Source organism: Pezoporus occidentalis, unplaced genomic scaffold, assembly GCF_034315485.1.
Source record: "Pezoporus occidentalis ecotype Australia unplaced genomic scaffold, CSIRO_AGI_Poc_V1 ctg6, whole genome shotgun sequence".
Classification (NCBI taxonomy): domain Eukaryota; kingdom Metazoa; phylum Chordata; class Aves; order Psittaciformes; family Psittacidae; genus Pezoporus; species Pezoporus occidentalis.
The window spans coordinates 7535804-7679982 of NW_026915943.1; the positions used below are offsets into that span (position 1 = coordinate 7535804).

At 40.3% G+C, this 144179-nt stretch overlaps 3 protein-coding genes and 1 long non-coding RNA gene across 7 annotated transcripts; 2 read left to right on the plus strand and 2 right to left on the minus strand.

The window, feature by feature from the left end:
- The first annotated feature begins 7363 nt into the window (after nt 1-7363).
- Nucleotides 7364-37941, plus strand: LOC134174374 (putative N-acetylated-alpha-linked acidic dipeptidase). 2 transcript variants are annotated; one of them, XM_062639284.1, is made up of 19 exons: nt 7366-7584; nt 8843-8951; nt 12509-12695; nt 13473-13574; nt 18398-18523; nt 20704-20890; nt 21593-21686; nt 23681-23779; nt 24884-24969; nt 25925-26044; nt 27996-28078; nt 28349-28412; nt 29099-29166; nt 31143-31234; nt 32004-32094; nt 32603-32867; nt 34275-34356; nt 36012-36104; nt 37130-37941. In XM_062639284.1, exons 1-19 carry the CDS (start codon nt 7467-7469, stop codon nt 37317-37319), a joined length of 2256 nt encoding a protein of 751 aa, XP_062495268.1. In that variant the 5' UTR covers nt 7366-7466; the 3' UTR covers nt 37320-37941. The 2 variants fall into 2 exon arrangements, 1 of the variants encoding a protein (XP_062495268.1); XR_009968619.1 differs by lacking the exon at nt 37130-37941 and having other exon boundaries at nt 7364-7584; nt 32603-32713.
- A 9563-nt stretch (nt 37942-47504) lies between these two features.
- Nucleotides 47505-78585, plus strand: LOC134174373 (N-acetylated-alpha-linked acidic dipeptidase 2-like). 2 transcript variants are annotated; one of them, XM_062639282.1, is made up of 20 exons: nt 47505-47750; nt 49234-49345; nt 52081-52267; nt 53747-53848; nt 54651-54776; nt 55422-55608; nt 56662-56755; nt 57044-57142; nt 59480-59565; nt 60540-60659; nt 61082-61164; nt 63872-63935; nt 66579-66646; nt 69676-69767; nt 71174-71264; nt 71916-72180; nt 75320-75401; nt 75791-75883; nt 77110-77162; nt 77296-78585. In XM_062639282.1, exons 1-20 carry the CDS (start codon nt 47666-47668, stop codon nt 77469-77471), a joined length of 2265 nt encoding a protein of 754 aa, XP_062495266.1. In that variant the 5' UTR covers nt 47505-47665; the 3' UTR covers nt 77472-78585. The 2 variants fall into 2 exon arrangements, with proteins under 2 accessions (XP_062495266.1, XP_062495267.1); XM_062639283.1 differs by lacking the exon at nt 77110-77162 and having other exon boundaries at nt 47518-47750.
- Nucleotides 78586-80802: 2217 nt separating this feature from the next.
- Nucleotides 80803-85675, minus strand: LOC134174375 (uncharacterized). Its single transcript, XR_009968620.1, has 2 exons — nt 82569-85675; nt 80803-81423 (listed from the first exon to the last, which is right to left on the minus strand). It is a non-coding gene; the product is annotated as an uncharacterized LOC134174375 (long non-coding RNA).
- A 6196-nt stretch (nt 85676-91871) lies between these two features.
- On the minus strand, nt 91872-104965 carry CHORDC1 (cysteine and histidine rich domain containing 1). 2 transcript variants are annotated; one of them, XM_062639285.1, is made up of 11 exons: nt 104813-104964; nt 101484-101533; nt 99133-99189; nt 98517-98677; nt 97915-98015; nt 97238-97296; nt 95650-95720; nt 95348-95453; nt 93923-94042; nt 93191-93253; nt 91872-92675 (listed from the first exon to the last, which is right to left on the minus strand). In XM_062639285.1, exons 1-11 carry the CDS (start codon nt 104874-104876, stop codon nt 92532-92534), a joined length of 996 nt encoding a protein of 331 aa, XP_062495269.1. In that variant the 5' UTR covers nt 104877-104964; the 3' UTR covers nt 91872-92531. The 2 variants fall into 2 exon arrangements, with proteins under 2 accessions (XP_062495269.1, XP_062495270.1); XM_062639286.1 differs by lacking the exon at nt 99133-99189 and having other exon boundaries at nt 104813-104965.
- Nucleotides 104966-144179: the final 39214 nt, after the last annotated feature.

A 144179-nucleotide genomic window follows, 5' to 3' on the forward strand; every position in this document is an offset into this window, starting at 1 on the left:
TCTCTTTCCACAAGCTGAGAACCTGACCTGACCTTACCTAACCAGACCAGAAAAAGAACTGTGAGAAAAATGTAACTCTCAAAGAATCAATTCAGAGATTTAAATGTATTGCATAGGCATATTTTTGCACACACACAAATTCAGTGGGCCTGATTCCTCACTTTCCCAAATTGTAAATGTTGTATTTGCATTTATATAAAACAAGTATAAAATCAAAATCGGAAGAACCAAACCAGTGATGTTCATTTTACGGTTGTATTTCTTTCTTGATGACTTCCTTGAAAGCGAAGGGGCTCTGTCAGACCACGGTTTCTGGTCACAGAAGTTACATAAATAGGAAGAATGTGCTCGTGTTGGTGGGCAGTCTGTGGTTGCCATCTGGTGGCACAATGTGAATAGTACAGGAGAGCAAGAAAGCTCCCACCTCTCGATCATGCTTTCTTAACAGTATTTTTAAAGAACGTTCATGTATTATGCTACTTTTTTTTATTCCAGGGTTCATAACATGTAGAAGATATTCCAAGATTCATTACTTATGCAAGTTATCAGAAATTTAGTTCTCCTCTTTCATCTTCCAGAAATCATCAATTCTTGTGTTCTCCTTCTCTCTCTCAGGTAACTTAACCTCTGCAGATGAGCCCCCAGAAAACCTTCGAAGTAGCTGTGTGCAGAAGAGCAGGAGAATATCCTGCGGTCCTCATCCTCTGCCTAATAGAACACCAACCCTACAAGACATTGCCACAACCCTACAGATATTGCCACCCCCACCACTCCTGTACCAGAACATCACTAGATCCTGTAGAATCTAGACAATAGTTAGACAATAACAGATGTTGTTGATTGGTTTTGATGTCCAGGAAGCTGATACTGAGGAGGCTAAGAGCAACAGAAGAAAACCTGAAGTACAGATAGTGAGGAACGCTAGGTGACCAAGGTGTGATGCTAGTCAGAATGCAATTCTACAGAATTTATGTAGCATAGATTGTTCACTCTCACCTTCCTATCAAAACCCTGCATAATATACAATAATATACAATAAAATACAAGTATACAAGCTTTCCATTAATTCTCCCTAGCTTCCCTATGCCTATGCTGTCTTTCAAGTACCTTTGGCTTGTTCCAACAGAAGAACAAGTCGCTATTGGCAACATTTCTTTTTTAAGCCCCCCTCTGCAGGGCTGTCTAAAGGATTCACCCTGTGGGTTCAGAATATAGAACACACTTTCTCCAAGGACTCAATGAAATGCTGTAGTAAGTCAGACTGCCTTTATTTAAGCTCTTCAGATGAAGAAGAAATGATTACACATTCCATCTGAGGCTGTCAGTCCTCCTGTAACACAAATTAATAATAGAGTATTTGAAATGTCACATATGTTCTACAGAAAACGAATGTAATTTTATTCAGATGATTGCATTTACAGGTTTGGATGCAGAATACAGCAAACTTTTGCAGCTTCTACTTAGCATCCAAGAAAGATCCAGTACATTCTCATCAACTTGTTTGGTTTAGTAGTCTTTTAGCAACAAAACCTAAAGCCTGCATCAATTTCACTGACCATCAGCAGCTGTTCAAGGGCAAGAACCTGCACGTTAAATGATGCAACACTAAATACTTTAACAGAGCTAAAGTCTCTGTCACCAGTAGGATTCAGGCAAGACATAGCTGATCTCCATACAAACCTACTGCCATACATCCTTTCCCTTCAATCCTCCACCATGGAAGTGCAAAAAACATGTCTGATTTACAGTTCTCACATAGTGATTGAAGCAGGTATGAGGAGACCTTTTCATATGATATTTAGCAACAAAAATAGACCAAGACATGAACGGGACCTGCCCTCTCATGCCTGCTGTTCACGTAAGAGCAACACAAAAGCAGAGATGGCAGGACTCCTCAGAGTGACTAATTGCATTGAAGGTTGAGCGGTAGATGTAATTTTAACTGAACCACAGAGGTGTTGGAGTCATTAAGGTATATCTTAACATGAGAAGGAAAGACATTTACAACTGAAGTAATTAATCTTGTGACTGAGGGAAGAAGCGGACTTCACAGCTCCAATTTCACTCACCCTGCAATCTGCCAAACTCTCATTTCAATCAATTTAGTTTAGTGCTTTTCCAAGTTTCACTAGAAAGATGCATTTTGAACATAAAAACGCTCAGCAGAGGAGAGCTTTCCTTATACTGCTAGGTACGACAGCCAATGTGACTGAATTCTTGAAGGGAATTTCTTTCTTCAAACAATGTCAAATTCACTGCCTGAAAATGAGGAAACAGATGTTAGCACTTCCTTTTCACCTGAGTTTCAGAGAACTAATGACCTCTCTAGAGGGCAGGGCAGGAGAAAGCATTTTCCCCCTTACACTGCAGGACTTTCACAAGAGTTATTTTAAAGAGTTGTTTATTTCTTGCCTTGCCTTTCTTCAGCTTCTGTCTTCAATCTGAAATCTGTCCTTTGATCGTATTTTTTTCTACAGCTGCATAGCCTTTTATTGCTCTCTCAATTGCTTTTTTTATCAGGAGGTTGAGTGTACTTCAATTTGTCCTTCACATGGTGATCACACAAAGTTCAGGAGCCTGATTTACTTGTTTATCATTCCAATTTCACACCAGTGCAGTTTCTTTGTAAAGAGACTAGAGAGTAAGACTGCTGTGATTCAGGCCAACACTACAGATTTGTATGCAATACTGAAAGTCAACAAAATATTTAAGTGGTTGTTTGGGGGACAGATCATTTGAACCACAAGAATATTTTTCAAGAAAAGGCAATGCTTGAAATATGCAGAGAAATGGGAAAAAAAATCCTCACTGCTTTTTACTCATAGCAGAAATGCTGATACAGCAAATGGAACTCTGCATGGCAGCTTTTTTTTCTACATATACAAAGTGCATAACTTGATCTTTGTCAAAATAATTTACCTTTGCAGTAACAGCAGTTCCAAAGACCAAGAACTAGTTAGCTTGTCATCTGAAAGTCAAGTGTAGACTTAAGGAATACTCAAGGCTTTGGATTCAGGGAAGTTATTGTAGTTTTGCGGTCGGGACACAAGGCTGAGAAATCGGAGACCTTCCTGTCTACTGCAGTGACCTCAGATAAGTCAGAGAGACTCTGTACTCCAGATTCAGTGAGGATTAAAGTAAGTACTTTGCATAAAGTGCTTCAAACTACCCAGGAGAAACAGTGCTAAGGCCAAGTATTCTAATTTCTCTGTATAATAAAAGAAATAAAAAGAAATAAGAGCATGAAATCTCCAACCACGGAATTATCCTGAGTAGGACAAAAATTGAAACAGATATTGCAAACTTCTGGAGCAAACATTTATTTCTTACATCTGACCACAAAGAAAAAAAAAAAAGAAAAAAAAATCCCACTGAGAATTATTAGCCTCTCATTTCTGAGAAAATGAAATTCACAACAGGAAACTATTAAAAAAATAAGCTTCATACTTTGCATTATGATACAATCACACAACAAACACACATGTCCGTAACACTGGTGCCTATTTTTAACTTGTTTTTAAGATTTAAAGCCAGTATGTCATGTTCACTAACAGAATGAAAATGGTTCCCTGCTTCTGACTACAAATACTAAATCTCTTCCAGCTGCAATAAAAGATCTTAAAGAATAAACAGCTAGAGGCAGACGAAATTGCCAAAAAGCATACAACAGTGATAACCACAGCAACAGCACTATTCTGTAAAATACAAAGAATGCATATTGGCTAACTGTGACTCACCATCAGTAAAGAGGGGTATTTAACAGACAATACAATTTAAGTCTGTGTAGGTAAGCACAGAAAAAAGTCCTTCTCATCCTTTGCTCCTGTAGCATGCAAAATCTGGGATATCAGTAGGCTTAAGAGCACTCCAAGCCAGCTATGAGGAAAGCAAAAATGGTCAGGATGCTCACCTTATGACAGCTGCAACATGACTAAATTGCAGTTTATTGAGGCAGAAAGGCACATATTTTGACATAAGCTGTGCCCTAACACCACAGAAGATTTCCATGTGTACATCATTAATTCTTCTCCATTCTCCTTGATTTCCACACTGTCATCCCAGTCTTTGCTAGAACCATCACCAGAAGAATCTGTGCTTCCTATATGTGAAAGATCAATGACTTGGGTAGGCAAAAGCTGAAAAGAGCCACAGAAGAAGTTGTCTTTCTGTAAAAATTTGTACTCCATCCATAGGAAGATTCAAGGCAGCTCAGCCATGGTGGAGTTATTTTTGCAGTAATACATGACTTTAATGTTCTCATGGTGACAGTAATACAGGGCAGCTTGAGTTGATTTAACATTCTGCTGCCACAAAAGAGGCAAATACTCCCTGGGTCACCTTTTGCCATGTCTGCAGCTTGTCTGACTCCTCCGTGGACCAATTCAAATCCAGCAGCAAAGTGTAGTTGAGTGAAGCAAATATTCTTCTGTGCCATACTGATGAGGCCTAACGAATCAGTTCATGAGCAGTCCAGTGAGCACCACATTTGGGAGAAGTGACTTGTGAAGCCAAGAGCAGGAGTAAAAGCAAAATCTCCCTCATTCAGTATGACAAGCTACTAAGGCACCTCCACTTCTCTATATCCTTCTACATCTTGCAGCACTGGGGCTGTGCATTACAATTGTAACTCAAAATTAGCTCAGGTCTTTCCATGTATAGCACGTATCCTCAGAGACCTTTACACTAACTCACAGTACCTTTCTCTTCCTTCTTTCATAATGTAAAAGTTCTGAAAAGTGACTTTTTATAAGAACAAATAGGGATAGGGCAAGGGGAAATCTTCAAAGATGATAGATTTAGATTAGATATAAAATAAGTTCTTTACTGTGAGGGTGGTGCAGTGGCACAGGTTGCCCAGAGAAGCTGTGGCTGCTTCTCTGGGAAGAGAAGCATCCACTTCCCATCCGTGGCAGTGCTCAAGGTCAAGTTGGACAGGGCTTGGTGCAATCTTCTCTAGTGGAAGGTGTCCCTGCCTGTGGCAGGGGGTTGGAACTGGATGACCTTTAAGGTCCCTTCCAACCCAAACCATTCCATGATTCTATGAATGTACTACCCCAAAATGCTGTACTATATGAATAACCAGTCTCCTTTCTGTAAACAGAAGGATATTTACAAGACCGTATATTACTACAGTAATGAATACGACTAGGTTCCTCAATGCCATTCAAGTATAGACCCTACCTAAACTAGTCACATGAAATTGGTTTCATCTGGACCTAAGGAAAACTGTATCTTGATGAATGATATGAAAGCAGATAATCCCAACCAAGACATTGCCTGAGATTTGCATCTCAAAAAAAGAGTGAGTTTGTTTCTTCAGGTGGATGAATTGGGAAATAAAATAATCATACATTCCTCACAGCTCAGAGACAAGAAAAATAACTTACAAGACTTTGATTAGTAGATTTTCCACTAAAGCACAGAGAGAGAAGAAACATTCACTTTTCCTACTTTTGATTTAATGAACATTTTTTGGCTTAGTGAACTAGCTTTGCCTGCAAAGTGACCTATACAGTTCTGTATAGGAACAAGCGTAACATTTTATGCATTTAGCATAACTGCAATTTGTTCTTGAATAAAGCTTTCCTATGCCCTTTGGCTACTGCTGTGTATTTAAAGGTCATAATGTCCTGTCCAAGCTGCAGGCACACTGGAAGACTATATATAAAATGTCTCAAGGCAGTAATTCAGAGCTTCTAAGTGGTGTGGGCAGGTCAATTAGTTTCAGAGTACTGAACAGCACCAAACTTTTGACAACATTCCCATCTGTTCCTTTCTGTTTTATTTTACTTGAATAAGTAGGCCATAAACCTCTGGAATTGATCACATCCCTCTGGAATATTAATTGACAGATATGCTTTTGCTCAGCACCAAGTCCCATGGTGCTGCATTAACTTAATTTCCAAGTGCTTCAAACAGAAATTAGCTGATCCAGGAGCTCTTCCAAGTTCCTATGCCCAAAGGTGCCCTGGCCATATTAATCTTTTCAGAAATAGCAGAAGACATGCCCATTCTTCAGCCCACTTAACCTAAACACCACATTGATTTCAGCTTCCATTGAGGAGCAGTGGTGAAGCAGCGAACACAGGCACATTATGCCCCTTTAGGGATAGTACAGGGAAGGAAAGTAGACTGCTGGATAAGGGTACAACCTTCTACTGTGCTCATTTCCAAACTTAGGTTCCCTATATATTACAGGGAAGAGCTGGGCATTTCAGAATGGTATTAACAGCATGCAGCATGCTGATGGCAACTTGTCAGGCACCTGGGTTTGACTTGACAACGTGGCAGACTACCCCACTCAGAGTATTATTAAATAAGATAGTATAAAGCAGGAGACAGGACTAATATCACAAATATTGGCCTTTTCTATAATATATGTCTGGTCATTTGAAGATTTTTTTGTCTCATCAGATTCTGAAGCACACTACTGCTGTGTTATTGGTGCATTGCTCTTTGCACCCAGCACTTCTGCTTTCCACCTAGTGGTCTTGTACTAAGATTTTCTAGTGCAATGGGCACTGAGGTCAAAGTCTAGTATCTGGAATTATATTAGACTTAGGTTTTGTCTGCATCAGCGGGAGCAGTCCCGTTGAGAACAGGCTGTTCATGCTAAATGTGGAATGAGCACAACACAACTACAGACTTTACATCTTAAACATCCCTTAAACATCTCCCTAGCCAGCACCTGAGCAAGGGTTCTGAGGATAAGAACCTGTGCAGAACTCAGGAGGTGACCTCGGCATTCAAAGTTCTTCTGCTTATGGCCCTAAAGGTACATCCTCCATCTAAATGAGATGCCTGAACTGAATGGAGATGTTCTTCCCAAAACCATACAGTGGAGATTTTAGAATGTGAAAAAAAGGACTCCATCGAAGACAAGTGTGTACAAAGGCACAGGACTGTCCTCAAACTGCCAGTTTGAGTCCAAAGACCTGCACTCTTTAGGGCTGTACCTCCATAAAATGCATATAAGCACAGACATGTGTGGCAGTCAACCCGCCTCCACTGGGGTATTTCTCTTACGAGTTTTTATAGCCTTTAAGAGTGCTGGGTATTAGTCTGCAACATTACATTAAATAAATCGCTTAAAATAATGGCTTTTACCTTTGTTTCCCCCTTGCGTTTGCCTGGCTGGTGCTGCCCACCATGGCATGTGCACGGTGCAAGACGGCATGGCACAGCCGCGGCAAACCAGTGTTGAAATCATCGCTTTAACTCCTCAACGCGCTTTGTAGCAAGTTAACAGCAACACGGGGTGGCAGTGCACCCAACACAAGGAGGGAGCGAGGAGGAAGGAACCAGCCGGTCCGTGTGAGGCTGATGAACTGAGGCGGCAGCGCTGAAGGGCCGCTACCAACAGCGGCCGCCCCCGGGGAGGGCCGGGCCAGGCCGCGCCGTGGCGGGACTTCGGCCGGCGGGGCGGGTACTACCGGGAGCGGCGCGTCCGGAGCGGGCCGGCAGCGATGTGGACGTCGCTCGGCACCGACACGGAGCGGGCCGGGCCCAGGGCAGCCGGCGGCCGCTGCAGGGTTGTCGTGCTGGGCGCAGCGGCGGGGCTCTTCCTCATCGGGTTCCTCATCGGTACAGTGCAGACGAACCCTCCTCCGGACCGGGGTCTCTCCCGGCCATGGAAGGAGGTGGCGCGGAGCCGGGCCGAGGAAGGGCCGGGTCGGGGGAAGGAGCGGGCGGGTTGCAGCCCCCCGGGGCTTTGTGCCTGGGGTGCCCGAGGTGAGGCCGTGCTCGGCCGCCGACACCTCCCTTCAAGGCCTTCACACCAGCAATCACCGACCCCTTGTGGGGCTTCCAGCTCCTCCGCAGAAGGGGTCTGTGCCTGTTTGTCAGGTAGGAGAAGTGGCGTTATGTGGTGAAGAGGAGATCGAAGACAGGACCCTCGACCCTCCTGCTTGAAACCGCACCAGCCCAAACCAGAAAGGCCCTGTATGGGGCTGGAGAAGTGGGTGAAATAACCTTCATGTCCCACCTCCTCGTCTGCCCAACAGGCAGATCTATGGGCTGCTGCTACAAGAGATTTTCCCTCCCTGCCTCCTTTTTGGGTCACAGATGGATGAGGTTCAGTCTGGGGGAGGAAGGAAAACAAAAGAGCCACTTGTATTTTGAAATGCCCTTTGGTATGTACTTGGGGTTCATGCCATCAGCAGTGACTGAATTCCATTCTCTTGTGGAAAGAGCCTTTGCTGTGCCAGGGACCAGTGCATCACGGGTGCCAGGTGGTTACACTCTCTGCTCCCCACTAGTTCTCATTCACAGTCACAGCTGCTGCTGCATTTGTACTGAACGTATCCAGTCTCAAAGATAAAAACAGATGTCAGAAACACTTTCTAGGTAGGTGTTCCTCATGTCACTTACTCTGGTAATGCCTGCACAGGAAGGGAAGGATTCCAGAATGAGAGCCACACAGACCAGAGGGTGAGAAGGGAGTTACAAGACATCTCTTCCTTACAAAGGGTCTCTGTGTTTCTGTGCATTTTTGTAAAACCTTATTACTGCGGTGAACGATACAACTGACATGACCGACAGCATTATGTTCTGGTGCTAAAGGAAGATAGATAAGTCTCCTTAGCATCTACCATAAAATAACTGATGAATAAATACAATCTAATATTTCCCTCAATATCTACCTAGGTGAGGAAGTTCTCTTACTGTGTGGGAGACTAGCACTGCCATTGGCTGTGCAGCAGGCATTAGGTTGTGTGAGCTAAGGTAAAGCCAGTTGTAAAATGCACAGTGAAAATCTTTTGGTGGTACCAAAGAGAAATGGTGTGTGTCATGGGAATATTGCTCTGATGGTTTTACTGTTGTATTTTTGTGTGTTGTACAGGCTGGTTTGCAAAACCTGCAGAAAAGAAGACCCCTGTGAGTCCTCATGAGCACATGAAGGCGGCATTTATGGCTGAAATGAAAGCTGAAAACATCAAGCAGTTTCTTTAGTAAGCAATGTGTAGACTAATCAGTGTGAAAAAGAAAACAAAGTAATTCAACCAGGAGCCAGTCCAATGCTGCCACCAGGCAGAGGATATTGTGCATGTTCTCAGCTGTAGGTTTTATGTTATGTGTCCCAGTGAGCTGTGATTGACAGTCGATTTTAGCTCCTCTCACACACAGTGTTTTTGTTGGAAACACTTGAGGAGTTGTCAGTAATCTTGGTACTTACAGTAATTAAAAATAGGCCAAGCTCTTTCTCAGCATTTGGTGAATGACTGTACATGCAGAGGTTCAGCCTCCAAAAATGTTTATCTTAACATTTGGTTTTGTGTGAAAATCACTCACTTCAAATTAGGCTGTAATTTGGGAGGGATTAAATGGAAAATAGTGGACTACACCAGTGTAAAAGAAAAGAAAATCAAACTGTTTGAGACTTTAGTTCTTCCTACAGCTTAGGCCTTAATACCTTTTTGATACTCTCCCTTCACACTTTGTCATGCTGTGACCAAATTTATGTGTTGCCTGTCACCTTTCTGACCTTGTACTCGATTTGTACTCACTTTCATGAAGAAAGATATGTTTCCAAGTTCTCTGCTTCTGCACAGTGAATAGCTAGAACAGACACAGTAGATATCAGGTAGACATCTGATAGTACAATAGACTGGTCATAATAAATCTAATAGTCTAAAGCTTTAGAGTCTTTTTTAAGACCATGGTTTTCTCAGTATGTTTTTAATTTAATCTGCCCTATAAATTATGTAATTTTAAGTATATTCTGTTTCTTTTATTGAATCCTAGAAGCAAACCTGTTAACATTTGTTCCTGAAAAGTCGAACAATTGAAGATGACAGCGTAGATAATGACTCAATTTCTGTAACTTAGAAGCTTGAACTATGAGGAAGCTGATGTGTACTATTTGCTTATTTTAGGTATCTTTTAAACAGTTGGGATTTTTTCTTTTAGGAGAGTGTAATATTTGTTAAAAACATGTATTTATTCTAGTCCGTAATAGATGAGGAATCGTAGATTATTGATAGAAATGTACTTTCTGTGTAAAGATGTTATCGTATTAGTTATTTAGGAGTAATTGACAGCTTTGGGTTTGCCTTAAATCCCAGCCTGATTACTTAGCATGAAGTTGTATCTTGCTACAAAAATTACTAAAACCATTTTGGTTTATAAGATTGTAGCAATCCCACTGATTTCATTTTAAGTGCACTTGCCACAGGCTATTGCAGATAAATGAGGTGGCAAGTACGTTCTCTTTACTACATAACAGTCATGCCCTGGACTATATGAACATTGAAAACTGAAGGCTTGGGATTTTTATTTTTTTTTTTTTATGGTCTTTTAACCTGTGTTTTGGCTTCTAAAAAGTTAAACATCTCTGTCAAAGGCCTGGTTTCTGCCTTCTAAACTCCCTGCTTCTATGCCAGCAGGAAGCATTGCACCTCATTTACTGTCATGCAGCCAGGTCTGTGGTAAAACGTAACACATATTTAGTCACTGCTCAGAAATACCAGTACAGGCAGTCAACAGGTTAGAAAAGGAAATGAAGAAAAGCAATATTCAGTTAAATGGGAATATAATGCAGGGGTATATTGTGTCATAAGTCAAATTTTAATGAAAACATAAGACTTGAACATTCCTAACTCTTACAGAAATTGGCCATTGGCTCTAACAATAACACATAACTGCTCTTAGTTCAGTATGTCCTCCAGATAACGGTACTGTTGCTGTAACAGGGACTTTTAGTAGTGTTGGTACTAGATTTTGGATTATCAGAAGAACATGGTTTTATCTGGCAGCACTTGGCTGCTAAGGACTTTGGGTTTGGTTTGGAAAGGAAGCTGAGGGGTGACCTCATTGCTCTCTACAGCTTCCTTAGGAGGAAGATGCTGATCTCTTATTTGTATCCAGTAAGGGGACGCATGAGAATGGTTCAAATCTTCACTAGGGGAGGTTCAGACTAGACATTAGAAAGCATTGCTTTTGTGAGAGGGTGGTCAAACCCTGGAACAGGCTTCCTTCCCCAGGCCTGTCAGTGTTTAAGAGGCAATAGGACAATGCCCCTAAGAACATACTTTAATTTTTGGTCAGCTCTGAATTGCTCAGGCAGTTGAATTAGATGATCATTGTAGGTCCCTTCCAACTGAAATTATACTATGCTACTCTACTCTACTCCTGTTCTGTTCTGTTCCATCCCATCCAATTCATCCCATCCCTACTCCAAGCCTAGCCTACACTGTTTCCTATAGTACTTTCCCAGTGCTTTGTTTGGTGGCTTTATTCTCACTCAAACTCAAGAATTAATTTGTTTTCCCAATCTTGTACGCCTTCCTTCTCAAAGATCCAATTTCCTTCATTAACACCAGCTGGTGCGACACGTGCTTCTGTGGCATGTTGATGGCAGAGTCATATGACAGGATGAGGACATCATGATAACAGCCTTATTCAGCTGGAGTTGCTGCAGCTCACATCAATACTGTGCTTTCTCAATGGTCTGGGCAATCTTTTTTTCAGACAATGGATTGCTTACTGTTTATGGTGTTTTTCACTGTTTGTTATTCATGCTGCATGACTTTTAAGTCACAAGCTGGTGAGTCTTTCTGTTCCTTCTTTCTAAGCCACTGTGAACTTTCTCTTATTTGCCAACAAGACACACTCAGAGTGAACTTTTAAATAAATCAGTATTTGTGCCAAGATTAATTAAAATAGTGGGATCCAAGGAGAATATCCACTTCATTAAGTATCATAGAATAATAGAATACAAGTTGGAAGGAAGGGACCTCAAGGATCATCTGGTCCATCCTTTCTTGGCAAAGCATAACCTAGACTAGATGTCCCAGCACCCTGTCCAACCAAACCTTAGAAGTGTCTGGGGTTGGGGAATCCAGCGATTCTCTGAGGAGATTATTCCAATGGGTGAAAGTTCTCATTGGGAAAAAAATTTCTTTTGCATCCAGCCAGAATTTCCCCAGGAGTAACTTGTGCCCATCATCTTTTTTTCTAGGCTGAAGAAGCCCATCTCTCTCAGCCTTTCCCCATATGGCTTCCCAGTCCTTGAATCATCTTCGTGTCCCTTCTCTGGACCCTCTCCAGCCTGTCTACATCTTTTTTGGATTGCAGGGACCAAAACTGAGCCCAAAAGTAGGGATCAGAGTAATGATGCACCTTTCTAAATTGAATACAAAATGATCATTATACTCAATTCTTTTATCACTTAGCAGGGAAGGTCAGTCTCGTTACGCATTGCAGTGATTGGCCTAAGGTCACCCAGAAGACAAGGAATAAAGCAAGGACAAGACCCCAGCTCTGATGTCCTCACTCCGCTCTTGCTAAGCCACACTGCGAGGAAAATACAAACACCTGTGGTAGCTCAGGACAGACTGAAACGTTTTACCTCAACTTATGTGTGGGACAGGCAGAAGCATTTATGCAGTCCTGATTTAGCAGAGGCACATTTGGTCATTTCCAGAGGGTTTATTTCCAGCTAGGCTAAGAGGAGTTCTGGTTATGAGCTGCAATGCCTGATCCTGACTCACTGCTTCTTTTTCTCTAGCAATTTTACACAGGTTCCTCACCTAGCAGGAACAAAGGAGAACTTTCATCTGGCACAGCAAATCCAAGCTGAGTGGAAGGAATTTGGTTTGGATTCTGTTCAGCTCATTCATTATGATGTCTTGCTCTCTTATCCTGATGACACTAAGCCCAACTACATCTCAATAATTGATGAGCATGGAAATGAGGTACAGAAAACAGCAGTATTTGCAAGTAGAGGACAAAATCACCTTCGTACATCTGGGAAGACTGGGATGGAAAGCTATCCACTGCTCTCCTGGTGGTGGTGGGCCTGATTTGAAGTGCACAGAAGTCAGGGGCTCCAGTTTGCTTTTGTATTTTTATCTTTGTTTCATAATGTACGTGCTAGAAATAGTAATAATTGCCCTGATTCATATAGCATACTGACATATAGGGATTAAAGGAGAATTATATAAGAAAATTGCTTTATATAACTCAGTTGTTTTAAAATTATTCTGTTATTTAATAAGAAGAAAGCAGCCATGGTCACCATCATTATTTTCATTGATTCATTACACAGTATTGGCAATTTTGCCGATTTCAGTTTCTTGACAATTAGAGTTTAGGCCTTGAGATGTACTATCCCAAGTAACATCAGCTCATTACACAGCAGCTCTAGTGTATGTAAAAGCTCCAGGGATGAGCAGAATACAAGTGTGTTTTACCATTATGATCTGACCTGCTCCTGTCTGCTGTGCTAAGACCAAATAAGGGAGTCTGTATTTATTTCAAGAGGATTCTGTGTGAAGAGTGAGATGGGATTTTCAGGATCATACATTGAACCTGCATACTGAAAAAGATGCCCAGTAAAGTTTTGGCCACTACTCAAAGTTCTAATGAGTTCTAGAGTCCTTTAAACTGCAAATGCATGTAAAATGTGCCTGAACAGACAGTACTTCCTTTCCATGTTGCTTGGTTTACTTTGTTTTCTTCTTTCCCACTAGATTTTCAACACATCATTATCTGAACCTGCCCCTCCAGGATATGAGGCTGTTAGAGATGTGGTGCCACCCTACAGTGCATTTTCAGCCCAAGGAATGCCTGAGGTAACATAGTAGAATAGTAATAGAAATAGAAACAGAGAAGTAGAAGTAAGAACAGAAGCAGAGAGAAATAGAGACAGAAACAGAAATAATAGAAAAGATGGAATACCATAGCGTAGCATAGCACACAGTAGTATACAGCGATACAGAATGATGTGAAATTCCTGGGCCTGACATATCACCAGTAGGAAAGATGTGCTAGCTTTGATGTTCCTGGGAGTTTTGCAGCAGAGGAATGTTCAAATTGAGCAGTCATACATACATGTTTAATTGTTTTCTCCAGTTTGAGTCAGAACTGGATTTTATGTTTACCTTTTCCTTAAAAAATCTGGCAATAAATCTTTAATGTTGTCAGCTACTATAAGCTTATCCAGGTATTTCTGTGACTATGCACCATTGTTTCCCATCTTAGTGGACAAATACGACTGTTACGTTGCATAGTCAAATGAGCAGTCTAATTTTCAAAATGCTGCCTGCCCAGAGCTCATGCTGACAGGTGTAAACTGCACAGTGAACAGTATGCTTGAAAATGGCTTTTGCTGGTATTTCTAGCTGGTGGTAAAAGTGTTGCTGTGATCTGAGCTTAACACTAATCCTTTCTATCTTGTACAGATGGTACCACCTGATGGGCTTTCTTTTATAAAGCTGCCCTGTGTAACAGGAGTTTTTTATCCTATCATCAATTAGTGGTTTCCACTAATGTTTTGCAAGATTAGAAAGGACAGGAAAGATACTGTTGTCATCTGGTTCAATCTCTGATTTAAAGTTGGAACTGTCTTCAAAACCTGCTAACAATGTTTTTACTCACAGAGTCCAGTATTGGAGTCCTGTATTTACTGGTTTGTTAATAAGCTATGCAAGTCCAGTAAAGGTATTCTATATTCATAGGTATCCTGTATTCATTTGCCTCATAAAGGCAGCTGGAGAGCCAGGCAGGTAGTCTGTACCCTATGATATGTGAGCTTTGAGTGTTTTAAGAATTGCAGTGGGAATTTTGGAACATAATAAGTAAGTTCTGACTTTGGATTGTAACATAATATTCCCAAAGAAATATTGCTTTATTGCTAAATAATGCTTTATTTGATTTGGGGAGAGCTACATAAGTGATGGGATATGGGAAGCAATAAATTTTAAGAAGCTGCAGCTTCCTTCTTCAGAAAATTATTTTAATTAAATATAAGAACTTTGTTTCTGAAAAAAGAAGCCAAACCAACCCAAACACCTAAAAGACAGATTGTCTTTTCAAAATATGATGCTTGTGTTCGTCTACATTATACTTGGGCAAAAGCTTCAGGTACCTAGCTAGTGCTGTTAGCATTGACACTCTTTAGTGTTACCAGAGAGTTGTTACCCCCAAGCAGTGGGCAGTTGTCTGCATCTGTACTGCAAACAGCATGTAAGCAGCTCAGCAGTGGAAGCACTCAGTGTGTTCTCCCAGGACTGTTTACACGTTTTGTGTTAAAAAACTTTCTACTAAGTACTAGAACAAAACTGTGGAGAGAGATATTTGGGACTTGCCAAGTGCAATCATCAGTCATAGGTTCTCTTTCTGCTCATTATTTTTTTAGAAACATAGAATCATTAGGGTTGGAAAGGACCTTAAGATCATCTAGTTCCAACCCCCCTGCCGTGGGCAAGGACACCTTACGCTAAATCATATCACCCAAGGCCTCGTCCAACCTGGCCTTGAACACTGCCAGGGATGGAGCATTCACAACCTCCCTGGGCAACCTATTCTAGTGCCTCACCACCCTAACAGGAAAGAACTTCCTTCTTATATCCAACCTAAACTTCCCCTGTTTAAGTTTTAACCCGTTACCCCTTTTCCTGTCACTACAGTCTCTAATGAAGAGTCCCTCCCCAGCATCCCTATAGGCCCCCTTCAGATACTGGAAGGCTGCTATGAGGTCTCCACGCCGCCTTCTCTTCTCCAGGCTGAACAGCCCCAACTTCCTCAGCCTGTCTTCATACAGGAGGTGCTTCAGTCCCCTGATCATCCTCGTGGCCCTTCTCTGGACTTGTTCCAACAGTTCCATGTCCTTTTTATGTTGAGGACACCAGAACTGCACACAATACTCCAGGTGAGGTCTCACAAGAGCAGAGTAGAGGAGCAGGATCACCTCCTTTGACCTTCTGGTCACGCTCCTTTTGATGCAGCCCAGGGTACGGTTGGCTTTCTGGGCTGCAAGCTATTTCTGTATAAAGCCCCAAGTTCAACAAAGGGAAAAGGCTGTAGAGAAAGACTGTAGTCTCACAAGTAGGCCACCTTCCTGGAAAGTGGGAGAAATGGTCAAAGTTCTTCATACTAAGAAAGGCCTGGAAGATACAAGGCAGCTCGCACATTTTCTGGGTGAGTGCTATGATCAGGGAGTTGAGGAAATGCAGTTCAGTGCTGCTGAACTGTTACATTTTCCTGAAGCTGCTTTTTAGAAACAAGTGAAAGTATTTTGAAGGTTTAGTGTCAGAGTGAGATAGCAGCTACTTGCCTGCTAGAGTGAGACCCCGCAGAGATTTAGATGTAGTTCCCACTCATTTCTGGGTTCTCTATATAGAAGATCAAATATATCCTCACCTGTTATACAGATAGTCAGCAAAAAGTATGTTTCTTCTGTGTGGTGTATTTTAACTAAATCCTAATAGAAGTTGGATGAAGAAAGTTAAGTTTTGAGAAAAAAACTTCTTTTAACCAAAATATGTAGCAGAAAGCAAGCAAAGTAGCAAAGTCGCATTCTGTCAGACAGCAAGTAGTAGTTTGGAACATTAGCATCATAAATAATGGTAAAATTCTGCTCTTTACGTCCTTTTTAATTGACTGCAGAAGTACTCCCATCTAGTTAATGATGGTCACAAGTCAGAGGTGTGCTTGAGATCTCTAACTATGCTAAAAGAGCCCAGATGAGACATTTGATGAATCCGCACTACATTCTCAAAGCTTGTATTATGGTAGAAAACTGTTGCAATGTTCTAATGAGAAATTTATCACATTGATGTAGTTCTTAGTCCTGTTAATCAACGTTGAAGAATTTTCAGAGTTGCTAAAATAATTTAATGAAGTAAGCCTGATTTACTATGCAATATATCAAGTATTGCCAGAATCTTCAAATAAATACCTTTCTTTTAATGTGGTTTCAGAAATCTAGAGATTATTATGAATTATTCTGCAACACTGGGAAAAATGCTATGAATACAGATTATATACTTTATATCAGATTTAGTTATGAGAGCTTCTGCTAAAGATCACAACAGTTCTTTTCTTAATGTGATGGCATTTACTTAATCAAAGACATCATTTAAAAGCCCTGTGAAGTGTGAATAGGTATTCACCATAAAATGTTACTTTCATGTTAACTTGCTTTGCATGTCATTGTAGAACAAGGGCCCTGAATGTGGAAACCCTGCTGGTTGCTATTAATAGTTATAATTACCATTCTGTGGTTATAAAAGGCAAACTACTGAAATGGACATTTTTTGTATTTGTCCTAAAAATACAGCAGCCTATAAATGTAGGTATTCTGTACAAGATATTCTAAAGAAATTCTGTTAAAATGAAGGACAAAATTCCCCTTTTGCTTAATGTAAATAGACTGGAAGAACTCTTGACTTTGGTCAATATTTTACTCAAAGGCAAAACTACTCTAAAAATTCAGAAAAACCTCCCTAAGAATAGTCCTTGTTTATGAATTATTCTCTGAATAGAGAGGAACTTCTTCCTAGGCCTGAAACTGTTTGCCTTGTTTAAATACAGACCTCTTTATTTAATGAATTTATCCTGAGTTCTTTTTGCTTAATTTAAAAACAAATTGCAGCTGAGCAGATTTGTGATGAAACCAGTACAGTGAAAATGATTGTACCACAGTCTTATCAGGACATAGTGCATGCTGTTTTGTGAGACCAGCTGAATGTCTAGTAAGCAATTTTTATCAATATGAGAGATTAAACTTTATATTTTTTGAAGTTAAATTTAGGATCTTTCTGGAGGTGTATGGTGATATGGAGAAAGGCACTAAGGAAGAGTTTCCTGTGTCCTAATTTTAGTCTAGATATCTAGTTTAGGCATCTTCCCTAAATCAGTCTTTGAGGCTTTTTATAAGCATTTACTGTAAAATAGTCTTTTACATATAATCAATGGGAGTTATATCTAGAGGGCGTAAAATAGGTGTTTAAAACAGGTTTTGGATGAATTCCCCTGGAAAGGGTGAGTTCTCGGAGAACTTCCAGCTCTTCACTGGCTATAGAATGCACTACAGGACTTACTTAGACAATGCACACAACTTTAGGTAGCTGACATGAAGGAAGATGAGTCCTGCAGCAAATATTAAATAGCATGGTTCAAATACAATAATGAAGAATATTTTATTCATATGCAAGATGTATGTATTTTCACAGTCAACCACCTTTATCTTCTGCTGTATTGAGTAAGAAGTCCTAAGAATTTCATAGGATATTGGCATCATTCAGTCTACTTATAAAATACAGTTGATATTTACTGTGGTGCTAGGGTCCAAAATACCTCCAGCTGTCTGAGACTGACTACAGCTTAGCAGACTAAGAAAAGTAAATGCCATATTCTGAGCACTTACTCTAAGTTTCTGATTCAGAAGTCACACTTGACATTCTCCATTGTGGGCAAAGTCTGGCAGCTTTGGGTGATAGAAGTCTAAATTCATTAGAAGTCACTTGCCTACCCTTGTCTCACAATCAGAAAAGCATTTATACTGGAACCAGTCCCAGAGCTCATTGTTCCCAGCTTGTTCTCTTACTAGATCACATGCTCCTTGCGGCAGCTCACTGACATTCTTGTTTCAAATTCTACCTCTGTTTTTCAGGGTGAGTTAGTGTATGTGAATTATGGCCGCACCGAGGACTTCTTTAAGCTAGAGCGTGAAATGGGAATTAACTGTACAGGAAAGATTGTCATTGCCAGATATGGGAAGATCTTCAGAGGAAATAAGGTAATGTGTCTGTACAAAATTGTTACGTGTGCAGTCCTTCAGTCGTTTTCAGGAGACTGAAACACCTAACCTAAACCGTTCTGGAGATTTTTGTGTGAGTTTTCCTAGAGCTGTGTTCAAAGATGTTCTTTAGTAGAAGATATAAAATCTATATTTGCTATGTATATAATACGTTTATCGGAGAAAAGTAAATAAGTCTGAAAACGAATTGTTTTATTCATGTTCATACTATAAATTCTTTCAAAATATTACTCATGTTCTTGGGTAATATTCTAATTCTGAGCTAGTCTGTTCTTCCCTATTGGTTCAGCTGTGCTTTAAGATGCCTGAACTGTGTTTCTTTGTAATGATTTATGTACACCAGGCAGAGACTATAACTATAGGGACAGTATTCTAAATTCTGTATTTTTTTATTGAATGTGCCCATCATATAAATATTTTTAAATAATGGATTTCTGTAGATACCCATGGTCTGACAGGAAAGGACATAATCATGTGCATACTTCAGGCATACACTCAAGTTATTTCTGTAGTAGGAATATAAGAAAACAGTCTATTTTTAGTGTGTTTGACTCTTGTACAAAAATTCGTTTGACCCTGATTTGGGCAGGACTGTAATGTCTATTTGTGAGTTACCAAAGGGTATGAAACACTGAATCTCCTCGCTGGACTGTTATATCGTATCATAGGATCATAGAATGATTAGGGTTGGACAGGACCTTAAGATCATCTAGTTCTATCTGCCCTGCCTTGGGAAGGGATGCCTCACACTGTACCATGTTGCTGAAGGCTCTGGCCATCCTGGCCTTGAACATTGCCAGGGTTGAAGCATTTACCACTTCTTTGGGCAAACTGCTCCAGTGCCTCACCACCCTCACAGTAAAGAATTTCTTTCTTATATCCAACCTGAACTTCTGTTTAAGTTTAAAACCATTACCCCTTGTCCTATTGCTATAGTCCCTGATGAAGAGTACCTCTCTAGCATCCTTACATGCTGTGACTAATCTGTGAACTATGAAGTGCGTAACTAACTTACTGATTTACATACATACAATTTCCACCACTGAAAAGTGACATATAACTCACATTCTGTGTCAGTATTTTCACTAAACTATTTACTGCTCTTAAAGATACCATCTGAATGGAAAAGACTTAAAAATTGAAGAAGGTGTTGCTGTCTATGAATCTTTCCTTAAAATGAAATACAAACACCTCAGAGTTACTAATATCTAAAGGGGCAGTTGTCCTGCATTTTGGAAAACACATGCCCTCTTTGGCACAAAGGGATGACATGTTTATTGTTGTGATAGTATTTCTAATTGTTTGTATACTGAAGAATTTGAAAGCCTGTATAAAATCTGTAGAACTGTCCTGTCATTTTCTGACTTCCTAATAGTGTGCAAGAATAGGATAGCAGATGAAGGCAAGTACTGTATTTCCTAAAAAAAGCTGTGATATTTTTGGATTAAAGTACCCAAATTTAAAACTGTTGAGGATTAGTTGTCAGTCACTATACGTCACCATCACATCTAGTAGCAAAACAGATTGGGATGTGAGAATGTCATATATGTTCTCTCATTCTCTACCAACTAGTATTATACAATAAAAAAGTTGCATGAGAACACTTTTAAAGATGAAAACTGTGCAAGTCAGTCCTTCTGCCATAATAAGCATAAGATGCACACTCTTTGGAGTTAGTCTTGTTCACAACCAAAGACAGTTTCAGTAGTAATAATCTTCCTGTGTACTCTGTACACTGAGATACATTCAGGAGATCATTAAGGTAAATAGTGTAAATAACAAGTATGACTAACATAAAGATAAGGTTGCATCGATGTGATACGTTTTTTTCCATCCATGATGTGTACATCTTGATAGCCACTTGAGTGTATTGATCTGGATGACCCAATACAAACTCAGTTTATTCTGAAGAATGTGTTCCTTGCCACTCCGGGTATCTCCTACCTATAAAACCTCTGACTTTCATATGGAACCTGATATCTGCATATGTATATTCAGGAAATTTTATGATATGAGACAGTTATGGGCCATTTACTTAGCCTAAGCACTGTAAAAGGCCCCGAGGAATGATTGTAATTTATAATAATTTCTTTTGCCCTCCCTGAACTCTGGTGTCAAGCTATAAAGGACTGAATAGGGACTGGAGATGTACTTTGCAGGTGAAGAATGCTGAATTGGCAGGTGCCAAGGGAGTTATTCTGTACTCTGACCCTGCTGACTACTGCGCCCCAGGAACAGATCCCTATCCAAATGGCTGGAACCTTCCCGGTGGAGGAGTCCAGCGAGGAAATATATTAAACCTGAATGGGGCAGGGGATCCTCTGACACCAGGTTATCCTGCAAAAGGTGAGTGATGCTAGAGAAATCATGTTCTGAGGGTCTGGTTTCAGGAAAGGGAGGAGGAAGGTAGTGGGGATTGCAAGTGTTACCCTTGCAACAAAACACATATTTTCTTGATCCTTCTGCTGCTCAAAAGAGGCAGGTTTGGGCTTCACATCAGCAGGCCACTTCTGTAAATGATGCAGGAGAGAAAGTGAGGGAGATGTTAAGGAAGCCACACAGTGCAGTGCTGGGCTGCTTAACTTCACAGACATATCAAAATTAGCCCAGAGATCATGATGCAGGTATTCAACTGCTGAAGCCATAGTTCTTTCCTTCTGCTTTTCATCAGTAAGTCAGCAAGGAGTCAGCTTGCACAGCCCACCAATTTGCTTTTGCAGTTCTCCTTTCTGCAGGATTTGAATTACTTTCCCTCCACAGGAGCCCCTGCTGGCAATGCTGAGATCTTTCATGCCAGGACTCATGTCATATGGTTGCTGCTGCGGCCAGTTCTAAATGCATGACTGCAGACAGAATTGGAGAACCTTTATTAGTGTCTCTCTGAAGACATGTTGCTAAATCATAAAGAATGAAATCACTGAAGAAATGTCAGCCTGAAATTGGGGAAAATGAGATGATTATCCCTGACTCCAGTGTTAGGACTGTGCTGTGAACTGTACAGTCCTTCTGAGAGTTGTAAATATGAAAATATCTGTCTTTTGCTTTCAGAATACACCTACCGATTAGACAAAGCCAGTGGTGTAGGTCTCCCAAAAATTCCAGTTCATCCCATTGGCTATGATGATGCTCAGACACTACTGCGGTAAGTGTATGGGAATAAGAGAATGAGGAATTTTAAGGAGCTTTTTGAAAGTTGTAAGAGTACTTGAAAAGAAAGGGGAAAGACTTTGGTGCTGTGCTTCTACTGTAGCTGTTGAAATAGTATATGTTTGTCATTTGGTTCTCTGTAGGAGGTAAACATGTTGTCTGCTACTGCATATCAGGCACATGGAGAGTGATCTGGAAGGGATCTGTGCTTCTACTGTAGCTGTTGAAATAGTATATGTTTTGTCATTTGAGGTTCTCTGTAGGAGGTAAACATGCAGGGTTGTCTGCTTGGTTACTGCATATCGGAGCACATGGAGAGTGATCATTGGTGGTAGCAGTAGTGATTCATTTGTTACGTCATGACCAGTCAAGTACACTGAAGATATAAAGCGCCTCTCAGTTTGAATAAAGGCAAAAATTTTTGAGGGTGGTGTGATACCTGTTTTGTGAAAAAGACCACAAATGAAGTGTCAGTCATTTGTCCAGAGAAATACTTGCATGTTTGATGGGACAGTATCTATACTGTTCGTTAAATGAAAACATGTGCTTTCTCTCATCAGGTGTATTATGTTGCATAAAAATTAAATGATGCTAGTAAACTAATACAAGGAAACTGAGGAAACTCTGGAGTATTATAGGGGATTTAATAGACATCTGTGTTTAAGTGCATCTACTAAACTTGCAAGAAGACAGGCTACTAGTTTTCCAGAGGACAGCGTTAAAATTCATAATAATCAATAAAATATGTTCTGTGAACAAACTAAGATGTGGTTGAGTTGGCAAGTGTATCTGTCCTGGATTCGGCTGTAACAGTTATTTTTCTCATTCTTAGTAACTGGTGCAGTGCTGTGTTTTCGAGTTTAGTCTTGAGAGCAATGCTGACAACACACCAATGTTTTAGTTGTTGCTAAGTAGTGCTTATTCTTATCAAGGGCTTTTCAGTCTCATGCTCTGCCAGTGAGGAGGAGTACAAGAAGCTGGGAGGAAGCAGAGAAGGGACACCTGACCCAGACTAGCCAAAGGGGTATTCCATACCACAGCACATCATGTCCAGTGTATAAACTGGGGAGAGTTACCCGGAAGGAACAGATCAGTGCTTGGGTCAAGATGAGTGTCAGTCAGTGGGTGGGAAGCAATTCTATTGTGCATCACTTGTCTCTCTTGGGCTTTATTGCTCTCTTTTTCCTGTTGTTGTTATTAGTTGTTGTTGTTATTGTTGTTACATGCTGAAGTGTTCTGTGGAGTAAAGCTTGACCAGAATATTCATTTACAGTAAAGGACATGCTTTCATTTATAATAAATGTATTTTGCCTAATAAGAAACAGAACATCCAGCATACTTTAAAATATTTTTAAACGTTTCTCACAAGTTCATGTCAAAAATATAAATCCTTTAGAACAGGTGAATAAGTACAGGAGATTGAAAGCCACTGAATTACTGCATTTCCAGTTGTGTTAAGTGAGAAAAAACATCTCAATTTTGACAATGGAACAAGAAGAGGTGACTTGGACTGCTGGTATTTTTCCAGTTTCAGACATCTTTGAAACATGTCAGCTTTGTCTATGCTACCAGATTAAACAGTGCTCAGGGACAGGCACTGGACAACTGCCTGTGTTGTTAAACTGTTAAAATGGTCCAAGTTACTCCCTGCTAATTCAAATGCAAATGAAGCTCATGGCAGTAGAAAGTTCCAGGGACCATTTACAAGAGGCAGTTTGTATGCAAAACCAGCAGTGTTTTCCAGGATAGCTCTAGGCTATTCCAGGCTAATCTCAGTGCCCAGTACTATTCCTCTATGTTAATTTACTAGTATTAATGTAGCTGAAAAGATAGATTATTCTCCTATGGAAGCTTGTAGCATAAGACAAGGACCATCACTGTGGACTCTGGGTGCATGGGACCTAACAAAGTGCAGCTCATGTTTCCTCATTTATCTTTGATGTTATTGTAAGATGTCTGAAACTAATAATGATTTTTTTTTCATAATAGTAATATGGGAGGATATGCACCACCACATAGCAGCTGGAAAGGAAATCTGAATGTATCGTACAACGTTGGTCCTGGTTTCACAGCAAATTACTCTACAAGGTCAGTTTTGTTTCCTAAGGAAAGTGTGCTTGGGATCAGGAAAAACAAGTTGAGCAATAGAATTTGACCAAAGGTAGAGCAGTCGGGGTTGTTTTCTCTGATTATGTCCGATTATGACCATTTCCTAGGCTGAAATGCACTCAGTTCAAAGCCTCAATAGATTGGTGTCTTGATTGGATGGATATGACAGAATTGCTTTAATTTTCAGCTAGGCTTGAACTAGTTTCATCTGAAAAGCCTTTGACAAACTATTTGATGAGACTGATTATTTTTTTGAGAGCTACATTTGTTTGTTGTCCTTTTAAATTCATGTGGGTCCAGCTTCTGGCCTTACCTATTGACTTACCAACATATCGCCTTATGTAAAGAGTATTAACCTAGAAGTCAAGTTTTGCAGAAAAAAAAAGCTTTACCAACAATGTCATTTTTGTATTGCTTCATATTGTTCTAAAACCAATTCAATAATTACAGTTTAGTACTAAACTCTATGTGTTTCAATATTGGCTGAGCTATTGTACTGACTTCATATGAACCGTTTGATCTTTTCCCTATGTCTTAGTTATACCACATGAAAAAACCTTTCTGAAAAATACACAAAGACCCTTGAGGATGAATTGTTGCACCTGCAGCCGTGCTGCAGATAAGCACAGTTTCTTGATGCAACTCAGTTTGTCTGATTTTCTGCTGACTAAGGTGCCACATTAGTATTGACTGTGCTGGAGTCAGTTTTGATTTACACCAACATCTAGACGATTAGAACTATTTACCTTTATAACGTTAGATGGTTTTCATTTCTCATTCACTCTTCCACATTTAAAAACTAGCGGCCAGCAAAATATCTTTGCTTTGGAGTTCTGAGCCTGTTACCCATATAAATCTTGGCATAAGTACATAGCTTGCAAGGGCTAAATGCTGTTCTCAATTGCACAAGTATAAATCCAGAAAAAAAAAATAGGCTGAAATGTTTTCAGATTTACTTTGGCTTAATGTAGGGTAAAATGCTCCCATTACAATTTATATTGTACACTTTTGAAAGATGTTGAGATGTTTTGTGGTCTAATCTGGTGGATTTTCTCTTTGGGTTTTTTTTTCCTAATACACTAGGAAGGTGAAAATGCACATTCATAGCAACAATGAAGTAAGAAGGATTTACAATGTGATCGGTATCATCAGAGGCACAGTGGAACCAGGTAAAGTCATTTGTCATCAGTGTAATGTGAACGTGCGGTGACCTTTATATGCACTTTATAGTTACAAGGGAGAAATGAGGAATATCGTTTTCTCTGAAATATTGCGCTACATGATCACTGGTGTTGAAATATTTACTGCCCCAGCTTTCATATGGTTCAGGGTATGTCAGCAGTTTCACTGTAAGTGCTGATTTTAAGGGAGTCATAACCAAGACAAGTATTTGTCTTCAGGCAAGTAATTTTGCAATTGAAAGAATATTCTTAAGTGACCTTCCCTACTAACAGGGATTTTGCATTCCATTTGACGACATCATATCCACCACTATTGGCTTTTTGTCTGTCTTGCTCTCTTGTTACCAGTGGGATTTTACATTCTAAATACAGATATATAGGCATCCTAGGATGATGATAACAGGACTTCCCTGTTGCCTGAAACACAACTGTTAACCATATGATAGTCACACATAGATCTAGTCTGATATTAATAATCACTGTCATGATTTGGACAACCCATTTTATGATTGACTATAGATACATTCACAGAAATTCTGCATTCTGCACCTAAATGTTGTGAGTTGGCGTGCTGTACAAATACAATTAGTGGATCAGGTTTACCATGAAACACACTGTTGTAAAATATAGACAGATGCTTCTATCTTCAGGGGAAAGGTGCAGTATTTCTAATAATTTAAGTAATGTTATGGAATTTAAGAGTGTTTAAGTCTTGTTGAATCAAGTTACTGTGACAAATTCTTTAGCCCTGCCTGAAAGTGCAGAAAAATGTCTTTGGAGATTTAAAAGGTATAATGTCTTTTGCCTTTGTATCATGTAGATTATCAACTATTAAGCTTTGCTGCCTGATACCTACATGGAAAATGAGAAATTACTTCAAATTAAAATCTCCATGGCAGGAAAAAAGGTTTTCTAAGTAAACCTCCATAATGAATTTCTCCAGACAGATATGTCATCCTTGGAGGCCACCGTGACTCATGGGTATTTGGTGGCATTGATCCTCAGAGTGGGGCAGCTGTGGTTCACGAGATTGTGAGGAGCTTTGGAAAACTCAAAAGGAAAGGTAATGTTGTGAAAGAGTAAAACACACCAAAGCCACTGCTGCTAGTAGTGCCCATTGGTTTCTCTGGGATTTAAGCATATGCTTAAATGAAATCCATGTATTTTACTGATCTCTCAAGTAAGCATGCTGCTCTGCAGCTGTTAACTAGTTCCAGTTACAACCTTAGTATATGTGAGGTACTCAAGAGAAAGTACACCTACACCTAAAGGAAAACAAACACAAAATGAGGGTACTGAAGTAAATAAGACGTTTAGGTACAAATGATTACTTTGTGCTTGAGGCTGGTCAGATTGGATGTTTCAGTGGTCCTGTACGATTGATACTGTGGTAGACTAATCAGGGCTTCATCAGGGCAACATCAAGAGCCTTCTCAGTACTTGACTGTAGTTTGGCGACAGACCCAAGAATAAATTAAGCATCAGTACAATCACAGAATCACAGAGTGGTTTGGGTTAGAAGGGACCTTAAAGGTTATCTAGTTCCAACCCCCCACACACACAGAGGCAGGGACCCCTTCCACTAGACCAGGTTGCTCCAAGCTCTGTCCAACCTGGCCTTGAACACCGTCAGGGATGGGGCAGCCATGGCTTCTCTAGGCAACCTGTTCCAGCACCTCAGCACCCACAGAGGGAAGAATTTCTTCCAAATAGGTAATCTAAATCTACTACCTTTCAGTTTAAAGCCATTCCACTTTCTCCTGTCCCTACATTCCCTTATCAGAAGTCCTTCTCCAGATTACTTGTCATCCCGTTTAGGCACTGGAAGCTGCTCAAAGGCAGCCTTTTCTTCTCCAGGCTGAACAACCAAAGCTCCCTCAGCCTGTCTCCAGAGCAGAGGTGCTCCAGACCTCTGAGCATCTTCATGGCCTCCTCTGGATTCACTCAAGCAGGTCCCTGTATTTCTTATGTTGGGGGCCTCAGAGCTGAAAACAGGACTGCAGGTGGGTTCTCTTGAGAGTGGCGTAGAGGGAAAGAATCACCTCCCTCAACCTGCTTCTCACACCCCTTTTGATGCAGCCCAGAGTATGGTTGGCTTTCTGGTTTGCAGAGAAAGAGCTGTGCAAACATAGTAGGAGGTAATGGTTAAAAATATTTCATGCCTAGTTACATTAGAATAGGAACAAATGTCAACTGTACCGAGTTTCTGCTGCTGTCACAGCACATGCTGTCTCCCTATATGACATCCCATGGAAAGCAGCTCTGACATAACTCAAATGCAGTGCTTGGAGTTTTCTTTCCTTACCCATTGCACTTAAAATCTATTGACATTTCGTTTTCTTTCCATTCTCCCCTGATTATTGGATATCAGGGGTGTCAGGGGAAACTGATAAAAGGACAGCAAAAGATGAAAGGGTTCCAGTAGCCTCGGAAAACTTTGGGCAGAGATATAGAGGTAGGAAGTTCCATTCGGCCTGGGTTTAAACCAAATGGAGAACTTCAAGTGAAAGATCTTTGTTTTGGAGCCAAAGTTACAGGGAATTCCTTAGCTTTTGAAGTATGGCATTAGGGAGACAGAAATTCAGTAATAGATACGAAGACATGCCAAACACTTTCCTGTCAAGTTAGACACCGGTATACGATGTGTACTAAATTTAAAGGAGCGAAAAGAATGGAAAAGCTTGCTTTCAAGAATTTGTGGACAAGCACAATATTTTTCCTTGTTCAGAGGTTTAAATTTTAGAACATTTTCTTGCAGTTACAACTGAGGGAAGAGAAAGAATACATTATTTGGCACAATACTGAAGCAGAAGTAAGATTGCTAAAAAATCAGAAAACAATTATAAGATTAGGTTAGTGAACAAGTTGGTGTTAAAATTCTTTAAACACACGTCTTTTCCCACAGATCAGGGTAAAATATGAGCCCCCCAAAATTGCCTTTGTTTTCAGGTTAGTTACCATATAACAAGCAGTCTTTATTTCTGTAATATGGTTTTCATGGTCTTTTATTGCAGGGTGGAGGCCAAGGAGAACAGTGATATTTGCAAGCTGGGATGCGGAGGAATTTGGCTTGTTTGGATCAACAGAATGGGCTGAGGTAAACCAAAAGTGTGCAAAGAGGAATATGCACAGTGTCAGATGTTGGAGAAATCTGTACTAGAAAGCAGTTCTTCTACCCTCCTTCCTTCCTTCCCTCTCCTTTTGTCTCTCTGTCTCTAAGTCTTAAGTTTCATTTTCAACTAAGAATATATGGCTCCTTGCAGTATATTGTGTCTTTCCCTGACGTAGCTGTTACTTCTGTGGATAGGAAAATTATGCTGAGGAAAAAAAGCTCGTCAGCATTTTCTTCTTCTTTTCCTTCTCATAGGAGAATGCCAAAGTATTGCAAGCACGGGGAGTGGCTTATATCAATGCAGATTCCTCCATTGAAGGTACCTAGTTTTTAGTTGTCTTCTCTAGGAATAGTGATGGTATGTACAGATGACTGGGAAGCATTTTAGCCTGGAGATAGATCCAGAAGAGCTTTAATGTGATAATACTTTTGCATTAGTTTGGGAGTAGATATGGCAGGAAACTGTGACCCAGGACCATAAAGTACCCTTGAGATATTCCTGTCACTTCAGGGAGGAAGTCCATTACAGTAGCTACACTATTTGGGAAGCCATGGGAAGGGACAAGAAGTGTTGTACCCCTGTTCAGCAGTTCTATGGCAACTCTGAAGAGTCAGCTTCTCATAATGTGTGTAATAAACATAGGGATGAAGGAAAGCTCTCAAGATTTGTTTCAAAAGCTGGGCTGTAATTCATCCTAACCAATACAAATGTATTGAGAAGATCACAGGAGAACTCTTCTACAGGTAGAATCAGCTTGTTCCTTGTAGGGAATGTAGCTCTCTAGTCCCTTTCTTGTTAACAAATAATGGCACAAGGTTTCAGCTGAGTAGAACTTGCTTCAAACCCCCTGCTATGGGCAGGATCACCTTCTACTAGCCAGATTTCTCAAAGCCCTGTCCAACCTGGCCTTGAACAATTCCAGGGAATAAACGAATATATTTGAATACATGTATATCCCTTTGAACAGAAATGTCTTCAAATAAATAGTTTTTCCTGTTTTTCAGGAAACTACACACTGCGAGTGGATTGCACACCGCTGATGTACAGACTGGTGTACAGTCTGACTAAAGAGGTAATACCATTTGTAAGTTTTAGCCAGCAGTTTCTGTGCTCACTTTCTGCTGGGGCTCTGTGTATAACATGATGTCAGATGTTCCTTTCTTTTCTGACTGCAGCATCCTTTTCAAGTCAATAACCAAGTAACAGGAGCTTTTTCCCAGGAGTGGCAAAGGGATTTCAAGCTTATACCCCTACATTATTCAGGATTAGGTGATTTTTCCGCTCCCCCTGTGAAAGTATTCCTTACAAGAACAAAAGAATGAAAGAAAGTCATGAGCTAGAGGGCAGAAACAAACCTAAACCTGGCTGCTCAGTTCAGCTACTTGGGTGCCCTTGGTTGGGCAAGACTCTGACTCCCTTTAGGCAGGGGAAGATTTAAGCTTGCTCTAGTGTTGGTTTTAGCATGTTGTGACAGTTTTGCTCAGTGTGCTCAGGTTCATTGTACACTGTTCAACATTCACTGGCTCTGACCATGATGCTCCCACGCATACTTTTGTGTTAAACAAACTTAAAAGGTAGGGACTTTTCTCAGGAAATAGCTTCACCATCTTATGTATCAGATGTTCCTTTCTTTGAGAGTCTTACAGCACCAAGGCTTTTTATCCTTTTTTTTCTTCTGTTCATTCTGTATTAAAGAATGAACATTTAATTAGTCTTCTTTGTGTATATTTTATATATATATAATGTACCTTCAACTACTGTATAAGGTATATGAATCTAATATATCTGTCTTCATCTGCTGTATGTATTCAGTCATTTGTCTTTTCCAGGATTGATAATTTGTTATCTTCTGGAAGGTGGCATTAGACTGGTACAAAAGTAAAGGAAATGTCCTAATTCAGTATAATCATTTTCTGGCAACTGACAGACAAGAAATTAACTTTGTTAAAATTATTAAATACAAAATATAAAAGAGAAATATTTCTGTCCTGAACTGCAGAAGAGCTGATCGCCTGCAGTTCCCATGCTGAGTGCAGGTGTTCAGAAGAGTCACAAAATCAGGTCAGCAGAGTCTCAGTTTGGACACCAAAAGCCATCCTTAAAATGTTGACCTAAATACTAGTAAACACAGTTGTGTAACCCTTTCTGGAGCTGGGAAGCAGCAACAAAGGCTGATGAATGCATTTTGGTAGCTGATGTCTGAAGAGAATTCTGATCAGGAAGCAGGTCCTGTGTCATCACATCCAAAATTAATCTGTGGCAAAAAGACTTAACACTATTAACTCTGTACTATGAACAATTAACTTCATGACCAAAACTCCAAATGTGTTAGTTTTATTTTGATTCCTATTGTGGAATTCTTAGATAGTAGGTAGAGATATTAATGGTAGAATAGATATTAATAAACTTTAATGGATTATAGATAATAGATATTAATAAACTTTAATGAATTGTAGATAATTAAACTTTAGCAGTCCACTTTTATAAATACCCACAGTGTTTAAGCTGCTCAGTAATCTGCAAAGTAGTCAGAGTGATAGGAATGAGCTTTAGGATGATCATTATTTGTATACCTCTGTAGCAGCTATGATGCCATAAACACCCAGTACACTTTACCATTCTAGGATTACTCCTGCATCCATGAAAATAATTTTTGTGAACTACAACAAAGTAGGAATAGTTTTGAATTAAGCCAAGACAAAACTGAAATTTCCTGCCAAGGTGAACGAAAGTTTTCGTTTTGTGAGGGATTTCTGTGTTGAATATTGAAATTAAATTGCTTAAAGTCTCATAAATAATCAGATTGCAGATACTGACTCTAAATGTTTTACTTTCACTGTGTTTTCTTCCATCTAAAACGTCCTATTTTCAGCATGATATGCATTTTCAGCATGATATGCATATTAAAACGGAAGTGCAGAAATGTTGAAGACCATGACCTAATCATTGCCCTAAGCCATAGGTTTTATGTGATGACAGCTTGTATATTTGTTTCTTGGTAACGTTTAAAATTGTACCCTTTGTCTTTTTTTACCACGTTTTATCTAGATACCAAGTCCTGATGAGGGGTTTGAAGGAAAATCTCTTTATGAGAGCTGGTATAAAAGAAATCCATCAAGAGAATACAAGGAGGTCCCCAGGTCAGTGACAAAAGAATATACCAGAAGTCATAGCTTGTAGAGTTGGGTTTTATGGAAACATCCACTTGAAAGACTGAGCACCTGAAATGGTGTGATTGTCAGCTGGTATAAATTTCAGAGTTTTATTGATTGTAGCTGATATACTTGTACAACAGGTTTGTGAACCTTTGTAGCATTACTGTTTTGTATAAGAAAAGTAAAGTGTTCCTGTGGTTTGCAGACATTTAGACAAATAAGGGTAGTACACAGAAGCCAGCAGCAGGAGCACAAGATGCTGGCACAGCAGCTTTTCCTTGCACTTAATTCCAGTCTCCTGGAAGGCTGCTGAGTTTGGGTGGCTGGGGACCACGCCAGGCAGGAATTTACAACACTGTCTTTCAAATTTACCAGAGTTTCTCTATGGAATCTCAAAGACTGGTTGTATTCCATTGAGCCATGCTGATACTGTTGTGAACTCTCTGAGCTGGGAGTTTGGGAAAATGGAAGTCAGCTCAATGATTCAACGCAGTGAGTTAAATTCTCCTCTTGAGAGTTTGATTTCTCTGCACCTGAGAATGATGACTCTGCATCTCTGAGGATGCAGTTGATGAGGTGCATATAACATAGGGGGGGTCACAGGCAATTACTGATATATTGACAGAAAGAGTGTACTAGGAAAGACTGCATCACTGCCACTGTAGGATAAATAACTGCCACAGTACTTGGAAGCAAGCTAAGATTATACTTTAAGTATTGTCACTCAAGGCATTTTCCTCTTTCTTGTTAACAGAATAAATAAACTGGGTTCTGGCAATGACTTTGAAGTCTTCTTTCAACGTCTGGGCATCGCTTCAGGCAGAGCACGTTACAGTAAAAATTGGGTAAGTCAGTGTCTTTGTAATGTTGTCTCCCTGTTACTGCCTGAATAATATCACCTGTAACTGAGCCACTTAGACTGCCAGCTTTTTGGAATAGTTCAGTTTAGTGTGTGAGAGTGGAGTCCCAGTTCATTACGAGAACTTCATGTGCTTCTGCAACCCAAATATTTGATGAATAGGAATGGTCAGCATGGTGTCAGTCAGAGAGAACGACCTTTCCTCAGGGTAAACGGATATGCTCAAAATTACCCGTGGTTGATGAAGGCTTAGGAGTGGCTTATGATGACTTTTGACTGATTTGTAATTACTTATGAAGCTTTGTATTCAAGTGATTCATGTTTTATGGAAAAATATGGATTTGACTCTGGAACATACTGTGAGATTAGACAACTGAGAAATGTTCAATGAGCATTCTGTGCAATGTGGCCTTTTCCTTTGGAAAACCAGGACAATGCCTTTTCAGTGCCTTCCACAGCTGCATAATGGTTTTGTTTGGCTTTGTTTGTTTCAGAATGTAGAAAAATACAGCAGCTACCCAGTTTACCACAGTGTCTATGAAACCTACGAAATTGTGGAAAGGTTTTATGATCCCACTTTCAAGAATCATCTGACAGTCGCACAGGTACGGGGAGGGCTAGTGTTTGAACTGGCCAACTCCGCTGTTCTTCCTTTCGACTGCAGAGATTATGCAACAGCTCTGAGCAACTATGCTCACATCATCTATAATTTATCAAGGAATCATGAAGAGGAACTGACAACATACAACGTATCCTTTGGTATGCATAGTCTTTCTTCACACTCCTCCCCTGTTAATTCTAGCATTGCCTTATGTTAATCTCTGTTTTAGTCATGATTTGGTATTCACCTTGTGCTGTATGGACAGTAAATAAAACAAGAGCCTCGCCTCTCCTATTGAGACCATGCCACTGTCAAGTAGAGCTATCACTTACAGTCTCATGTTCATTGATCTGTGCATGGTTGACTGGTGTTGGCAACAAGATATGTTTGTCTGTGTCCCTAAAAAAAATCACACTGCTTTGCAGTTTATGGTGTTGGATAATTGTCTGACACTGATTGTAGGATCATAGGATATTTCATAGAATCATAGAATAGTTAGGGTTGGAAAGGACCTTAATATCATCTAGTTCCAACCCCCCTGCCATGGGCAGGGACACCTGGCACTAAACCATGTCACCCAAGACTCTGTCCAACCTGACCTTGAACACCGCCAGGGATGGAGCATTCACAACATCCTTGGGCAACCCATTACAGTGCCTCACCACCCTCATAGTAAAGAACTTCCTTATATCTAACCTAAACTTCCCCTGTGTAAATTAGAAGGAACTTCCCCTGTTTCAGGTTAGATGGAACCTCAGGAGGTCTCTAGGTCAACCTGCCCAAAGCTGGGTCATACCAGTTTGCTGAGAGCTTTATCCCATCTGGTCTTGAAAGCCACGAAGGACGGACACTACAGAACCCCACTGAACCACAATGCTTGATTGTCCTCAGGGTAAAAAGATTCTCCTTATATCCAGCAGAACTTGTCTTGTTTCAATTTATAGATATATGATGGCAAGTGTAAGCACCATGAGAAGTTTGCCTCGAGGCTTGGTAAAGAAGGAATGGTTCATTTCTATGCCATAATGGAGATCTTGTGCTGGCAGGTGAAATTTTATTTTATATTACAGGCATTCATAAGATGCCTCCTGCCTGAGAAGCTTTTATTTTATTGGCAGCATTATATAGCATTCAGTTTAGGACTTGGCTGCTAATGACCAATATCAAGAACATGTGCACACACACATACATACGCATGTACTCTCTGTCTCAAAACTCAGTGTGTGTGGAAAGACATACAAGTAAAACACAGGTTGTTGGGATTTATAAAATCCTGAACCTACCTGAACAACCAGGTTCTGGAAATCATCATATAGTTTTTGATATTTCTGTGCCATCTTCAAGTAGCAAATGATAATATTCACAAAAATACTGTTTTCTATTGTCTCCAAGGCACAGAATTGCATCATTTTTAATGTAAGAATATAGGGTCATCCGACTTTCATCCAGTAAGAATTGACAGCTCACAATCACAGTGAAAGATAAACCTGTAATTTGAAAAATGTGATTTGTTTCATGATTCCTTCAGTATTTGAAGTTAAATACGTCCTTCTTGCTCCCTCCAGATGCCCTCTTTTCAGCTGTGAAGAATTTTACAGAAGTTGCTGCTAGCTTTCATGAGAGACTGCAACAAATAGATAGCAATAAGTAAGTTTAACTCTTTTAATTCCAGTCACATATTCCACATAGTCTTCTGGGCTCAGAGGACATAGTCTTCACTTGCATTTAGTGCCCTGAATAACCTTGGTGACAAGTAACTGTCAGTCATTTGTTTCATTGGAAGTCCTTATGGACTCTTGTCTTTAAGGATGTGGTTACTCTAGGAAGAAAAGTGTAGAAATGTTGAATTAGTGGACACCAGAGACACTGCAGAGCCTGGGAGTCCACCCATGTTAGCTTTGAAAAGTATCCAAGCTAATTAGTGGCAATTCTTGAAGGGTTTGAGTTGAGGAGCAGTGCAGGATGATACATGGATGTGACTAGAATGCTGGTTAGCATGAGCAGAGCCAGCTCAGGTGTATCACTCCCTCTAAGTAGAGACATGTCCTAAGATTTTGTCACTACATTATCGTTAAGGAACAAATGTTGACTCATGGTCTGTCTTTGACAGCAGTCTAGTTGTCAAGATACTGCTACCACTTAATGAAAGGAAAAAATCAGCTGTACCGTTATTGTATTTGTGCCAAGATTTTGGATAAGCTTTCAAGAAATTCTGTGCACCTCCTGTGCCAAAAGGCCTAATTTGACTTAATTCTTATTCTTGGTAGGCCGTGCCCAGATGACAAGCCAAACTTCCTTTTGTTTATACATAGGTGTATGATATCCTGCTTGGGAAGAATCTAATTTAGCCGTATGCTGACCCTTATGGAAGAGTAAGTGAGAATAAAAGCCATCCTTTTAAGGGCAGCAATTTTCAGGACGAATAAACAATCAATAATTTCATATGTAAAATATGACATTTATGACATACAACATGTATGTGATATTTTCAGAATGGTTTCATTGATGGATGGCCTAAATTTAAGCTTTAATTCAACCAACCAGTTTTAGTTTCTTTTTACACCAATGTAAACTTGAAACAGTTTCATTGTCAGTAGTTGAATTACTCCTAAGATTACTGTGATATAAATTTTAGCTATTCTTTTATTGTTGTATGGCTTTGAAGACTACAGTAAGTTCCTTTGTATAGAAATTACCAAACCCACATAAATTCAGTATAATCTTAACAGTTCTTTTATTTGTTAAGCATCAGAGCTATTCAGAGCACACAAACACAGTCTCTGCTCTAGGGAGTTAAAAATCTATCATCAGAAAAACGCAATTCTTGGATGGCTCAAGAGATGATTCTAACATGACAAGGTTCCTGTTTCGCAGATGTTGTGGCTTTACATAAAAATAAATATGATTTCATTAAAGTAATTTGCAGCTGGCTGGCTTTGTGGAAAATAGGGTTTTTAGAAAACTTTTACAGAAGAAGGGAATGGTCTGCCTAAGCATCGTAGTGAAAAGAAGATAAGGAATAGATGCAGCATGGGAGAAAACACCTGAAAGTCTCTGTCTTCTTTGACACTATTCCTTGGTCTTTAAAAGCACCTTTAAGAAACTGTCAGGTTATGAGGCAGACTGTCTCATAGTACAGATCAGCATAATTCTGTTGTGTAAGTTAGCTGATATGGGTTGTCTTTTGTGGGCTACACTTGAAGTTCTGGTGTCCTTCATAAATCCAGAGCTGTGTACACTGGGGCACAGGATGAGAATGGGCCAAACACTCTATAGCTAACAGAGTCCCATTTTCTTTTTAGCCCACTTGCTGTCAGATCACTGAATGATCAGCTCATGCTTCTAGAAAGGGCTTTCATCGATCCTCTTGGATTACCTGGCAGGCCATTCTATAGGTAAGAGAGGCTTGGTTTTCACTTTCTGCCTGGAGTACCCTATGAGAATTCCTTTAAGATTTGCAGGTCTCTAAATGGAATTGTAATGATTCTATTCAACATGGTAAAAGTAAACAGGATAAATAAGATTGAAAAGGGAAGACATTAGGGAAAACTTCCAGAAGATACACTATACAGAAGGAGGACAAGTCTTGTTGGAAGCCTATTCAGATCCATAAACCTACTCCCATTGATTTCATCGGGCTTATAAACAGACCTAAAAGTTTGGCCCTTGACTCAGTTCAAGTAATTTCAGTGGTAAATGATCTTAGGAAATTATTATTATTTGAAAGTGACATAGGGTATAATTGGAGTATCTACAATTTGATTGGTTATAACACAGCAGTCATGCTAGCAAATACAGTGTAGTGGGCTGTACTTCAACAGCAATGAATTCAGTAGTCCTCTCATCCAGTTCAAGAAGTAAATATTGTTGGAGAGGCAGAATAGTAAAGTGTAGCTTTTCAATCCTTCTGCATAATGCAGAACAATAATCTTTCCACTGAAAAATGTTGAAGGAGAGCTTAAGATCTGCAGATCTCTCAGTATCTACAGTATCTACCTTTCATAGCTTGTGATTAAAAATTGGTTGAGAACAGTCTCTGGTTAAAGCATCAACTTTCCTGCTTCAAATTATGCTTGTTTATATTGGAGATTGTGTATATCTATGAGAAAAAGAAGCTGGCTTTTTTTGTCTCTTATCTTATTTTAGATGAGAGACAAGGGACAAGGAAATACTTTGGTCAACTTCATCTTCAGTCATCATAGCTATAAAGTTTGAGAATTCCCATGGAATAACATAGCTCATGTTACTTTCTTGCTTTGTAGATTATAGGTACTATTGCTGCAATGGTTTTATTTATTTACCTCTTCAGTGACAAGAATTTAACAGGTTATATATAAACAGATTTGTTTTATCCAGAAAATAATGTTTTATTTTCCTAATGCAGAATATTGTTCTCTTTTTCCCCTTGAATTCTCTACAGACATATTATCTTTGCTCCGAGCAGCCATAACAAGTACGCAGGAGAATCATTCCCAGGGATCTATGATGCCATGTTTGATATTGAAAGCAAAGCGGATCAGCATGAGGCCTGGGAAGAAGTTAAGAGGCAGATTTCCATTGCAGCCTTCACTGTACAGGCAGCAGCAGAAACACTGAAAGAAGTAGGATAAATATCAACAACATTATCATCAGTGAGGACAACATTTGACAGTCTGCAGAAGCCTTAAAAACAGAGCATTTAAAAACACTAGGAGGATTATTACAAAGAACACAAAATCCAAAAAGACCTTGTTCTTTGCACATAATATACGCAAGCGGAATGCATTTAGCAATGCTAACAAGGTAATGTACTCCACTCAGAAAGCTCAGGCTGAAGATATTTCCTGAAGTGAGAGTGAAAAGCTGTGATGTTTTCTCTCAGCTTCATATTTTAAGAATTGCCAACCACTGGATTTATTTTCAGAGCTTTGAATTTTGCTAGCTTGATTACTCTAGCAGTCTTCATAGTGCATCAGGAAGTCAAAAGTCATTTCATGTTTCTGTCATTGTCTAGTTTTATTTGTTTTTTTATTATTTACCTTGGGGTTACATAATTATACTGCAGCATAGCCCTTTCAGCTCTCCTTTTACACAAGGGTTCATGTATGAAGATTAGAAAACTGTCACATACCATGTGCTGGATGTATAGTATTATACCAAGTTTTGGGCAGCCAGCCCAGAATACTCATCCATGACGTTCTTCTCTTCACATGCTGAGTCTCACAGCTTTTTGCAAATAAAATTAAGCAAGAAGCCTTCTAGTCACTGGAGTGAAAACAAGGTAATCCATCTTGTCAGATATATAATCATCTCGCAAAGCATGTCTTCCGAGATGAAGACCTACTTTTATTCTTTCATCCAAAATCTACCCCTGCTATGACTTATCCATAACAAGGTATTTTTAATATGAAGAAAATTAGGAGGAAAAAGAAGTCCTCAGTCCTTAGTTTCAAATTAACCAAACTATTACCATTTTTGTACAGTCTCTATTTCTGATATTGCTGTGCAGCTTACTCTTATGACAGCTGAAAAGACTACAATGAGACAACTGAGATCAGACTGAGAAGTCTCAGAAAATCAGATCCTGTCATTTGATGCTCCACCACTGGAGGACTGCTAACATCTTGGACAGAAATACTTCGTGTGATTCTATCTGCCATTTTAGATGAGGCCTCCACCATGTCTTAGAAGACTGTCGCATGATCTGATGGTTTTCGGTGTCATAGTAGATTCTTTTTCTTTTCCTTAAAACATCATTCATAAGTATTTCAACTCTTCACATTAAAACCCTTTAGGCAAGTTAACTATTAAATAACTCATTATTTTACTTAAATGCTGGTCTTTCTCATAAAATAATCCAGTTTACCAGACTATGGGAAATGCTCTTATACCCAAAGTTATTGCCCAGTTATTTTCCCATTTTTATGACAGTGATTGGGGTAAAACCACAGAGATGTCTCCTCCCAAATCTAATTGTGCTAATGTGAGACATTGCTGTTTCTAACTGTTTTAGTGCTGCTGGCTGCTCCACTGTTTCTTTTGCCAGTGGAGGATTCAGTATGATGGTCTATAATCCACCTCTTGCAAAATTAGTTGTTTCAGTTAAGTTTCATTAGGGCCCTTTTTGCAATAGCTAGCAGGTAATATACAAATACAGATAGTTACACTCTGAAACGACAGCAACATCCATTAAATAAAATAAATTGTGGATTAAAAGAACCCCAACAACTACCACTGCAGGGAATAGGATATAGGAACAGAAATTCTGCCTCTCCTATTGACTGTTCCCCTGCATACAAAAGATATAAGTTAGAGTGGTCCAGAGAGAGGAAGCACCCATAAGGCTGGTTGTAACACCATGTTTTATGTGACATTTAGGTAAGGTGGGGTTCAAACTGTCCACTTCTTGCCTCCATATTTGGGTCTGCTTTGTGAATCATCTTTGTTCAGTGCAAACCACAACTTGTAGCAGTTGAATTTTTAAAGCAAATGGAGCTTTGCTTACTTTTTTAATGGAAGAGTATTTTTAGATGAACTTCAGCGCAGCTATTTCCCAAACCTACTTGTTTCCCCACTCACTTGTCAGCATGAAACTTTTCTCATCTCCATTCTGAGGAGCCTAATGCTTGATGCTGACCTCTTGAGACAGCCACTGTGATTCTTATCCTTAGCTCTTCCAGCATCATCTTCGGTGTTCCTAGCCCCACTGCAGAAAGCCACCACTATTTACAACTTTGTTATGACAAACCAGCACTTGTTCTGCTTTTCCTCAGTATGGGCTGCAACTTCTGCCTGCTCAACAGCTTCTTCAAGAGTCTTCTAAGACATCTTTGCAGTCTTATCTGGGACTTGCAGAGAGGGGAAGACGGGCAGCGGGGTAGTAAGCATCATAGGTATTCCATGGTAAGCTGTCTGCGCTTTTAAGTATGTTCCTTGGAATCCTTTGTTTTTGTGAGGAAGGAGCACCGGTGTCAGGTTCTGCAAGCCCTAATTTAGACATGGCAGCATCTAGCATTTAGGAACATTATGGCCTGTTCTGAAGTTCTTGATCAGTTTTTAAATTTAAAATAGAGATGCTTTTTAGTCTTCAACATGCTTTTAGTCAAGATGCTTTTAATCTTCCCTTCTGTGGAAGTTCTGGTAAGAACATTCTTCTCCCTGAATCATTTTTTATTGTCAGTATTCTATGGAATCTAGATATAGCTGTTGCAGCCTTCAGTTCCTCAAAGACTATTCCAGGCAGAAGTGGCTGGTGTCATTACTGGACAGCAAGGGGCAAAGCCTCTGTTGCTGATTTGATTTGTAGTTAGCTGTCCAAGCCATATGTCAAAATATATGCATGGATGCATGTGCAACTGTCCATTTCCTGTATGTGTCACTAGGATTATGAGTTCTAAACATAAAGCAAAAGATGAAAGAGTAGTTGGTTATGCTCTGAGAAATGTCATTTCACCTGACTCATCTACTAGGATGATACAAAGAAGCGAGGGTCATATTTCACATTTATGAACATCAAGCCGATTGACATGTGCCAGCAGATGAAGACATCTAGTTCCTACCAGACAAGTGGAAAACAATGGTTAAACAAATAATATGAGTTAAGAGCACTGTCTGTTAATATATTCTGGCAAACTTTGTACTGCACTGGGAAACATTTCCAGTCCATTGTTTTTTAGAGCTCAAAAAACTGTCTGAAGCAGCCACATGAGCAAGGAGGTGTATGCTATGAAGCTGTTTACTAAGGAAAGACAATGAGAAGCCAGATACAGGAATAACTACTTTTTAAGTATCTGTATATTTTGTTAGATTGGCCAGGGTATCCCACAAGCATAGCTATTACCCAACTAAGCTCTGAGTGCGAAATCCTTTTCTATACAGGAAGTCAAGATAAGGTTTGTGCACCAATTCTTCTTCAGTGAAGTAAAATATAAAAGTTGCTTGTTTTTTTTTTTTCCTAGATGTCTACATTAAGCTGAAATCCACAGTAAAAAATGCTAAGTGCTATTGATTGAATTAGCTGTTTTGGCTCTCAAGCTTTGACATTATTCCACAGCAACTGCAAAACAAAGACTGTTGAATTAAGTAAAAGAATAAAGTCAGTTGTTAACAGGAACAAAACCTAAAATCAGCTATGTTGTACTTACAGTTTATTGTTCATCTAACGTGAGCCAGTTGTGCATGTAACTACAGATGCTTCCAGCTAGAGATTGCCATTAGCAGAGTTGTTTACTGTAATCAACTTTCAGTTCTTTTATTTTCTAAATATTCTGTAATTAATGTTTGGAACAGCTACGATCCTGATACCAGACAGATCCTTGCAAACACTCATTTGGCTTTCACGGTTATTGCAGACAAACTTGCCGAGTCATTGATTTATATATGGCAGTAGATGACTTAATTATAAGACAAGAGCTTTTGAAGTATTTAGGAGGCAGAGGAAGGAGCCAAGGAACCTAGCTGGGCATTGCGGCATTGTTGAGAGCATCCTTTGCAATTTTATCAATTACATTAAAGAATCTAGAGGGCAAATGTAAAAGGAACAGTATTGTTTGAAGAAGGGACTTCATGATACATGATCTCAAATTAGGTGCTGTCAAAATTTGCCAAAGAACTCCACACAATGACCATCCAATGCATTAAGAGTCTAAATCAAATGGAATTAAACATTTCCATGTGTGGAAAAGGTAGAAACTATGCTTGTATTAAAATGAATCCTTGCTTTTGTAAAGCCAGCAATGTCGATGTTACTTTGGTTGAATCGTCTGCTGATAAGTCCAGAGGAGGATGACACAGATGCTCAAAGGGCTGGAGTGTCTCTCCTATGAAGACAGTCCGAGAGAGTTGGGCTTGTTCGGCCTGGAGAAGAGAAGACTCCAAGAAGACCTTAGAGCAGCTTCCAGTGCCTAAAGGGAGCTACAGGAAGCTTGAGAGGGGTTTTTTACAAGGGCTTGTAGGGATAGGATAAGGAGGAATGGCTTTAGGCATTAAGATTAGATATTAGGAAGAAATTCTTCACTATGAGGTGGTGAGGCACTGGCAAAGATTGCCCAGAGAAGCTGTGGCTGCCCAATGCCTGACATCGTTCAAGGCCAGGTTGGACATGGCTTTGAGCAACCTGCTCTAGTGGAAGGTGTCCCTGCCCATGGCAGGGGGTTGGAACCAGATGAGCTTTAAGGTCCCTTCCAGCCCAAACTATTCTATGATTCTGTGACCTGGTGGCATAATTTCTAAAGTAAAGATGCTGTCGACACAGATCTTACTTCAGGTGCTGGTTTAGCTGCCACAGAGCAATCACTGGTAGTCAAGATCTTTGAGATGTTCTCTTCTCTGTTTGTGTGAGCAGTTTTAAATGTGCTGCTGGATAGGCAATACCGTGGTGGAGCGGAACAGCCAACTTCCATAGCTGGAGTCAGAGAAAATTCTATTCTTTCCTTGACAGACAGCAGCTCCCTGGGGCAGGGATTATAATGAATGGAAGCATATCACACAATTACAGGGTTGGAGGAGAATTGGGGAGGTCTCTATTCTAAACTCCTCTCAAAGCAGGGTGAGCTGCAAGGTCAGAACAGGTTGCACAGAGCTTTATTGAGTACAGTCTTGAAAATCTCCAAGGATGGAGACCGCATAACCTCCCTGCAACATATTCTAGTGCTTCACTGCCCTTCTGATGGAAAAGCTTTTCCTTATATCCAGACAGAACCTTTTTGTTATTTCAGCTTATGATTGTTGTTTCTCATCCTCCTGTCATGTGCCACTGAAGAGGCTGGCTCTGTCTTCTTGAGAAACTTCCTGTGCATGCTCGAAACTATCATTTGGTTTATGTTCCATGTACAGCCCTTTACTCTCTCTGCCCCACTGAGTACATTCCTCCTGTAGGAGAAAGGGTCAAAGTTTGCAAGCTGAACTTGCCAGCTGCCAGCAGTGTAAACTTTCTTTTAGCTAGAATCTGATCATGGACTTCTGAAGTTCAAGATAACAGAGACACTGACTCAAAGCATCAAAATACACTACCCTCTTAATCTGGTAGTCAGATAGCTGCTGAGGCTGTGAGTTCTGAGGGACTGTGCAACTGGCAGAGTCAGGAGGAAACCACTGATTTGCAATTGTGGTTGAGCATTCCCAGTTACCATTTCTCCTCCAAGAGCTGCTTTTACCACAAACTAAACCCCTCTGAACTCTCCAGCCACAAGTTCACCCTTCAGTCAAACAGTAGGTCAAGCAGCACGACAGTGCCATATCTTTCTTACAGCAGATATTAACCTTTGAGGAATGGTTGATGAGCAGCTACAACCTACAATTTACAAACCCTGGCATTTTTGTGTATATTATATATTTTTATATATTGTTGGTATTGCCAATTGGCTGCATAGCATAACTATGCATTCAGCACAGAAACGCAAGCTTGTTTTGCATTGAGCATATGCATCCTTGCCATTTTTGAAGCTTTTCTAGTCTATGAGGGATATCTATAGAAATATATATATATATGGTGGGTTTTATCTAAGTAGAATATATAGCAAGTTCTGCTAGCTGCAGCTGAACTTCACTCTTGTTTTCACTCTCAACACAAGCAATTCTCACCCCTCCTGAGCTCAATATGAGGCCCGTGCAGTAACTCTTTTCTTGCTAGTTTTAAAAATGATATTAATTTGAAGAAGTACTGTCTATTTAATGGTAAGCACTATTAGGTACTATTAAGTAATTATTAATATCAATCAATATTAATTAATTTATATTAAGTAATAATATTAATTAAGAAGAAGTATTGTGTATTGTATGGTTTGTTTGTGGTTTAGACCTTTTTTTGCAGTTTTGTCACCTGGTCTAAGGTAAGAAGTCCCTTTTCTAAGTAGACTTATCATAGGTTTTTTTTTTTGCATAGTTTTTGTGACTAAGGATTGGTTTTATCTCTCATCAGCCTCAAGTCTTAACTTTGATTAAACTTAGACTAAAATGGGCATTTTCAATATTGGAGGAAATACCCAGCTATTATCAGAGAAGCAGTCATGGCAGTATCTCACTGGTAATATCTTAGTTCTAACAGGAAAAGCTCCATGTAAATCAATAAGGTGACAAATGGATGTTGCTTTAATTTGGCTGGGAAGCAACTCAAAGAGAGATGAGTTTTATGAGAGACTGATTGTCTTAACAGCTCTGAGCTCTCTCCATGGCTGCTAAGTGAGATGTTCAGTAACAGCTGAGAGTGAGATGAGGTTTGTCTTGGAGCAGCTTTTTCCACCTCCTCACAGATGTGATTTGCATTCCAGGCATGCTGTACTTCAGATCTCACAGTGTCAGGCTCATTTGGCTCTTGCTCCAGCTATTCCAAGGAGCATTTGTCAGACATGATACTGCAACTTTGGCTTTGTGATTTAGTAATGTGGCCATGTCCCAGGACTCAGGAAACCGTGAACATGCAGGATAGATACAGCATTCCTTATGATGCATATATTGTAAGTGTTAGAACCAGCAAAGGGCAGAAATAAAGGGGGTACAAAAACAAAAAAAGAAGGGAAAAAGAAACATGTTAAAGAGGACCCCATCTTCCAGCCCAGGCACTGAGGGATGTGGAAGCTGGTATAGAGGAGGCACTGTTACCAAGTCAAAACTTACATTTTGCCTGGGTGAGTGGTATTTGTATAGCCTTTATATGCTGTTTTTCTCCTTTCTCCACAAGAACTGTGTCAATGAGATAGCTCAGGGATAATCTGGAACATATCAGCAGGGAATTTTAAAAATTTATGTATAAAATAAATACGATCCAACAAAAATTCTTGTGTAGTAACGTCACTCCTTACACTGGCCTCTAGAGTGTAGCAAGCTGATTCATAGAATAGAACACAATAATTTGGGTTGAAGGGCACCACCAAAGGTCATACAGTCAAACCTCCCCTGCACTGGGCAGGGACATCTTCAACTAATCTGGTTGCTCAGAGCCATGCCCAGCCTGGCCTTGAGTGTCTCCAGGGATGGGGCATCCACCACCTCCATGGGCAACCTGTGCCAGTGGTTTACCACCCTCATTATGAAAAATCTCTACCTTGTATCTAGTCTGAATCTACCTTCTTTTAGTTTAAAACCATTACCTCTTGTCTTACTGCAACAGGGCCTACTAAAAAGTCTACCCCTTTAGGTACTGAAAGCTTCTCTAAGGTCTCCCCAGAGACCTCCTCTTCCCCTTCCCCTTCCCCTTCCTCTTCCTCTTCCTCTTCCTCTTCCTCTTCCTCTTCCTCTTCCTCTTCTCCAGCTGAACAAGACCAGCTCTCTCAGCCTGTCTTCATAGGAGAGCTTCTCCAGCCCTCTAATCATCTTTGTGGCCTCTTCTGGACTCACTTCAACACGTCCATGGAAGAAGCACTAAGTAGTCCCTTATTAAGCTAAAAGAGAAGAACAGATGTTTCAAGAATTTAGGACTGGAAAGAATACAGGAATTCCAATTTATGAAAACACAAGGCTTTACAATGTGGCTTTATTCAACACTGGAGTAGGACTATAGCCATTTGTGAGGAGACCAACCTGCTTTAAAACAGTGGCAGAGTTGTTAGGTAATCTGATCAAGCAATACATAGGTGAAGTTCATTGCTTTTATATGCTTGATGAAGAGCATGGGCTTGAATATGACAGGATGCAGAACTGATTTATGAAGACTGTCACTTTCTTTCCCAGTGAATAATTCACTTGTTTATAAGCCCCCAAAATCAGCCCAGATCAGCCAGTAACCTGAGCACCTCAACCTAGTTAGAATAAGTGTCTTTTTACAGGGACTTCACTTTCTGATTGTAATGTTTTAACTCTGTGGCTCTTCCGAATAGCAGACTTCTCTGCCATTGGTATCAAACTCCCACTCTTGCTCTGGTGCGTGTGAGCCACCAGACAGCCACGGAAACACGAAGAAACTGCTTCAACATTGCCATCAATGCATGGACCAGTCCAGGGCACCCCAGATCTCTGTTCTTTTTCACACACTCAGTGTTGCCAGCTCCAAACTTTACAAAAATGATAGTTATTGTCATCAGCCTAAGACAGGATCCAAAAGCACAAAATTAAGAATAGGTCTGGCACCAGAGCAGGGCAGGCCTGGTATAAACGCTTTCTTGGGTTGGTTTGCATTGGCTAGAGGTCTTGGGCACTCCACAAGCTCACAAATGGCACTGGGTATTCATCTGTTAGGAACCGAACACTCTCTGCAGAATAATTCACGTGTTTAAAGTTAGGTGCTTAGTGCACTTTAGATATCCTATGGTGTCTGTCCTCATCACAGGAACCCTCCTGTATATTGCAGCTCTGTGGCAGAGGAGTCAGGAGTGAAGTAAAGCTGGAGAAAAAAGGGTGAGGTGTGGGAGAAGATGTTTTAATTTTTGTCTTTGTTTCTCGCTACCCAAGTCTGTTTTAATCTGTAATAAATTAAACTATTTTCCCCTAATTAGAGTCTGGTTTGCCTATGATGGTGGTTGGCAAGTGATGTCCCTGCCTTTACCTCAATCCATGAGCTTTTTCATCTTACTTCCTGCCTCTGTCCTGTCGTGGAGTGCATGTGATTCAAGGCATACTGTGTGTTGTACTTGCATTTAAATGGAATATAATATGCTCCACCAATGGTCCATGCACGGATTGTAAGAACATGCCAGAGCTAATAACTGGTAGTACTAAGACTGTATTTTAAGTGGTAAAAGGCTCTTGGTTGCTGCTGTTGTTCAACCTCAGCACCGTGGATGCCCTTATCACTTTAAAAAACCACAGGCACAGAAATAAACCTATTTCATACTTTCTCACTGTTGCTATTCTTACCTTCTTCCTCCACTGATGTTATCATCATGTGAGGTCTAATTTAGATAGCAATCTCCAAAAGCCCTGTCACTTTACCGTCTATTATATGCCAGTCCTACACCTGTAGTGCTATATAAATGTTAATAATACATCAATATGCTCATTCTTTAGGAGGTCTGTAGGTGGAATTCCATCTGGTTTGTAGATGTCAAGTGAGTTGTTGGTGTGAAAAGTCCTTGCTGTTCAGAATTTGTGATGGCTTATGAGCAGCTGGGAAATGACAGAAACTGGACGTGTTTATCATCTGAATGTGGACATCCAGCTGTATGCTTAAGACTCTGGCTGTGACTGGTGCTGAGCACCCAAGTGGTGTAATTCTTCGCTAGTCTCTAAAAAGCCCTTACTGAAGTAATTAGGACACCAGCAGGGAGTGATGTGCAGGGCTGAGCTAAACTTGTACAAAGTACAATGATTCTATATCTTGATATCTTGACTCTTCCCTGGGTTGCAGTTGTGCCCTTTGCTATGAGATACTGATAGATTTAGCTGAATTAGACTAGGAAAACGTGATCCTAAGAACCTTGTAATACAAAGCATAAAAGGCTGGAGAATACAGGATAAAATCTTGCAGCTTTTCCCATCTGTAAATTGAATATGTCTGAAATTGTCCTCATTGCCTAATCCAAATTGTATTCTGAGCTGCACTACGTATTCATCACTTGCCAAGGATTAATGTAACCATGGATTACAAAGGGGAGCAATTCAGTGCTTCCTTGGTAAAGAGAAAAGAAGTTTTCTATTTCTCCGTTTAATTTCCTGGCTGCTTTCACTGGAACAAATACTGATTGTCATTAAGCCTGCAACAGGAACTTTCAAAACCAGAAAATCTTGATAATAGGAATTAGCCTTTAAAATAGTACTTTTGCATCGCTTGCTGCACAGTCTAGATGCATATCAGATACACAGACACACACAAGCTCTCTTGTGGTGCAAGACTAAGAAACTCAAGTGTTTCTTGCACTCAGAAACACCATAACATCATCATTCAATGATTTCGGCAGGTTAGGCAGAACGAGAGCTGAGAAACACAGAAGCCTGGGGCAGCCTTGGGGCTGAGGGCAGGAAGAGGAGGAGGAAAAGGAGGAGGAGGAAGGCTGCTGCTTGCCTGCCCTCCTCTCAGCCTGCAAAGCAGCGGTCCACCGGAGCCCATATGCCCAGAAGCAAGGCATGGACCCTATGCACATGGCTCAGCTGCCCTGGGCTGCTGGGCTGTTTCTTGCTGGGGTTTCTTGCGGGTGAGTACAAAGACATAGGGGCTCAGCCTGCAGCCATTGCCCTCTAATAGATACTTACATGCAACGTGATTAACCTCTGTCAGGGAGCTTTTACTGCTTGTTAGGGATGTTGTAAAATACTCATCACAGTTTTCTAAGAGGTAATCCTCTCGAGCAGTTTGGGCTTTAGGAGTGAGGAGTATACTGGCTGTGTGCTTCAGCCCAAGACGAAGCCTGGTAAACTGACAACTTCCCATAGTGGGCAGTCAGACATTCAAAGAGGAGATTGATGGAAGAATTTGAGGCTTGTGTGACAGCAAAACTTCCAGGGTTTTCTTTTTAAATTTGTATTTCCTGTTTTGCTACTGAAGATCTATTTAAATGCTCTTATTCTGTTGCTATTTTAGCAGCAGAAGAGGAGGAGTTTTGACTGACAGCCAAGAGCGGAGTTGCTGAAGCTGTCACCGTGTACAATGAACTTTACTAGCACATTAGACTCTTTTCTGCAGTCACTTTCAGCATCTGATTTTAAGTCTGCATCTGTCCTTTTTAAACTTGTGTTGTAGCACACACCTAAGGCTAAAGCATGAAATAAAAATCCATAAGGTCTAATAAGTATAAAAAAAAACATTAGTTTGACTTAGTAGGTCCCTGAGCTGCAAATTTCTGATGCTTGTGCTATTCTTATACATTTCCCTGAACATCATCTTCTAGCCAAGCTGCAAAACAGGATACTAAGCGAGATGGACCTTTGGTCTGATCCAGTATCACTGCTATGTTCAGAGTGTTGCTACAATTGCATTTAAGCCTAACAGGTAATACCTGTTGTGCACACTTGGCTTTATGATGATGATTTTTCCAGTTTGAGATTTTCTAGCTATAAGATTAACTTGATTTGTTCGGTTTTCTTAAAAGAGAAATTAATAAGTTGAGATACTCTCTCCTTTAAGATTTATGGCTACTGAAAAATGATTAACTTCTTAAAAACGACCTGGGTCACAGTTAACTCTATTCCTCTAATTATTAAATAGACTAACCCCACCTTTCCTCAAACCTGTAACTGTTATAATGCTGTCAGATGGCTGTTGAGTCCTAGACCTTCACTTTAAATATGCTTATACACATATTTTTATACATATGTATATATTTAAAGGTGGGAATTTCATTATGAGTGCCAGGAGTTCAGTCCTCACACTATGAACAGTTAACTGAGAATCTGTATAGTTTAGAATTAATGACAGATTAATCTGCCTTAAAAAGGGGACACATTTACCAGAGATACAGGGTGTGCTCTTTTAATTAGGTCACTGTTCTTACAATTCCATCAATGAAGTGTATTTTGCTTTTCTGCTTCACTTCTCTGTTTGAGCCAGCAAACACTGACAGAGGGTGCTCTAAGCCCTGTGCATACGGAGACTGTTCACTACTTCAGGTAGCACATGGACTCAGCTACATGAGGGCTGGGGGTTCTTGCTAAGCAGGAAGCTTTTCAAATGTGTTTCAGGATGGTTCACAAAACCAACAGAAAAAAGCCCCAACTCTTCAGATGCCCATCAAAACATGAGAAAGAAGCTTGTGGCTGAAATGAAAGTAGAAAACATCAAGCAATTCCTTCGGTAAGCCCTGTGCGCCTTGAGTTTTGAATAGCTTTAGCAGTCACAAAAGCCAGAAAGTGATAGTATCAGCTCCAAGGAAGAGCCTCTGAAAGCAGAGTGCTTTGGAAGTATTTGGTTTGTACAGAATGTCTGGGGAAAGGAGAAGTGACAGACTTACAACCCTTTTGCTCCCCCCATTTTTGAAGGTACCTTGTTGTACTGTTCACTGTTCTCCCCTTGAGCTGCACAACTGCCAGTGCTTATCTTCTGTTTTTACTGGTTTTCCATAGTCTTGAGTTAATGCAGTACATGTCTGGTTTTAACTCACAAGTGTCTGAAGCTTTAACATGAGATAATTACTTTCTCTCAGACTGAGGTGATTTTACTGTACTTGGGGAACACTGTTTCCTATTAATACATTTGATTGATACTCTGTTCAGTATCACCCTAAATCTTAAGTTTGAGCAGCTAAGTAGAAAATTACTATATTAAATATGAAGCATAAAAATTGTTTCAAAGTTTGCATGGAGCTGAGTTGCAGGTATGCACACACCTAATAATTCTTTTAGCGTGTCCATATTGGATGATGTGCTGTAATTGGGTGCTCAAGATCCCAGTATACCCTGTCTTCTACAGAGGGAAAAACATATTCACACAAAAAGTAAGCAAATGCAATCTCTGGTGAGTAATATATTGGTATGCAGCATGTAAGTCAGCAGCTGTATCATAAACATCACAGAATTTACTGACAAATTTGATTGATGTCCATTTAGTCTAAACCCAGAAGGTTTAATTTCTAACAGCAATTAACTTTTCAAGTCTATAAGCCTTATTTTGTATTTGTTGCTCTCAGTAGGTTGGAGAATTATGTTTGAGTGACAGTCTAGGCAACATAGAGATTGATGACAGCATGAAATAGCTCTGCAATTATGCTAAAGTTTCTTGGCCATAGGGTATTAATGCTATCTGGTGTTTCTGCTTGCTTTGACACTGGGCCAAATGCTTCATATTCTGGAATTTTTATCCTAAATTCAAATAAAAAGCAGGAATTGCAGAAAAATTATATTAATACATTATAAAAAAAAATTTTTAAAAGCACAAAAAATGAACTTGAAGTATTTTGATCCATATTCTTAGTTTTTCAGGCTACTAAATCTGCTTTTATCAAGTGAGGAAAACAAATTATGAGTCTCGGATAATGCAGACACATTGGCGTTAGCATTGAATCATAGGTTGGGAAAGGATGAAACTGTTTGGAAGTGAAAAATGGAACAAAGGGATCATGTGGTGTTCAGCATATTTTTCCTGATGCATATGTAGTATTTAAACTAGAGTACTTCAGGAATTAAAAGGTGCTTAAAATATTCTAGTGAATTGAAGTGCAAAAAGTAGACAAGCAATGAGCTTTGGCAAGGACGTAACTGCAGAGATTAAAGAGAAAGAAAGACAACAGCAGAACAGAAGGTGGTGGTCTGCTTAAAGAATCTAGATGCACTCAAATGCAGGGGACGGGGGGAAAAGACCTGGGAGTCTGGTCCAAGACTGCTGTGTGTGAGAGGTTCTGGTGATTAAAGAGATCCCTGGTAGCTGAGAAAGGCTCATGTCGTGCTCCTCTTTCAGCAAGGCAAGAAAGACAACCTGGGGCTGGTCAGCTTCTTTTCAGTCCCTGGAGGGGTGACCAAACATCCTTCTGGAATCTGTTTCCAGTGCATGAAGGAGACAAGGGTAGTTAGGAACAGTCAGCACTTATTTGCTATTTGTTTATGTGATCAGCATGATCAGCTGTAAGGAAATGTCTGGCCATATGGATGAGCGGAGACCTTGCAGTGGCTGTGGCATCCTTAGCTGGATCAAGGCTTTGGACCTGTCTCTTGCAACATTCTCATTTGGAAGCTGAGGAAGTGCAAACTGAAGAACAAGCTGCTACATAGGTTTAAAATAGATAGGTTGAGGTGGTACTAATCATGGTATTTGGTACCATGTACTTAATGATGGTACCAAGGTAATTAATGATAGCTGACATCCCTGGGGCATCCATTAGCAAGTAGCCTGATGGAAATTCAAAGGTGATGCTTAGTACCTGGCTGACTGATGGGTGTTCATTACAACTCCTGTGCAGTGAGCGAAACAGATTGCAGACAGATTTCTGTCGGGCAGCCCAGAGGCGCTGAGTATTGTTTCTGACTATTTGTCACCATCATGTGTTATAGCTGATCTGGATGTAAACGTTGTTGAGTAGGCTTTTATTAGTTAGGCTTTTGGTTGAGATGGAAAAAAGGAACAAATCTGTGGAGGTAATTTGACATAATAATTTTCAAGTTAAACTTATTAGTGCATGTTATGCCAGCAATGTACAATCATGTTATCCCATACCAGACTTATTTGGAAGGCTCCTTTCTGAATATTTATCTTTCCTGCATCTTTTTCTGCTCCTTGCATACTGTTCACATTCTTTTGCTGACTGTCCTTGACACTGATTTTCAATGCTTGTGTGGATGTGGTTATTTCTGTTATGCAGAGAAGGCTTCATCTGACTTACCTGAAGGCCTCAGGGATAAACCTATGCTCTGACTACATTTTGTACTGATGTTAATGCAGACTGATAAACAATCATGTTCTACAGCTCAGACTTCAACTAGGAGACCTTAACTGTCCATTCATGTGGCTTGAAGATAAGCTTTATGCATGGTGATCCCAGTTCACTATTGTGCCGCTTTGCATTTGCTGCTTACTAGCAATTTTCTGTTTTATTCTAGCTCCTTTACCAAGCTGCCTCACCTCGCAGGAACCGAACAGAATCTTCTTCTTGCCAAACAAATTCAAGGCCAGTGGAAGGAATTTGGCCTGGATTCATCAGAACTCGTTCATTATGATGTGCTTCTTTCATACCCAAATGAAAGCCAGCCAAACTACATCTCAGTAATTGATGATCAAGGGAACGAGGTGATGTTTTTAATGATTGAACTATATTTATAAGACTTCTTTAAAGAAACAGTGTCCTCTTCTCCCAGCTACTCATTCCAGCATGTGCTTTATAGTATGATAATAATATAATATGACAAAAAATCCAGTGCAAAGGAAACTCATATGTAGAAATGGTTTTCCAGATCGTGGAGCAGGACAGCAAAGTGGCTGAAGTCTCAGTGCTGAAGTTAGAGAGTGGATGTGTGGCAAGGCTGCAATTAACATCAATAAACCATAAGGTGTAAAAATGTCCACACTGGTTCAGCATAAGCATACTTCTAGGCCAATATCCTGTTTCTATACACAGACTTAAGTGGATGCATAGGCAAGTTTAAGAACAAGAAAATGCATTTAAGGCATGCAATTCTTCCAGCGTGGGGCTGTTTTCTGCTCAGGGGTTCTCTGAGCCTGATGCAATTAGTCTCTCATTAGACCTATTTTCCAAGTGTTTAATCAGTTAGTGTCCCTTGTTAGATCTCTCTTCCAAGTACATATCCAAACCCTGCTTGAACAATTCTTGCTTCCACTGCATGCTGAGGTAAGGAATATTACATTTTATAGACAAAATACATTTTTTTCATTTATATTTTTATATTACTTTTTATTTATTACAAAATATACATTTTAGTGCAATAATATAAAGATACTATCCATTGTACAAAGTACTGCCTTGTTCCATTTGCTCTGGACCTGATCCTTCTGGCTTCCTAAAGTATCATCTCCTAAGTTCATGTTGGAAGCAATAACAAACAGCCAGTCCTATAGTCACCCTCTCCATTTTGTACACACAAGGAATACAGCAGATGTAAAATCTGACAAGGATCCTGAGCAAGGGGAGGAGATGGGACTGCTAGAGAAGCATCATGGCTCATAGGTAGGGGTGAAGAGCCCTGGCTGTAACTAAGGAATGGTCCCGCTTGGGTGTGATGTGAATTTAAAGGGTGAAAGAATAGAGAAGTTCCTCCAGGATAACAGTCTCTCAGCTATAATCTCACAAGGTGACAAAGAATGGACATGAACCTTGAGGCAGCAAGGCGTGTTACAATGAATAGTAAGAAAAGTTTAACAGAAGCGTAACTAGCGAAGAGGTGAATAGTAATAATGATGAGAGTAATCACAAAATGTATCATGAAGGCATGGATGAGCTAAGTGTCATTTTCTTGTCACCACCTCTTGGCAGTTTCCAGCTGCCTCTTTGCTTAGGTTCAGGCAGTGACTGATGAGCACCTTCTGACAAGTGATCTATCCCCCTGTATTCATATTTGCATTCTGTTATGAAAGTTCAGCTATGTATCCCTACCTGGTTTTATGTTTGAACTTAGGTGTGCTAGCTGGAATTGTGTTTTTTGTGAGCGATTTATGGCAACTAGCATGCCATTTGCAATAACCAAGCTTAGTGTACAAACCTGTGCCTGGAGGTAGAGTGTTTGACCAAAGACTTCCATTCTTTATTGGTAGGTTTTCAATACATCATTGTTTGAACCACCTCCACATGGGTATGAAAATGTTACTGATATACTACCACCATATAATGCTTTTTCAGCACAAGGAATGCCAGAGGTAAGAAAAAAAGCTATGTAAGAGTATTATCAGTTGAAGTATTTTGTGAAATGCTGGGATAGGTGGCTCCAACTTCTCAAGATGTTTGTTGTAGTAGTTTTACCTAGCCATTAGTATAAGAGAACACTTCAGGACAGCTAGGGCACATATTGTGCTAAGGTTAGAAGTATCCTATTACTAAAAAAAGCTTTCTCAAATTGCTAGAACTCTGAATCACAAAGGTGAAAAGCTTTTATCTTTATAGAAAATGTTGGATACATCTCAGATTACTCCACATTACTCAATGATACGTAGAGGACTTGGGAAAGTGTTGCATAGAAATAGAAACATATAAATCCATTTGGAAGATATTTTGGATTAAATGAATGTCTTCAAAGGCTACAGAAGTCCCTCACTTAATCAGATAATTCATTATGGAGGAACCTGTCAGGGTCAGCGTTGCATAAATGAATAAAATTATATAATAGTGTTTGTGTACGCAAAGAATGCCACTATTTTTTCACAGCCCAGAAGTTTGTCAGTTTAGCAAAGTACATTGGTTTAGTTTCCAGCCTCATTTTATAGAGCTGCTGTGAAATACAGGTTAATATGGAAAAGTGAGAAGTTTGAGCCAACGTTTCCTATAGATTACAGGTATCTTTTGCTATTGTTTTTATGGGCATTAGATCTCATTTGTCAAAATGTAAAAAAGCCACCAAAACCCACTATATGGTACCTAGTAGATAAAAGTGTATTCCTGAAAACAGATATTTTGTCTGTTGGATGACCAGTTGTCATGCAACTGCTTTTCTTTCCTGTGCAGGCAGATCTGGTTTATGTGAATTATGGTCGTACTGAAGACTTTTTTAAGCTGGAGCGTGAAATGGGAATTAACTGTACAGGAAAGATTGTCATTGCCAGATACGGGAAGATCTTCAGAGGGAACAAAGTAAGGGTTGTGCTTTATTTTTCCCTCTCTGGGTCAGACACTGCTCATGGTAGAGCCGGTGGGAGTTAATGGGAGCTCTAAGTTGGAACACAGGAGCAGAGGGAAGCCTGCAATGCATCCATCATGACTGCATTCTAAGAATAACTTCCAACACAATAAAAGCAGCTGAATGTATTAATCTCCTGTGACTGAGATGACTGCAAACTCCTTAGGCAGATCTTGCAAGAGATTAGTTTAGGGAACTAAGTAAGTAAAGTAGTGTACAGAGCCAAGGCTTTGATACTTTTCATCCCTAGAACTGCAGTATTTTGAAGAAGTAAGTGTTTGTCAAGGAGTCAGATGCACAGAGATTAAATAACTAATTCTTCCAACTTCAGATGACAACTCTGACACAATTGCTGACAGTGGGACAGTGGGGATAGTGGTCAGGTTTTGTGCCCCAGTTTATGTCCTGTGCTTATATTCTATAGCCTGGAGCTGTGACTGAAGATGTGACACAAATAACGAAATACTGTGTTTTGTTCTTCTGATGGGTCTGTGCTCATTTTCACTCTTCCACATATACAACTTGTAAAGCTACATCCCCATGGGAATAAATTGGCACATTCGGATTTATTACTGCATTAAAAGGAAATAATTTCACAGGTTAAAAATGCCATATTAGCAGGAGCCCAAGGGATCATACTTTATTCAGACCCTGCTGACTACTGTGCCCCAGGAGTAGAGGCTTATCCAGATGGCTGGAACCTTCCAGGTGGAGGAGCCCAGCGTGGGAATGTGTTAAACCTGAATGGAGCTGGGGACCCTTTAACACCAGGTTATCCTGCAAAAGGTGAGTGAAAGATCTGTACCCTGGGCCACCACTTTATAAACTGGTGCTGAAAGTTATTGTGGCACAAGAAATTCAGCTATTTTCATAACCATGTCATTTCAACTGGTTGCTTTTGAGTTAGGCAGGAAAAGTAAGTTTTAAAGAAAATCTCTTTGTATGATCCAAGCCTTGTAACTTGTAGAAAAGCAGGACATGTGGGTTTATAGACTGAAGTAACAGAAAATGGCTGAGAATTTATAGCCATTTTTAAATATCTGTATTTCTCAAGAGGATTCATTTAAACTATATTACAGTCTATCATCAAAGAAGAGTAATAGCTTTGCTTGGAGGTATGTTTCCTTGATGATCCTAAATTCCAAGCAGGAAAACAATTTGAAATCTTCTTTACAGGGAGTATTATTCCTGTGGTAAAAATAGCAGTAGCCTGGAATCTTTCAAATCTTGGCATCATGTGCTTCTTTTCTCCTTGTAGGCATCCTGAATTCAGGCTGAACTAAGATGCCCACCAGTCCTGCCTGCTGATGGGATGGGAATGCAGGGGTGCTTCTGGAAAGCTCAATGGCTCCTGTGACCATTGTTTAAACCCATTACCCCCTTGTCTATCAATACAGTCCCTAATGAAGAGTCCCTCCTCAGCATCCCTATAGGCCCCTTCAGATACTGGAAGGCTGCTATGAGGTCTCCACGCAGCCTTCTCTTCTCCAGGCTGAACAACTTTCTCAGCCTATCTTCATATGGGAGGTGTTCCAGTCCCCTGATCATCCTCGTGGCCGTCCTTTAATAATATGTAATAATATGGATGGACAGCAAATCTAACCTTGCATGAAATGTGGGATTTCTGTTGCACAGTTGTGCAGGTGTCCTATTGGTTTTGTGGTTTTGTCATTGCATTTTCGTTTCCTAGAGGCAATATCTAAGCAGTTATATAGGACTTAAAAGAAAAATTGATGTATGCTTGTGGCTACTGTGTGGCTGCACTGTTCAAAAGTATTTCCAGTATGGTGAAAGCTGCTGAGAACGCTGTAAAATTAACATTGTGTTCTGGTTTCTCAGAGTACGCTTTCAGGTCTGAAGTTAATGAAGGTGTAGGGATCCCCAAAATCCCAGTTCATCCCATTGGGTATCACGATGCAGAAGTATTATTACGGTGAGTATACATCAGTCCTCCTTACTAGAAGTCAGTATTCACAAATGCACAGCAGTTTATTTTCTTTTTTAATGCTAAGACAGCAAAATCTGTGCTGTTACTTTATTTCATGTTCTTTTGTAGTAGTGTGTGTTTCAGAGAATGTGGGAAATTCAGAGTAATCTGTTTCTGGCATAATGCTTTTAGCAATTTTATAAACATACCTTGGTTTAGGTGCAGTAATCATTAAGGAAATAGAAGGTTTTAGCCTCCTGGTCAGCTATAATTCTCTTGTTTTTCACTTAACAGTGCAATGGGAGGACCTGCAGCTCCCGACAGCAGCTGGAAAGGAAGTCTCAATGTGCCTTATAACATAGGTCCAGGATTTGCAGGCAACTCCTCTACACGGTCTGGTTTAACACTTGCCTATTTATAAAGTATTGCGAGAGAAATCTCAATGAGAAAAAGACTGTGAAACAATACATCTGGAGATATTCTGGAGAAATTTATTTCTTTCTGAGTGTGCAAGACTTGGTGATGGTTATTAGAATTTGAAAATAAGTTATCAAAACTATAGTTTTGCTCAGTGTCCACAGTGTCAATGGATAAAGAGATTCAGAGTGTACAGGTACAACCCAGTCTTTCCAACTTTAACCCTTACTTTAAAGTTTCAGGCATTGTTTCACTGGTCCTGTTTGAAATGGCTATATAGCAGTAAGTAGACTTTTTTTTCAATACTGTTGTATTAACCCAAAACATCCTCCTTACTTCGATTTTCCTTTTCTGATTCTGGTGCCCAAGGGGACAGTAGGACAGCCAACTTGTACCAGTCCAACAGGGAAGGACTGACAATGCAGTAATCTATGTATGTTCCCTTGTCCACTGGAAGTCTCCCAGGATTTCTGTGAACTTAGAGCTGTGAAGTGTGGCAATGATTTGGGAGTCCATCAACTGGTACCCAAAGCTGGTAGGCCCAGTGATTGACAGACCTGAACAATAACAAGACAGAAGATCCCAACGTACATGTATCTGACTATTTTGTTTGGGAGGAGCTGGCATTTGACCAGCAATAGAATATTTGCAGTTTACATTTTTTCAGCTTTAACAGAGAAATGGAAGTGTCCAGGTCTCCAATACTAATGGAGTCACTTCCTACTGGACCAAACTATCTAACAATGGCATTTGGTGAAGGAAGATTTGACTGGCTACCAGGGACTGTCAATAGCATTCTTCCTTGCTTATAACTGATAAGATGTAATAGATAAAGCTGAAGATCACTTTTCATAGAATCACAGAATGGTTTGGGATGGAAGGGGCCTAAAAGATTATCCAGTTCCAACCCCTCTGCCATGGGCAGGGACACCTTCTGCTAGACCAGGTTGCTCAAAGCCCTGTCCAACTTGGCTTTGGCTTTTCTATTAATTTTTCACATAAAAATGCTTCTAATTTATGTGAGATAATAGTCTATGAGGAGTTATGAGGAGTCATAGTGGACCAGAATGAACAATGTGTAAATATGGTGTATCATTATCACTACTACACCTCCTGTAAAACAAGACTATGCCTGAATATATGATTTTATAAAGACTTAATTGATCATTATTCTTTTATGCTCTGCTTTAACACTAAAATGGGTAAAGTAGGAATAAATAAATAAGCATAAGAAAGCTTATTAGACATAATTAAAGTGCTGTTTGGAATGGCTTGAAGAGCAACAGTGAAAAAAGAAACAATATGATTCATCTACAAAACACACACATGGGAAACATTTTTGAAAGTTCTTTTTAACATCTTTAACTTGATAGGGTAACAGTTCTTGTAAATATGGGCTAATCCTACATACGCTTCTTTCTCAGAGTATCTCCATAACAAAATGAACCTTTTGAGCCTAGGTAGAAAGTCACTTGCACATGGGAAGTATGCAAGTGTATGCGTGCTCAAAGCACTGGTGTCAGTTATTTCCTGGGCAAAGATCCAGTAGCTGTCCTGAAGTAGGGTTTGATTTTGACAGCTATGCAGATTTGCTGTTGAAAAGATAACTTCAAATTTTAAACTCTTGGGGTTTTGCCAGACACAAAACAAGCATTGTTTGATGCTTTGTTTCTAATATAGGTTAAGAGGGGCTGAATACTAGTACTATGATTATTATTACGTCTCCTAATAACTGAATTTCCTTCCTTTTTATTAAGTTTCACAAGTGGATTTTACTGGGGGGAAGGGATGGAGGATTGACGATTTTTACTTAGATCTGAAATCCTCAACAGACATTTCAATTCATTTCTGGATGAGTGTTTCCAATGACCTTCTTTCAGGATTCTATCTTATTACAAAAAATTGTGCTAGAAGACCAAAGTGTATTCTTTATAAAAATATGCATCCATAATTATAATTTTAGTAAAAATATATACATATTTTTAATCATTGTATATGCTTTTCAGTTTACTCCTCTAATACACTATTATCAATTGACTTCCCTAGATAACAATTCAGTGAATGCTGTAAATATTTGAAAGTTTATAGATTGGCCCACTTCATAGGACAATTTCTAAGGCAACTTTCTGTGAGCAGGTTAACCTGATGTGAAAAATGGGGCACTGATTCAGCATGACAGGTTAGATTAGTGCTAAACAAACACGCAAAGCAAAACAGAAGCAGAAGATTTCTGGCTTACACATCATTATTAACATTGACTTTTTATTGCCTTCTCAGTCAGAAATGGTTACTCCATCCTGCTTTTCATTTCAGAAAAGTCAGGATGCATGTTCATACAAACAATAAAATAACACGGATTTACAACGTCATTGGCATCCTCAGGGGAGCTGTGGAGCCAGGTGAGTATTGGGTGCTTGGTGATTTTAACTGCTTCTTCATGTTGTGTTACGTGAAGTCGTTCCCATGTTGCAAGAAACTTCAAGTGTTTTAGATAGACAGATAATATGGAATCTGAAAACCCTTTAGTAGTTGTCCTGTCCCTCCCATCACACTGTTTTTTATTGGCATTCCCAAGAATATATTTGAATGGGAATGCCAGAATGATAGATATCAGAGAATTGTTTATACTGCCTGTCATTTTACATTAGGTTTCCCATTGCAATAGTCATACATTTTGCCTTTGCAAAAATTAACACAAAATTAAAAGTACAGAAAACTAGTGATGATTTGGGGCCTCAACATAATTGTTGATACCTAGTAGTAGTTTATATACATGAAAGACTTTTAAGTGGAAGTGTATGTACAAAGTATTTCTTGTCTTCATTTCTATACTTCAGTAGAATAAGTGAATGTTTGCAGATTACCTTAAAAATAAATCTGCAGCACTGGCACCAGTCTTCTTGTTTTGTCTGACAAGTAGGGATGCAATTAAAGAAAATACAGGTAGCCTAAATGCATTTTTAATGAAGGATCACAGAATCGCAGAATCATTAGGGTTGGAAGGGACCTCTGGAGATCATCCAGTCCAATGCCCCTGCCAAGGCAGGGCTACTTACAGCAGGTTACACAGCAATGTGTCTAGGCAGATTTTGGAACTTGTCCAGAGTGGGAGACTCCACAACCCCCCTGGGCAGCCTGTTCCAGTGCTCTGCCAACCTCAGCATAAAGAAGTTCTTCCTCATGTTGAGGTGAAACTCGTTATGTTTTAGTTTATGGCCATTGCTTCTCATCCTGTTGCTGGGCACCACTGAAAAGAGTCTGGCACCAGCCTCCTGGCACCCACCTTTGAGATATTTATGTGCATTAATGTGATCCCCTCTCACTCTTCTCTTTTCTCGGCTAAACGAGATTGATATTGTGTGTTTGTTTCCAGACAGATATATTATTTTAGGAGGTCATAGAGACGCTTGGGTATTTGGTGGTATTGATCCAACCACGGGTGCAGCTGTTCTGCAAGAGATTGTACGGAGCTTTGGTAAAATGAAGATGGAAGGTAACTTAAAATTACTTAAAATGATCAATATGGAAACCAGCAGCTTTGAGGAACTGTGTTGAATGTCCCCATCAGCAGTTGTGTTGATTTAACTTTCACCTCCACAGAAAGTTGTATTTCTTATTATGAAAGATGCAAATTCATTGAAGAAGTGCATATGTAGCCTTGCATCTTAGTTGGCTGAATTTATTGCCTAGTGTCTCTCATTGCTGTAACAATACGCTCTTAGCTGTGTGGAATGAAAATACTGCATTAAGAAGAAATGCCTCTGCAATAATATGCTCCTCTAAGGAGTTCAGGGGGGATTTTTTGCTATACCATTAAGTGCTATTTAGTGATTTCAATTACCTGTGGTGATCTTTCAGTAGACTTTCTAACTCAAATTGAACTTTGAACTTTCATGTTTAATTATGTGATTGAAGGTTGGCGACCTAAGCGAACCATTATTTTTGCAAGCTGGGATGCAGAAGAATTTGGATTATTGGGATCCACAGAATGGGCTGAGGTAAATGGAAAAAAAAATAGTGTAAAGAAAGTAAAACTTTAAAGCCTGTTGCAGGCAGCTGCAATGCCCAGTGACATCTATTCCTAGACTGCAACCAATAGCTTCACAGTAAAGTTGGAGAACAACAGACTCCTTCAGGGGCTGTGAGGCTCTCATGTATTTATACAAATTACCCACTTAATGTCTTACAACATAAGTGCACTAACTCTTCTAAGGTTTAAAAATCTACTTTGGTTCCAAGCTAATGTCCTTCAGTGGTCCCTGTGTGGAAATCTAGCTGTTCATTTAACAGAACAGTAACATTTTATATAGCCTAAATTGATTTACTTTCTAACTTCCTGTTTGAGAAATAGCTTAGTTTCTATAAACTAAGGTCCATGTACCTGTGATCCATGAGCACACCAAGACCATTGTGTGGAAGCTAATCCTCCCAGGCAAATAAAACAGTGGGTAATCTATGAGTGAATAGTTCCATATTCCCGTGAAACTTCCAGTATCATAGAGTGTCAGGGGAAGGACAATAGATTAATCCTCTAGTGAGATCCCTAACTATACTCCTGCCTGATAGAAGGGTGCTGGAAAATTCAGAAGTAAGGTTCTGAATGTTTTTCTCTTCCTTTCCCTGTTGGGCATGTTCAGTTTTTAACCCTGTAAGTGGATTTGTTCAGCCCAAGTAAGAAATATAGTTCTTATAAGTGTTTTCATTGCTTTGTCTGTAAAATCCAAATTAGAAATGCAGCAGGCAGAAAATTGCCCGATGAAACACATTTCTACTGAACTATGGTAGTAGTACTGGCTGGTTTAACAGAAATGTATCATCTTGATGTTCTGTTAGAATTTTATTTACATGGTTACGTTTAGGTAAAAGTGGATAGAAATTTCAAAATCTATCAAATAAAGTATTTGTATCTTTTGGCTTTAGTTTACTGTCATGCATTTCAGTAAAGCACAAAATCACATAGCAAAATTGCAGGTGTCAGAGGAGGCAGCAAAATCAGAAATATGCTTCCAAGCACCAAAGGGATTCCATCATTCTTCTGTAAACAAAACTGAGATTTCTATTGCTTTGGATTTGCACTAATTTTCTCTCTACATTACTTGGCTTCCAGCTGCAATAGACTCTCTGCACCTTACTGGTGGTTTTGGGGACATTAGATGAAGAAAGCACAATCTCAATTATCTTTAAAGTCATTTACTGAAAGATTTTAAAGAGTTGACATTAAAGTTTCATCCCATCTGAACTCCACTGATAACAAAAGTATACTGTATAGAAAGCTTTATTTGTGCTTTCTTTAACTATGTGTCTGTGCACATATTTAGATGCTGTCAAGAAAAAAAACACCTATTTGTTTTGACTATGAGGAATGTGAAACAAGATCAATTTTTGTTGAGCAAGTCATGAATAAATTAGGAGTTCTTTTGATGTTTCATTTCTTCACGTATTGCTACTGGTGTTCTGTAGTTTTTTGCTTAATAATTTAACATCTAGTAATCTATCATTCATTATTTCATGAAATAGCAGCTGTAATAGATTAGAAAGCCATAACCACAAATCATATTTGAACCTAAATGGTTTTATATTGTTGTTTTCTTGCTTTATCTTCCTTCTCTTTTACACCTAGATTAGATTCAGTTTCTCTAGAGACAGTCCTCAGGGTTTAGATTCATGTTTTCCTGTAAAGCTGCCAGTAAATCTTGAGGAAAATTAACTCATGAGATTCACCATCTTCTGTGTAAGAAAAAGACTGCAACTGTGGCAACATCCTTTTGTTACATAGGCAATCTGCATTGCTCATAAATGAAGGCATTTCTTTAGTTGCAAATAAGCATTTGCCTATTTGCAAGGCCTTATGTATGCACATACAGGCTTGCTCCCTCCCTTCATAATCTTTTTTGCAGAATCTCCTCTACCATTTGTTTTAAGCATATTAATTTCACCATGAAGTTATCAATTACCAGTTCAATTTTTAGTTCACATGACTTACAGATGATTAGTTGGGTTATAAATTGAATGAATCAAGTAATAATTACTAACCTAATTAGAATATCCATCACAAAGCCAAGACTTAGTTACTACCACTTACTGATTAGACTATCAATTTCAAACATAATTACCAGTTTGCAAAAAAATTCAACAAGTGTGTGCATATATTTAGCATGAAAGCAATGTTTGGTTGACTCAAACCAGTCAAATTCTCTTTAATAGGAAATGTCAGTGCCTTGACTTATCCCTTTTTGAAACAGAAGGGTGTAGAAATGACAGCAACACTTGGTTTATCATCAGTGTTAAAACTGAGTTCGCTGCTGAGTGCTCACATGAGTAATTATGGGTTCAAAGCATGGAGGAATTCTAGCTGACCTCATGGTCATACATTACATGTTCAAAAAAGCAATGCAGAGATAAAACACATGTATAACCTTAATTTACCCTGTTACAATTCTGTTCAGTAGTTTTCCTGTTCCATCTTGCTCCTGTGTGATGCATCCTACATTTTGTGGGTGTTTTCCACAGCAAATTGTGCAGGAATGAATTTCGTATATCCAGATCATGGACCCATCCTCAAATGTTAATATAATTAGCAAGGTACACAGTGCTACTTATCCTGATGGGGCTCTTAAAAGTAATGTTGTAAAACGCAGTGTGCTTAACATGCTCTTGACTAAATTTCACTAGTTGCAAGTAGTAATTACGCTTTTACAACCCCAGGAAAATGTCAGAGTCCTCCAAGAACGGGCAGTCGCTTACATCAACTCGGATTCCTCTATAGAAGGTGGGTCTTTAATTTTTAAACTCACTTTACTTCACAGATGCCAATGTTAATAGTTTGCTGTGTATTATTTATTGCACCCAGAGCTGTCAAACATGACAGATAATGTAATGTTCAGGGTAAGTGCAGCAAATCCAGAGTTAAGTGGAGAAAGGGAATAATTTGAATGCTCCTGTTGCTTGCTTTTGCACATAGCATCATCCATGAGCTACAGCTCATGTGTCTGGAGTCCAGAATGTTTCATCTGGAAGAGTTTAGTATTCTGTTCTAATGAACTGAGCAGTCTGAATGTTGAACTCTCTCGTAACCGCATTAGCTTTAATTTACAATTACAGTTTTAATATATGACAGGCTGCTCCTTGTTCTGCTTGCAGTTCCAGCTTCTTTCCCTGTGGAATTATATTTGGGACAATACCTTATTATGATTTTAGGACAAATTGTTTCGAGTCCTTAGGGTTACATTTTGTGGCAGTGGAACCCATTTTGGCACTTTGGGCCAGTGTGATCACCTTTGTTCATTGTTATGAGGAGGGTGACCATGAAGGGAGTTACATATGTATTATGGCAGGACTCTTCTAGAAAAATAAGTGTTGAAGAGTGTTTCACAAAAAAATCTGATCCACCATCATCCAATTTACTCTGATCTTCAGATTATGAGATGAATCTGTCATACAGGAACACTGCTTAGAAACCTGACTTTGAATTTGGGGCACAAAACTAAGACCTAAATCACAAAATCCTTCTTACGTTATACTGAGCTTTATTACAGAAGGACTTCATTTACTGCTGTCTGTGCTGAAATAATAGTAGAGTCCTGTGAAACAGTCCTTCCTCATAACCTCAGTTATTTAGGGCATTGCCCTTCCCATGTTAAACCCAACTGATTTGGGCTCACTGTGTGTGACTGAAATGGGTATTGACAGGCATATTTAAGAACTCTTTTTATTCTTGTCAGCTGAAAATTTTGTTTCTCACAAAAGGATTGTAAAGAAAGAAAAGCCAAACCCAGTTTCTCAGTTGGAATTGGGATACAGGGAGGGTAAAAGGCAGTTCCTTCAATTATGCAGCTACATACTGTGTAAAAAGTAGAGCAGAATTTCACGCCTAGAAGATCTCACGAACAAAATAATAGCTTTACACTGCTTCATATTCTCTGCATGGATTGTAACACATATACTTTAGTTGGTTTGCAGCCAACATGCTGCTGTCTTAACAATTTTCTTCTAAATCTTGATTATTCAAACATGTCTCTTGCTTTATGCATTAAAGAAAATATGAAAGTAAAACCACTGGAAAAGAAATATGTAATAAGGGAAAGAAGACCATACTCAGTGTACTGTTTTAAGTACCTTGCACATCTTTCACCCGATTGGGCATTAAAATCCTCCGTAAAGCCATAGCATCCGTGTACTCTGCTGATTATTTTGTTTATCATTGTACATTCTCCACAGCGCTTTATATGCCATGTTTTGAACAGCAAATTATTCACTGTCTTTTAAAAATGGAAAACAGAATAGCGTGTCATACTTTTGAGCATTTTTGTGACTCTAATTTCCAGTTCTCAAATATAGACTGTCCTTGGAAACATCATTAATGTTATCTGTTTTTTTTTCCATCATAATGGGGTTTTCTGTAATAGTCAGTGTAGTCCTTTTGTGAGTAACGCTGTGCAGAGGATGACCCAAATATCTAAAGCTCTGTCAATAGCCTAACTATGTCATCTGAGAGCTTATGTTTTATTATGTCCCAGCTTTCTCATCCCTGTCCTTCTCTTTGTTGTTGTCTGTATTTGAGGGCAGAGGTGTTTGCCTAACTGCTACCTGGTGGTTGTAGTACATAGACAAGATGCTTTACACTCCTGCCTGCCTCAAAAGTGGCCATAGTTTCTTCTGATGGGTCTCTTGTTGCTGTAACTGACAGCTTCTGCCTGAGATACGTATGTAGTTCAACATAGCCTGCAGGCAATGTAGAAACCTTATGGGTGTAAAGCATAGCAGCCACATCATGGAGGTAAAAGGGGGGGGTTTAGGAGACAGTAGGTGAAAACATTACTCTTCATCTTTGCTGCCTCCTGTTTGGGTGAGACTGAGTTATGAAATATAAAATGCCAAATGTCTTGCAAGTCTCTTGCTCAAAAGACAACCCGTCTTTCAGATACAGGCTACAAAAACATTGAATGAATACTCTTTAGGATAAAAGAAGAAGCAGCTGCATTGAAAGACTTCTTAAAACGTCTTCCAGGGAATACGCCTTTCCTCCTGCACAGCTCCTCAATGCACTGAGTTTATTTTTAACATCCTCCAAAAAGTTACCATTGCCTTCTGTTTAACACAGGCTTCAGGGAGTGTGTGAGTGACAAGGGCCTGTAGCTAATGACGGATAGTTAGGCATAATTTACAACTGTGGAAATGATTAGTTTCATTACTGTGTATGTGCCGTAACGGGTGCATCATTGTCATGGCATAGCAGTAGCTTAAACAATATGACCATATAGCCTTTTTCTGTGTATATTCTGAGGCAAAAAACTAAATTCTTGCTTTGGAGTCAAGAAGTTTGTCTAAGAAGGGACTGCAAAGTTTAATCCGTTAAGAAGATAATGCCTGTGGTATGTGAAGGCAAATTTCCACATCTTTCTTTCATTTTCAGGTAACTACACACTAAGAGTTGACTGCACCCCTCTTCTCTACAAACTGGTGTATGATCTGACAAAAGAGGTACAGAATCAGTGTGTCTAGTATTTGTGATTTTCTAAGAATGTAAAAGTGGAAGTTTACTGGATAAAATCAGATTATTAAATAATATTGGATTTATCTTATTGCTATGCTGGAAGAATCTTGATCCCAGCAAAACCTGTGGCAAAACATTCCCCATCAGTAGTACACAGTCCAGGCTCACAGTTCCTCAGTATTAGAAAGGTTGAAGTGTGTTACTGACTTCAGTGGAATATTGTTTGCAATATATAGTAAGAATAATAATAATGAAAACAAGATAATAAAAAGCAAGATCACTTCTCTGAAGTGATAAGCATTCAAGTAAATTACATTTTAATTTTCCCTTTCATGTGCCAAAGAGCATCTATTCATTTCCACAGTGGCAAGCTACCATTTTTCATCCTGTCTGTTCCCCCTGAGATTCCTTCATATCTTACTGAGACCCTGAAACCCTGTGATAAATACTGAGGGATTGAGTGGGGTTTGCAACAGGCCAGATGTATGGATTTGCGTGATTTCATGCAGTCTGATCATGTCTCCTTTGCTTTCACCTCTCTGGATAAATTATCATGAGGCTGAAAGATTGTGATCCATTAAAGCATGACTCTTCATTGGCCATGTGAGGAGTTAACCAGGTTAAGCACCTAGCATGAGCCTCTGTCACTATCCTCAGATCTGGAATCATCTTGATGAACAGAAGACATCTCTGTCTGACTTAAAAGCAGTCATAGAAACAAATACCATTAGGATGAGAACTTTTTGACCAAATGTGGTTCTCTACTCTTGTACAGAGAATCATAGAATAGTTAGGGCTGGAAAGGACCTTCAGATCATCCGGTTCCAGCCTCCCTGCCATGGGCAGGGACACCTCACACTAAACCATGTCACCCAAGCTCTGTCCAACCTGGTCTTGAACACTGCCAGGGATGGAGCATTCACAACTTCCCTGGGCAACCCATTGCAGTGCCTCACCACCCTCACAATAAAGAACTTCTTCCTTATATCCAATCTAAACTTCTCCTGTTTAAGTTTGAACCCATTACCCCTTGTCCTATCACTACAGTCCCTAATGAACATATAGAATTCTCAAACTATTTTCCCCTGATATTAAGGGAGCCCAGGTGATTTGTTCCCACATAGAAGTATGCACTGTGATGGCACTTGGTAGGATGACTCCAGCTACTAGTCTCCCATCCCAGTAGAAGCATTGATGCTGAGTTATATTCCAATACATTGCACTTTAACACTGGAAATGCCATGGTTTGAATCTAGGGAATTTTATCTATGCTATTCCCATGTTTTTCTTTTCTTTCCCACATTTTTTTTTCCTTATTGAGTCTATTTTACTCTTTCTTCCCTGGGTGGGAAGAAGCCATGCTTCTTCAAACATTAGCTGTGACACTTGGCACACTGAAGGGCATTCTGTTTCACCTATAAACAGTTCCATATCCCCAGTGATGTAAAGCCCTAGATATAATAATTAACTTTTTGTCTGCAACAAGCTAATTACTCATGGATATGTTTCTGTGCAAAAGACAAAGCGAAAAAGTGCTCTGGGCTAAAAATAGCATCTCAGGAAACTATTTAACTATTGCTGGGTTCAAGTAGAAAGCCTCCATTAAAGTACCATTCTAACTGCTTGAGAATGGCTTTTGGGGAACTTTTCCTATTGAGTGCTATTTAAGCTTTTAACAGTAGAAGTATAATATAAACAATAGAAAACCTGACAGCTATTCCATAATTCCATGCTGCCTCCCTGCTGAAAAGCTCCCAGAATTACATTATATTCATCCATATTCATAGCTGCATTTATAAAGGGGATTATTTTATGGCAGTGAGCTGTCAGTGACCATTTCTTAAAGCCGTCTGAGTCTTGTCAGTTTGTTACAGACAAAATCCACAACTTCTTTTCTATTATTCTACAGAGCAGGATTCTGTAACAGCATTCTGATTCTCTGCTGGTCTCTGTTTTATGTACACAGACAAACCTTTACAGTGATTCAACACTGTAGTTTTCATTTCTGAGCTATCTTTCATTAACCAGTGTTGATGTGCCACCAGGGACCTCCAGTGACCCATAAATCACAGGCTGTGAACCTTTCGTTTGAGTTTTTCTGTAAGATTATTCACAGAGATCATTGGAATTTTTCTCAGGAAAAAGATGTTTTGATGGATCCTTGGACAGAAGTCAGGGATACCAAAGGGTGTTTGCTGAAGGACCACTTATAGCCAGGACACCGTTTTTTGCTGTCATAGAAGCATACATACAAATGACTGAAAAATGTGACACATCTTTTACTTGGCTTCCTGCTTCTAGCATCACAGAATAAAATTCATTTAAGGGTTTAAACATCTTTATTCTCCAGGTCCCTAAAAATTCCAGTGGATAGGATTAGGAAAAGAGGGAATGAAGCTAAAGCTAGAAGAGGGGAGATCTGTTTTACAGGGGGTTCTGCTTCATTTTCTTTCTCCTTTTCCCCCCGACCTTTCACTTGCATTTAAATAGCCTCTTACAAAGATAACCAAGGACTACAGTCTGTACCTTTGGTCTTTTCCACTAATCTGAAAAAAGCCCCTAATTTCTCTAAGGGCTAAAGGGACTAAAGCAGAGTGATTATATTCTTAGTTTTGCTATTTCAGCTGCAGTGCACTTGATTTTGGATGACATTGGGAAGCTAGACATACACGTATCAAAGCCTCAGTTCATTAAGTCTTTGCATATCCTGGTTGTTAGTTCCTTCCACAGGAATAATGAGAGGTCCTGTGCATCTCACAAGTCATTGTTAATTCTTGGAAACAGCACAAATGGGACTAAAATGGTCTATGATGTGCTTTGCGTCAGGCTTTTGCATAGGACTGAGTTTCATTCATGAAGCCCACTATGTGAGATGCTTTTCATGGTTGGGATCCCTAAATGTATGTAATAAATGTAAATAGTGTGTGTGTACTTCCCTGCATGCAGCAATGTAAAGGTCTCCTTTGATAGAGTTGAGTTACAGGAACTTCCAATGAGATTGTATTTTCCTTTCCAGATTTTAAGCCCTGATGAGGGTTATGAAAATAAGTCTCTTTATGAGAGCTGGCTTGAGAAAGACCCTGCAAGTGAGAATAATAGCTATCCCAGGTAAGTTGTTAATCTTTCTTGTCTTTCCCAATATTTTCATCTTACCATAGCATGGCTACTCGCCAGAATTTTTCAAGATGTGCTATTGATGACAGCAATACAAAACCTTTTAGCACAAGGTGACTTTCTAGCAATATCTTTTAAAGTAAAATAAAATCAAATTTTATGACTTTGTTAAAATGAGAGTGACATCTATGCTTGCTGGAAAATAAAACCTCACTCTTTTTTAAAGGCTTTTTATTAGCAGAACAGCAATTTGGAAAGCAATCAAAAAAGAGCCGGGCAAAGAGAGAATTCAAAATGCAGTTTAGTCGCGCTATTAGGTGAGATAATATCAAAATTGTTAGGATAAGCAAATGCTCAGTTGAAAGATACTGCCTAGAGTGGTAATTACTTGTTCTTTGTTTATGCAAGATAAATGTAATACATTACAAATCCATATCTGAGGGTATTAAAACTTCATATTTGAAGGTATTAAAACTCCAAACCACTCTAAGCCTGTGACTCAGGGCTAAATCCCATTCACAATGTGTCATTACTCACGGAAGGCAAACAGAACTGCCCCGTTGTGGGATTTGACCAAAATGTTCTGCATGTATTACCCTACCCTTCAGACCCTGTTGAGTGTCTAGATTCATTAGACTCACTGAGGTTTCTTCCTTTTGAAAAAGCTACCAGATCTGATCTTTCTCAGTTGATACAAATAGCTCCTTGCAGAAATTTATACTGACTGAAGAATTCCAGCTGGAATAGAAGAAACTTGTTTCTTTTTTAGCCGAGAAACACCGATTACGCACCAGGCCAGACATCCAAACCTAAAGCTTAATATAAAGCTTAAATAAATATTTGAACATACTTAGAATATCACATCTGTCTCTTTTCTTTCCCTCTGTTTTGCCTCCCTTACCCAGCAGATGGCAATATCTACTTGTAAGTAAGAAATGCTAATTGTCTGCAGTGGAAATTACTTCTCAGGCTTTGACTCTACTGTGGAATATCCTAAGTATATAAACACATCTGTCTTTACATATATTGCTGCCCAATTCATATTAGTTTGGAAATAGATGATTATTGTTTTAAGATTGCAGAAACATACCTGATACAATTTTATGTCTCTTGTGCATAATACGTACAGGGTTTTTTTAAGTGTGCTCAATGTCATAATGGGGATTGCTACCTTTAAAAGATCTTCCTAGCAATATTGGATACTGAATTAGTGCGGTGGAGTAAAATCAGGTAGCGCCATTAAGCGTGCTACTCATCTAGTCTCTGATCCTACAAGTGTCTCTAATGCACCCTCCAGAAGAACTGACCTCAGTTTCTGTCAAAGATCTGCATTTTGCATAAATTGCTACCATAGCAAACAGGAAATGCTCTCAATAAGATGTTGCCTTTTCTATACGTAGAATAAACAAACTGGGATCAGGCAGTGATTTCGAAGCTTACTTTCAGCGACTGGGAATTGCAGCAGGCAGAGTCCGTTATACCAAGAACAGGGTAAGTCTTCCAGACTGCTTGAAGTTTGTAGTGCTGAGCAGTCATCTTTTAAAAGCATTTGTTCGTGATTAATACAAAAGCTTCAAAGAATCTTTCTTAGGCTGGTTTGTATGTCAGTTTTGTTCCTTAATTAGCAAGAAACCTAAATGTTTGGAGAATGAAACATGTTATAGTAATGTGTATATTCTATAGGCTGTCAAGGGCACAGAAGGGTATTTATAGAATCTGAGGTGAAGTGTATATTTATTTTTACCTTGCTATTAGTAGGGCCCTTAATATACAAATATGCCCAGACTGTGTTCAGAAATAGCTACATGAGATAAAAAAGGGCCATGATGGGGGACTTCTGCTACCCAAAACTGTTCTCATTCTTACTGAAAGCAATCTTTGCACAATGGAACTGAAGGCAGGCCTGTGTAGATAGGGAGAAAGTGGCCAGCTCTCTTCACCTTGTGTAACAGTCCATGGATTCGTGTTGATTTAGTTTCTTAAAATGAGTGCACCACAATGGAAGGATAATAAATTGTGGTTTGTAGCAAATAGCTTTTTTTCATTTGGAATCTGTGTAAAACATCATAGTTAAGTGATCAATACATCCCTTAACTGCAGTTAGAATACAGGGCACTGACAAATGTGCTTGCTCTTTTCCAGAAAGCAGACAAATTCAGCAATTACCCTGTTTATCACACAGTGTACGAGACCTTCGAGTTAGTGGAAAAGTTTTATGACCCCACCTTCAAGAAACACCTAACAATTGCCCAGCTACGAGGCAAACTGGTTTATGAACTGGCAGATTCCCAGGTCATTCCATTTGACTGCAGAGATTATGGAGAAGCCTTAAGAGAATATAGCAATGGAATTTATAAATTGGCCAAGAAACATGAAGAACAGCTGAAGCTTTACAAAGTATCATTTGGTGAGTAATAGCCATAAAGCTATTTCTTAAGTGTGTTAATTAAAATCATGTAGGGACACGTTGTATCTGTTACAGCTGTGAAACTGAATTCTTTACTTTCCTGTTTTAATTCTGCCATCATATTAAAGAGCCTCTTTTTTCTTTTTTTTTCCTAAATAAAACATGGGTTTAACACATTATTGTCTCGATGAGAGGTTTATAACAATTTTTATATTATTAATTATGGGCATTATGACAGTGCTCATGAGAAATCATAGACCTCAAATGCAGAACAAAGATATATCAGCCTCCTTCTCACTTTTTTGCTCAAGAAGACAAAGGTTTATGGCAACTGCCTGGAACTTGAGAGAAACAGGTTCCCATTCCTCCTCAGCCAAAGACTCCATCTGACCCTGGGAAACTTGCTTTCCATCTGTCTCAGTGCCTGCCTACCACTTTTAGGCCACAAAACCACTTCTCTAACTCTTCTGCAGAAATACCTCCATTTGTTGAGCCCTTGAGCACATTGCAATGAAGCATATAAACCAGGTCTGAAGCAGCAGAGTGCTCTGGATCCCAGGCTAGGATAGCCTCCACCACCACCATCTTCATCTCCCTCTTTCTCTTCTTACCTCATTCACTCTTCGTGCTTCTGTACCAAGGAAGATTTTTTCAGGTGGTCCCAACTGACTCGCTATCCAATGGGCCCATGGTTTAGAGATATAAACTGCCTTTGAGAGACGCAGAACTTCTTTGAGGTTGTGTGAAACATTAACTCATCTTAGATCCTCATTTGGGAAAAATTAATAATTACATTTAAAACTTCATGTAATGGCTTAGGGGAAAAAAAAATGTGACTAATTTGAAAAGACACCCATTTTTGTATGAAGGCCACTTGGGACAGAAGAAGCCTTGTGTGATGGATCGTCTGCTCTGAGACATCGCATGACAGATTTATTTCAATCCTTGTGAGGAAATATCAAAATTGGAATTAATTTTTGCAGCAGTAGAACATATACCAAAATTTTTGTTAAATCACTTATTTTCATTGAGTTTCTTTCTCGTTTCGAATTAGAAGTTGCTCAAACTACTTTCTGACCAACACAACAACGTTTGTTCCTAGATTCTAGAAGCAATCATCTTCTTTTCAACCACTTAAACCTCTCCTTAATAACTTTATACTTGTGTCATTTTGACCAGGTTTTTTGCAAGTTGTGTTTTTCAATCTTTTCTTTATTTTCAGTTTTTTCTCTAATGCCTGATCAGTTTTAAATTATTTCTTGAATAAAACTATAATTTATGATTCTTGCTTATTCTATCAATCACACCAGGGTATATTCAAATACATTGGCAGATTTTGCAATACGGTGTAAATTAAAACTAATTTAACTCAGCAGTTTCATAGTTGCCTTGTGACAACACTGAAGGTCAGAAAAGTGTTAATTAAGCCGAATAAATCACATAATTGCCCTTCATAATAATAGATTAAGGTTCTGTTTGCTTTTGGATTCCCATTTCAGCTGTTCCTTTGCAAAAATGAAGGTTGAAAACCTTCTTTTCATGAAATATGCATTTGCAGTCATACGCTATCGCATATTTTCTAACATAACCAACACTGATAACACTGAATAGTGATCATGGGCAAAAATTCTCTTATATATTTTCAGATGATCTTTCTTTTTTTCCTCTTAAATCCCCTCCTACTGCTTCTGAAATATAATCCACTGCCATGATATAGCCATGATGTCAGCAGGGTAGAACTCTGTCCTCCGGCACACTGGAAACTATTGCCTTGGCCGTGGGCAAGTGTAAATTCTCACCCTCACAAGGTGACATAGGTCTGTCTATTCTGCAGTCCATAAAGGGGTTGCATACATAAAATCTGTGCCTATAATTGTGTAAACTAAAGAAAAATGTTAATACAAGAACAAACAAGTGTAGGCTGGTAATGAATAAATAGGTTTCCTAGAAATAGAAGAGCGAATGAGACTGCAGAACAGCTTTCAAGAGGAGTCTTGGGAACAGAAAGCCTATCACACCAAATAGTGTGATAAATCTGGCTACAGAAGGCCTGTCACACTAAAATAGTGTGATAACTTTATAAACATTAAAGGGCCAGACTTGTCAACAGGGGACTGGATTTAGGAGATGACCTAAACACATGCCCCTATTCCAGTATAATCAAAGAGAGGATACTGAAACTTGTGGGCAAAAGGTACAAGTTGTAAACCTTGCTTCTTTGTAATTGAGTTGATTTTTGGTAAGGCCAGAAGTTGTCCTCATAATACTCACCTTATTACTTATTCTACAGAAATTAGTTATATAAATTGATAGTTTTGCCAGGTTTGTATCTAACAGATCCTTTCACAACTGTTGTTGTTGTTTTTAAAAGAAAGGCCTGCTCCTTCTTTGGTGAAGTTATTCCACATGGCTTGGATGTACTGCCAAGGACAGAGCTGGAAAAAGCACTAACTCACCTGCACATAGCCAGGCATAACAGGCAAAATTCCAGGGTCTGAGCAGCAGCACTGTGCGGGGACCATGGGGGATCATGGCAGAGACACAGCTGGTACTGTAACTCTAGTGCCCGCATGGAGAAATCACAGGCCTTGGATACTTTAATCTACCCTGTCTATCACTGTGTTCCATGAGTTGAGTCTTTACACTTCACCCAATACTATTCAATATCCATATCGCACTCTTCTGTTATGATATGAATAGGACATAATGTTCCAAGAGGGAAGTCCTGCCATTCTTCCACAGCCTGCTAGCAGAGACAGTATTTTTGATGTAAGTCAGGCTATTTATACCTGAACGATGCAGTGCATCCCTTTGTTAAAAAGGAAACTGCAGAGTTCTCCATTTGCAACACCAGCCCATTGTCTCCTTGCCAGGCAGAGGGAAGATGTGTACCTTTGAAAGCTTTATTAAGCATTCTGCTTTGTAGTTGACCTTGTTGCGCAAGGTCTGAGTCTATTACTGCAAGTAGCGCAGCTCTTTAAAGTCTCCACTAGTGAAACGAATGAATGATGGAAAGATAACAAAATTAATGCAATTGTATCAGCAAAACAAATGTATTTTTTCTCCCACTGGGTAACTGAAAGGTGTATTGAGCTCAGTAGATACTCTGAAGTTGTTCACAAAGTCCTTCCTTCTCTAGATCCTCTTTTTTCTGCTGTGGTCAACTTCTCAAAGGCTGCTGCTGAATTTCACAGGAGACTTGAACAAGTTGACAAGAAAGAGTAAGTTTGAAAAAACCATGGTTTATATATAAATATATAAAATGTTTTATATATAAATATTTCAATATAGAGATACCTGCCTTAGGTACCCAGGGTGGCAGTTCTTTCTTTCTTTCCAATAACTATACAGGGAGTCTCTCCGATTAGTATAAAATGGAGCTCTTTAACTCCAAGAAAGGCAGTATGTGCTAAGATGAATTCTGCTTGCTGTGATGAATAGTATCAGCTGTAGAGCTTATTACTAGCATCACCTTGTCATGAAAATGATTGCAATACATGCAAAAGGCAGGTAGCAGTGAAAGGTAAAAGTTGGACTTTTCACCTCATGTTCAGTGCAAATGAAGTCATGTTTCCTCACTGTGTGAAACCTCTGTCTCCATTTCCCGCAGTCCAGTCACAGTGCGAATCATGAACGATCAGCTGATGTTTATAGAAAGAGCTTTCATCGATCCTCTTGGATTACCAGGAAGGAAGTTTTACAGGTGAGGAATGAGGTTTCTTGCCCAGCTGCCTAAGGCACTGTGGTTTTGAAAGTGAACATCACGCTAACCGATGCATCAGCTGAACTGCTCTTCATATAGGCCTCACATAGGAATTACAGCTTAACTGATGGGTTTCGATAATATCCAGTGTGTAGATGGCTTTGTTTATAACATCTGAGGAGAATTCCTTGGCTGCACCAGTCTCGTGGTGCCTAATTCCTCTCCTGGGGTCTGGCACTAAGTTTTTATTCACCATCCTACTCTGTGACTTTTCCTTGCAGCTGTGTAGCACTACTTCTGTTACTACTTGCTCTTTTAAAGCTGTACTAAGTGAGGATTGAGCGGAGAATCAACTGTACTGAACAGAAAGGAGAAAAGAGGGTGGAGTAAAAGGGAGAAGAGGATGAGAACAGATGTGTAATGAAAATCAGAAGTCCAGAAGAGAGGGTTTGGAGAGAGACCTTTGAACACAGGATAGATGAAATCCCATGAGCTGTGCTGTAGAGTCCCAGCTGCCCCAGCTTTGGCTGCTTCTGTAGATACAGCTATTAGCTTAAATAATTATTAGTTATTCTTGAAGTTTTCTCTCTACAAGCACGTGGGCCCAGAGAAAGACAATGTTTAGTGCACCACCATACATTTTATAGTGCATTTATTAACAACACTTGACAACAAGCTAACTGCCAGTGTCAGGTGTGTGACTGCCTCACTTTACTCTCAGCATCCCCATCTACTAATGACTGGCTATATCTAAGTCACTGATTGATGGCTTTCACACCAAGCCAGAGAAGTCCCTCAGGCAGGTAGAATTTGAGAATCACTCTTCCATCCTCTTAGGATAAACTGTCATTCACACTTCTGGAAGAATGAAATGGTTGTTTCCTACAGTTCTTCTTGTTGGGTATTAGGTATCACTTAGAACTGTCAGGACTTTTTAACTTGTTTTTTTACTGGCTTGCATTTATTGATGTAGTTTTAGTGCTTATTTTGATTTGGGAAGCCTCTCACGAGCTACAGATGTGCTTTGATACTTCCTATGAACAAAATCAATTTAAAAGCAGATCAACAACTATTCATTATTTAAGGAAAAAATCCCACCAACAAATGAAATTGATTCTTTTGCTCAGTTCTGCCCCAATACGATCACTTCTCCTCTGAAGAATTCATGCTTTTCTCAAGAATTATCCAGTAGATTTTTTTCCCCTCCTTTTACATTCCTTTCCCAGACCTTCTGCTTCCACCTGTCCTTTTATACACAGCAAGATGTCCTGTGTATTTGGTAAGTTCTGATTTTCACGAGGTTCACAGCTGCTTTATGTAGCGTACAACAGTTCCCTACAATGATCACACACACCATTAATGGTTACTTTAATTATTTAGTATAGTCCTATTTTCCTCTTTCCCCTCCCCAGGCATGTCATCTTTGCTCCAAGCAGCCACAACAAGTACGCTGGAGAGTCCTTCCCAGGGATCTATGATGCCCTGTTTGATATTGAAAGCAAAGCGGATCAGCGTGAAGCCTGGGAAGAAGTTAAGAGGCAGATTTCCATTGCAGCCTTCACTGTGCAGGCAGCAGCAGGGACACTGAAAGAAGTAGCATAGGATGATGGCTTCGATAAGCTCAAACAACCAAGTCACAAGTGCAGCTTATTGAGCCTGCTGCAGTGACCCAGTCTCTCCTGACTGTCTGCTGTACTGGAGTTCCCAACCTTCGGAATGTGTGTGAGTGTACTGGTGGGGTGGGAAGGAGCTTTGCATATCAAAGAACTCCTGAGTTAGAAGATTCTGCTTCTCTGATACTGACAATGCTCTTGCTTTAAGAACAGTCCTAGGTGGAGGCAAATTTGGGGGTAGGGGAAGGAAGAATTAGTTCCCAATTAGAGTTTCCTGAAAGATCTGCCAATTTTGAGGACCCTTTAGTTTAGATGTACAATTAGGAACCCCATTATTTGCCAAGCTGCCTGTAAATCTTGCCCATAGGAGTGATCAACAGCACACATATAGAATTCTATGATTCTTTATCAAGATTAAAAAATACAACACTGCTCTGCACCTGCATTTTTCTTGTTGGGGTAATTACTTTTATAACACAGGACACCAAAGGCACCTCTGTATTTCAGAATCTATTCTGCAGGGCTGGTGAACGCTCATTTCAATTATTTGCTTTCTTCTCCCACAAAAGCAGCACCAGCCATTCTTGATAATGAGAGGAAACAGCAGCTTAGATGCAGAAATCCAACAGCAATTCCTCAGGGATTCAGTGTCCATCCCTCTCAAAGTCACTGGGCCTCCCTCCTCTACTGGCACTTTGGAAAATAAAGACTTTGTGGGATAACCAGACATTGACCTCCCAGCTCCTTTTGGCACTTTCATTAGACCCAAACCCATTATGGCAGCTTTTGTTCCTATATTTTCCTGGAAAATCATCTTTCATTCAACTGTCTTCTTCCAGTTGAGGGAGCTGGAGGGCATTGGCACTATTGGCAAGGGGCTTGAGGTTATTCTGCTTTTAAATAAGACCTGAAGGAAGTTTCGCATCAGGAGCTGCTTTTGCGTTCAAAGAGAAACTGAAATGCATGAGAAAGGTCACTGTACAAGACTGTTTAATTTGTAGAAAAAACAATTCTTGCTTCATTTGCCCCTTAAATGTACTTCTCGTCTACATGCTTTATGAGTAATAAAAGCGCTAGAATTTTATCTCATCATGTTCCAGTTTGTGGGAGTTGATGATAGTCCATTTCTTCTCTTATGTAAAATATTCCACAGTTTTTCTCACAACCATAAATTGCACCAGGTTGTGGGAATAAAATCCTTTTTGTTTTATGGGGAACAGAACAGAAGTGGTACTAAAAGAAAGACAGAATTAGAGAAACAGGACAATTAGTAGGCTACAGAAGGAGTTGTTCTCATCTCAGGCACCTTCCATTCAGGCATTACTGTAGTTCAGTCCTTCAGGAAGTCATTTTGGGGTATATGCCACCAAGAGGCTTTCATTAGCATCACTTCCGTTAAGCCTTCTGAAAGATGAAGGACTTGTGTACCTGTGGATGTTCTGCTCATAGCTTATTGTTAAATTGCTTTTCACAAATCAAGACTTAGGCACATGAGGAGGAAATTCCTCTCCCACAGTCCAAGATTTACTCTCCTGTTGGAGAAAGGAGTGCCTGACCAACCTCATCAGCATGCACAAGACACAAGTAGTCAGTGCTAAGAACACCAGAACCGTGACTACATAGACTCACAGAATAGTTTGGGTTGGAAGGGACCTCCAAAGCTCATCAAGTCCAACTCCCTGCAATGAGCAGGGACATCTTCAGCTAGATCAGGTTGCCCAGCCTGGCCTTGAATCCCTCCAGGGATGGTGCCTCCACCACCTCTCTGGGCAACCTGTGCCAGTGTTTTACCACCCTCATTGTAAAGAATTTCTTCTTTATGGCTGTTATTTTCTTGACTTCTACATGATGAGGCCACTCGCCGTTATTGAGTTGTTCACCTCCACATCTGTAGCTTAAGGTGCTGCTGAAGGATGTGATACCTTGTGAACAGTGACTGGTACATTACTGCACCGTTTCTCCTTCCCTTCTGAATCACCCATTTTTCCTGCTCCGTTGTAGCTTTATGTTAACTGCAATGGGCAGTAACTGAATGTGCTTCCAAGGAAGGATTGGGATATCTCCATGGTGGAAAAAAGCCACTAGTGCCTCCTATGAACAGCAGCTAGCTTTGGATCTGTTGGTGGTTGCTGCCATTGGATCATCAGACAGCAAGGCAAAAAGGGATTTCCATATAAAAAGGAAGTATCTGTTGAAGAGTGATTCCTGCTTAATTTACAGAAATGTCTTTAATAACACAAACCAGTTAATAAATGCTTCACCAGTAAACATACCTTTTCAGTGGTAGCTAACCTTCGAAGTTCTGTGCCATGCAAAAGAACATATTCTCTGTTCTTGTTTCCAGGTGCAGTTCAAGGATGTAAGAATAAATTACAGCTCACATCAGGCTGAATGCACAGCTGGCAGTGATTGCTTTGATCCTTTTCTCAACTTAATTGCTAGCTCTGTATGAATGTAGGATCCATCATGACCCGATAGGCCCTGGGAAGTATACAAAATAGCTTAAGTCTATTTCCATTCCTGTCTATAAAGTTCTATTGCAGGAAAGGGATAATCCAAACCCTTATGAATAGGAAAACCAAACCACTTATAAATGCTTTATACAAATTGAATTCCATAAAGTCCCATATTCTTGGTATGGAAAGGATCGGTTACTCAGAGCTGAGATTGCCTCCCCTGCTTCAGCCAACAGTATCTCCTTTTCTGTAGGTGGGCAACCAGGCAACTGCTGCCATCCCACAGCCCAAAGGCTGCTTTATTTGTGTAGCTCATAATTTCAAAGAGTGGGGGGATTTTTCAGGCTCTCCTTATGCTCTGTCCTTCCCCAATTCCATCTGCACAGTTCACTCAGCCTGGCTGAAGCTATCTGTGAATCGTAGAGCAGTGAGAAACAAACCCTTCATAGAATCATAGAATGGCTTGGCTTGGAAAGGACCTTAAGATCATCCTGCTCCCATGGGCACGGACACCTTCCACTAGAGCAGGTTGCTCCAAGCCCTGTCCAACCTGGCCTTGAACACTGCCAGGGATTGGGTATGTTCAAGGCCAGGCTGGAGCTGGAAAACTCTTTGGCAAAATTAAACTGAGTAAAGTTAAACATCACTTGGATATTTGCTGATTGTCTCTTTAGAAAATCAGTTTTAAAGGGACAGTGCCAGGAGGTTATTTTGGATTATATATATGTGGTTGAAATACCTTTGGTTTGCCTTTGGAAAGGAAGCCGGAACACTTGGTCAATTTAGTGATGTCTGGAAAATGGGGATAACCTACATGTTCCCTTCTACAGTGAGTAAGTGATTAACACAATCCACTTACAACACTCATATATTTGTGCAAAATTAGCAGTAATTTAGAATAGTAATTCTGCTGTGGTTTTCAGTGAATGAATGAATGAATGAATCAATCAATCACAATAGAACCACCTCAAAATTGCTCTGCAGATCTTAAGCTTAATAAAAACTAAATCAAAACCTTTCAAGATTAAATGTTTGGGATTAAGTGATGCCAATGCTTCTCTCATCACCCTGTAATTTAGCCCTTCTCAAAGCTGACTCATGCATCAAGGGACTGCCTTTGAGTAGTGATGAAATTAAAACTTCCTTATCCCTGTATCCTGATGACTGAAGTACAAGTAACCAGCTGAAGAAGCTTCATAAATCTCCTCAGTAACTACACAGTTCAGGTGTAAGAACAGGGCATTTAGATTTGTCTGGTGTTATGGTTCTGCCAAAGCAAATTGTTGAGTATAGGTTCGGCTGATCTAAGCCTGTATTCTTTTACAACAGTGAAAAAACACAGTGTGTAACTCAGTGTATCTATTAAGGAAAAGACATTGCAAGAGAAAGGTCCTAAAGTCAATCAGCCCATTAAGCAGATGATCACAGTCAGCACTGGTACTATATGATGACTTTTCCACAGACCCAATTTCTATTGTTCTGTCCTTCTTCTAAAGCGTTTGACACTGTCCCACACGACGTCCTTGTCTCTAAATTGGAGAGACATCAATTTGATGGATGGACCACTCGGTGGATAAAGAACTGGCTGGATGGCCACATGCAAAGAGTTGTGGTCAATGGCTCAGTGTCCGGCTGGAGACCAGTAACGAGTGGTGTCCCTCAGGGACCGGTGTTGGGAGCGGTCTTGTTCAACATCTTCATCGCTGCCATGGACAGTGGGATTGAGTGCGCCCTCAGCAAGTTTGCCGATGACACCAAGCTGTGTGGTTCAGTTGATACGCTGGAGGGAAGGAATGCCATCCAGAGGGACCTTGACACACTTGTGAGGTGGGCTGATGCCAACCTCATGAAGTTTAACCATGCCAAGTGCAAGGTCCTACAGCTGGGTCGGAGCAATCCCAGGCACAGCTACAGGTTGGGCAGAGAAAAGATTCAGAGCAGCCTGGCAGAGAAGGACTTGGGGGTGTTGGCTAATGAGAAAATGAACATGAGCTGGCTTCAGTGTGCGCTTGCAGCCCAGAAAGCCAACCGTATCCTGGGCTGCATCAAAAGGAGCGTGACCAGCAGGTGGAAGGAGGTGATCCTGCCCCTCTACTCTGCTCTTGTGAGACCTCACCTGGAGTATTGTGTGCAGTTCTGGTGTCCTCAACATAAAAAGGACATGGAACTGTTGGAACAAGTCCAGAGGAGGCCACGAGGATGATCAGGGGACTGGAGCACCTCCTGTATGAAGACAGGCTGAGGAAGTTGGGGCTGTTCAGCCTGGAGAAGAGAAGGCTGCGTGGAGACCTCATAGCAGCCTTCCAGTATCTGAAGGGGGCCTATAGGGATGCTGGAGAGGGACTCTTCATTAGAGACTGTAGTGACAGGACAAGGGGTAATGGGTTAAAACTTAAACAGGGGAAGTTTAGATTGGATATAAGGAGGAAATTCTTTCCTGTCAGGGTGGTGAGGCACTGGAATGGGGTGCCCAGGGAGGCTGTGAATGCTCCATCCCTGGCAGTGTTCAAGGCCAAGTTGAACAGAGCCTTGGGTGACATGATTTAGTGTGAGGTGTAGCTGCCTATGGCAGGGGGGTTTGAACAAGATGATCTTAAGGTCCTTTCCAACCCTAACCTATGATTCTATGATTCTTCTATAGCTAACCTGTAAAATAATCTCTACATGCTCATAAGGGCCAAGAGAATGTGAACTCTATGGGCTACATAGTATTTTGCAACAGAAGAGGACCTGACAACCTGGTTATCAGCCCCCCCGACCCCAAACCAAATGGAGGAGCTATTGCTGTTCCTAGCCGTGCTGCTTAATAAAATATCAGGCAGCAGGTTTAAAACAAAGGGATTACTCACTGTACATGTCATTATATGGTGAACCTCATTGCTACAGGAGATTGTGAAAGGTACAGCAGGTTAAAAAAGGATCAGATGCATGCAAGGACTGCTCATGCCTGACAATGCAACTTTTCATTCAGAAGGCTCTAAAGCACTTGGAAATTAAAGCATATGGAGGCATGAAGGGATTAAAACATACCTGCTTCATTCCTTGCACTTCTCATGGAGAGATTATTGGGAAAGACAGTACTTTGCACTCATTGTGGTGCATCCACTGAATAAACAGCCTCTTAAGTGCTGGTCCTCTATTCATATGCACTGCCTTGAAACCCAAGAAAATTAATACCTTCAAAAGGTGCTCCTCCTCAAACCAAAATAACGATTAAATACATCAATCATGGCACTTATTTAATGAAACAAAGCAAACAACAAAATAGCTTGAAAGCAGAAGTAGTTTGTCCTCCAGTGGTGTCATTCAGAAGGTTAGAGGTGCTGTGCAGCGTGTGCACAGAAAGAGCTACTGCAGTGACCCCAAAAAACTCCTAAGGAAAACAGCAGCAGGATGAGATTCCGGAAGATACCAAAAGTCACTGAGGACTTTCTGCACCTCCCAGGCAATGCTGTAGAGACTCTCATGGAGGCAGAGCTGGAATCTACAGGAGACAGGGCATCAAAAGCAGCTGGGGACCTCCCTTCTGCAGCTGGTAGGAATAGCATATACTCCTCATGGCCTGTTCTTTCTCTTCCTTACTCTAAATTCCTCTGTTTTCAGTCATGGCGTTCTAGCATACAGTTACGAGTGCCATTAAGAGAGCTGAATGATGGTGAAGGTCATGGACTTCCCTATGGCAAAGCAGAGAAGACAACACTAATTATATGAAATACAGAAATCTTGCTTTCTGCTCTGCTGTTCTCTTCCGAGCCAAAGCAAAGCGCTCCTCGGTTCCTCACTGAGCAACACCTGCTATACAGAAACTGTCCCTAGAGAAACCAGCAGGAGCTGAATTTAGTGAGCAGCCTTTTCTAAGGCAAAAGACTCTTCCCATTACACCACTGAGACTAAAAGTAGCTCTGGTAAAACAATAGTGGCTTCTGCTTAACCCTGTAGTTCAACTGCAGGTCTATGGTGTATCAGTTGAGCCCTCAGTCAAATGCTGCTGTTACTTCTCAATTGTTAATTCTCTCATTCAGCGTCAGCAGGAGAACTTAGAAAGCCCCAGTGTTTTGGGAACTCTGTCCCACGGCTTCCCTCTGTACTTGCTTGGGCCAGTCATCATCTGTGAAGTCAAGGCAGCTTCAGTTGGTGTCAGCAGTTTTTGTCCTGATGGATTAAGCATCTTCTTCATTCAAGAAAATCTCTGAGCTATTCTGCAACCCAACCCATGAGGCATATCCATCTTCTGGATGAGGTTGGGGAGCTCAAAGAACAGAGGAGAAGGAGCAGGACTGGTTTGTTAGGCACCTCATGCATGAGGGGCTGGACCTGGTTCAAGTAAGCTGAACACGTCACAACCTTCTATGAAGGGAAAGAACAGGAGAGGCGATAATGGGAAAAGCATGTCAGAGGAGGGTACCAATCAGATAAGAATAGACTTGCTGTGCTTACATGGCACCTTCCCCAGATGTGCTTTGCTATCTTTGCTGACGCATTCCCGATGCTGCCACCCACACTACATCCAACCTCGGCTCTATTTTTAGAAGGAAACCCAAGCCAGTTGCTGGACACAGCGACTGTTGTGACAACACACCCTTACTTAACCCAGGGGCAGCAGGATACCACAGCTGGGGAAGCACAGATTGCTGTGAACACCGAGCACTGAAACATTCAGTTCCCTCTGAGATCACACATCCATGTTTCCTTACCCTGCCCACCAAAACCCGCTCTGGTACCTTCTGCTTTCATAAGCCCCATCTTCATCCCACAGCACATAACATCTTGGAACCCTGCCCTGCAGAACTGTGGGCACTTGCTTAGTGCTGCCCATTGCCACAGCAGAGAGTAAAGCACAAACATCCCACCTGCCTTATTGAAGGCAGAAATAAACACGCTTGGTAAGCAAAGGCGAGTTCATTGTTGGTATACTTGAAGTCTTACCTGTGTGATCAAAGAATGTTTAGTCTCTATTTATTACAGAAAAAAAGAAGAAAACTGTTGTTATTATATAAAACTATACAGAAACAAAGGGAGAACAAGTGAGGCAACAGCCGATTGGTCATGAGAGAACTTGCAACAGCCAAACAAGCTAGAACAAAGCTCCAGGCAGGCAAAGAGAAGTTCAGACAACACCAGCCTGGCACATCCTGAGACCATGCAGGGCCGGAGCAAAGCTGGTGCCCTGCTACCCGCTGTGGCAATGCTGCATTTATTGAACTGCCAGCAGAGACTGATGCTTGGGATATCCCCAGTGGTTATGGACAGCTACTTACATGTGGTTGTATACATACTTAGTATGCATGGTGTAGGACTTAGCATGCAGTCCTGGCAAAGCAGAGATTGCTGAAACAGACCTGGCTTTTCTTTCATTCTCAAGCCATCCCAGATCACATAATTCAGCCTTATTGGACTTGGGTTTTGCAAATATCACTCATTCCTGTCACCTGCAGTCTGACAGATGATAACCTGCCTGAGAACTAGATACTGATGCAGGGTTCAGTGTGTAACTGCAGAACTCAGCATTTCCTTGCGGGCAGTATTACACTGCGGTTTGTCCTCAAATGTGATCACCAGAATATGATCTGGCAAAATCTGTCAGCTCTTTGAGGGCTACTGCTCGTTCTGCAGACAAACGCACTTACAATTTCAGTGAAGAATACTTACAGTGTGTGGGGGACATGGCAATGTTCAACACTGCAGACTGCAATTGTACCCTTGACAAGTTACATTTACTCAAGTACCCCATGGGACAGTTCAAGATTAAACATACGTGCATTATATGATAAAACTGTGAAATGCAAAACCTCATTAGTTTTATAAAGGACTGGAGCACCTCTCCGATGAAGATGGGCTGAGAGAGTTGGGATTGTTCAGCCTGGGGAAGAGAAGATGCTGGGGAGACCTCTGAGCAGCTTCCAGTGTGTAAAACAGCTGACAAGAAAGCTGTAGAGGGGCTTTTACAAGGGCATGCAGGCATAGGACAAGGGGGAATGGCTTAAAGTTGAAAGAAGGGAGATTTAGATTAGATATTGGGAAGAAATACTTCCCTGTGAGAGTGCTGAGGCACTGGCACAGGGTGCCCAGAGACGCTGTGGCTAAGCCCCATCCCTGGCAGTGTTCAAGGCCAGGTTGGACAGGGCTTGCAGCAACCTGGTCTAGTGGAAAGTGTGGCAGGGTTGGAACTGGATGAGCTTTAAGGCCCTTCCAACCCAAAACATTCTGTGATTCCGTGACTGAGGTTTTTGGCTACTTTTCAGTGTAACAGTCTCAAACAAGCTGCAGCCTTCAGGGAACATGCATCATAGAATCATTAGGGTTGGAAAGGACCTTACGATCATCTAGTTCCAACAATATAATTGTTCAAGCATAAATGCAGACAAACAAGTCTGTGTTCCAAAGTAAAACGTTGAGGAGAAGTAACAACAGAAATGCTGAACAGCGCCTGTGTTCACACAGCAACAAGGTGAACCTTCATACAGATAAGGGAGAAAATGATCATTGACTGTGATTTGAAGTTTCCTTACTTTGGCTCATGGATGCTGTTAGAGCTGCTGCTTTGTGTCAACCTTCACTCTTAGCAGGTTTTCTATAAACCATTTTTTCTATACCCACAGGAAAACTCTTCTCATAAAAATTTATTTGCAACTACATTTTAATACCCTCCACTCATTTTACCATCTTCTTCACCGCTGCTCTTTATACACTTGGAAAGCATAAGGATCCCCGCAGTTATAAATCCATGTAAGTAAAAACTTAGTGTAACAGAAGTGCTGCCAGGCTTCCAATTTGCAGAGCTACAATAGAAGAGTAATTGTGAACTGGATGCTATAGCTGTAGGTTTTCTTCATGAGCAGACACTCCAGTTGTTAACTGCTTTCACAGATGAAGGCAGAACATTTAAAGTTTGGGTTAGTGTTTATGTACACAACAATATAGCTTGATTACAAAGCGTTCCCTTGAAAAAAATGAAGTCCCTTAGGGTTTAGAAGCGCGCAGCATCAACTCTGCCTTGTGGACATAAGCTTGATTTTCAATTAAGGAACAACAAATTCGGTTAAGTGCATTAAGCCAGAAGCACATGAGGTTAGTTTTCTCCGAAGCACTGAATACAGCAGCAGTACCTCAGCATCAGTATTTGTCACGAAATTAAAACACATTTCAGAGAACAAGGTTTCTGCACTGGTTCGGTGCTGGTTGTAAGCTCTGCCTACAGCTAGCCCTGAACGACTTCTGTTGCAGTGCAGCTTTTATTAATGTTTAACAAGGGATTCCTTTTTTCAAACACTTGTTTCCTGAAGGTAAAAACCATTATCTGATTCAAGAGGATACTTCCTAATCAGAGAGAAGAGAGACCAGCTGCAGGAAGACCAGCATGCTTTCTGGACAGCCAGGATCAGTCATCATACAGACTGCTCAATTTAAACACATCGGCACATTTCATGTATCACCAGGTTAGGGGTACCTGCTCCTGCAGCCCCTTTCCTTCTGGGCTCACAGGACTACAAATGCATTACCAGACACTGGTCATGTAGAGTAGTTCATTCCAACACTGCATCAGGTAAACACTGACTTTATGAACATGGGTTCAGATCTGTGTTCCTTAAGTGCGAACTCTTAAGGATCATACTCTCAAGGCCATCCACCCTCCTTACTGCCAATGTCCTACCTACCCAACCTTCGTTCTTCTGCAGACAACCCTTCCTTCTGCAAACTCAGAGAAACTGAATTTGCTTAACAAACATTTCACACTGTAACTAGATTAATCTGTAACAATCACAACAGTAATCTTGGTTATGTTTGGTTAAAACATGTACCCAAACTGTGAGAAAACACGAAGTTTTTATTACCACAGAGAGCTCTTCCCTGCGAGGGTGCTGAGGCGCTGGCACAGGGTGCCCAAAGAAGCTGTGGCTGCCCCATCCCTGGCAGTGCTCAAGGCCAGGTTGGACATGGCTTGGAGCAACCTGCTTTAGTGGAAGGTGTCCCTGCCTGTGGCAGATAGCTGGAACTGGGCAAGCTTTTAGGTCCCTTCCAACCCAAGCCAGTCTATTATTAAATGATTCTATGGATGTCAACACCAAAACGCAAATCCCTTTTCTCGAGGGAAGGCCAGAGGTCTGACACGTATCTTCTTCCTTTGTCCAAGTAAATACAAAAAAGGCAGCAGCACCACAGTACCTTCAGCCCAAACACTGTATTTGGAATTATTCCAGTTCCACTAAGTTTGCAAATGCTAAAAATTCTTGGACAGACCAATTCCTGGGAATGAGACAGGCGCCCTCTGAGCAGCCACACTTACTCAAACTGCTGCATGTAAGTATCTTGACTGGGCTGTGGTGTGAGGAAGCAACAAAGAAAACAAGTAAGGGGTGAAGAAGAAACCCTGAGCCACAGTCTCCTAAGACACAAGCTGACCTGTTGAAAACACCCACTTACATTTCACTTCACCAACGATGCTGTAAACCCAAAGGGAAGCTCTCTCCCGTAACAAAAGAAGTCAACACCCCTTCCTCCCCAGGTGCAACCAGTATGTAATAAGGATTTTATTGAATACAGTTAGAAAAAAATACTAGAGCATGAAGACATTAATTTCTGCAGGTAAGTTTTATGAATGTGCAGAATCAAACAACCATGCAAAAAGACATCTCCCCCCTCCAACTGTAATTCAGGACTCTTGTAATGGCAATATTATTACCACCTTAAAACAGTGTTCCAGACACATAATGCATTGCTTTAAAAAGGATTTTGTTCCTGAACGCAGCTGAAAAAGAATTTAGTAGCAATTGGGCAAGACCAATGATTAACAGGTACAGTATTTAGCCAATACTCATGCCATGTGTAAAGAGTGCAAGCAAAAAATGCATCATTACATAGAATAAGTAATTCTTTTGTTCAAGGCAAAATTTCTAGTAAAACTAATCCCCAAACTACTGAAATGGTGACTTGATAATGTACATGTTCCGGAAGATCATCCCATGGAAGATTTGTTTCGTCAAGTTACATCAGTGCCATGTAAAACATAAGAGTCAGAGTTGCTGGACAGCGAAGTGCTCAAGAGTATATTAACATTAAATTCCAGCTCCTCCAAGAAACGTTTCAGGTATCAGATGTAATGCTAGGTAGGAACATGGGCTTATACATGAGGGAAAAGATTAAGATTTCTCATGCAATTTGTCATACTAAAAAGGGATTGCGAAGGAAAGGTTTTATCTGCCATTTGAAGTCAGTTCTGAGACCTGCAATACACTGTCTACATGTGTAACATGTAAACCCACACTGAAATGCACCACAGCATTTAAAGGCTCATTCATTATAAAAGTATACTTTACCACATTGTTAAATACAGCGTAACTTCTGAAAACTTGAATAAAAGGGTACATTTAACAGCAAGTATTCCAGTACATACCTGTTTGCAATTTCACTTCACTCTTATTAGACAGGTGAAAGCCTGTACGATCAAAAAATCAGCTTTCAAGCCTTGCTTCTGGGACAGTCCTGTGATTATTTTGGTTTCACCTTCTCTCCACATTTACTACTAAAAGCTACAGCCAAAGCAATAATCTGTTGATGTGTCAGCTACCCCTACTCTTGTTGAGGTGCCACTACATGAAATACTGGGACCAAACACTGTATGTTGAAACCTGTTCTGAGCACTGCTCAGAACATTCAACTTGGGTAACTGATGCAGCTTTTGCAGCTTGATGATGAAGACACAGTTATAAGCTGCTAAGAATTAATGCAGTTAAACAAAAGATTTGTGGCAGTCTACACCATCTGAGAGTTTGTAATTTTGGGAAACATCACAGGCCATTGAAAACTAGACGGTTACTTGTAAAACCTGTACCTTCCTGCCTCATCAAAGCTGGGGATCTTTTGTATGCTTGCTTACTTTTTTGAACAGGAGAAATTTAAAAGGGGATTTATTGGTACTGATACAAGAAGTCATTATGGAACTCTGGAAGCATCTTTAAGTTTGAGCTGAGAGTATGAACAACAGCAAAAGAGTAGGAGGAATGAATAAAAAGCAAAAGCAAAGACCATTATTACAGGAGCATTCTTCTACTTCCGGACAAGCTGACTCAGCTACCAGCAGTCTGAAAGAGCCTATCAAACTGTTAGGGGATCCCAAAGTTTCAGCAGAAGAGGCCATTCATCCACATTGCTCTCTGTTTAGCATCTCGTATACTAAGGGAGAACACAACTTGCTAGAAATACCATTTTTCCCCCAAATCCCATTTCCATTGTAGCTCTTTAAACCATACTTTACATAATGTAAACCTACTGCATGTGTGGATGCAAATAAATTGAAAATATGTTAAAAATGTAGAAAAACATTTATATAGGGTATTTATATATCCATATGGCTAAACACACATTTGAACTTGCTTGTTAAGCAAGATCTTTATCCTGGCATTTGAACACTGCTCATTTTGCTGTCCAAGTTCAGAGTTCTGCATACAAAACCACAGATGGCATGCTAGCAGCTACAGCTATCTAGAACATTTCACTGAATAGCACTGAAGTGACTATTCTCAATATCACACCAATGTAAGCTCTGCTTGTCAGTTCAGAGCACATCAGGGAACAGCTGTTCAACTTTTAGAGGACCTTTTGCAGGCATAGTTTTTTGTGAGCTTGCACTCCATCACTTCACAACACTGATTTGACAGTGACAGATTTATATACAGGGGAAAAAAAAAAAGAAGAAAAAACAGAAGGCATTATTAGAGGTTAATAGAACCTTTTAAGCAGAACTTAGAGCTAGAGCATTTAATAAGGGCCCAAGGAAGTAAGTAACCACAGTCTGTCCAAGACTGTGAGGAAGCAGTATCTTGAAATGAAGGTAAAGAAGCACCAATGCAAATTCCATATACACAGCACTAGCCTGACTTTCTTGGTGCCTGGGGATGGTTTCTTTGGTAACCATCTTGTAGTATTTCCTACTACATTAAGCATGAAGTAGGACTTCAAGTACTGCTAAAGACAGAGCTCCAAGCTCATGTCAAATTATACCTGTTGGAGAACAGTTAAGGTTCTTCGAAATCCATATTTAACTTCAGAATGACTTTACTTTGTCCTGTGCCCCTCTTGTAATTATCCCAGGTCCATCAAGGTAGGCAGATGAGCATCTGCACATTTCTAAGTCCATAGGACAGCTTGTTTACAAATACAAGTTTTGGCACAATAAATCATGATGTACAAGCTTCCACTTGCATTAATCTGCCCCATTCCTGGAAGTGCTCAAGACCAGGTTAGATCAGGCTTTCAGCAACCTGGTCTAGTGGAAGGTGTCACTGCCTATGGCAGAGGGGTTGACACTGGGTGAGCTTTAAGGCCCATTCTAACCCAAACCATTCTATGATGATATGATTCTATGATTTTGCATGACTTTATATACAAAATACTAGTTTTTGTTTAGTTATAACACAAAATTAAGAAACTATTTGAAGCAAAAAGAGAAAGCAAGTTCACTGCATTTGTTGCTGCTTGGGTAAAAGTCTCATCTTTAAAACTATCCTGTTTTCAGCCACAAAATATTACTGATGCAGAACTCCAAATAAATATAAGGTCTTAATATCATATTCCAGTGTTTTGCTTATGCTGCTCATAAGAAATAATATTTAACATATTTCAATTCAAAGGTGCAATTATGATTTGAGATAGACATTTTAAAGCTTGCCTTTTGTTTCTCCTAAGATTTATCCTGTAGATAGTTTTTTAGATTACCATCCTCAGACAAAAGTGCTATGCCTATCTACATGGAACTGGCTTCTACTACACATATCCACCTACTCTGAGAAAAAGACTCAATTTCAAGTATTGCAGAATTGGACAAAATATACCCTGTCAAATATATACAGCACCCTGGTAATTTCACAATAGTCTGCTGTTTGTATAGTCTCCACAGATGAGATGCTAAGTTATTCAGCCATTTCACTGTCCATTTATTTTTTTTATTTCAATCTGACCTCCTGCTTTTATACATGAAAGACTGCAAGAGTCGGCAGTACTGAAATCCTTTGCAAAACACTGTTTATTCCATCCCTCCACAGCCAACTGGTATTGAAACAAACCTTAGTTTCAGAAGACAGAAACGTAAGCCTGTGTTTTTTGATATTTATATGTCTTTTTATTCCAGATGTAGAACTGCATGCTAATCATTTACTGAACTCAGATTTTTGTATCTGTATTACTGTATGCTTCATACTGAACAGTACTGAACCTAACATGTGCCACCCAACAGATCCAGTCTAAACTGAATACTTGAAAATTCAGCACTCACAGTGGACAGAAATCACATCTATTTGGATAGTCAGTACGTGGTAGGTAAGGTTATAAGCAAAGGGCAACAGCTCTTTTTACTCTAGATCTCCATGGAGACACTTCAACTAGCATAAATATACTCATGGAAGCACGAGCAGAAATAGCTATTACCCTTCAAGCTTACACCCCCATTTACTGTACATCAAATTTCTTTGTATAATGGAACATATGATCAAGTATAAAAAAATGACTCTATATAAAAGTTAAAATATTTGATTACAGTAGCAAGTCACCACTTCATAATGGGAAATAACTTGTCTCTTGGAATCATTATTGATCTGAACTCTCTTTTTGTTGTTGTGTGTTGGATACCGGTAATTCAAGACTTGCCCATAACAGGGGCTCTGCTTTCCTCATAGTGAGCTCAATCTTTGTAGCCGTCATGTTCACATAACTTCTCTTTACATCAATTACCTAGAACAGAAAACATATTTCACTCTTCAATTTAAGAAAACAGGCTGCTAGATACTTGCAAATTAAGTTTTTGGGAATTTATTGCTAAATTTCAGTTGATGTTTAGGTAGACGGAGTTCCCTCTTGTTATTTAGGGAAGTCATCCCTCTCCCATTCCCAAGCTATGAATATATATATAGGCCCACACGTATGAAACACATACACTGGTCTAACACATACATAAGCCTACAGATATATAGTGCCATAGGTTTTCTGTACCACCACTGTAATGGAAGTTGTGATCAGAAAGGACCTCAGGGGGTTACCTTCAGCTCAAAGCAGTGTCAACTATGTTGTCACACCTGATCACCTGGCACATGAAACTCAGATTTAAATGTAATTAATGAATGCAAGTAACTGAATTTCTTTCAGTAAGCAGAGTAATGAGGCAAATCAAACTGTTCTGAAAGAGAGCAAGATGAGATTTGTGTTTTGCTGTTTTTTTTTAAAAATAGAAAAATTATCCTTATACTTACTCCCCATAGTTTCACACTGCGATGAAATTCCTTATCTCCTTCAAATACAATATGGATATTTAACTTAATAGGAAAACAAGAGAAAATTTTGTCAGGCTAATAAAACGTTTGACACATCAAGTATGTTTAAGCAAAATATATTACATTAGAACACAGACCCTACAATAAGCGAAGTGATCAAACTGTCCCTCAGAAGTGAAAACCCATTCTAACTGTTACTGATACAGTACTGTTGCCAACAGTGGCCATATATACATCCTGGAAGCTGTGTCATTTTCTCCAAATGCACGATTAAGAAATCAGTGAAGCATTTTAACAGCTGCTTAATATTAGCAGCTGAGAAGCTGCACACCGTGAAGAGCACTATTAAATTACAATAAGCCAAATACAATTTAATTATGAATCTATAATTCTTTACACATATGGTGATGGAAATCCATCACACGTGGGTTTTAATTGCAGAAGTCAAATTAAAGAGTTTGGTTTTGTTTTTTTTTTTTCACGTATTATATTGCATCTTAAACAAAGACCATTAAATCACACATGTCCAAACAGAAGGGAAAACTCCAAGCTATACATACTTGAACAAAAACAAATGCCAAGAAAAAGCCGTCACTCAAGTAAGATTCTTATGCTCCTTCTGCCTTGTACATAAAAGTAGAAGCCAGATTTTCCTAACTTCAAGCTGCTGTAAGAATTAAAAAAGAGTTACTTCTTAAGGTAAATGCTCACCATTGTGCTATTTGCTTCAACGAAGCTCAGATCAGGAACAGAGTTTTTAGCATACACAGAAATAGTCACTTCTCCTCCAGTCTGGTGCCAGTCATGCCTGCATGGAACTACTTTCTTACCCTATGTAACGGAACAGGTACAGAAAGAAAAAACTTGAAACTGCATTCAGGAGTATTTTTACAAGATTAATTCAGGGTAAAAGCCCAGGACTATCTGAACAGCCAGAAAGCACAGCTAATAAAGAGCTGTATTTCATGTTCGCAGAAGACTGCAAGACTCCACTTACATCTCTTTTCACTAAATATTTTAGCTATTGGTTTCTGACAAACCTTGGAAGTGAGAAAACCAATGCTCATGACAGAGACAATAATAAGAAACCAGGGCATTCTGACAGGGAAACAAAAAAAGCCCAAACAACAAAACTGTTATTTGTTGGATTAACTTCCTTCCCAAGACTACAGCTATCCAGCAGGTTGCAGAAAGGAACTGAACAAAGAAACAAGCATGCCAGCCATGACTTCAAGAAACTTCCAGATTACTGCAAAAAAGCACTGAATATTACCTTCTGTTCTCTGATGCAGGAAAAATAAATGGTGACAAAAAAACCAAAAGGACAAGAAAAATGTAAAGTACCCCTCCCTCCATTAGCCAGAAGACCATTATCTCAATATGCACGTATTTAATACACAGTTTCTTAAAATCTGGGTAAAATCTTTACAAGAACACTCTTCTGCTTCAGGCTCACGCCTTCAGTTTTGTTCATAATCCCTCATTTCTGTATTAGGAAATAATTCTTAACCATAAACATAAAACTTGAAAGGAAGCAGCAGTTCCATGACTTAAGGAAATAAAGGACTTGTGAAGTAATTGCTTCAGAATGAGGTACCAGAATCACCACTTTCTATCATACATTTTTATTTTCTTCTGTTAAATCACAGAACGGTAGCAATACCCATTTTGTCTCGGCAACAGACAATATATTCAGATCAAGAACTTTGCGCTCACCTGCATCCAATATGTGACCAGTGTTCATTCCATTATTACATTCTATAACATTCTCTGAGAATTTTTTTAAACCTTGAATGGAAATTTTTTCACCCTGTTATTCTGCAGTTTGTTCCCAACATTGCACTGATATACCTAGTAACTAAAAAGATGCTCTCTGTATTTGTTAAACTGGTAGCCAAATCAAAATGCTTAACTAGACCAGAAAAAAATATTCAGATGTGTAAACAAAACTGAAACTAGACAGAAGGAGACCCTTCCATTTCTCTATTGTCATGCTGTGCATATCATCCTCAGTGTTATTATTTTAGAGGTAGTGATCTGTAACAGCTTAACTACAGTAACAATTCAAGGTACTAACTACAGTCCAGTATTCAAACTTCAGAATGGCTAGCTACAGGCAATGCTAATGCTACTCACCTCATCCTTTTTAGTCCATACATGTGTTCCTGTTGTGCAGCCTTCTTGAGCTAAAAATGTATTGAAGTCAGATGTTTTTCTTTTACAGCAGCTCCAATACTTCATCCTTGAAAATGTGCAAAGTAATTAACAAACAATATTTAGGACACTATTCACTGTGAATACTTAGGATCTTTCCTTTATGCATTGACTGAAGAAGAAATACAAAATGAAAACAAGGCAACATCTACAAAAAAAGAAGTACAAAATAACAAAAATAACAAAAAAAAAAAACAAAAAATTAGAGTTAACTGAATACTAACCCTTCATGGAATATAGGTACACCAGAATGGTATATACATACTTCTTCTGTGCTCTCTGGTCCTTGGTACGTCTAGCAAAAGAAAGCATTGAAGTATATTACTGTTACAGGATATGGACCAAAGGCAAAACCAAAACACAACTCAAACAGAAACACTGAACAAAGGACTACAAAGCTTTTGAATAAATAATCTAGACCTAATGGCTTGCCCTAGCTTTTCAAAGTAACCATTCAACCTTCATTCACAGAAGGTTCCCTGGCACACCTAACAAGCTGGATGGCATTCCTTCCCTCCAGCGTATCAACCGAACCACACAGCTTGGTGTCACCGGCAAACTTGCTGAGGGCGCACTCAATCCCACTGTCCATGTCAGCGACGAAGATATTGAACAAGACCGGTCCCAACACTGATCCCTGAGGGACACCACTCGTTACTCGTCTCCAGACGGACACTGAGCCATTGAACACAAGCCAGTTCTTTATCCACCGAGTGGTCCATCCATCAAATTGTTATCTCTCCAATTTAGAGACAAGGATGTCATGTGGGACAGTGTCAAAGGCTTTGCACAAGTCCAGGTAGATGACATCAACTGCTCTACCCCTGTCCATCAGTTCTGTAGCCCCATCATAGAAGGCCACCAAATTGGTCAGGCAGGATTTCCCCTTAGTGAAGCCATGCTGGCTGTCACCAAGCACCTTGTTGTTTTTCATGTGCCTTAGCATGCTTTCCAGGAGAATCTGCTCTAAGATTTTGCTAGGCACAGAGGTGAGACTGGTCTGTAATTCCCTGGGTCATCCATTTTCCCCTTCTTGAAAATGGGGGTTATATTTCCCTTTTTCCAGTCATTGGGAACTTCACCTGACTGCCATGATTTCTCAAATATGACGGCCAGCAGTTTAGCAACTTCATTTGCCAGCTCCTTCAGGACCCACCGATGGATTTCATCGGGTCCCATGGACTTATGCACGTTCAGGTTCTTAAGAGAGTCTTGAACCTGATCCTCTACTACAGTGGGCCTAGCGTCTTCATTCTCACAGTCCCTGAATCTGCCTTCGAAGGCTTGAGTGGTGTGGTCAGACCATTTGCCAGTGAAGACAAAGGCAAAGAAGTCACTAAGAACCTCAGCCTTCTCCAAATCCAGGGTAGGCAGTTCTCCTGATAGCTTCCAGCGGGGGCCTATGCTGTCCCTAATCTGTCTTTTATTCACTACGTACCTATAGAATCCCCATAGAATACCTACAGAATATCAAGAGCAATTCAAGTGTTATAAGGTATGTCTCATCAATATTAAACATTTAAAGCTGAAAAATGTCAGTATCATGGGAATGGCAAGCTCACTCATTAGACGTTCAGGTCAGGCTTCAGAGTCATTTTAAGTAATCTCTCAGAGCAATTTCAGTACAGAGCAGCCCACATCTGTCCATACTAAATCACGTTATCAAATGTGCATTTGTTAAGCCTGACGGACTTTGTGCCTTTTCCAAATCAATTTGTAGCACACAGGAAAAAACACACCCAAGAAAGAAAACCAAAACTGCATACTCAATAGTTTAGCAGCTGGGTTTAGAAGTGGAACTGGACCACTTACTTTTGAACAGCCTGCGTTTTTACATGCCGTCCCAATCTTGATTTCATCATTGTCTTCCTCTGTAAACAGAGTCATAGAAAATAGCAACTGAATTGTATAATGTACTGAATATCTTGCATTGTTAAGAATTAAAACCAGCTAAGGAGTAAACCAGAAAAAAAAATCCCTTCTTAACCTGTCTATTTTCTGCCTGGCACTGAAGTCTGCCAGAAAGATAAAAAGAAACAAATTCCAGAAGCACTCTAAAACCTGTATTACCTATGCAAAAAGAAACAGGGGAAACAGGTGAGGGAGAACCAACTAGCCTTCATAGAAACTTCACCCGTTTATGAAAGGCTTTATATGACATCATGTTTGCAGTAAAATAGGATTAAAGTTCATTTCTTGGGAATGTTTTCAGTCATATATTCAGAAATAGATGTCACCACATCCATTTAACCCAGAAATCTTCCAAGACAGGTAGTTGAAGTAATTTTAACGGCAACATATTGCTCCTAACACTCAAGTCTCCACACTGTTTACGTTTAAACTTTGATCATCATTCCCTGGGCTGGAAGGTTATTTCCCAGATGAAGAACATAATTACATAAAATTATCACTTAAGAAACAACAACAAAAATATAGCATTTACTATATGCTATATATCACATACGAACTTAATCTCACTATACCCTTACCTTTTTTCTCTTCGTTTTCTGAAGACAGCTTCAGTTTATCTAGCGCTTGCTTCAAGGAAGCTGACACTTTCAGCTGTAAATTTGTCATTGGCTCATCTGGGCTAAAAAATGTCCACGTACTTATGTCAGCTTCATACAAAATCATTTACAAAACACAACATAGTAGTAAATGTTCATCTTGCTGTAAGGCTCTTCCTTTCTAACCACAAAGAAACAATCTAGCTTTACAAATGCCAACTCTTACTGCTTATAGAAAAATACAGTAGAAATTTAGAAGGGAGTCTTGTCATTCAACAGGAAATTCTTTGTAATCTACAGCAATAAAAACAAATTAAAGAATCTAAATACAAGCACCTTGAAGTTATTTTTATAACTGTTTTATTTCCTGCGAAGCTAAATGCTGAGAGATCCAGTACTATCTTGTCCTAACCTGAACTTTTATTTCATTTTGAAGCTTAAGGCAACATCATCACTGCTACCGAACACAAACTTTCGGAGGTTTTGTACTATGTAAAATGTGAGACACTATAGGAATAACCAAACGAGCTTTAACTTGGCTAACTGACCACAAATTTGGCAAAACTTGGTTTCATATACTCCACCTTGGCCTTTTAATTGTTTCCAATGGTTTTGGTGCCTGAATTATGTGTTCTTGAAATCTGGGTTTCAGTTCAGCTAGTTCCTTTCGTTCAGAGGTAGTTTTGACTTCTGGTTTAACAGGCTCAGGAGGCTTCTCACTGTTATGGAGACCCTTTGTACAGCCCTATGGAGGAAAGCATATGTTTATATATACACAGAGTGTAGTTTGAGTGCAGAAATAAAAGCTATCAAAACCTGCAGCAGGTTTTTTTGATTTATTTTGTCAGCTCCATCGTTAACTCACCATCCTTTAACCTACTCAAAACACTGGCTACAAAAGAAATCCTACAGCTCAAGTGGAAAGTATCTTCATTTGGACATGCATTAAAGAAAAAAGCATATTTTCCATAATCAAGCAAAGAACAAAAGAATTGACCTTCTTTCATTAACATGCATCTATATAGGTTCTAATAGAACTTATTACCACCATTAAGGCCTGTAAATGAGACCCAGATTCAACATTATATCAAGAAAAATAGTGCATGCAAGATTTCAGAATTTTAACAAAATTATGCCACCTCTCATCAATATTATGTCATTTGACAAGTATAAAAATGGTAAATAATCAGGAGTACATACCACAATGCTTAGGAAGTCAGAAAAGTCTGTTGTTCTTCTCTTGCAACATGACCAACCCTATAAACATTTTGGTACGAAAACAAAACAAGCATGACTACCTTACTTGGCAACAGCTTATAAAAAGCAAAAGACTAACTGCATTCTTTTACAAGATGTCGTACATCATGATTAGAGATTTTCTTTTTCCTTTCTTTGGACAATATTATCATCATCTGCATTTTTAAAAGCCAGAGAAAAGTGCAACAGCTGCCATTTCTAGTTTTCCTCAGAAAATTTGGTAAATGTGAGCCGGTATTTGTGTGACAAGTTTGGTGACAACTCTGTATGGCAGAAAAAGAAATTTTACTCTATCTTATAAAGTAACATGTAAGCAAAACAAAGAAATATTACACCCACGACTAGGCTTACCTGTGGCAGAGCATACATGCCCCCATCCTAAAACAGTAAGAATATTCTTCCTTCCTTGAGCACTAGTCAAGTCTTCCAACTGCTTACTTCCTCATCACAAAGCTGGATATCTGCACTGCATAGCCATCTATTCAACCACATCAACCAAGAATATTTTATTATATAAACCAGAAATCCAGTTTTAGAGAAAATTATCTTGCCACTCCGAATAATGTACCTTGGAGGTCAAGGAACCTTATTAAAGACAACAGTTTGACTAATAAATGCACCACTGCTTGGAGAGCTTAACAGACGCAATGGGGTTTGGCAAGTGGTTCTACAACACCTTCAAAATATATCAACAACTTCCACAAGTGAGGAGACAAAAGGTTCACCCTGCCTTTTTAGACTGTCTACAATTTATAGCAGGAAGAAAAGCACTCAAAATATGATAATTTTATGATCAGGCCAAGACATACGATAAAGAGAGGGCTAAAAGTAGCATTTGCTTTAAAAATGGCGTGTGTAAGTGTGAGTAAAGACAAGCTCTTGAAGCAACTGTGTAATTTATGTCATTATAATTAGGTAGAAGTTTTATGTACTGTTTTATGAGTACTATATTTTTGTCCAGAACAAACTCCATAGTCTAAGTAACTGTATCATATTTGATCTAACAGCATCCTTTCCAATTTGCCAGTGGCACACAACCGCCTATTCCAGAGTTACATACTGCAGAAAGAGCAGAGCTTACAGGAAAAAAGCTTCCCAGCACAGATGCACAAGCTTCCTTGGGCCCCAAAGACATCCCATTATAAGAAAGGGATGAGCTGCACTGCCAGTAGAAGCAGTACCTAAGTACCAAGAAAAAAATGCTGGCCCCACAGCTCAGATTAACAGCAGCTTGGTTTCCTAAAATAGGCTGGTTAGGCTGCAGCTGTATTAATACAGTAAACAGTGCCAGACTCCATTTCTGGGCACCGGATTTCTGACCATACACATCTGAAGTGTTAGAATGATTTCCAGTACTGTTTTGGCAGTTGTTGTCTAAATAGCTCCATGTAGGTACTTGGGATGCATTCAGTAGATCTTGGAGGAAAACAGTTTAATGTAATGAACACAGGCTCTGCAGTTGGCCTAAGCACTAGAGACCAGTCACAGGTACATTTAATTCACTACTGAAAATGTGGCCCAAGAATCCTGGACAGCTGCATCAGAGCCGTAGGCAATCAGTCCCAACCTAACATTCTTACTTGACCGATTAAGAGAATACAAATGTTCTTCACAGTAGGTAAATGTCACATACACCTTAACTGAAAGAGGGCAGATTTAGATCAGATACAAGTAAGATCTTTACTGTGAGGGTGGTGAGACATTGGCACAGGTTGCCCAGAATATCTGTAGATGTCACGTCCCTGGCAGTGTTCAAGGCCAGGTGGGATGGGGCTTTGAGCAACCTGGCCTACTGGAAAGTGTCCCTGCCCATGGCAGGAGGTTGGAACCGGAGGAGCTTTAAGGTCCCTTCCAACACAAACCATTCTGTGATCCTATGATTAGTGCTCCAGCCACATAAGACCACGAGCAGCTGGTCTGAACTCCAAACAGGCTAATTAACTGAAAGAGTATGACACCTCTCAATGCCTCCAAAGACCTATTCAGAGAATCCACCTAAACTATTGAGACACCTGATGTCAGTCAACAGAAAACATGTGTCATACAGACTTGCAAGGCATTCAGATCCTGAGTACAGCTTTTAATGTCTTCTCCAGGGCTGCGTAAGTGTGCTTTTCTAACTTCATGGGGTTGCTCAAACATGATAGGATGGACATCAGTTCCTCACTTCATGCTCATCAAACATGAATATCAGTTTCTGAAACACTGGAATACTTAGAATTAAAAAGGACACAAGCATACTGTTTTACACATATAAGACAAAAAAAGATTTAGACAAATACTTGCAGGCTTACTTTGAGAGCATCATGAAAGACTGGCACACCTGGATGGTATGTGCAGGATCCTAGAACGAAATTGCTATTATTAATATTCAGGCATACCACGAATCTTTATTCATCCCATCACAAACCCAGCAAAAATTTCACACTGCAATTCCCATATGCCACAAGCTGTCCCACTTCCCCAAGTACACACACATAATTATTAAAGAATACACAGACTCCACAGAACAAGCTCTCTGAGTGTGTTAAACCTAAATAATCAAGATTTTTTTTCTTTTGTACTATACAACACAAAACAGAAAGCAGGCATCTAAGACAAAATTCTATTTCAACATGGAGCAAATAAACTTTCTGTGGACCATCCCTTGCCTCCGTCAACAACCAGTTCTTACTGGCCATTCAGTGGAAGTAAAATTGGCCCTATGGCCATCTGAAAGACATAAAATACCAGTTTACCACCAAATACATCTATTTGCACCTGATCAACGGTTTCTATCCAGAAGCACTGTTAAAAACAGCTCTCGATACAAATCCATCATTTTATCCATGATAAGGAGCTTGTTCTTTTTTCAGTGTCTGTAGTATCCTAGGTCACTTCAGGACATGAAGCCAAATGCTGATCTTCCACATACACAATTTAGACCTGTCAATACTAATAATTAGTAGGTTCTGCAGAAACACCACACTGAAACATAGCTTCCACTAATGGAACTGCTTATGTTGCAACTATTCTTTGTTTTTTTACTTCAGGTCTTTTTTCAAAGGCAATATAATTGCTCCAATATAACTTCTCTTTGACATATACTGCACGGATAATATTTTAATGACCTGACTCTAAAGTGATGGGAAATATCTGTTGTCTTTTTAGGCAGTAAAGCAAAATTTTTCTTGTTAGAAACAGTTAAAAGCAACATAAATAGTAACAGTTTTTATAATAAGCATCCATAAACCGGAGTGAAAAATAAAATAATACACATAATAGGAAGCAAAAGATAAAAGTGTTAAGCAATTTTAGTAGTAATCTGCCTACAGATATCAAATGGCAACGAAAAAACAACCAAGTTTTGCAGTTTTCTTTTCATAAATGTGTACATTTTTAAGAAATTTTGCTTAGTTTAATTTTCTTTGATTTTACATTCCCTGCTTAACCCTAAGGTACTACCACATCTGACAGGCATCAGTTCCCACCTTAACTCAAAAGGTGGGTATTTTGAGACATCCATGAACTTTTACCAATTCCTTTAGCTTCAGGACACAAAGCTAATGTCGGTAAACCTCACAAGAATATAAAACAAAATGTGGCTATTTTGTAAAAAGAGCCCGCAACTTCACTTCTAAACCAAATTAAAACAAAAATAGAGGTTATTTTGCAAAATATAAAACCATGTCATCACAAGAATCATGGTGGTAAAACATCCTGAAGTTTAGGGATGCTGAAAGTTATAATCACTTTACTTCTGTAGGAAATTTAAACATGGTTCTCCGAAGTTATCTGGGAATAACTACATTTACATTTAGAACTGGTTAGGATAGGGAACAGTAATTCCAATAAGTGCCCAGTTACTCACCAGAATAAACTTCTCAAGAAGCTGTTTCTCCCAAGCCAAGCAACAGAGTTAGCAGAGGGCCAGGCCAACCACATCAGCCCACTACAACTTGGTCACAAACACAGGAATACAGGGCGAAGAACTGTTGTTTTAATAACAACACTGGTCATGAAGTCCCAGTGCGAATTTGTAATACAAAACTCACTATCTACTTTGTCTTTTGGAGCAAAGGGACGCAGGTCATAGGCGTGATCACTAAATGGAATCACTCCACAACTGTGATTTTCAGCTGCCTGCTTTTCAAGTTACTAACATTAGTGAGTCTTACTCAAAATGCTGCCCCTCTCTTTGGCAATACTTAGCTCAGAAAAAGAAATACACTTTATGCCATGTTTCTTAATCACAGAACTCACATACATGCTAGAACACGTTAGCCTACTTCTAATCTTTTGGGTCTCTGCAAATAAGGCTAATGCAAAGAGGACATTCTAGCAATGCAGCCAAAAGAGTTGCTTTACTAATCACTTGAGAGCAAGCCTACCGAAAACTCAGATCATCCCTCCTGCAGCCTCTGTGGAATTATGAAAACTAAAATAACAGCACTGTGAAAACTCTGCACAGGCTTTTGGGAGACAGGCTTATAATGCTGTCTTTACATTAAGGTCACTGCATGCAAATGGAAAGAACATATAAAGATGAGAAAAAAAAAGTTTGATCTTTTTTTACCTCCCTTCCCCCCACCCCCTTATTAAATATAAGTTCTTCCCTGGGAGGGCACTGAAGCGCTGGCACAGGTTACCCAGAGAAGCTGTGGCTGCCCCATCCCTGGCAGTGTTCAAGGCCAGGTTGGACACAGGGGCTTGGAGCAACCTGGTCTACTGGAAGGTGTCCCTGCCAGTGGCAGGGGGGTGGAACTGGATGAGCTTTAAGATTCATTCCAACCCAAACCATTCTATGCTTCACCAGGTGTTTGATTCACAGTACACATAGAGGAAGCACTGCAAGAGCTCACAGCACTTGGAAAAGCAGACATACACATATCGTAAGACACATTTAATTACCAGTTTCTAGTCCACATACTACAACTAAAACAACAGGCGCTGATAACTGCTATGTATGCAACGCCCTCAGAAGAAACACGTCTGTTCCTCAAGGCATCCAGTTTCTACCTTCAGAACAGATGACAGTAACGTACGGAGCAGGTCCTTATTACCTCCTTCCCTCATTCTGCTGTGAAAAGTTTTGTTATTACACAAGAACCCCGCAGTCAGGCCGACCGCCAGCTCCACGTTTCCGCACAGACGGGACACCTTCGTGCCCGGGCGGGATCCGCTGTGCAGGGGCCGCAAAGCCTGTAACAGAGCAGCCCGCAGCATCGTTTCACCACACCGGACCGCTCCTCCACCCCTAAAGACACTGAGACCACCACACAAAAACACGAGCTCCTCAGGGAGAAGTGAGCCGAGGCCAGACCGGTGCCGTAAGAGATGGGGACGGCGGGAGGGACACGGACACACCACACAGCCTGCAGGCCAGGGCTGCCCCTGCCCCTTGGTGCTGCTGTCCGTCCCTCAGAGACGTCAATGACAGCTCCCAGCGCCGCACCGCGACGTGGCTCCACCGGCCGGGGAGGACACCGGGCGCGGGTGCCTCAGCTCGCCCCTCATACCTCCCTTGCAGAGCACTCGTAACCCCTCTGAGATGCCGCCCCTCACACCCCCAGGCCGAAAGCTGTTTGCGGAGCACTTAAGGATGTACCCCGCGCTCCCCCTTCCCCTCTGCCGCCGCTCTCACCCTCCGTGTTGGTTTCGGGGTCGAAGCGCTGGCCGCAGCCCCGGTTGTAGCACAGCAACGACATGGCGGCGGGGCGGCCGGCAAGCCGCCCGTAACAACGGGGACTAAGGAGGCTGCAGGAGGGCAGCGCCCAGGGGTGGGCCAGCCCCTCAGCGGAAAGAGTCGGCCGGAGCCTTCCGGAAGCTTCACGAAGCTTCGGGGGAAGGGGAGAGCGGCAGCGCGGGCGGCTGGAGCGAGAGGAGGAGGAGGAGGGGGATGAGGAGCCGCGGCACGGAGCGCATGCGCGGGAGGGAAAGGAGTGCGGCGCATGCGCGGTGGGACGGGGTTATGCGGGACGGTGGGGAAGGGGTGGTTGGTGAGAGGGTGTTGTGCTTGGTTGGGCTGGTTGTGTGGCCCCAGTTCCCGTGGCAAGGCAGGCTGCGAGCTCGGAGAAACTCCTTGGGGAGCCTTTCAGCTGCAGCAGGAGGGAGCTGATTGCTGCCGGCACCAGCGGTGATCCCCAGACACGGGGTTCTGTTGTGATGGGCCGGGCCGGCCTCCTCCTCAGGGTCTCATCCGGTGGCTGGGCCAGGGAGGAGCTGAGGGAGGCTGGGCGCTGCTGGCCACAGCTTGCTTGGCTGTGGAAGCGCTGTGCTCTTCGGTTTGGGGTCATCAGGAGCCGGCGAGCCCCCCCGCCTTTCGCTGGTGCTGGGCTGGTGCATGGGTGCTTAGCCTTTGGCCGGTTTCTGACTTTTTGTGGGGAATGTAGGTTGTCTAAATCAGTTAAAGAAATACGTGGCTAAATAAAAAGAGGGTAATTAAAAACTCGATGCTTACATTCTGAATGTGAGTGTAATTTAACTCCCCCTTTTGCATATGTATTAAAGAGTTGTCTCGTTCTCACAGAAGCAAAGTTACTAACGTCACAAATGACTCTGAAAAAGATCATGTTTTAATGTTCACACAGTTCCCTTGAGGTTGCCCTGGGTGCTCCTGTCAGCTGACCAGCTTACGTGTCCTCTATAGTGTGCCAGCTTCTTTGATGTCTCATAATGGGTTGTACGTAATAATTACGGTGATCTATGTTTCTGCAGGCAAATACAAATTGATTTCAGCTAATTGTGTCTACCGCACAATTTTTAAACTAGGAGTGCTGAAGTGTTCATATGACATATGACAAATCCTGAAGCACTTGTGCATAGAATGAGAAGGTTAACTGATCTCTACAAGTGTTTCTTTAAAGGATATATAAGGATGCAAAAAGGGTAATTGCATACTGTTTCCAACAGTCTTCTGCAGACTTACAAGTTTATGTGAGATATGCTTCACTTGCTTCATTATTTATATACCTTACGTAAAGACACAGGTTTAGTTGAGCTATCAAATACTAAGTTCTTGCTTCTGATCTGAAGCTCCCTCTGGGGCCTGTGTTAAGACTGGGAGAATAAGCTGCTCAGTTTCAAGTAGAAAAAAACACACTGTTTTGCTGCTTGCCAGGAGTGGTTTAATGTATAAATGCATGTTGTGATAACAAGAAAGGAAGGGAAGAAGTAAAATTGTTATCCTTTTTCTTTAGAAAACATTTATTTCTGTTTGTGGACGTCTTATGAAGCAAGAAGATTAATGGAAATATTGCATAATTCAAAGTAGTTGTATTCACATTGTTACCATAGTGCGAAGACTTGTTTCTAAAACAAGAAATTCACTTATTTGCTGTCAAGTGAAAATGACAGATAAGAATAAAAGTCTGATTTATATCTATAAAATAAGTTTTGTGCTATTCCTGGGACTGTGTTTGCATTTCATCTGTAGTGAGCAAGCATGCTTCCATTTTAGAAGGAGCCAGCCATTTTTGGCTTTGTGGAATGCAAACAAGTTGCACTTCTGCAGAGGCAGCATCAATTTCTGTTTTAATATTATATGTAAAATTAAAACCTCTTTATTTTACCAGCATGATACTTATGGGCTTAAAAAGTAGCATTCCTATGACCTTAGTGGACAGTTGGTTCAAACACAGTGAAAACTTTTGGGGAGAAAATGTTTAAAACCATATAGTTTCCCAAAAGTGTCATGTGGTGCTGTTCCATACCTAGTTGCTATCTCACTGATACAGAGACATGCCTTTAGATCTTCCAGAAACCAATCCATCATGCAGGTATTTGTTTCATAGTTCAAAATTATGTAGTTTATCACATTAAAGAAAACCTGAAAACTCAATTTGTTACTAATTTTAACATACAGTCAGTTATCTGAAATTTACCAAGCTGTATCTGTCATCTTTGTAGGTGATGTTAAGTGGAATGAGGATTTTGTTTTGCAGAACAGTGTACAAGCAAGTAGTAGTTTGTATTTGAGGCTTTTGAAATCACATCTATTCTGCATGCAAAAAGCACTACAGTACACAAGAGTCATCTCACAGCAGTCTGCAGAGCTTCAAAAGGCAGTTCCTGTGCTTGATAGGAAGGTGTAAGACATTTCCAACTGAGTTTTGAAAATGTGGGGAGTGCCTTGTTCAAATAAGAGGTAATCAGCTTCTTGTGTGCATAATAGGTATTTAAGCCTCATATTCCTGTATGTTTTGTGTAGAGACCTCTTTTTAACTGGGATTCACAATGATAAGGAACAACTATCTAATTGTTGATCACTGGATGTTAGGTTACTACTTACTTAATTTTGGATGAGTTTTGTTGTTCATTTTCAATTTTAAAGTCTTACAGAATGTTAGACAAACTTTTATGATGTCTTTAAGAACTGGATCTTCTATTTGGTGTTCTGAGATAATCTTATCTGAGAAATAATAAAAGATTTTTGTGTAACTTTTTTATTATTATTTTTATGGAAGCATAGAATGGTTTGGGTTGGAAGAGACCTTAAGATCATCCACTTCCAACCCCCTGCCACAGGCAGGGACACCTTCCAGTAGACCAGTTTGTCTCCATCCAACCCAGCCTTGAACACTGCCATGGATGGGGCAGCCGCAGCTTCTCTAAGCACCTTGTGCCAGTGCCTCAGCACCTTCATAATAAATAATATTATTTACACATGTTCTATTTTTCTCACATTAGAAATTCTGCACTTAGAAAAGGAATGAAAGTAGTGTTCTACAACAGATAGACATAAGCAGAATGTATTGCTGCTCTGGACATGTATGTTTGCTTTTGGATAGACTGAGTGAGTTTGTGGGAAATAATCTGGCAGTGCCAGTCATACTGATGGTAAGAACACGGGCTTTTTCCTGATCATAGGTGATTACAAAAGGTCAGAAATATTCTGATCAAGGGAATTTTGAAGTAATTCTAGAGAAGGTTAAGCCTTGATCATGGTTTGTATAATTCCATGGGAAACTGCTATTTTTAATAGAAGGTCACTGGGGCTAGCAGAAATGCATAGGGGGAATCAGTGGCTGGAAAGGGAAGCTACACATCTGCAGTCCAGAAATTGAACAATCATAGAATAGTTAGGGTTGGAAAGGACCTTAAGATCATCTAGTTCCAACCCCCCTGCCATGGGCAGGGACACCTCACACTAAATCATGCCACACAAGGCTCTGTCCAGCCTGCCCTTGAACAGTGCCAGGGATGGAGCATTCACAGCTTCCCTGGGCAACCTATTCCAGTGTCTCACCACCCTTAAAGGAAAGAATTTCTTCCTTATATCCAGTCTAAACTTCCCCTGTTTAAGTTTTAACCCATTACCCCTTGTCCTGTCACTACAGTCCCCAATGACGAGTCCCACCCCGGCATCCTTATAGGCCCCCTTCAGATACTGTAAGGCTGCTATGAGGTCTCCACGCAGCCTTCTCTCCTCCAGGCTGAACAGCCCCAACTTGCTCAGCCTGTCTTCATACAGGAGGTGCTCCAGTCCCCTGATCATCCTTGTGGCCTCCTCTGGACTTGTTCCAACAGTTCCATGCCCTTTTTATGTTGAGGACACCAGAACTGCACACAGTACTCCTAGTGAGGTCAGATCTACTTTCTTAATCGTAGTGATGATTTATGGGATTACTGTTCCATTGCTGGAAGTTTTAAAATTATGATTGGTTTTGTATGATATCTGTAGGCCTTATGTGTTCACCTGTGTATACATGTATATGTATGTGGATATATATAGACATAAGTATATATAAAACATTGTCTTTCAAGCACAGACAATATATCTGAAGCAGGAATCACACCAGGAAATTCCTGTGTCTTGTTATTCTTGGGGTCAAATTAGATGATCAGACAGTGAAAATGAGTTTCTCTTGTGGTGAATTAGTTCAATTTCTTTTCTCAAGGAAAATCCTTTTTAATTTGAGATTCATTACCCGCAATCTGGACCAGAAGATTGAGGTGTCACAGCAACATGTTCACTGTGTCAGTATTTTTGTTCTCTTTCTAAATCCTCTCTGCTTTCCCCAGAGTGCTAGTTGGACAGATTGGGATAGTACAACCAGGAATGTGTGTTGCCTTCTAATGCACAGAGCTGCTGTCAATCCTGTGGTCTTGAGAACCCATGGAAAATGTTTGCTTATTACACCTGGACATGATCACTATCATGTGAAGCTGTCTCATTCTCTACAGCTGTGTACTGTGAGATAATTATGCATTGTGTTATCATTAACATTTATGTCCCTAAAAACAATAGATCAGTACTTCAAAGACTTGTTATGGAGGTTTTCAGTTCAAGGCACTCTGTACTATGTAGGAAGCCTTTACCCAGAACTGTATTTGCTGCTTTGGACCAAATAGGTAGGTGAAATAAGCAGATTGTGATGTTGAAGTGTGACAAAGGATAGATTGCATGGCAATTCTTTGTCACAAACAGCTTTAGGCAGGCAGAAGCAGTGTCTTTGTTGTGTTTTAACCTTGAAAATATATTATCAGACTTGGAACGTCTAAGTAATGTTATTTTCTATTGGCTCTCACAGCTGAGTAGCATGTCAGTGCACCCTTCAGTGCTTTCTGTGTGAGCCATCCTAGATTTCTACCAGTCAAAAGTCATCCCATCTTGTGCATGGTTCATGGAACTTAGACATGAGATAGTCATGCATTTCTGAGCATTTGAAACAGTAAGGTTTCATTGTAAACCCGGAATCTGTAAAGAAACAGCATGTTTCAGTTCACTTCTCAAACTGCAGGATCTGCTGATTTGCTTAGCAGTTTGTTTGGTGAGGAGCCTTTCATCGCCATGCCTGCAAACCAGGACATTGTTCATGCAGAACTGCTAGTCCTGGGATTGCGAGAAGATCCCCAAACTAAACCAGTTTTGAATCAAATTGTCAGAGGGTGGAGAGAAGTCAAGACTGTAACTCCATACTAGGGCTGTGGTGCCTGTTGCACTGGAATGTGATGGCTTCTCATCAGTGGCAAAGGAGATTCTGGGCTCCCTCAACTTGCTTGAAACAGGCAGGGAGTCTTGAAATGTAAAGGAATTCTGGAAACTCATCGAGAGTCAGGGCAGGTGGCTCTGTTTCAGATGTGAAAATATCTTACTGTGAATTAAACAAATCCTTCCTTTAGGAAGCTTAGTGGAGGTTTAAAATACAAATGTAAATCTCTGTAAAGCTAAGATAGTAGAAAGCCTCCAGAGTTCGCAAGAACCAGTGCAGGTCAACAGAATATGCCCGGATTTGATGGGCAGAACATCTTAAACCTTCACATCTCATGGTTAAGCAGAAAAACTGGCTTTTTAGGAGAGAATTTTCTCTCCCCCTCCTGCAATTGCTATTCCTAACATTTTTCAAATGCCACTTTTTCCCAGGAGGTAAGAGATTAAACAGCACCCGCTTCTGATAATCCACCTGAGTGCTTGCTGCTAAAACATGGCCTGAATTTGAATAGATGCTTCATTAGGGCTTGCCACCTGCCTTTGGCTTGCTGTGTGATGGTAAGAATTCATTTTTAAAGCAGAATTTCCAAAGGTGTCATCTAAGTAACCTAGGTGCCTGCGTTTCATTTTGAGGGAGGCTTAATCACTTATGGCTGGATTCTCAAGGGGCCTTTGAAACCTACAAAACATTGTAAGTTTTTAAGCAGTTTCCAGAAGTCTGCTTTCAGGTCCTGCTTAAGGAGGCTGGGAATGTCATTACTGAGTTCAATAGGATATGGGTTAAGTCCAAATAATATGCTGATGCCTCCTCATTTAACTTTTTCTATGCCTTTAACCTAGCTGCTGAGAGTAAAACGTCTTTGATGCAATCTGTACAGCCATTCTGCTGTGGTATTTTGTAATAACTTGCAGTGATGCGTGTATTATAATGATCTTTTTCATCCTTCCTGCAGCTCCACAGAATCTGTGAATAACTAAATAAATAATAGATAAAACTGAATAAATAATAAATGCTATGATGAAGTTTAAAAAATTTCAGCTCCTTAGATGAGAGAAAATAGATAATTCATGTAGGTACATAGAGTGCCCTAATTCTGTGACTCAAAGCAATTTGAAAATAAATTTGGTGGATTACATGAATACTAGTGGGAGCAGAAGAAACACAGGTATAGATTGGGTACTTGAAAGTTACATGTAGTAACACGTTCACTTTAATTTGCTGTATATTTTCACGGAGTGTTTGAGCTTCCATTTGCCCCATCTTCAGCTTTTTGCTCTTTTTGTTTTATCCTGGAGGGGACTAACACAACAAAATCTGGTTTTGTGCATGGTGAGGGGGAGTTCTCACCACCTGTTTCAGCAGCAGAAGGGACTTGTATTAGAAGAAATGACCTGGTCTTACTTACGGAAACTAACGATGACCTTTATTTTACTCCTGTTCTCTTTGCTCCTGCGATTACTCCCACTTACTCCATATTGCCAGACTCATTCAAGGTGCTCTTCTGGACAATTCCCCACATCAGACCTTGAGTTAAAAATAAGGATATTTAAAATGTTTAAATACAAAGTTCTTTTTGTTTATCATAATGTTTCTGAACCTTTCATCCTGCAGCTTCAGGCTTTTCTTGAGCTGAAGTCTGGGTAGTTACTTAAGAGATAGAAACGCTGTTTTTGTAATGTAACTCCAGAAGTTTTAAGAATTATTTGTGGCAACAGAAGAAGAGGGCAAACCAGAGCTAACAAGGCTGTGATCTGGTTATGCTCTTTTTTCAGTCAATTTACTGCAAGCAAGTAAAAGCATCAATTCAGCGTGCAGATTGTCTTTGCTTCTGGCACTGTGAAGTTAGTGGGACTAAATCACACATGCAATGAGAGAAGCGTGCAAAAGACTTTTCAAGGCTGCACCTTTTGTGAGTTATAGTGGTGTAAACAATGGATTTCTCTGTTCATTGATAACTAAATGAAATAAGTTGGATTGAACCAGGACACTTTTTTTTTTGAGGGGGATGGATAAGAAGTGGAAAAATAAAACTTAGTTTTATGTCAAGAAGTTTATTTTTGGTTATGATAAATTTAAAAATTACAAAAGAATGATTTTCAAATCCTTGAACAAAAATCAAATATTTAGGTTTGGAATTTGTGTATTTTTATGAGAAAGGTTTTCAAAATGAAGGTATCACTTTTTTGTCTGTTTTACTTATTTCTGCATTAAAGAAAATGGGTCAGCATCTTGCGAAGAGTGCAGACTGAAAGAGCAGCAAACACGTTATGGTATCGGTGTACACTGGTGAAGTGCGTGTTGTGTATTTCTGTCAGCCAGAAGGTGGTAGCAGAATTCTCCTGTAACAGCGCTGAATTGTGTTCCAGCAGGCATTCTCAATACAAAGTGATACTGAAATGTAGTTCAGAAAACATATTTTTTTGAGTAGCAAGAACAAATAGCATTGACATTTCTTTTTATTTGGCAGCATCTTTGAGTAGAAAAGTGTCTGCACTTACGCCTGAGATGTCATGCATTGGGAATGCGTGTGGGATCTGTTACTTGGGTTTTGTCTCTGGTTTTTTGCAATTGTAATTATGGTTTTTACAGACTTTTTAATGCCAAAGGGAGCCATTTATGGGCTGAAATGACAAGAGATTTGTTTTTCTCATAGCATCGCAAGACTGGAAGATGTCAGTACCATGAGAAGACCAGATAACACATTATTTCCATCCAGAGGAATTCTGTCATTTTTCACAGCTACGAACACAAATGCAGAAAACATTACCCTTCGTCTGGGTCTGGTGCAGCACCCCAGTTGTACTCTTAACAAGTGTAACAACTTGAAGATGCAAGGGGGTAAGGTTTATTACTCTGTTCTATTGTTCTGTGATGGAGTTGTGATACTCATGTGACCCACTGATAAGTCAGTTCACTCTGCAAATAGCTGTTCCTGTTTCAGCAGAGTCACTCTTCACTGCTGCAAGAAATGTGTGATAAACTCAGGCTCTGGAGCACAGCCCATCCCTCATTTTCTCTGAACCATTGTATCACAGCTCTGATGGTAGTATGTACTCCTCTGCAGACTTCTTTAAGAAATTGTTCTGTATCTTAGAGATAGTTTCTATGGTAACTGTGATTGTGTGTGTGTTTTTTTAAACTTCATGGATAGTTTGGAAGTAAAGGGAGAAGAGTTTTGATGTGACTTTAGGAAGAGTCAACAAAATAAGGTAGGAAAATAAAGCATTCTGTGCTTGATCTATTTACCAGTAAACTGAAACAGCAGTTCAAGAGTGCATTAGTCTCGCTGCCTGGCTTATAAGGTGAGCAGGCTGGAGCTGCTGGAACTGCACTGGAAAGCAATAATAAAAAAAGGAAGAGCCACATCACAGTGAAAGATAGCAGGAAATATAAATAATGGGTAGATACAGATACCAGTACAAATATAGAATATAGATGCTAGAATGCAGATATCGAAAGCATGGTTAAGACCCATTATGTATGTACTATGTGGAAAACGTGCCAAGATATTGAGATAAACGCAAGTTCAGATATGGAGAAGATTCAGGCTGGAGAGGGTTCAGTGAAGAGCCACAAAGATGATACAAGGACTGGAAAGCCGTGTGAGGAAAGGCTGAGAGAGCTGGGCTTGTTCAGCCTAGAGAAAAGAAGGGTCGGGAGACCTTATGACCATGTTCCAGTATTTAAAGGGTGGCTACAAAGAAGAGAAAGACTCCCTTTTTGAAGGAGTCACATGGAAAAGACGAGGGGTGATGGACACAAGTTACTCCTGGTGATTCTGACTGGACACAAGTGGAAAAATTTTCCAAATGAGAACAGTCAGCCATTGGAATAATCTCCCCAGGGAAGTGGTGCATTCCCCAACATTGGACACTGTTGAGATTTGGCTGGACAAGGTGCTGGGACATCTAGACTAGGTCATGCTTTGCCAAGAAAGGATGGACCAGGTGATCCTTGAGGTCCCTTCCAACCTGATACTCTGTTTTGCACATATGCAGGGAAATCATATTCACAGTTAACGTGTCTTTTAGGCATAAGTATAGGTGTTGCAAAGATGCCAGAGGTAAAATTGATAATGAATGACATTGTAAAACCTGGGCATTTGAAAAGTCCCAGAGTAGTTTTGCCAACAGCCCTGTTTTCTGTTGAGGCAGAAGCTAGGAGATGGTTAACCAAAAATAAACTTAGTTAACGAAGATACCAATGTTTATACAATAAGTGACTGTATTTAGGGGTAAAAATACTTACCAGTTCTCTGTTTTTAACTGTTTTATCTCAAAAGAAGCAGTCAAAATATTTATTTTTGGGAACCAAAACAAAGATATGAAATCAAAGAGAGCTGATGAAGTAAAAGTTAGTGGAGTGCTCTGGTATTTTGTCAGTACTGTTACAAAAAATACATTAACTGTCTGTTTCATTGCAATATAGGGGAGAAAAAGACTGCATTGTTCAAAAATGCTCTGTACATATGGAGTTCATTTCAGCATAGTACTGAAGTCCATTGACTACACTTTCAAATGCACAGGGTACAAAAGAATAATTTCTAGATAAGCACAAGTGAATATTCAGAAATAATATCTAATTCCTTTATCTCCAAGTCTATGAGAAGATGTAATGAAATCCAAAGATGTTCCCATCTTCTTTAAATTGATATTGGCATCTCCTTTGAGATTATTGGATATTATCTTCATATAACGATGAATTACCATTTGCTGAAAAATGGAGGTTCTTTTAAGATGCCTTATGCTGGGCACCAAATTAATTGGGGTATCTGAACTCTATTAGTCATCTGAAACAACTTGGTCTCTATTTCCTGTTCTTACTGACTTATTAGTGTGGTTGTGGCAGGAGAGTAAGAGGGCAGAGAAGAAAATGTCAGTGTAGTTATTTGTGGGTAACGCTTCCATTTGGAGAGAAATGAGCACCACTGTCTTTGTGAAGAGGCTGGAGCATGCAAACCTTCTGAAGAGCCACTTTAATGGAATCGAAGAGAAAACCCTGTTGCGGTAAGGAGCATTCTGAAGAGTGTCCTGTGCTGGCCCCTTTAAATTTTCCATTGCTGGCAGCGAGAGACCAAGTAAGGAATGAGGAGGCCTAACTGCTGCTTATCCTCCACGCTGCTGTTATTCCCCTTTATCCTGTTGTGCTGGTGGAAGTGAAATCTCTAGCCTGTGCCTGTTTAACTGTAAATAAATGGATGTGTCAGTCAGTGAGAAACTTTAAAAAGGAGAAAAGCTGTGCAATTGATCATACATAACCAGTGTGAGAAACTAAGCACTGAAACCCCTGACACTGATCTTCTTGTCAGGCATGAGTAATTAGAAGTAGGACCAGCAAAACCAGGGCACTTGTAATTTAAGCTGCCTGCCTGGACTCAGAATTCTCCAAAGCAGGATGTAAACAGACCTGTGACCAGATGTTTAAGCCTAAAGCTATAATAAAAACAGTGAGTTATTGCATAAAGTATAGGAGCAGGCAATCACTTATTAGAGGTCTAAAACCAAAGTATTAATATATTATTGTGTAATAGAAGCTGGAGAACCTTCTCTTTAGGCACTTGTGGTTGGAGAATAGGTCCTGGGGGTTGCAAGTGAATTTGTGCTGGCAGTAGAAGACATCAGAGGCTTTGGAACAGCTCTTCTGAGTGGGTGCTCAGCTGGAGAATAAGTGATTCGATGTCCAAGTCTGCCTTAGAATGGTCTCAGCACAATAGATCAAGCCCTAAACAAGGGCAGTGCCCTATAGGAATATATAGTGTTAGATATGTTTGTGAGCAATGGGCATGTGTAAGCTGCATAGCGCAGTCCGAGCACATAGCACCTGCCTGAGGATGGGTCTAGAAGGGCTGACACGCTGAATGTAAAAGGTGAAGACATTACACAAGATTAGATTGACAATAGATTTTCTTAAGTTTGAGTTTAGTGAAATTGCCTGGTTTTTTTTTCCCCCATATTGTTGCTCAGATGTCTACAGTTAATGGCAGTTTCCTTTCTATGTCATTTGCTTTTATTGCAGTGTGCCATAATATGTTTAACATCCCCATAGAAAACTACAGCAGTGAGCAAAATATTTATCTGAACACTACAGCCTGTTTCTGAGCTTAAGGTGATGAGATGTGTATTTTCCTTACAAACTTCTAGGAATTTGAGTTACTATTCCACACTGGAAAAACAATCTCATCAGTAAGAGCTGTGAGATTGCCCTGTTTTCACAGTTATGTGAATGCCACTCTTCCTGAAGTAATAATCACTTGTTAACCTTACATTTGCTGCTCTTTCAGATTTCACAGCCAGAACTGACACTGCTGACAGCTTGATAAACTGTTTGCCACTTATGATGGCTTTGCCTCTTCCAGGAACACTCTTTTCTGTGTGTACTCACTTTGAAGAGCCACTCTGACTTTAAGCTGAAGGTTCTGTGCAAACCAGGCAGCCTTTGCTGCTGCAAAATTACCAAGGGGAAAAAAAATGTGAGATTTTGGCTCAAGAGAATGCTCCCTGCAATAAAGGTCTGTGTGGAAGGACAGGTCTGCAGCATTAATACCATGGGTGCCTCTTGCTGTGGATCCTAAATTCACATATGGGTTTTGGCAGTAAGACGATACAGTTGAAGATGTATTTTGAAGGCTGTATCTTTGCATTTCATTTCGTGGTCTGCTTCGAAAATTTGCTATTTGCTTTTTAGGTAACAAATTTACCAACAGGTGGTGCTGCTGCTGCACTAAATCCCATGTGTTAGTCTTGATTTGGGACAGAAATGCTGGCACTTGTGTTTCAGCATCCCAGCGATTCCTTGGGCTCCAAAGAAAAATATTATGAAATATTACTCGGGTATAATTTTTTCCATGTATTACTGGTAAGATATTTACAATAACGAATCAGGATCTTTTATTATAATGATGTTGTTGTGCTTGTATATAGCACCTCTCAAAACAATTGGGCTCGTCCCACATGGGACTGTCTCTTTTCTTGCCATAGCCTCTTGTAATATGTAATGAACATTTTCTTAATACTCACTGAAGTAAATAACTATTTCCATACATAATGCTTGGAACAGAGAGACAGAAAAATGGGTTGTCTGAGTCATGTGGGAAGTCTCCATCAAGGCAAGGAATTAAACGCAGGTAACCTGTGTCATACCTAATTTACTTGCTGTTGGTCAGGCACTTCCTCCTTAGAGAATAACTTGGGAAAGGATACCTGTCCTGTCTGGCAGTGACAGATACCTCAGCATAACATCAGAGTGAACAGGAATGTGGTTATGCTGCCTCTCTCCTCTTTTCCAGGCGCAATGAGGCATAGCTATTTTATTACGTTTGTTGTCATTAGTCAGGGCTACTGCTTGTTTGTCTGAGGCTACCAACAAACACAGTGTGATTCATGCAGAACTGCTCGAGGGATGGCTTGACTCCAAAAGCACAGTTTAGCCTTTATTTGGCAGTTGTTTGCTTAATGCAGAAAAATGTGTATGAAAGCTATGAAAAATGAATCTGTGCTGTAACACACAGCTTGTAAAATCCGCTTGATTTATCCCACAGAAGATATTACAGTACAAAGGAATAATGAAGACAATGCCTGCCTTCATTTGCTTTTATTTTTTGGTTATGCTGTCATCTTCCATATTATTGCAACGGATTCTGGCCTACATGGAGTCATCATAACTAATAAAATGTCCTTGTAATGAAAGATTATCTGTGATGCTGAGCTTTGAAAAGGATTTTTTTTTTTAATTTAATGGTAGCATATGTGGAATTTGCATTCCCTTGTATGATTACTCTGATTTAATCCTGAACTGTATGGGAGAGATGCAGTGGGATGGGGTAGCAGAGCATTTGAAGAGGCACTGTTACCACTCCATAAGTAGGGCATCGACTGTAAGTACTGTTGTAGGCTGATAATTGTCCTTTGTTCTGTGGGTAATCTAAAGTAATGGTTTCCTTCTCAGTGCCTCTGAATCTCTTCAGATCTTCAGGCCATTTCCTTGGGGTTCTTCTTGGCTTTGAAGAAGGTTATCAGAGGAAGGCAAGCTGGTTGTTTAAATGTGATATACATGGACTGGCATTTCCAATAAAAAATATATATATTAGGGTTTTAAAATGTAGGAAAGTTTGAATATCGTTGATCTGAATGGTGCTCCCTGCAGAAACTGGAAGTACAGGGGTGAGTAACACAAATGTGAAAGTACAGAAACAAAAGAGCTTCATGCTGGGAAGGAAGCCCAGATTCCCTGACCCAGCTGAAGAGGGCTAAGAAGACAATTGCCTGGAAACAATTGGATTCATCTCCATTAGCATTTTAATTTGTATCGAGAATACACTTTTGAAGAGAATCTCCTCCCTATACCCAGTTTCTCTGCTTTGGTGGTGCAGAGTGGTCTCAGAGCACCTGAACTAGAGCCACCTCAACAGAAACCAGGCTGGAAGAGGCACTCCATCAGCACCCATTTTAGTTCAAAGGGAGCATGTAGGAGGCAGAGCTGGATTAGATGTAGCCTGAAGGGAACCCCCTGAAATGCCTGAAATGCATCAGATTTTCAGTGACAGGGCTTTTGGTCTGTGGATCCATTCCCGGTGGTCACCACTACTTGCTCATAGATACAGCTTAGTATGCAATGGGGCTCCACTGCTGACCATGGTACGGCTGTGGACCAGTCTTGATGTGGAGATGTGTGACAGCCTAAATCCTTTTGAAGTAGCCTTCTCTGAAACAGGTTGGCTCTAAGAGGTGTTTCTGTTATAGGTAAGACCTGGGTAGGCACTAATTAATCCTATTATTGCTGGAGATAGAAGAGCACTGTGCTAAACTGAGCTCCAGCCAACCACGGTGGCCAACATGTAGTGAGTAGGCTCTTGCATTGACATTAAGGATGGCTGAAGGACCAGGGCCCAACTGGCTGACCAGCAAGAGAGCAAAGGTCTCAAGAAACTTGAGGAGTATGGCCTTCTCCCTGCTGCAGCCCCAGTTATGCATTATTGTTCTCTTAAAACATGCATACTCTCTTGCCCAAATGTTTTAGTTGTTAAAATGTGCAGGTCCTGCTAAACTCAAGTTGGTTTAGCTCTCCTACATAGTGTGAATAATTCTCTTCATTCCTTGATATTGCTTTCTTCAGGGTATGTAAACTGTTTTATCATCTCCCTTTAGGCTCCTTTTATCTGACAGTATATATTAGACTTCTGTTTTCTCTGTTTTTATGTCACAGTCTCCAATCTTGCTTTGTTTTATGTGCCTCTGTCTTAAATACGTGGGATAAGCTAGCATGAAGAATAGAAAATTTTGAATAATTCTTGGTAGATCATTACTGCATCATATGAAGTTCCTCAGCATTCAACTTGGTCTGTTTTAAAGACACCTGCTGTTCCAGTTTCTTTTACATCCTCAGCTTTGTTAAATTATATATCTAACAAACAGAGGGGTTTTTCATGGGCTTTTTTGTTTGTTTGTTTTTATTTCAAGAGAGATGTGCAGAAAATGTGTTCATTTAAATAAGAAGTTGAAATTGTCTCAAATGTTTTGTTTTGTTTTGCTTTAACTTGGTATTTGTTCTCTTTTGCTTACAAGGAAAGTCTGCAAAGTCTGCAAGTCCTGCAGCAGTACTGGTATGGATGCGTTTGCACTTGGGCATAATCTCATTGGTATCACCAGGACATTTTACAGGCATTAAGGTGCACCAATCTAAATCCAATTTAGGGATTAAGACGTGAGTATGACAGCACATGAACCAAAAGAAAATCCTCAGCTAAGGAAGGGATGCATGGTTGGAGGTTGAGAGGCAGAAGGCAGATGTGGAAATGAGACATTCACAGGATTTGGAGAGGTCGCGAAGCCTCTCCGTCCAGAGGTTCCAAGACCAGAGTAGCCTTGCACAACCTGGTGTAACTTCATAGCTGACCCTGCTTTGGGCAGAAGGCTGGACTAGAGACCTCCTGAGGTCCAGTCCAACCTGAATTTCCGTATGATCCTATGAAAAAGAATAGCTACAGATCTATATGGTGATGCATGGGAAAATAGTAATAGCCCACAGGAGTAAATCAGTGTTTACTGAGCTTCCTTCATAGTCAACATTACATTACAAGATCAGCATTGGTGAAGTTTGTACAACCTCATGAAAGAACAGATTTTCATTTCTTCTAACAGATAGGATCAACCAGTTGCTCCCATATATTTTGCTTCACATCTTCAAATGACAGAATCAAATTTACAAATGTCTATAGATGTTTATGGTTGAAAATAGAGCCTGATTTTGGAACCATAACACATTTTATAGGTAGCTTGCTGAAGCAAATATTCTTTTATGTGACAATTTGAATCAGTCCCCTCGCTGTGAAGGGACTGGAGACATAAAACGTAACAGGGCATAGACTCCCTACTAAAGAATCTTCTAGTCTGCTTTAAAATTGTATAGCATTTTATAATCCTGTAGCAAATTCTATAGCACCTTTCTGTAATGGTGTGGATTGCTTACTTACAGAGAATAACCTTATGACCTGAACCATCAAAACTACTGTTTTTTTGGACATCTTCCATCTAAGTATTAATTTAGTCCAAGCCTGCTTGGCATATAAAGTTGGACGAGATGGTAACACTAGACAGCACAGAACAGACTCATGAGATAATTCTTGCTTTATATCAAGGAGGGGGTTAAATATATGATGCCATGGTAGAATGAGCTGAAGGATGTTGATGTATTTGGGTTGAAGCCACTGAAAAAATAAATTTAAATAAGCAGAAATAAGGCACAGATTTATCATAGAGAAAAATTTTGTATGTAAACGTGTGGTATCCACAAGGGTTTCCATAGAGGAAAACTGGCTGAAGAAACCACTTGTCTTGTGCTTTGGTCTGCAGTTCACTCCGCTCCATTTCGCAGTGCAGTCAGACGTGTTGATTCTTCTAGCCCGTTTCCTCTAGCCCATGGGTTGATTCCTGTAGCCACAGGGTAGCTGCTCATTTTCCTTCTTTTCTCCTTCCCTCTTCCCCTTCTCCCACTCAATTTTATTTTCCTTCCTTCCTGTCTTTCTGCCTTTTTCTCTCCCTTCACCTTCTCCTTCCCCTCTGTCTCATGTATCTGTAGAATAACAACCTACAGACATGACTTTCCCAAACATCCAGTATATTACTGCTATATTAATACAGAAGGAAAGGGAACAAGCCATAAAATCATTGACAGATCAAGAGAAAAACCTGTTATGTATCACATGGGAGCACAGTACTCAGAATAACATGGGGGTTTTATTTCTAAGGAAGAATTGTAATCGTGTGTAAATTAAAGACAGGAGTAACAGAAGAATGGAGGCCCAGGCTGCCATATGAATAATACTTCTTTAGCTCTGAGCAATGAATGTAAGAGTTTGTCAGATGGCTCATGCAGCCACCCCTGTACCGGTCATATAGGAAACCATATCCAGTTCCAGACATTTAAAATGTCCATTTGGGGCTTTCGGTTCAGGAAATGTTCCTGACGACCTGACACATTGGTGAAAGGTACGTCAGAAAACTGAACACAGGCAACATTGTTGAGTCCACCTGGATGAGTGTAGGAGATGTAGTTCCTCACCTTTCACAGACGAGTCAACTGAGAATATAACGTCTCATGTTCTTCAAATTATGTGAAGAATTAGTAATTGTCTTATGGCTAGAAACCATGGCAGGGCTTTCTGTTTTCTTTTCATGTATGGTGCTGAAAGTAATTGAGCAATGAAAAATCCTGTTTAGGACTGCAATAACAATTAATCAAAATTGAGCATGTTATAAAATATGGCTTGGATGCTCATCCGATGCAAATCAGCTTTTGTTTGAAATCAATAGAGCTGTGGCAATTTATGGCAGCAAAGGGCTTCGCTCTTTTTCTTTTGAATGAATAATATACCCACGTATTCATTTTTCTTTCTTACACTTAAGTGCCAGTTTTCAACCTGTTCATTCGTATAAAGCTGTGGAACGCAGTTGTAATCCACCCAGTCTACCATAATTCAGTGCTTTCTAGAACAGGGTTTATCATTGTCCATTTTTCTTTTCACTGTCACCCAGGTGAAGTAATGTAATTGTGCATTTAGTCACGCTGCTAGCCTGAAATTAAAAGTTAAACAAGACTGCAATCTTTTCTTATCTATGCCTCCAAAGTCTGGCATAATGTAAAGTCTTGTGTGTTACAGTAGTGTAAAATAATTCCTGCCCTTGGATACTTACTGACATGAAAGAAAACAGTGGATGAGGAGCTGGTTTTTGACAGAGGTGGAGAAGTGCTTTGTCAGAAATAATACTGCAGCACTGCAGCAGCATAGCAGATCTCAGTCGGACACCTTAGAGGGGAGGAGGTTTATATTTTAAAGCAAAGCTGATTTCATTCATTCATCCATCCACACATTTCCACAAACGCGTACACCACCGAAACGTGTACGTCCAAATAGTCTGTCTGCCCTTGGAGCACCAAGATGCTGGTGTGCAGACAGGCTAACTGACATTCCTTGGGGTGACAGGGGACAAAAGAAGCAATCTAGTTTCTCTTCACATGTTCTGTGTTCATCTTAGGTTGGTGATTTTGAGTATACCTTCTGTTGTTCACTGTATAAACTGACAGGGTTTACCCACCTGAGTCATCAGGATTAACTCACTATGTTTGTTTCCCAGTCTGGGTATCCTGAGAAGAAACACAAGAGATGTACTGGGATCTTGATGACCTCCTCATCTAAGTGACATCAACACATGTTGTTCTTCCAGCCCTCCTGCTGTATGATCCTTGTGGTTCTCCCATACCCATATAGTTTTATTCATACCAATGTAAACATCTCTACTGCAATTCTCTACAACAAGAGACAGATGCTGTTCTAATGGTTAATGTAGACTTTTATGATGAACTGTGATGTTGAAAAATAATCTTAATAGGGGTATTATAGAACTCATTTCCAACTCGTCATAAATTTATCTGTATATCATCACTGGTGTATTACTTCCCACTTGAAGGAATGTTGCAATAGCAGGACTGTTACAGGCTTGAAGATAAAGGTACATTAAGCTTGTTTCTCACTTAATCCATGGTTGAGTATACCTCATAACATGGGTAATTGCTGTTAAGAAGCATTAACATAATCTGCATCTCTTCTTATGTTTGGGACTGAATTAATCTCATCTAACTATAGGCATCTGCAGTGCTGACATTACTTTTGAGCTAACCAAAGTTCTTTGTTACTGGTGAAAAGAAGCGGGTACCTCTAAGGTGCAGTTCTTTTGACTTTAGCATGAGAAAAATAACAACTAAAAATGTTTATTTTTCCCTAATGACTAAAGGCTTCTAAAAGAAACCAATAGAGAGTAGTTGAAATACAGAACTCTACATTTAGTTAGTAAATATCACCCCAGATATCTGCTTTGTGTCGTAATGGCCCCACAACTATTATTGTGACCAGGTGTGGACCAAATAAAATTTGCCTGTTGCCCCCAGAAGAGTCACATTAGCAATGGAAATATTTCTGGAATATAAAGAATTTGAATTAAAGTGTCTTTTCCATATGTATAGGATGGAGAGATTGCCTTCCTTTGGGGTATAATGTATTTCCATTTAGTGTGGGGAGACAAAATATATTTATGCAATGGGGAGGATTTGATCTAGAATCTCAGTTTTTTATCTGGCACATGATAAAATTCAGTGAAATGTCTCCTGCACATGAGAGTATTTTGTATTCAATTTGGTTCTTAATGTTAACTAAATTGATAACCCGTTTAGCTCCTCTTGCAGGTAGAGATCAGCACCCATCACATGGCAACTGCATTGTAGCTGCTGTGTCTTTAATACTTTGGTTTTCAGTGGGGAATACCACAGTTTTGAACTACTGTTGCTCTGCTAGTTTAAAGGGTGAGATTTTAGTTATTTCCAGCTGATGGATGCCTATCATTGTCATCACTGCTGCTAAATCGCAATGGCTGTGCAACTCCTGTTCAAGCATGCTGGCCAAGAATTGCAAATGTGGCTACTAATTTCCAGTGCTCACTGTGAAATACTTGTGTCCAGCCAGAATGGTGTGGGTCTTCCTGATGACATGGCTGACAGTTCCATACTGATGTTTGAATATCCTAGTGGGACCAAAGTCGTGCTGTATGCCAAAGTATAGGCAATTGAATCCTGCTCCAGCTGCTTTTGAAATTCTTGGACAAAAATACCAGACAGGGATTGTTTTGATCCTTGTTTCAGTAAGGTAAAGCAGAAAGTAAGTAATTTGTCATGAATGGGATTCCCTTTGAATGACTCAAGGCTCATTCCTTTACTGAAAGCCACCTTTCCCACCCTCTCAAAAGCCCAAACCTCAAGCTCTTTTCAACATGTGTAATTAGTACTAAATCTGATCCAGATGTTAAGAAATAGCAAACTGGTATTAAAAGCTCAGTGGAAACATTTCAGCAAAATGCAGTGAAGATGATCGCAAATGTCTGTTGTCCAATACTACACTGCAACTGCTGATTCAATTTTTGACTGTAGCACACATATTAACAAACCAAGCCTGATTCTTTCTCTTTTTCTCTCTCTTTCCTTCTTCTATTTTGTTTAATGTTAATTTCTTTGTACAAAAGACCTTAGCAAGTCATCTGCTTGTGATGTTCAAAGAGCTTGCCTACAGGAAAGACTGAGCTCTTTGAAAAAGCATGTAGGATCAGGAATACTGGTTAATATTTACTGGCTTACAAGAGCAGATGCTAGATAATAATAGGTTGTGCAGCAGTGTGAAAGTTACGATATTGCACAAAACTGCCATCGGTCCTTGAGACATTCCTCTGTTCCTAACATGTTTTGCCAAAGTAGGTAAAGGAGAGGGGATCAGAGACAAGTGCTCCTTCAAAATAAGAGCTGACAGCCAAAGGAGTGATTGTACCTTGTGCCGTTTGAAGTAGAGAGAAGTTGTGTGAGAAGAGTTAAACTTACCCATAGGACAAAGCTCCTGGACACCTGGTCAGTGCCAGAGCTCTGCTGCAGAACGGACTCCTAGGAAGTGAAAATGGTCAGCAGTACAGTCATTCAAGGGCATTGCTCTGTGTTGGTAGCAGTGTAAACAGTGTATTTGAGAGACAAGCCTAGAAAGACTGCTCAGTTTCGGAGGGGCAAGCTCTTCTTGTATAGAAGAGGTACTAATATCACTGAATGAAATAGGTTTGATGACTGCTTATACAGCCTTTCTGTAAAGGAATGAGAATATGCTATGGCTTTGTTCCTTGCATATCCCATCATCCCAAGCCAGTATCATGCAAAGATGCTGCATGTAGATGAAAAAATGTGGTTTAACTTCCTTGTCAGGAAGGTCCACTAGATTTTTTCATTCTTCTCTTCATCCTTCTCTCTTTAAAGAAGAACTTACCATGTCTGCTGAGTGGTAGCCTTGACAAAACCAGAACCAATTTTTACATTCTCAATTTTTGGGGACCCAAAGGAAGTCCTTGAAGTAACATTCTCAGTAATGCTTCCCATCGTGTTCATCTGTTCTTCTAATTTACACCAAAATTGGCAACACATATTTTGTGTGCTGTCTTAGGCTCCTGTTCAGCATTAGTGCGAGGTTGAATACTATGTTTTTAGCTGTATTGGAGAATGCTGATTGCAGGTTCTGTTACATTATGTCAATACTCTTGTGTCATTAGTGCTACACCTTTATATTGCTTATCATCATTTCTCTCTCCTACTGTAATCCATGCTGAAACTTTGGACGTCAATAAGCTGGTCTTGCTCTCCTTAAATACACAGTGCATTAGAGCTGATGGCTCAATAGCAACTGGTTGCAATATCAAACCCTGAAATTTGAAATAACCTTTGCTAAATCTGTAGCCAGTGAAATCAAGATCATTAATCCTATAGTTTCTTCCATCTATAATTGGAACTCTGAAGAGCAAATTTGGAATAGTACGCTACTTTATGAAATCCAAATATATGCCCTATACTGCTTCAGAAGGAATAAGACAGAACATATTCAGTATTCTTGGGCAGAATATGTGATTGATGCTAAGGACAAACCTTGCTTGACTTCAAGACATCTCTTTTAGAAGCTGTGTCACAACCTCCCTTCCAAACTCCTATCATTCTTAATTAGATTACAGTGAATATCGATAGAGAACAGAATAGATAGCCACATGGTGATGCTTTATCAGGACCTCTCTGGATTTGTGCCTTCCTCACATCCTTTTGTTTTCATGATCCAGTGTGTAGAATGAAAATGCCTAGATGCTGTTGTGCTGCGTATTTCATGTCAGAAATGCTGGGAAAATCTGCAGGGGTGGAAGGGGAATTTTTTCTGCAGAAGGCCAACATAAGCTGCATACATCATGTCATCTTTGTCCCATGCTACCAGCATGACTTAAATAACTGGAGGTTCTCTTCACAGAATAACAAATTTTACCTGCCCTAACTCAAGCAGCTATAAATTTGAAGACCAAATCTCAGTGAATCATCACAGGCTCCTTCTGTAGTCGGGGTGTGATTCTGTGATTCATCTTGTGCTAGCACAGAAACTTTTAAACTAGCTCCCAGGACTCCAATAGGTTCAGAAGTCACCTGTTTGCAGTCTTCTGCGCTATATTGCCAGGACCCTGTTATTACACCCATTAATGTTCTTTTCACAATTGCTTTCAAGTGCTCAATTATAGTATTCCATAATATTAATGAGCAGACTTTCACTGCTGACAGATGTGGTAGTGATTCAAAGTTATTGCCAAGACTTCTGAATGCTCAAGAAGGTGGAGACTCCAAAGATAAGGTGCTTCCACATGTGAATAGGCACTAGAGTGATTTAGACAGAGGCATTAGGTGATGGAGGAATGAGGCAATCTAAGTCCAGTGCATGAATGTGGTTCTCATTCACTGAACAAAGTCATTTTGCACCTGTAAGTTGGTGTCAATAGCAGGAGCCAGGATCCATGTTTACCACCCATCTCACCTTCCACAGGGATGTTTGCATAAATGATTGCAATGATTTATTGTTGCCAAACATCAGCAAAGTGTCTTGGGGCTGTATTTTGACTGTTCCTAAGCTGCCTAAGCAGTCCATTGCAAGATAGCTCTTGCATTGGGTGCTTTGCCTCAGAGGCACTGGGACTACTTTTCTGTCTTCATTGTATATGAAGCCAAGACCTGGAAGTTATGGACAATAACATAGGTTAGCCACCTGCCAGGGTGCCACCCACCGCAGTAGTTATGATGCCAAAGTTCAGCACCTCTGTTAGGTGGTTTGAATGTGTCCTGGAGTGCCTTTTCACTTGAAAATCAGTTGCTAATAACGAAATCCCTAGGTTGGCTTTTCTTGCTCTGAGTATTAAACCCTCTTACTTTAACAAACTGGTTTCATGGTTTAGTTAGTAATTATTACTATTATTCTTAATAATGTGGTTTAGATCAATGTTTCATTTCACAGTACCAAAGTGAGCAAATGCTGTTGTGCAACTCAGCCTTCCCATAGAATAATAGTACCACAGACTGCCTTCTTTGGGCTAAGTAGCTGAGACATGTTTATACTACAAATGAACATCAGAGCTATATATTTTTTCCTAGTAAATATAGGCATAGCAACCTCACAACTGTAATTTGATTTCTTAATAGTAAATAAACCAATCTCTCACTTTGTCAGTCAGCAGGGGAATCTGGTATTCCCTGGACTCCAACTCTGATAATACTGTTTATTATATACCCCCAGAGGCTGTTCCTGTGTTGATCTAAAAGACATTAACATCAACCAGTCTACTTGGTAAATAGCTGTAGGATGCTCTATTGCCCAGCTCCCTGGTACTCTACTGATGTACTAACACCAACCACTTTTAACCTTCTGCTGACAGAGGGAATAAGTCATGGGATGTCTCTTTCCTAAAACAAGGAAGTACTGTTTCCATTTAACTTCTTTTGGAGTGTAGTTTGATCCTTAGAAGTGCTGGTGGTGTTGGAAGCTAAGAGCTGGTACTTGAATATATCTGAACTATGACAACTCCAGTAGGTGCAGAGGAGCTATACTGACTTACACCAGCCAATGTGATAGCCCGGAGCTTAGGGAAGAGATATTTGCTGGGCTGTAGCACTCCAGCCTTCTTCCGTGTGATCAGTGCAGTGCTGGTGGCAGCCACTCTCTGGAAGACAAAACAGCTTCCTCTGATCTTCTCATTTTGTGCTCTCTTTGCTGAGATCACACACAGAAAAGAGGTTTGGCAGGCTTTAGATTGAATAATAGGGTTTGCAGTGTGATTCCTTGTTCCAGAGGATACCCAAGGCATTAGGGAAGTGCAGCCTTCCAGCTCGCACCCAGCAGTGCTGGGTGAATAAATGCTCCACTTCATGAGAAGAAGGGAATATTATGTGAAGGTGTCACTACTGTTTAAGAGGAGGACAGAAACCTAATCTAAAGGCAGATGGAGGCTTATAGATAGAAGATTTCAGTATAAGACTCAGTGTCTACACCAATGAAGATGCATCCCTTTTATGAGTGAGGCAAGGAGACAAAGTAAGACCTCTTTGGGCTGTTGTAAAAGGAATGTTTGGAGCAAGAAGAAAGGGAACAGTGGCTTCACTGAAACCTGAACTAAACTCCAGTCTGTGCTAAGAAACATTTCTGTGGAGGCACAGATGGAAAGAGCCTTTGCCGTTAATGCCAGAGTGCATGTCCTGTTCAGGACCCAGCTATGACAGGAGAAGAGATTTACCACTACCATTGTTCCTCTTGCTGGTGACTATTGTTCCTGTAGTTCTGCTTTTGTGACATAATTGCCTTTAAGCAAAAGTAGTGGGGTTAGAATAAGCAGTGTTATACCCATAATCAGTGCTGCCATGAAGCCAATTGAAAAATGCCATTTAAACTGCTCAAGTGATGGAGAGAGTAACATCGCAGAGGTAGCATCATCTGTGGGGCAGCTTGTCTGCTCTTGTCTTTGAGAGTAAGTGGGCGGCAAGATTAGCTGGGAAATGCTCCATGGTGGTAAGGCTAGTAGAGTGGACAGCTGGCTAAAAGCCTGGGATATCCCTGTTGTTTGGTCTCCTTCCCTCTTCTCCCATGTTCTCTTTGTGCTTCCTTCCCTGCCCATCTCTGTGATACAACCTCTTCTCTTCCTGCTTATCAATAAATGTCTCTATGCCTTGAAATCCCTAAGTTAATTTACTTTTTCCACTCCTCCCTTTCTCCCAGTTATTGTGCAAAGAAGGAAATCCCTTGTGTCTTCTTGAAGATACCTAAATTTCCTCTGCTAAAAGGAGCAATTACGGGCAAGACCTTTGGATTTTTAATTATTTCTAATTTGTTTTGCAAAGCCAGGGTGTAGCTTGCAATGCCTTTATAAATCACAGCGGAGTACAAAGGCAATCTCCAGTACCTGTTAACTGCATTCAAAACTAACCTGACTGGAGAATCCAGGTATATTGCTTGAGGAAAAAAGAGGGAAACTTGTTTTTGTCTAAATATGCCCTTTAATTAAATTAGGTTTTAGGCATAGTGTAGGCAGCATCTAATGCACTTAAGCCAGAGCTACATATGTGGACTTCATACCTCTGTATTTTTGGAAATCAGGTACTTGGGTTGCATTTGGCCGGGATATTTTCAGGCATGGAATTGCTTGCTCACACCAATAGATGGCAGTCCATCTTCACATCCCTTTGCTTCTTCAGAAGTGAGCTAAAAGGTGAGGCGGAAACGGAGAAAACAGTTTTTCTCAAAAGCTTTCTCCTTTTTATGTGTCAGAGTTTCAAAGCTAAATGTTCAAATGCCCGGGAAATGAGAAATTATCTGAAAACTAGTACACTGCATGCTACCACAGCACAAATTACCCCATGCTGTCCTGTCAGATTTAATCTGCCTGAATGGGTTTTGGAAGGGATGATATGGGATTTAGTTACCATGTGCGCTAGTAAACTGAGATTAGCTGTGTTCTTGATATCATTGCCTATTTTAATCTATGATTCAGTTTTATTGCCTGAGTTCTACATTGTGAAATCTTCAATAGATATCAAAAAGATTAGGAAAAAAAAGAAAAGAAAAAGACATCTCAAGTCATATAAAGGATCCCTGATCTTCCCATCTGATTCTGTGCTACAGTGCAGTAATTCAGCAGTAACAACAAAGAAAATACCTCAGTATCAGATTAGCAGATGTGATGGTAAAATTAAATGTTGGCTGTACTGCCTGGTCGCTCCTCTGCAGTTGTGGAGTTTGGAGCTAGTTTGTTTCTGATGACCTCAGTTTTCCTTTGAGCATCTGTTTGCATTAATCTAATCTTTTTAATCCTTTTATTTACTCACACACTACTACTACATCCACAGAGCCATGCTGGGCATGGGAGTTTTGTTTTAGGAGACATTTCCTACAAGAACTGATTTTGTTGCTGCTGACTTGGTTAAAAAGTGAAAAATAAAATAAAATGGATGTGTTTGCCCTGACTGTGCAGTTCTCAGAACCCAGGAGTGAGCTGGGGACAGGAAGTTCATAGAATCATAGAATGGTTTGGGTTGGAAGGGACCTTAAAGCTCATCCAGTTGCAAGGCCCCTGCCACGGTCTGGGACACCTTCCACTAGACCAGATTGCCCAAAGCCTGGCCTTGAACAGCATTGTCTTGTTGATCGAAGGTGTTCCTCTAGCTGCCCCGCACAAAAGGTAAGTCTTTATGTGTAAAACCACTATGCAGTTTCTCTCTTTGGCTTGATAGCTGTTTCTGAGACAGAGCTGCATGGATGCCAGGAAGCAGGATCCTTGCTGGAAAAGCTGAGGCATGTCACGGAGGCTACAGCAGCACTCAGCATCCACTTGATGCTGCTGCCTTTTCAGCTTTTATGATGGTATCTGCCATGGGCTCTTCACCCACTGCCCTGCAGTTTATCCACAGCCCTTCTCCTCATCTTCCCTTGCAGAACAGGTCTTCACACAGCCTACTTCCTCCTGCAATGTTTGCACCAGGTTGGGCGTTTCTGAGGATGGGGGGTGTTTCTCATTCAGTCTGGCACCATCCTGAAGCCCCAAGCTATTTGGAAAGAAATTGTGCACTCTGACACCACATAGAGTCATAGAATAGTTAAGAGCTGGAAAGGACCTTAAGATCATCCAATTCCAAGCCCCCTGCCATGGGCAGGTACACCACACACTAAATTGTGTCACCCAAGACTCTGTCCAACCTGGTGTTGAACACAGCATACGTGCTTTTTCTTGTTGTTAAATTCTTGGCATCCTCTAGTTTATTCTGTCCTTCTTTTCACCAGCAACAGCAATGTTCTAAATCAGTAAACAGGCTTCAACCTAGAGCCATTGTTAACTGGAGAATGCAGGTACTGCTGAAAATAAATTGCATCTACTAGCAGTGCACAGCATGAAACCAGAGGTTTCTTCTGTGACCCTCTTTATGAAGAATAGTGCCTCATGTATAAAGAAGAGCTATCTTCTTTAAGTTGCAGGTATTTGTTTTAGTGGAGTGTTCGTAGCCGGTGAGTAGAGGTGAGGCTGGAGAGGACACTGCAGATGCTAATGGCAGCAATAGGGCAGGCAGAAGAGCAAGCTAAAACAAAAGGAAGTTTCATTCACAGTTTACCCATTCTTCGGGTTTCCAAGTGTAAACACATTGTGTTTCCTGGGAATAAAATGGCCATGAGCCTTCAGGTACAGAAACTGGCATAAAGAGCTTTGCACTGTTCTTTACCTTTCACGGCATTTCTGCTCTGAACATATGGTGTCATTTTATGTAGACATTTTAATGTATGGCATGCATACCAGAGGTTAGGTGTTATTCTGTAGTAGGACATCCATTTACTGTCAGAAGAAATATTATTCCGCTTCTTTGCATTTTATTAAGCTTTTCCCTTTAGGAAAAAAAAACAAAGCCCCCCCCCCCCCCCAAAGCCCCAACCACAGTCAAGGATTATGTGAAGTGGGGAGAGAACACAGAAAGCCTGGCCTTCAGCTTCCAAGATGAATCGCCATAATGTGAAGCCAAAACCAGATGAACTGCTGAAGGCTTGCTGCTTAAGCCTTGGTATCATTACCTCTCATCTTTGACCTGAAGGGATTAATGACTTCCCTCTGGAGTATTAATGAACATGCTGAGCTTCTCTGCAGCAAAATTTGAACTTCCTCTTGTCTGAAAGAATGGAGGAGGAACGTCGAGCTTGTTTTCATGGCTCCAGTTTAATTGCTGATACAGGGGATTTTGTCATCTCTGCAACGAACGGCAGCAGAATCTACAACACGACACAATGCAGGGCAGGGGGAAATTCAAGGAGGGAATGGGAAAAAGGGGAAAACACACTAGCATTTTTTTCCTGCTTTCAGAAACACATTTGCTAACACAACTAATAAATACTAACAAGGCACAAGGCTCCATGTGACCCCCAGCCGATGCCCCAGTAGATCCACAGCACTCTGATCCAAGTGAAAGGGTGTCAGCTTTATCAATGGCAGCATTCTCCAGGTGCACACCAAGTAATCAAGCATGCTATGAAAAGTTAATGGGTTAAACTTAACAGGGTGCTTTCACTAGCTTCTGTAGGTATTTCTGAATAAGCCAGAATGCTTATTCCTGGAGCTAGAGAGCAAAGTCCAAAGCACAATGAGTCAATAGTTGTCTTTTTGTTTGTTTTCAGTGAACTTTTGAGCATAATCTAATAGTACAAACAAAGCTTATACTTGTGCAAAGCTTAGCCCTGGGTGCAGCACCAAGCTTAAAGTTACAAGACTCATCTTTAAAGTCAGACTGCTCATGTGCTGCACCTTTACAGGTCACTTCACCCACAGTGCCTCAGTTTCCCCCACTGTCTTTCTTCAGTGTTGGATTGATTCTGCCTAGTGGGGTTTTGCTGAGTGCCAATTGTGAGTGGGATGGGAATTTTCTGGGAGACCTGTAATGCAGAATGCCAGGCTCTGACTTCAGTCACAAGTTGGGAGATTCCTGGGCAGCAGTCCAAGCCGAGCATGCATTGGTGACATCTGCACACTCTGTTCTGTCTCACTGCAGGCCTTTGGCATTTCCCGTGCTGGATTCTTTCGTTGCAGAGATTGTCAATCCCGACAAATAAGGGCAAAGAACTAAATACAAGCAGTTTTCAAAGCAAATGCAGAAAACAGTTCATGCAGCACTGACTATATGAATGGTCTCTCAGTGTTGCTTGCTCAGCCACGCTGCATGTTTTGTGTATTTCATAGTGTGCTTCCACATTTAATGTATGAGTTTGAAAAGGAAAAAATATCCCAAGGAATGTAACTTCACCTGTCATCTGGGGAAAGTTACCTTCTTAATTTTCTATTGTTCAGCTTTCTGAGCTCTGGGGGAAAAGCATCAGGAGATTTATCCCTGCCAAAGAATATGGCCTTTGATGAACTGAGAAACACAGCATGCAGTTTCTGTCTTAAACTGGCTGTTGCATTGCTTGACATCTTAATGCAAATGTTCTCTGGCATAGTGCAAGAAACCAGAGGATTATGTTGGTTCATTCCCTAAAGAAATACATACTTCCACACAAGCACAGCTTTTCCTATAATGGAGGAATGTATTGGAATGAATGCTGTCAAATGGAAGCTACATCTTCCACAGGCAGGGGCAATGGGGACATGATTGGTCCCACAAGTGGAAACTGGAATTAATGAGTCATCACTCCTGTTAAAGAGTCTCTGTTTAGCCAGGGACTTGTATAAGGGCACAGGAACAACAGATAGATTAGATAGATAGATAGATAGATAGATAGATAGATAGATAGATAGTCAATCACTTTATACTTATTCTAAGCTCAGACCACCAACATTAAAATGTTTCTCTGTAGCATCTTCCTAAGCAGAACTAGGTTTCTGTGCATCCCCTAAAGATGATTTACATAGTATAGCACATAGTGATCTCTAACATATTGCCTTGACCCTGATTTTTCTGGGTATATAGTATTTCTGGGCTTAGGGAAAAGTCCCTTTAAGGAAGCAAACTCTATAAAGAAGAAATAAAATAATGATCTCTTAAGAACCAGAAAGGAGATACAAGATCCACTGCAACCCTAAGAAGAGATTATGTAAATCAGCCTGTTTTTTCCCTGGGAAGGAGAAAGGGAGCTGGTAAAATAGTTTCTGAGAAAGGAAGAAGCCTTCTGTCATGCCAGGGGCAAGCACCTTTTATTTCATTCTATCTCTTCAGTGCTTTTCCCAACTTCCTTCCTGATATCTCATGTCATCAGTAGATTAAAATTTATTGAGGGTTAGGGCACAGTGAATCCCTTCGTTTCCCCCAGTGTTTTCATGGCTCAGTATAGTACATTTTTCCTCTTCAGCCTTTAAATCCACTTCTGTTGACTTTCAGGAAAACCTCCAGTACTTTCAGGGAATCTCTGGTGGATTTTCCCAATCTACCTTGGCTGTTTTCCTCGAGAAGACTGTCTCTGGCATTAATAGCTCTGTCCCCAAGCTCCAGTGAGTAAACTTCAGATGGCAGTTTATGTCCAGATAGTTTTGCCAAAGGGGCTTATTTATGTGAACCTCTTCTGCCTAAGCAGCAGGACTCTAAAGCATCCAACAAATACCGAAATATTCCAGTAATGGAGATGGGATGCGCAATTCATTGTTGTTTCATGTTTTTATTTTACTGAGAATATCTGATACTTCCTGAAGTAAGACTTTGCCTGCTAAGTGTAGCCCTGGCTGCTTGGGGAGAGAGTGCACAGTGTGCCAGACATCAAAATAATGAGTGTGTCCTTCCTGTACTCTTCCTAATGCTCTTTATGCCATAGCAGCCCTCAGAACAGCAGCTTCCAACAGAACTGGACTGTGATATGGAGAGAGGATACAGAGGGGGCACAATTACTGTGTCTGGAATTGGTAGAGAATGAGTGAAAACACAATCAGAAGGGTATGGATTGGAATTAGATGGCAAGGAGCAGGTCTGTGATGCACTGGATGTGAGATGGGGATATCATGGACAAGGATCCAAGTTGGGATGTGGGACTTACTAGACAAGGAGCTTGGAACAGAAGGAGCAGAGAGTTGAGAACTGGATATGGCTGATGACTGGTGGCTGAGAAGCCTGAATGGAAACTGCTGTGGCACGGATGAGGAAAAGGGATGAGGAGGAACCATGTGAAGTGGGATGGAAAGTAAGAGGATACTGTGGGCCAGAGTAATGTGAGTCAGGCTGTGGTGGATGAAGGGAAGGGAAGACATTTCTGCTTTCACTCACTGCTTGCCTTCCTGCATCGAGCAGTACCACAGGTTGGGGTTTCCAGCCCATGTTTCCTTGCTCTCTGCAGATGTAAAGGCTTCCAGCAAAGCATCTTCTCTCCTATCCACGCTGATTCACATCAAAGATGATGATCAGCTGTTGCTATCACTTGCTCCATTAGTTTGAATTGGTTGAAAGCTATTTTGATATACTTGCAGGGTCTAGCCTGGCTTGGGCTCTGTGATTGACAGCACATGATAGCAAAGCTTCTGGTTTTTTTTGATTGTGCAGTTTGCCTGCACGTTGCAGCAGGAAATACTTTAATCAGATTCCATTCCTTCATTTGCACATTTCAAATTAATCTCTTGGCTATTCTTACAAGCTGAATCTAGTCTGTTTATTTAGCTGGATAAATGTCTGGTACAAAATCTCATTAGCCCAACAATTACCTTTGACACCACAGATGAACAACATCTCTTTGCCATGTAAATTAGGAAATCACACCAAGTCCATTCCAGTTTTGAGAGGGCAGAGTTTTGAAAGACTTTCACAATGCAAAGCATAGGTAAAGTCAGTAATATTTCTGCGGTGGGTACAGCCTGGATACCAGCAGACATTGGATTTTATTATAATTCCTCATGATAAAACTGTCCCTATGAATCATATGCAGACCAAAAGCCCGGTCGCGATATTAATCATTCCACTTGATGATTCTTTCAGCTCTCCCATATGGCATTTCTTTGGAAAACAGCAAAACAAAAAAAAAAAACAAAAAAGAAGAGAAGAACAAGGACTGATCTTCAGAGGAATAGAAAATAGGAAGGGGAGTCCATTCTTTGCAGTACTTTTATTATCCTGTCCCCATTATTAGCCAGTATTAAGCACTATTGATGCAAAAAATAATTTACTGTTCCAGAGATTTAGATTCATGTCTTGATTCTTTCTTCCACTTATTCTGTATTCTCTCTGATGTGGTGAAAAGATTCTCTGTTTAGTGCTTGTGCATGAAGCTGAAGATGAGGGAGCTGGTGGAAGTGCTCGCCCAGCTGCTTCCCTTCCCTGGCTAACCAGGGAGGTCCCAGTTGACTGGAGGTTTGCAAATGTGATGCCCACCTAAGGAAGGTCTGGAAGGAGGATTTGGGGAATTACATGCCTGTAAGCCTGACCTCAGTGCTGGGAAAGGTTATAGAGCAGATCATCTTGAGTGTCAACCAAGTCATCAGGTCTAGTGAGCATGGGTTTATGAAAGGCAGGTCCTGCTTGACTGACGTGATCGTCTATGACAAAGTGACCCGCTTGGGGGCTGAGGGACAGGATGTGGTGAATGGAGTTAAGTCCAGCTGGTGGCTGGTCACAAGTGGTGTTCCCCAGGGCTCGGTACTGAGGCCAGTTCTGTTTAGGATATTTATCAATGGTCTGTGTGAGGGGATCAAGTGCACCTTCAGTAAGTTTGCGATGACATCAAGTTGGGTAGGAGTGTTGATCTCCTGGAGGGTAGGAAGGGTCTGAAGAGGAATCTGGACAGGCTGGATTAATCGGCTGTGGCCAGTGGGATGAGGTTCAACAAGGCAAAGTGCCAGGTCCTGAATCTGTGCCACAACAACCCCATGCAATGCTACCGGCTTGGGATAGAGTGGCTGGCAATCTGCTCATGAAAAGAGGACCTGGGGGTGCTGACTGATGGAGCTGAACATGAGCCTGCAATGTGCCCAGGCAGCCAAGAAGCCAACAGCATCCTGGCCTGTATCGGCACCAGTGTGCCCAGCAGGGCCAGGGCAGTGATCATCCCCCTGTACTGGGCACTGGTGAGGCTGCATCTCGAATCCTGTGTTCAGTTCTAGACCCCTCACTACAACAGAGACATTGAAGTGCTGGAGCGGGTCCAGAGAAGGGCAACAGAGCTGGTGCAGGGCCTGGAGCACAAGAGTGATGAGGAATGGCTGAGGGACCTTGGGGTGATTTAGTCTGGAGAAGAGAAGGCTCAGCAGGGACCTTATTGCCCTCTACAAGTACCTGAAAGGAGGTTGTAGTGAGGTGGAGTCAGTCTCTGCTCCCAAGTAACAAGCGATAACATAAAGGAAGTGGCCTCAAGTTGTGCCAGGGAATGTTTGGATAGAGATTAGAAAAAACTTCTTCACCGAAAGAGTTGTCCAGTGTTGGGAAAGGCTGCCCAGGGAAGTGTGGAGTTACCATTGCTGGAGGTATTTAAAAGACATATAGATGTGGTGTATAGGGACATGTGTGTTGGTGATGGACTTAGCAGTGTTAGGTTTACAGTTGGACTCAATGATCTTATGTTATTCTCTAACTTAAATGATTCTATGATCCTATGATTCTATGATTTCAAAGAAGCCCAAGTCCCATTCATAGCCAGCACTGTTCTGGCTGTGACACTTGGTGGCTCTGACACTTTGAAAATGTAGTTGGAATATCTGCGGTGACAGGCACTGGCATCTTCAGTGTTTGGTTTCCCAGTCCCTGAGCTTCTTTTACAAATATTATCCAAATGGAGTGCTTCTTGGAAGTGGGAGCTTTTTTAATGGGCTGTGTTTGCTCAGAGAACCTGTATAAGCTAACATGAAAGTGTGTGTGCACAGAAGAAAAAGAGCTTCGTATCAGGTTTTCTATTCGTGTAGCATTTTGCTGCATTCTTTCTTTATAAGTGCAGCTATGTGTTTTTTCCCACACGGCAGAAAAATAATTGGATTCCAGATTGACATGCCACAGCTTTGTTTATCCAGATGTTGCTCCTTTATGGTACAGCATCTCCTCTAATTCTGTAGGGCTGTTCTGGGCATCTGGGTCAGCAGCAGCCTCATTGAAGTAGACTTGCTACAGGTACTGTATGCCCAGAGTGAAAACTGTGACTGGTAAAAAGAACACACTGTAATTAGCTGTACAATGGATCAATGGATATCAATCTGGGTTGATGTTTTTTAATATTTAAATTACATTTAACCACTCTGGAAGAGAAGAGCAGAGAAATAGAAAGAAGCAAAATAATGATGTGATTAATATTCACGCTATAATGAATTTGCTCTTCCCATCTGTCAGAGATCGCTGTATGTTCCATACCTATCTACCCATAAATCAGAAGCAGACTAGTGTGCTAGTTTACTAATGTGTAAAAAAAATTAATAATTTATTCAGAGAACTGCATCCTCTTCATGTTTTAGCTTCTTTTCCGTTATCTTCATTTTACAAACGTGGTGAATTATCCACAACTCATTCCCCACTCTTTTGTGCAAATTTGCTTTACGCCTTGGTTGGAAAGTGTTTGTGCAAGATTGTCCTATTAAGTGTAGCAGATCTTGACTGTTAAGTGCAACTCTAATTTCTGCTGAAAGCAGTGGGATTTACAACAATGAGCTTTAAAGATGGGTTTTTTGCTACGCCTGGATCACTTGCTTCATCTCTACAAACTGTATGGTTTTGTTAGAGTAATTTCTCTGATCACTACACAAATCTTTTTGATTAAACAAAGGTGGTCTGAGCCCAGAAGTCCTTTACTGTGAACATTTATACTGTTGTTGCCATGACCTGAACAGTTAGTGTTTGGGGCCTGGCCAGGATGTGTCCATTAGTAGAGAAATTGATGACAAGAATGAGACAGTTTTTTTGGTGCTGTCCTCCTTATTTACAATGAATATCCACAAAGTCATACTTCCCTGAACGTGGCAGAAACCACGAGAGGCAGCTTTTGAGCACAGTTTAAAAATCCAGTACTCAAGTGCCTTTAACTTTGTCTGTCAGGGCAATGGGCACAAAGGCTTTTCATTTGTTCACCATTGACTTTTCTCTGTCCCCTTTGTCACCAAGACATGTGTCCTTGCAAGCACTGTCCTGCTGCCTTTGGTGTTGGACTCAGCCTACATGTATTGGTCATGCTAAGGTTCACTCTTGCTTCTCTTGACAGATACTGCTGCCAGTAGGTACCGTCTTCCATAAAGGAATGCAATTTCCTCCCCCGTAGGTGGAAGAACAACATTTAATTGATGCCATGGTAAATGGCAGCTGCTGCTATCTTTTCATGACATAATATAAATTCACTATCACTCACGCAAAGTTATTGCAAGCATAAAAATTGGTGGCAAAAGAAATAGCTGTGAATCAAGACTGATGCTCTCTGTTCCTGTTTGAATTTGCAGGTAAAGGTGATGGCAATTATTTTAGATGAAAAAGTCTGTTTATATAATGTCAAAATGCCATGCTTTAAAAAAAAAAACACGTCTGTTTTAGAAAACAAGCTCTCTTCCCTGGCTAGAGTCTAGCAGGATTATTTTAGTTTGGGTTGGTTCAGCTCAGGTAAAAGTGTTTTACTCCATTGAGCTGCCTCAGAAGATTTAGCTTGCTCTGTTTAGCAAATTGTTATACTGCATTCCCACTTTGTGCACTGGTCCATGAGATGGCAGTTTGAGTTTGTATCACCCCTGATGATCTAGAGGTCTCCAAAGGATGGTTTCCTTCTTTCACAAGACAAAATGGATTTCATTCTGAGAATGCTCTACGTTTCAAGGTAGAAAGCATCTGACTTCCTTGCATCAGAAAAGAAGATAACACAATCCAACTTGTGAAAGGGAATGTGGGCATCACTCTCCTGAGAGATAATGCCTGTGCAGTGAGGTGTTATAATGAAAAAGCCCCACGGGTGTATTAAGCTAGTTCCAAACAAAGTGTGTGAGATCATATCAGTAATCAACAGTGAAGCTGTTCAACCGAACTTCAGTCAAAATATTTTATTCCACATGACAAAAGAAAAATCTATTTTTTTTTCTGTAAAAATGTTCTTAATTCAGATTTTTTTTTTGTCAGCATGTGGCAAAAATAAATGCTGGCATAACTGTTCTGCCTTCAAAATGAATTCCAAATTGTGTTCATCTGAGTGTAATCCCTTATTTGCAAATATAGGCCCCTTGGCTGTCTGTATTGTAACTTATTGCTATTTTAAGTGTTGACATAAATTTACAGGAAAATATAGGTTTCAGTTGAATCTATGAGTTGTTACCCCATTATATTTGTAGCTTGTGAGTTCTCAGATGAGAAGCCATCTTTCAGGAAGTGTATAAGCAATATGGATACTCATTTCTCTTGAGAGGCTTCTGAATACTATCAATTCTGTAACTTACATTATCATGCATTCTGTCTCTCTCTTTCATGGGTCTCTCCATTCTCGTGGCTTTCAACTGCTGTTTTGGACTCATATTTTCTGTGGAAGTGTAGACCTTGTATACCATATGCTAGCCCACTGACAAAAGCCTTTTATTTCTTAGTTACCCTCGGCAGATCCCTTAGAAATGACTAAGACTGAAAAACCAGTGATCTGCCCTCAGACTCACATCCATTGGACTGTTCTTTCCTTTATTCCTACTGCATGCACATGCTTTTACTTACAGCATATAGTCTTGACAAATGCAAAGTTCATCTCTGGCCAAGGGATTCCACAAGAAAAGCCTTTTCACCTTTTATTGACTTTGAGTCTTGAGATATTTCCTGCTAAAGACTATTGAGGTCCTGTGCTAGTTAGTTTAGGGTTTTTTTTTAATCAAAAGAAAAAGCAAAGTTGAAGCAAACATCAGTTTCCAAGGCAGTCTGAGCACCAGGAGATCCGGCATTGCTCAGAACCAGGAGGCTCAGTTTCAATTCTCCTTTACACTACTGTCTTCAGTCCAAACACTCTTCCAGTACCAGGCTTGTGTTCTACATTGCTATAAGGTCTTTTATACTTTCATTTATATTAACTGGGATTCTCAAGCTCTTAAATACTGTCTTCTTGTGAGGACTCTGCTGAGACACCTGTCTGAATCAAGACCAAACTGAAGAAATATTGACCTCTCTTTTTGTGTCCATGTCAGGTATCTCAGCAGTAGAACTTCAAAGTGCTTGTGAGACTGGTGCACATGGTGCTATCTATTAGAGAAATAACCAGAAATCAGACAAGAGAGGCTTAAAAAAAATATAGTTAGGAATAGTACGTTTGTGTATTTGTTGTAATAAGTTATATGAGCTGTGACTGTGCCCTTGTGTCTCCTTTGCCTTGATTTTTTACTGTGGAAACAGCAAAAGACCCAAAAGACCACAAATAACCTGCCTTTTGTGCACCTGTTCTATGAAGAATCCTTTGAAATTATGCAGTATGTGGTGTGCAGGCTGCTTTTGTGGGGTTGTAAGGACTCCTATGATTCTATTATCTCCTTTGGGTCTCCTCAGAGAAAGGTACTACTATACTGGCTGACAAGGAAAGCACTTGAAACAAACTCCGTATACCTATTCCACCTATTTTTGTATAGCAGAGGGAATTCTTCCAGCTGCAATTCCAGGCTCTGACTGAACTGTCTGTATCCCTCATTCATGTCCTCCATAGCATGAGCTTATTGGTGATCTCAATACTCTTTCTTTCTGAATATAAAAAAGTTACTACCTGAACTGTCCAACAATAGCAAGAAGCTTCAAAGCGATGGGTGCAATCCATTGATGGTGTTTGGAGCATTTTAATGAGCAGGAGGAATCATGGTTCAGATATATACGATTATGGAACAGGCTGCCCAAAGAAGCAGTAAATGCTCCATCCCTGGCAGTATTCAAGGCCAGGCTGGACAGAGCCTTGACAACCTGTTCTAGTGTGAGGCATCCCTTTCAGTGAAAGGAGGGTTAGAACTAGATGATCTTAAGATCTTTTACAATCCAAGCCATTCTGTGATTCTATGGTGGCTGTGACTCCTTGACATAATTCTTTGAATCAAGGATGTTGCATGGAGTAGTCATCAGTCCCTAAGGACAGTGGCTACAAGGCAAATTTTGAAGAGAGTACAGACTCTGCTTTTGCGTTGGACCAGGAATCTTCAATTTTGCAAAAGGGAAATATGAAAAATTGAATGGGAAGGAATCCAGTTTTGAAGCTCTCAGGAGGGAATTGCAAAAGAACTGATCTGTTTTTAAAAGCCTTAAATCCCCTGAAGCTTCTGATTAATTTATTGAAAAAAAAACTTTCATAAAAGATGTAACCAAACCCAAATCTGTTGCCTCCATGTAGAACACACTCAGGATGAAAAGCCCAAGGCTCTGCCCTGCCAGCAGAGAGTGTTTCAGCTGTCATCTGAGTAGGCATCTGTCACTCCCATCAGAGCAGGGACTGATCTGTTTTCTGGCCTGATTTCTAGAACATCAGTGATATTGAATGGAGGGCTGAACACTCAGATTCTAAGCAAACCAGTATCCCAAAACTACAAACACTGCTTCTTATTCTCTGCCCCTATGAAAGCCTCAAGGAATATGAAGTCATCTTTGCATCTATTTCTGTTCCCCGGGCTTTTTTTTTCCACAGTGATGGGCTGATTCTCATATATTTGCATGATGGGCTGACCCACTTTGAACGAAGTTATATGCTGATCAGTGAAAAACAGAATACTCTTTCCCAGCTTTTGGATTATTATTCAGCACAGCATGCTATGTTCACTGCTGCATTACAACACTTCTGAATAGCCAAAGTTATTGCCTTTGGTCTGCTGTATGGTACTGAAACTTTCTCCAGGCATCCAGCTTTGTGCCGTCCAGAGCACCACTGTGACAGGAGCTGTGGGATGTGAGTTCTACATATGAAAATGAAGTTTGCTCTTTAGTTATAATTGTGGTTTAGCTGGGTGTCAGGGCCATGCAAACCCAATGCATGTAAGACATTAATTCCTTGGGTTCTCCAGCATCTCCTCCTGACTTGTCACCTTCAGAGACAAGACCATGGACTGGTTTGAGATCACAAAGAATCTGGTGTAACAGCTCCAAGCTTCATAATCAACATAGGCAGCTTTTCTGCCTAGTGACTTATTTCTGCACTCTGGTTATGTATAGGAACTGCTCCAAGTCTGAGAACCTAAACCTTCACCTGGCGAGTTGCTGAGGCAAAGCAACTGGGAAATCAGTGCCTGGAAATCAGTTTGCTTTAGCACTAAGTTTAGGGCTTGGGGCAGTAGTGATGTGCATGAAGGTGAGAGCAGGTTGGACACCTCTCTGCTCCCCTGTCATGTCACCATGATGCTGTTGTTGGCATCAGGCTCTACTACTGGGTGGAACATGGGCTCCTTCTTCTCATGGCAGTCAGTAAATTCACCTGGAACTGTAGTGATAGGACAAAGGACAATGGGTTCAAACTTAAACATGGGAGATTAAGGTTGGATATAAGGAAGAAGTTCTTTACTGTGAGGGTGCTGAGGCGCTGGCACAGGGTGCCCAGAGAAGCTGTGGCTGCCCCATCCCTGGCAGTGTTCAAGGCCAGGTTGGATGGGGCTTGGAGCAACCTGGTCTAGTGGAAGGTGTCCTTGCCCATGGCAGGGATTGGAACCAGATGTTCTTTAGGTCCTTTCCAGCCCAAACCATTCTGTGATTCTATGATATCTAAATAACAGAGTTAGAGGAAAATGTTTCTCTCTTTTCATATAAAATAGATGAAATATTTGTGAGAAGCTTTAGGCATCTCATAATAAGTATAACTGAATATTAAGAACCTGAATACATGGATGGTTTGGGAGTTTTGATTTTTCTACTCCCACATAAAATGAAGATTTTCTTATTAGGGAAAGCAAAGGCATATCACAAAATAGTTCATTCAATAAAACCCCTGGTTTCCTACTAAAAAAGAATCTGTTTTGATGGGGATATTTTTGCCATCATTTCTAAGTTTGCATGTGGGGTGAGCAAATGAAATAACTATAGAAAAATGTAAGGTTTTTATCCTCTGTATTCCCACTCTTTCACATTCCAGTTCCATTTAATCAAAGGTCATTGCACCTTATCACCCAGGTGATGAAAGGAACAGCTGTACCAAGAAATCACACAATATGATTACCAGTATTGCTGTGAACCGCCATACACTGTGTTCAGTTAATCCCTGCTACCAGTTACAGCATTGCTCTACACTAAAAATCTCTTTCTAGTGACCTAGTCCGAACCTGCTGCTTGCCCTCTTGA

What these genes read in the sequence shown, in the direction of transcription:
- CHORDC1 (XM_062639285.1), bottom strand. Translation starts at nt 104,876, where the DNA reads ATGTCGTTGCTGTGCTACAACCGGGGCTGCGGCCAGCGCTTCGACCCC. An exon ending in CTGACTTCCTAAGCATTGTG is followed by an intron (nt 98,678 to 99,132) that starts GTATGTACTCCT and finishes TTTCCTCCATAG; the next exon opens with GGCTGTACAAAGGGTCTCCA. An exon ending in TTGAAGCAAATAGCACAATG is followed by an intron (nt 93,254 to 93,922) that starts GTGAGCATTTAC and finishes TTTCCTATTAAG; the next exon opens with TTAAATATCCATATTGTATT.
- LOC134174374 (XM_062639284.1), top strand. Translation starts at nt 7,467, where the DNA reads ATGTGGACGTCGCTCGGCACCGACACGGAGCGGGCCGGGCCCAGGGCA. An exon ending in TTGATGAGCATGGAAATGAG is followed by an intron (nt 12,696 to 13,472) that starts GTACAGAAAACA and finishes CTTTCCCACTAG; the next exon opens with ATTTTCAACACATCATTATC. An exon ending in GAATACAAGGAGGTCCCCAG is followed by an intron (nt 31,235 to 32,003) that starts GTCAGTGACAAA and finishes TCTTGTTAACAG; the next exon opens with AATAAATAAACTGGGTTCTG.
- LOC134174373 (XM_062639282.1), top strand. Translation starts at nt 47,666, where the DNA reads ATGCCCAGAAGCAAGGCATGGACCCTATGCACATGGCTCAGCTGCCCT. An exon ending in CAGCACAAGGAATGCCAGAG is followed by an intron (nt 53,849 to 54,650) that starts GTAAGAAAAAAA and finishes TTTCCTGTGCAG; the next exon opens with GCAGATCTGGTTTATGTGAA. An exon ending in CTCGGATTCCTCTATAGAAG is followed by an intron (nt 63,936 to 66,578) that starts GTGGGTCTTTAA and finishes TTTCATTTTCAG; the next exon opens with GTAACTACACACTAAGAGTT.